Raw genomic sequence first — 144179 nt, 5'->3', positions numbered from 1 at the left:
CTAGGCACTGGGCTAATTAATGAGGAGGCTAGCCTTTAACCAGAGCATAGATCTGCCTGTCTCACCCCTTCCGGACCACCCCCAGTGCTGACTGCCTTCAGCCTTCATTATATTTACTTCTGCTGCAACTTATTAACTCCTCAGGCTCCTCTCTCATTGGGTTATATATGTCAGGATTGTCCCTCAGGGACAAGGCATGTAGAAGGCATCATGTAGGTCTCCTATTTCCCCAGAGGGACTTTGGAAATCATCCAAATCTAACACTTCCATCTTACAGTGAAGGAAATTGAGGCCCAGTGAGGGCCAGGTCTTCTGATTGCAAATGCAATGCTCTTTGGTGAGGAAACGTTGAATTGGAGTAAATAACATGGCCATAGCCACCATCAAGAGTAGAAAGAAGGAAGGTGGACAAGAGTCACCAAAATGTCACTGAGTCCATTCCCCTTTGTGAAGAAACTAAGGTACAAAGAGACAGAAGGGCTTTCAAGATCACGCAGCCAAATAAGTGGCTGAGGCAGGACTTGAACCCAGGCTTTTCTGATTCCAAATTCAGTGCTCTATTCACCCCATCATACCATATTTCCTAGGATTATAGTATCATAGACTTAGAGCTCAAAGAGATTTTGAAGATCATCTAGTGAAACCCTTCATTTTGCAGAGAAGGAACTGACTCCGAGACAATAGGTGACTTGCCCAAGGCCACACAGTCATTTATTTTTAGAAAGCTAAAGTTGTTTATTAGTACACTCCTGGAAAAAGCAAAAGCAGCAGCCAGAGGCCCAAGACCCAACCACCTATGCTGGCTGCCATATTGCAGTAGATCGGTGTCTCCTGAAAGATGGAGGGAGGGGAAGAAAATTACCCCTCATTGGAAATTCCAGCAACTTGCCTTGAATTCCAGAGAAAGGATAAAAGAGAGAGCCAGAGGGTTAGTTGGGTGGGCAGCTTTTCTGGCTCAATGCTCTGTCCTCTCTGCTTTAGTTTTAGCACAATTGCCACTGCAGTCTTGGGAGGAGGGGTTTTCAATTTAAGGACCCTCCCCCCCCCCCCCCCCCCCCACACACACACACACGAACATACACACCCAGGATTCATAGCATCATCTCCAAATACCAAGTCTTCCATCACTGAGCCATGCTGGGCCTTGGTAGTTACCAGGAGACCCTGATATTCCACCAGGGGTGGGGACCTGTGGCCCAAGGACCTCTAGGTCTTCAGCTGCAGCCCTTTGACTGAATCCAAACTTAGCAAAACAAATCCCCTTAATAAAAGGATTTGTTCTGTAAAACTTGGATTCAGTCACAAGACTGTACCCAAGGACCCAGAGGGCCACAAGTGGCCTTGAGGCTGCAGGTTCCCCACCTCTGCATAGGCTGAACCTATATTAGATGGGACACAGAAGCTATAAGGGACTGGCTATAAAGCTGATAACCACCAAGTTTGGTCGCACAGAAAGGTTAACAAATACAAGAATGCTTGTTAAGAAATGGCACTCCCTCCAGCCCCCATAAATAAATTTTAAAAGAGGCCCACCACTTGGAGGTGATGGCTCATATGCACTCAGAATTAATATGTCCATGGCATAATGCTGTCCACAGCTGCAGAGAAGTGTTTACCAAAGGAACTCATGCATTCGTGTGGAAAATAAGCACCTTCCAGTGATTATGTATTTCGTTCACTCGCTTGCAAGGGGGAACTTGGAGAATGATAATCATTATTATGATAATAGCAATACCTGGATTCATAAAACGTCGGCACCTTTTTAAAAAGAACGCACTTCCAGCCCTTTGCCCCCAAGCTCTGACTCGGAGTAAGACACAGAGTTATAGGTGGGAAGCTGAAAGGGATCGTGAAGGCTGTCTAGCCCAACCCTTTTATTTTACAGATAAGGAAACCAAGGCCTGGAGAGAAGTGGCTTGTCTAGGGTCACACAGGAAATAAGTGGTAGAGCCAAGACTCAAACCCGTGTCTCCTGGCTATCAATCCCATGCTCTTTCTATAATGCCACACAGACTTCTCATTGATGAAAACGATGCACATTGCAACAATGGTGACAGTTGCATAATAAAACAATGTGTTTAAAAGTCAACCTTGAAATGACATGAGTAAAAAGAAAATTCAAAAGATGGTGCTAAAAGACAGCCCAACTTGGGAGCATTGTCTCCTAACCCCCAGGCATCCAAAACCATGTTCCAAGTGAATGTGTAATTCTTCGTGGTCCAAGGGTTATAAGCAAATGATGGTTATCCATCCTTGACTGATTCCCCAGCATGGATTGATTCACAGATGATGCGCATGTCTGTGCATCTATCCCGAATCTCTCTCCTGAACTCCAGTCCCAAAGCCCAACTGCCCACTCAGCTCTTCTCATCCAGCCTCAGAATAGTTAGCTTCCTTCAAGGACCATCAGTTTAGGGGGCAATTCTTACAGGAAACTTTTTCTGCCACTCCCGTCTTGCTGGTGCCTTCTTTTCCATTCACTTTATTTGTATCTAAATGTATGCACTTTGTACACTTTCAGCTTTAAAAAAAAATCTTTGTATTTGTAGGACCTGGTAAGTTCTCTTCTGTACCCTCAGTGCCTAGTACAGTGTCATCCACACAGTAAGTGCTGATTCACAATTTGTTGAAAAGAATAGCAATGAGACAAATTCCCTAAGACATCTAACTACCTAATTATAATCACATTCAGCATTAGGTACTTGGTGAATATTATAATCAGGTAAAGTACCCAGAAGGATGTGGATGATTTTATACAGGTCTTGTCAACTACGATCAGTGTTGATGGGCAATTATGGGGAGTTGGTGCAGAAAAGCAGTTGGAGCTGAATATTTTAATTCATACTCCCTAGATATTAGAATTATGATAAACCCAGCATTAGCCTACATTTGATTCCAATTAGTATTCATGTTGATTGCAAACTCCTCATTTCAAAAATCTTTGAATAAGAGGCAATCAAAAACATTAATACTTTGTCTCCATGCAATGGGGATAAGCATATTGAACCAACCAGGCGTTTATTGCAAGGAAATTAATCATGGGTAGGTTTCACCTGGCATATGAATGTAACTCCACGTTGATATGGCTATCAATCTATGCAGAATTTGACCCATGAAGCATTTATTAAGCACCTTTGGTATGTTCAAGATACTGAACTGGATATACAAATAAAACCAAAAGACAATCAGTGTCCTGCCCTTGGGTGGCACACAATCTATTAGTAGGAGACACAATGCAAAGAGCTATGAACAAACAACATATACAATCCAAGAGGGCAGGCACTAACTTTAAGAGTGATTGAAACAAGATGAAAACAAGGTTAATTGAGGAAAAGCAACGAATAATGGGGGCAGATAGATGGCACTGCAGTGGATAGAGTGCCAGGCCTGAGGCAGGAAGATTCATCTTTCTGAGTTCAAACCCTGCCTTAGACACTTATTAGTTGTGTGACCCTGGGCAAGTCACTTAACTCTGCTTCAGTTTCCTCATTTGTCAAATGAACTTTTTTTTTTTTTACAAATATCGTTGCCAAGAAAACCCCAGATGGGGTCATGGAGAATTGGACAGGGCTGAAAATAAATAAACAACAACTAATCGCGGAAGAGGAGGGATAAGAAGAAAGGTAGCATCTGAGCTAAGGCCTCAAGGAAGCCCTGGGGTTTCCATAGAGGGAGGGAGCTCTGAATGAGGAAGTCTCTGCACTTTGCAATTCCCATTCTTGGAGAGATGCCAGCTTTTGCCCCACAAGGCCACAGATTCTGAGATCAATAAAGTCTGGAATGAAACTTTAGCCTTGCTTCTCTATTTCAATAAATAGTGATAGAAGCTTATTTCCTCAATAAGTGATCCATCTCCTTCAGTTATCATAAATATGGGGGCTAGACGGTGCAGTGGATACGGCCAGGACGCTGGAGTCAGGAATGTTGTTGTTGTTCAATTGTTTCTGTCGTGTCTGACTTTATGTGATCCCATTTGGGGTTTCTTGGCAAAGACACTGGTGTGGTTTGCCATTCCTTCTTGAACTCATTTTACAGATGAGGAAATGGAGGCAAACAGGGTAAAGCAACTTGCTCATGGTGACCCAGCTAGTGAGTGTTTGAGGCCAGATCTGAATCCAGGAGGATGAGTCTTCCTGACTCCAGGTTTGGCACTCTATCCATTGCAACATTTAACTGCCCCAGGAGTCAAGAATATCTGAGTTCAAACTGTGTCTTCATCAGCTGGGTGATCCAGGCAAGTTGTTCAACCTCTGTTCAACTCAGTTTACTCAACTGTGAAATGGGGATAATAATGATAGTACCAGCCTCCTAGGTTGTTGTGAGGATCAAGCTAGAGAGTATTTGCAAAGCTCTTTGTACAGTGATTGGCACAATGTAGGTGTCTGATAAACAACTGTTCCCATTCCCCCTCCCTATATACTCTAACTTGGGAACATGCTGCATAAAAAATCCCTTCAAAGAGAGTCAGTTCCCTGAGGACAGAGGCTGCTTTGGTTTTGCCTTTGTATGTGCCACACACACACAATACTGCCCAGTGCCTGGCATCTTAAGAGGCAGTTAATAGATGCTTGTTGGTTGGATTGGACTCATATTTCTCTCCATGGTTTCTATGTTGGTGTACTAAGGTCCACCTGAGGAATGGAGCCTTCCCCTTCATGCTGTACTTCAACAAGTCAGCTTGGGATGCTAGAATGAAGGAGAGACCTTTCCTCTGCCACCATATAAATGTCTGTACCTCCTGTTCAGTGCTATGTACCAAGGAAGGAGAGCACTGTGAGCAAATGACCTTTCCCTTCCCTTAGTGGAAATGATGTCCATCGCTACTGTGTATTTAAGGCAGGTCAGTATTTAAAGGTGAAATGGCAGGAGTCTGGAAGAACTTTCCCTTGGGGGAGGACACCTTGGTAGGGAGACATCGACCCTGAAGAAGGATGCAGAGCCAGTCACTTCAGCATCCAGCAGGGTCTGCTTGGTAAATGATCTCTCAGCAAGGGCAGGGTTGGGCTTTGGGGAGAAACGATAGCCTTCGGGACACAAACCCTGATCAGGGAAAGACTCCAGGTCCCAGTCCAGTGCAGGAAGAGACTGAGACCCTCAAACACTGTGAAGACCCCTAAGGTGTAGGGTGAGGGTTGGGGAGCCTGGGTGGAACTTGACCAGGAAGGAGCTGTCCTGGGCTAACTGGCAGCTTCCTGCTTTAACTAACTAGTCCTGCCAATGAGGGAGTAAGTTCAGTTGTTTGTACCTGTGAAGAAGGAAGGGGCTGTCTGAAGCCCTCTGAGGATCAGTGCTCTCCGGAAAGCCCAGGTGCCTCCACCTTAATCATGAATGAATGAATATATCCGAACTGAAAACAATTTATTAAATAACTACTGTGTGCTAAGTATGAGGCTACAAATACAAATGAAAAGAGTATCCTACCCTCAAAGAGGTCACATTCTAATAGGAGGAGACAACATTTGGAGGAGCATGTTCTCAGATATAGTGCTTTGGTCCTGGGTGAGAGGGGACATAGGAAAGTAGAAGGATGCATTGCTTGGAGCAATGAGCCAGTCTTGTGGGAAAAGTAAAGCAGCCCTACCCACAAGGAGCTTAGCTTCTTCTGACAAAGGCTTATTTTCATCAGACTATTGCTTAATTGGACCCTTCAATTTCATTCCATTAAATTCAACAAACATTTATTAAATATCTACATAATGCCAGTACTGAGGATATAAAGACAGATAGACAGACAGATGGATGGACGGACGGACGGACGGACGGATGGATGGATGGATGGATGGATGGATGGATGGATGGACGGACAGATAGATGATATAGTAGATAGATAGATAGATAGATAGATAGATAGATAGATAGATAGATAGATAGATAGATAGATAGATAGATGAATGGATAGATGGATGAATGATTGATGAATAGACAGGTAGATGGATGGATAGATGGATGGATGGATGGATGATAGAGTAGACAGACAGATAGATGGATAGATGGATAGATGGGTGGATGACACAGAAAGATGGATGGATGGATAGATAGATGGATAGATAGATAGATAGATAGATAGATAGATAGATAGATAGATAGATAGATAGATAGATAGATGATGGATAGATGGATGGATGGATGGATGGATGGATGGATGGATGGACAGAATAGAAAGAGCATTTGTAAAACACTTACTATGTACTAAGTGCTGGGGATACAAACCAAGAAAGATGGTCCTTGCTTCTCCAAGGAGCTTACATCCTAATAGAGGATCTGAAAAGCTAGTGGAAGACAGTCCTGAAGCTCTGCAAGGCTGCTGGGGATCAAAACAAAGAAAACAGTCCATCTTCTTAAGGGCGTTTATGTCTTAAGATCCAACAGGTGCAGATGTGAATAAACAGGGATCAAGAAAGGCTCCATGTGAGAGATGACAACGGAGCTGTGCTTTGGAGGAAGGCAGAGTTTTTATAAGGAAGAGGTAAATAGGGAGGAGCCATCCAGACATCAGAGACCCTCCACACAGTTATTAGATGGGAGATGGAAAACACAGAAGGAGATTGGCTGTAACCCTGTATGGCTGCAACCATATAATGCTCTAAAATAAGACTGGGAGTGTAGCTAGGAGCCAGCCTGTGGCCAGCTGTAAATGCCAAGCTGAGGAATTTGTATTTTATTGCAGAGACAATAGGAGGCTATTGAAAATTTTTTGGGTAAAGGGGGTCAGATCTATGCTTTACCAACCTGATGACAGAGCAGAGAGGAGAGCTCTATTCAGAGACAGCAATCAACTAGGAGGCTATTACAGGAGTCCAGGTGAGAGGCATTGGGAGCCTGAATGGAAGTGGTAACTGTGGAGTACAGAAGTGGTTGGGTGTGTTATTTGGAGTTAGGATCTACAAGACAAGGCAACTTATTGCATATTGGGATGAAGGTGAAGGAAGAGACAGGGATGAACCCTGAGATTTGGAATCTGACCTTTGATGGTGGTACCCTCAACAAGAATAGTGAAAGTTGAAGGAAGCCTAAGTTGGGGCAAGGGGGGAGGATAATTAGTCCAAGGTATATTGAGTTAGAGATGCATTTGGGAAACACAGGTGGAAAGAGTTGTCGAGAAGACACGGTAATGCTGCTGGCCTTGAGGATGAACAACAGGACTCTCCAGGATATGTCAGAGGAGTCTTCTGCCCCTACAGTTGTTGGCACCAGTCCTTACTGCCATCACTTTGCATGTGTATTTCCTTTTCTGTGAGCAGGCTGCATTTTCACAGCAGAATGGAAGATCCTTGGGAACATGAATGGTGCCATTTTTATATCTCTCTCCTTTGTTCCTGTCACAGGACATTATTAGATGCTTAATAAATGCTTGATTGATTGATTCTGCATAGTCTTGAATCTGGAACATAATTGAATTGAGGAGATCAGGAAGGGGGAGAGTGTAGAGAGGGGAGACAATACCTTGACCTAGGCTGGGGCAAGGCTGCAGCAAAGGAGACCAGAGGAAGAATCTTCATTTCCTCTCCACAGTAGAGACAGCAGCTGTTCATTCTCTGAGTTTTACACCAGTTCCTGAATTTGACTCTTTCCACCTTCCTGGAGGTCATAATTACAATAATACCCATTTACAATGAATTTTAAAGTTTACCAAGAAAGGGCTTTCTTCATAACTTCCTTGTAACAATTGTGTCCAATTATCCCCACTTTACAGAAAAAGAAAAAGGCAGTCCTCCACTTTGGCCATAGTGGTGAACTGACTGAATAGCAATTCCTCTGCTTCTGAGTCTGTACCACCCTGCAGATCCGGGCTGTGTCTGTCCAAGGGAAAGTCTAATGATTCAGTTCAAGAAGAATCCCATGGCCATTATTTGGAGAGCTCGAAGAAAGAGGGGAATTTTGTTTTGATGACTGAGTCATCTGGATTCCCCTTACAAGAGTCAGCTTTACTTTGCCAGTGTAGACACAGACACCATACAATTATTCCCTGGGTTTAAATTGTGGGATGTTCCACAAATAACTCATGGTAGCCACAAAGATTCAAAGTCCAAGACTGTCCCTGCCTTACATCAGGGCTCTGAAGTGCCCTTCTCTTGCCATATGATTCCCAAAAAGTCAAGGGTCACATTTATGACATAACATGGCCTTTTTCGTCACCTCTAAGTTTCAACATATGTACACATATATATGTATATATAATATATATATATATCCATGTTATATATGTGCCCATAGTATGCATGTCTCTTATCTTTAGCATAACACTTGGATTCTTTATACTAGCTTATACTGGACTCTTTAGAATAATCCAGGATTCTTTATACTGGCCTAGCTTTGTTTCCTTCCTCAAACAAGTGAACCGAGTTCTAATTTCCAGAAAAATGACAACATGGCACATTCTGATATGACACTTGCAGCCCTGGCCCACAGTTCCTAAGAGACAGCTGTGTTGCATTTCACCCCTTCTCCAGGACTCTCAAGTACCCTTCAGGGAGGTTTGGGGGTGTCTAGGCCCTCTGCAGATGGTGCCAATTCCCACCAATGACGATCCTTTAAATGTAGAAGTGGTCCCCTGCACCCTGGTTCCGTGTAACCACTAACAGTCAGATTAGCTTAATGAAGAAATATCTACCTCAAAGGGAAATATAATCACAAATATACGAATTTACTCCCCCCTCAATATGTGGGGCTTAAACCTCTCCCTTCTTTGCATCCCATCAGTTTCTGGGGAGGAGAACGGGATTAGGTTCATACTCAAATCAGTTGCTGTAGACTGTAGTCCTAAATTTCAAGCCCAAAGCCCTCTGGCTCCTCAAGGCCTGGCTAGCAGACTGCAACATTCCACAGGGAATTCTCCCCTGGTCGCCATGATTCATGAATCCTGGGTCAGGTAGGGATCACCTGCTGCACCTAAAAGCTGAGAGATAAACATAACAGAACAAGTAGAGATCCCAGGAACCATTTCTCAGGGCTGGGGTAAAAAGAGAGGGGGAAAAGGAGAAGGGGGTACAGGAATCTTCCTCTTTCTAGTTTAGTTCATGATGCCTCCTCATGCTTCCCATGGGTGAACTGCATTCTTCAACCTTTGGACTCTGCAGGAAAGAGAGAGACTGACCTGATCTGGTAGTGTTGGAAGACAAGCATCTTCTGACTTCACAATCACTGAAAAGCATGCTCTCCCACTGGAAGAGCAGGGGATGCAGCAAGAGGGTACCTCCATGTGAGGTGACCTGGGAAAGGTCCAAAGGCCCCCAGAATACACTGGGTTAATCGAATCTCTGACTCAGACACAGAATTTCAAAGGAGGAAGGGAATGCAAAGGCCATCTGGTCCAATCCACATCTGACCAAGACTCTTCTCTGCATCAATACCAAATTATTTTGGTCATCTAACTTTCCTTTGAAAATCTCCCATAGTACATTTTTACTTTAGGGTATAGTTCTCATTGTGGATAAGTTTTTCACTATATGAAATTCTCTGCATCTCCCATACATTATTCCTAGTTTTGCCCTGGAGGGGTCAAGTGATAGCTCAGTCTTTCAAATGCTTGGAAATCACCATTATCCCTTTCTCCACTCTATCCCTCACTCACCTAGCCTTCTCTTTTTTAGGCTAAACATTCCCAGTTCTTTCGATTCATCTTTTGATGGCTTGAACCCAAGGTCCTTCACTATGCTGGCCCTCCTCTGATTTCTCTCCAACCTGTCAGTGTCCTTCCTAGAAAGTGGTTTGTGCCCCAAAGTGAAGGTAATACAACTATCCCACATCAAAGGGGTAAAGGGCACGGTGCCCCACCCCCAAGATTTGGAACATCCAGGTCAATTTTTTTGGCCCTCCCGTCATCCCAGAGAAATTGGAATTGTTTCTGTTTCTTTTGTGGGGTATTTATGGAAACTCATTGTAAAATGTGGGTAAAGTATCTGGTCATAAACATTGCATTATCTGCAGCTTCCACAAAACTCCCCCCAATTCCCATTTAATTTCTTATTTGGACCTAAGATTTGTCAAAACCTCACTGGGGAAAGTCATGTTGTGGAAGGGATAACTGGACTGTAGGTGTGGAATGAGCAGTGCAAAATACAGAGGGACTGCCACCCCCTTCTTCATGGTGCTATGCCCCTCAATGCAGCCTAAGATCCTATCAGCTTTTTGGGATTCCAAATCATTCTGTAGATTTCTATAGAGCTTAGAATCTATCCAAAATCTAGGTCTTCTCCAGAGAAACTGTTCTCCAAATCACAGGCTTGTCAAGATAATTTCTGGAGTCCAGTGTGAGACTGTACGCTTATCCTTTTCCCATCAAGCACAATGTTCTCACCTGCCAATATGCTTTTGAATTCTAACCAGCTACACCAAAAAGCCAACTCTCCCTATGGGAAGAGCATGGGGGAAGGTGGCTTTGCCCCTACAGGTAGGCCCTAAAATGAAAGTCAGATATCAGTATCGACTTTATGTGGCATCTTGGATGGTGCAGGTATGAGTGTGACCTTATCCAACCTGAAATGCCGGTCTTCCTGGGAGACACTACAGATTAACTGCAGAGACAACTCGGGAAATGAAGGGAAGGCAGAACTCAGGCTTTCCTCGGGGGGAATCAATTCACTATTAAGCTGAAATCGGGGAGCCTCAGTGAAGTAAGCTGAGTGAACAACAGCCAGGGAAATACAGGCTATTCCCTTGCTGTTTAAGTGATTCAGCTCAGCTCCCAGACTGCAGAGAAAGCTTCTTATGTCATAAAGCATGCACGTGTGCACACACACATACACACATGAACACACACATGCACACATACACAGAATTCTCCAATTATGTTATAAACTTACAGTAAATACCTATTTTAAGGTAGTCTCCATCTTCAAAATCATGCTGTGCTTTCATGAACCATGGTTCCAACTGAGGTCCCATGGCAGCGAGATAGGACCCAGAAAGCTGGCGACCAGGATTTCAGGCAGATCCACAGAGTCAAGTGAAGGCCAGACACTGGAACACGGAAGTATGGATGGTCAAGGTGAAGGCTGTATACGCAAGGGAACAAGTCTGATAGAAGATTCCCAATCCAGGAGTCAGTCTACAGCAGAAAAGAAAGATAGCAAAGGAAAAGGACCCAAACCAAGGCCCAGAACTGGTGGAGCTGCCCGAGCAGGGGCAGGCCAGGACACCTGGCTAAAGGGTCAAACCACAGGACCTTAGTTGTCAGAAGTCCATGCATGACAGCATAACAAAACATAACAATGGTATCAGAGGTCCTCTGCCCCCATCTCAGCTCCATCCCCTACTACCTAGTGTGACTTCAGACAAGTCACTTCCTGTCTTTGGACCTGTTTCCCCAGTTATAAAAATGAAGGGGTTGGACTAAATGGTTTCTAAGAACTTTTTCAGTTCCAGATCCCAACATCACAGGTAGGTCCCATAATAAGTAATGGGGTATGTATGTATGTAGTCATGGAGCTGAGTGCAAGAAATATTTTCCCAGGACAGACTGATTTGGAGCAGGTCACAACAGAACAAGACAGAAATCAGCCCTTTCCTCTCCTCTCATTCCCAAATACTGGGGATATATTTTGTATTTAATGAGGTAGCTAAGTGGCCCAGTGAACAGAGCTCTAAAAATGGAGTCAGGAAGTCCAAGTCCAAATCCAGACTCACATTCTTACTAGCTGTGTGACTCTGGGTAAATCACTGGACCTTCTGTCTTTAATCCCTAGTGCCTGGTACGTGGTAGCCTATCAGTAAACACTTGTTAAATGAATTCTTGACCTAGGAATCAAAGTGGGACCAGCTATGACTACTTCTGTGATTGGTTACCGAGCTGCCAATCTCAGGCTTCCCTGTAAAAAGGAAATGGATCCCCCCAGAATCTAAAGGTGTTGGCAAAAGGGCCCCAGTTGTGAAACCCAAGAGCAAGGAGCCAAGAAGGTTATTAAAACCTAGATTCTGATCCTTTAAAAAGAGAGAAATCCATGTTTCTCCTCATCTTGAATAAACAAAGGATTAAATAATTCCTTCTACACTAATAAATTTTGTGTCCTTATTGATAATACAATGCCAGGGAAACAGAAATGAAAACTGAGTGTTGGCTATTTCTCTCTCAGATGGCTTTGTCAGTAAGGGCTGCTTTCTCTTTTTGCAACAAATCATTCTTTCAATGGGGGCCAATCAAGGCAAATATTCCTGGATCCTCACTCCCAGCCTAGGAGTTAATGCCTTTCCCTCCTCAAATCCCTGAGCACAGATACTCTTGGTTGTTTTTGCTTTGTGCCACCAGGTCCTAGAACAGTACCTTTGAACATAGTAGGTGTTTCACGTATATCTGTTGAATTGAATTCAAAGTGGAGAGTAGAAGCATTTCTCTGAAATAGACAGTCTTCCTCCTCTACCCCCATCCCCACCCCGACCCTGCCCGCAAGAGATATCACTGAATTTCAGAGGCTCAGAGCTCCAAGAGGTCAAAAAAGATTACATGAAGCAACCTGTTCTTAATCTGAATCCATGAATATACATACATATGTGTGTGTATTTAAATTATTTCATTATAAACTAGTTTTCTTTGGAATCTTATGTATTTAATTTATATTATAAAAACTACGTCAATAAGGGGTCCATAGGCTTCACCAAACTATCCAATGGGACCAGATACTAATCTAGACCAAATCACACCTGGACAGAAATCCCCTCTCTGGCATCCCTGAGCAGTCACCTCCTAGCCTTTGCAGGAAGCCTCTAGTGACAGGGAGCTTACTACTTGCCAACAAAACCCAGTCCACTTTGGAGGAGCTGTTCTTTCTGGAAAACTTGTCACATTCCTGGGCTGAGATCTTTTTTGCCAGGTCCACCCTACTGCTTCCAGTTCTTTCTCTAGAACATGTCTAGACTCTTTTATTTGAAAGCCTGTCAAATGCTGGAAAGCAGCTCTCATGCCCCCCTAAATCTCCACCTCTCTAGGCTAAAGACCACCAGATTGTTCAAATGAGGGGTATGATCTCTTCATCCGTTTTGTCCTCCTCCAATCACTCTCTAGGTTATAAAATGCTTCCTAAAATATGGTGCCCATAACTGAAGAAGACATACTCAGTGTGATGTGACTAGGGCAGTGCTCTATTAACTACCTATTCCTGGACACTGAGCCTCCTTTAATGAAATAATGTAAGCAAAGTGCTTTGTAAATTTTAAAACCCTACATAAATCTCTGATATTGTTATTATTATTAATGTAGCCTAAAATCCCCCTTAAGTATCCATGTAATTGAGACAAACATGGCTTGCTCACTTTCCCCTTAAATTGCATGAATAATTGCTTCAATTTTCCATTTCAAATTTGTATCTGGACCACAATACGATAGCTTTTTAGAGGCAGGCAGATCTTTGGACATCACCAGGTCCAACCCTCTCATTTTACAGGCTGAGGAGACAGACCTCGAGGTTAAATGACTTCCCAAGGTCACACAGCTAGTTAATAGCATTCCCACAACACCCTGCTGCATCTCATAAAACTGGACTGAACTGAACATGTGATTATTGTTCACATCTCTGGTGGATCTTTTCTTTGTCCCTGAAGTGAGAATTCTTAAGTTTTCTCTTACAATGGGATTATTTCAAAATCTTTGCTCAGACAAATGGGCCCAGACCCCATCTTTACTTCTGAAGCTGTGTACACATACACACACACACACAAATACACACACACACATACACACAGAGCTAGTTACATGCATAACATGAAGACATGAATTTTTAAAAATTCAGGTTAATTTAAGATTGGCAAAACAATGCCAATTTTGTCTGAATGATCGGGATATTTCAGTTATGAAAACTATTCTTGGTTTTGGGGAGAATGAAGTAGATGCTATTCTACTCCAACAGTTTTTAATACCTTCCGTTTCTCCTGCCTCTGCAGAATGCTATGTTTATATTTATCTCTCAGCTCACAAAACATTGCAGTTTTTCTGAAGAAGAAAAGAGAGATATACTAAAATTGCATTCTACATTCCTTCCAGTCATCAACTCATTAGACCCTGAAGCTTGCACAGGGTGATTTATTAATTATTTCTGTTCCTCAGTCACAGGAAAAAAAAACTTGACTACTCACCAGATTGTAATATTATCATGTCAAAGTGGAGATAGTGCTAGCTTTGGCATCAGAGAACTTGAGTTCAAATCTCAGCTCTGCTGCTACTTGGATCTCCTTAGGCAAATTAATTCTTCCTCCTTTCCTGGGCTTTCTATTCTTCATCTGTAAAAGAAGAAAGTCTATTTGAAGAGAGGTGTCAGTCAAACCAAATTAATATGTAATTAGATTAAATTAAAATGTAATTATGTAATTAAATATTTAACAAGATAAAAATACAATAGGATATAGCTAATGTTAATATGTGGTTTTCTAAGTCAATAGGCTGCCTTCAAGGATCCTTTTGTATGATTTAGTGGCCCCATTTCTATTTGAGTTTGACACCACTGGACTTGACAACCTGATCAGGTCCCTGGTACACCCATTCACCAAGAAATATGTATATTTTCTGCCCTGCCTCCATTCCCAAGGTAATTAATAGAAGGACCAGGCACATTGATGGATGCAAGATATTTTTAGTAATTTTTATTATTTTCCTATAATTTACTACAATTTCTCCTATCTGTGCAAATGCCCTTTAAATACAAATAATTACAAGCAGCACTATAATTTCACCTTGAAGTAAGATTTTTCTCAGTATATGCTAATTCATTGAATCAATTGATGGCAGTTTGGTCCTTTGAGAGGTATGCTGAAATGGCCATCCTGTTAACATTTCTGGCCAGCTTGGGGGAGGAAGGAGTAAAAGGAACTTTGGGGAGCACCAAGTACTTCTGTTGCTCTGGTAAACTGAATTTCACTGAGGGAGTTTAAAGGTCAAACTTTTTGGTATCCTTCTCCACCCCTCTCAGCTACATATTCAAGGACCCAAGCTCAAATCTATACACATCCAGAAAGAAAAACAGAAGTGGTTCCTAGAAGGCCAAGTCATCATTATTATTTGCAAGATGAAAATTGGCTTTTGCGATTCTCCACAGCAAATTCTCTCCAAATTTTCCACAATCAGAGAAGGCCTGACTGCTCCTGTTTCTTTCCTTCTTCTAGGTTTTCTCTCCCACAGTCATTCTCTCTTTTCTCCTTTTCCATACCTTCAGACTCCCAAAAGAGTCCTATGGAACAACACCAATACCCCACTTCCTTTTTATCCTGGCTTCAAAAATGTAATGCGTTCCTTCTCTCTCCCCAGGACAACCTGATGTGAAAAGCAGGACAGGAAGGCTAGGGCACCACAGCCTTCTCAGCGATCAGATGCCGAGGGGAGGATGCCTGGTGCGTCTGCCCAGCAAAGCTTGAAGTGGTCATTTCACTCTTTCTTTTACCCTTCGAACATGATTTTCATTCATTCATTCAATCAATCCCTGCATGCAACAAACATTTATTCATCTCCTAAGAGGCCCCATGCTAGTTTTAAGCAACTCTATGGAAAGAATTAAGACAATGATGTCTGTGATTCCCCAGCACTCTTTTTTCCTCTAGCAACTCAGGCCATAGGAGAGTTTGGGCAGAAAGTTAGTTTGTTCACGGGTGGGGATTCTAAACCAATGCAGTCTTCGTTCTGCCGAAAGTAGCCGAAGTGGCTTCACAGGATCCATCTATCTATCCATCCAACCCTGGGCTCTCTCGCTCCCTCTCTCCTCCCCACAACCCCTCAGTTGGACCCATCCTCTGAAGAGCCATGGCTGCTCCTTCTCACCACCAACCTGCGCGCCCAATGCCCGCCACCGACCTGCATGCTCGAAGGTCCCCGAGGGCCAGCCGAGGTGGGGCACCGTGAGGCAGGACAGCGAAGTAGCCGCCCCTCCTTAAGGGTTGCCCCCAGGCTCGGGAACCGAGGCTCAGTGGACTCGAGGACGGCGTACCCAGGGTACCCAGGTAAGGAGTTGGAGCAGAGGCTGGCACAGCCCCAGGAGGCAGCCCGAGGGCTTGGTGGAGTCGGAGTTGGAGCCTGGAGCGACGGGGAGGCGCTTCAGTAGCTGGAGCCGCGCTCCCCTCTTCCCGCCGGCTCACACAGCCTGCTCCCGGCAGAATCCCCAAGGCTCCCGGGCCAGCGAGAGGCGGCCCGGCTGCAGCGCCCCGGCGGGGTGGGAGATGGAGTTCTTCAGCTGGTGGATGACAGCGAAGAGCAGGAGAAAGAGCAGAAAAAGCAGGAGGAAGAAGAGGGCCAGGTAGAGCAGCAGGTTGAGTCCCCACTCCATGCCGCCGGCCCGCTGTCAGACTGCAGTGACCAGCCCAAGCGCACCTGGCCAAGCGGGGAGAGCCCCCGCCCCCAGCCCGGGCCACTGGGGCCCCTCCGAGGCCAATTCTGGGCAGCACCTGCCGAGCCGGGCCAGGACCGCGGGCAGCCTCTCCTTCCGTTCGCTTCTGGGCTCGCTGGGTGACAGAAGCAGATGCTGCCCAGCGAACTTCAGCGGAGGGCGGAGAGACAGATGGAGGGAGGAAGGCTTGCTCTCCTGAGCCTGGCGCTGCTGCTTTGCGAATGACCATTCCGGACATTGACAAGGACCCCACTTCCTCCCTCCCTTCTCTCCTCGTGTTTCTCCACCCCTCTTTTTTCTCCTTTTCACCCTCCTCCATCCTCTTTTTCCCCTTTTCTCCCTTCCCTCCTTCCCTTCTCTGCCCCTTCTCTCCCACTCTCTTCCTCCTTCCTTTCCTTCCCCTCTGTCTTCACTTTTTCTTTCTCTCTCTACCTTCTTCCTTTCTCTTTCCTTCCTTCTTCTAGTCTCTCCCCGCCTTCTTCCTTCCTTCTTGCTTTCCTTTAATCCCACAGCCACTCTAAGGATTCTTATCCACTTTAGCTTTACCCACCCCATTCTCTGTCCTTTGCCTTCCTCCTCCATTCTGGTCTCTGAAACTCCACCCGTAGTTCAAAAATCTCATTTGGAGCTCTTCCTCTCACACTTTTTCCATCTTGCATTCAGGGAAACCTAAGTTCCTCTGGAAGAGACACTACTTCTCCCAGCTCTGTCTTTAGATAGGGTGCTACTTTTCTCATTCTCCCCACTGCACACTGGGAAGGAGGGGACCAGCATTATTTCTTGTTCTCCACTACTACATGTAATCCTCTGTGGAGATTCATTGCATTGCCCTCCTGTCTCAGCAGATCCAGGTGTTTTACTAACTGGGCCATCTTTCCTCCTTTTCCAAGGAGCTGAAGGTCGTCTTTCTTATTCTACACCCCAAGCCCTATTACTTTTGGAACAAGCCTGATAAACAATCTCCATTACCTGTGCTGTTTCCATTTCCTTTCATTCATTTCTTAATCCCTTGAAATCTGAATCCAGACATTACACGACCAACACTATTCTCTCCAAAGTTATTAATGAGATCTTTATTGCTAATTCCAGTGGCCCTTTGTCAGCCCTTCTTCCACATTGGATGCTAGAGCCCACTCTCCTGGACAGTCTCTTCTCTATATTGTGTAACATGAGTTCCTCATGGTTCTCCTGCCTATCTGAGTGCCCCTCTGCCTCCTTTGTTGGATGGCTAGACTCCAAAAGCCCCATGCCTTTGGGTACAGGCCAAGGCTTTATCAAGGGACCCCTCCTTTCTCTCGTTGGCCTCATCAGTTCAGTTATGGACTCAATTATTGCCATTTCACAGATGACTCCCGGACTTAAATATCCACCCTGAGTCTCCAATTCCAAACCATTAACTGCCTAATGGACATTTCAAACCAGATATCCTGTGGCATTTCAAACAACCTGTCCAAAACAGAATTCATTCTCTTTCTGCCTTAACACATCCCTCTTCCAAAACTCCTTGTTTCCTTAAGGACTATGCCATCCTTCTGGTCACCCAGCTTGGCCTCCCTGGAGTCTTCCTGGACTCCTCAGTCTCCCTTAGCCCACATATCTGCTCAGTTACCAAGTCTGTTGTGAGTCCACGACACCTTTCTCATGTGTCCCCTTCTTTCCCCTCACATGGCCACCACTCTTGCTCATGTCTGTAGCACCTTCATCTTGGACCATTGCACTAGCTTTCTCATTGGCCTCCATGACTTAAGTCTCTCCAAACTGTACTCCCTGTAGCTTCTAAAGAACAAACTTTAGCACATCATTCCACTGATAAATAAACTCCAGTGGGTCTCTCGTAACTCTAGGATCAAATACAAATGCTAGTCTTCTGCACTGAAAACTCTGTACTTCCTGGCTTCCACCTACTTTTCTTGGCTTATTATTCACGACCCCTTCATGCATTTCTGTGTCCAGTCAAAACGGCTTCCTTGCTATTCTTTATACATAATATTCCCTCTCTGGCTGACCTCCATACCTTTGCACAGGCTGACCCCCCCCTCCCCAAATGAACTTCTCCTCACCTCAGCCTCTTAGAATGGCTGATTTCCTTCTTCAAAGCCCAGCATAAACACAACCTTTTTCTACATGTTCCTGATCTTCCCAGCTGCTGCACAGATATCATAAATCACAAGCCTCAGAGGTTCAGGCACAAAATGCTTTGTAGGCACATCTGGTGAGGTACCTGACAATCCCGAGATGGGACTTACTTGAAAAAATAAAATCATCTTGATTGTGAATTATTGTCAATAACTCCTCAAGTGTATTTTTTTCAATGTCAAATGCATCATCTGCATTTTCAATCAGCAGCTTTTGGATTCTTCCATGACCCAGTTTATTGAGGCCAAACACTAATTAGAGCCTGGTGCAGATCCAGGGATTACTAGAAAATGGGCTTTGAACTCTTGTCTATTTGCATTCAGGTTTTTCAACTTGCTTTTGTTATTTCAATTTTTATCCTACCTTTTGTTCCCTTTGAGGTTTCTGAGGACTGCAGAGGTGACATATCTTGATGCATTCATAAAAGAAATACTAAGTTATATCACAGTTGATTTAGCCAAAGAAAAGAGAGAGAGAGAGACTTGGTTCCTACGTTTCATGTCCTTTAAGAAAAGTGACAACAACCATGTAGTGGTGAGATTATCACCTTCCATTGCTCGCCAGCCTTTAGCTGCATTTTCAAGTTTGGGAGGGAGACCCATCATCAAATGAGTCTTTCCAGTAGAATTACTGGAAAATTACTGGAAAATAAGGGGCAGAGGGAAGATTTGAACCCAGGTCTGCCAGATTCCAAGTCCAGTTATGTAGCAACATAATTACAAGGTGGTTAAACAAAAAGCTTTGTCAGAAAGGAGCACCTTCCATGGTGGAGAGCCATGAGTTTTGCTGTCAGTTGCATCAGAGATGACTAAACAGAGTGGGGGATGGACCCTTGGAGATGAGCCTCCTTCTTTGGTGGTCTAGAATAATAAAAGGCATTTTTCACTTTGGCTCCCTTTTCTTTTGGGTCTGCCTTCCAGTCTTTTCTCTGCAATGGACTTGGGGGTGTGTGAGAGGGTCTTGGGGTGATGGCAGCAGGAACACATGCTGGCTTTTTGTTCCTTCCATGAGTACATGTCAGCAGCAGCTGAGCCTGAGAAATAGATACTTCCAGCTTTCAGGGCTACCTTATGAGTGAGGTAGAGTTCCTGAGCCAGGAACTAAATGACCAGCTCAAGAAAAAAAAATTATTCATTTCTTCATCACTCTCAGGGAGAAGATGACCCCAACCAGGAAGATCATTCTGTGGCTGAAAAAATAAAGGGGCTGGCCAGGAGATCCAGATCCTGGGAACTGATCAGATGGTGCAGTCATAGAGAGGAGGAGGGCCTATATTCCAGTCATATAACTTGTGCAAAGGTCCACAGAGGGGAGGTGGAATGAAGAACCACGGAATGGCAACAACCATAATGTGAGAGGCCTGGCAAGCAACTTCTGCCTTCATCTAGTTCTGTCCAGAACCCACGGCTGGTGAGCATCTGAAGCCATGATACATGAGTATCTGAAGCCTTCAAACAACAAAGGCTCAAAGTGAGAGAAAGATAGCTGGGCAATCAATTCAGTCAAAGCTAAAATGGAAACTGCAAGGCACTGAGACCACCACCAAGACAACCAACCTACCATCCCAATAACTTTCCAGACCACAACAGCCCCTCCTACCCACCACTCCGCTACAGATTTTTTATAGCACGGTCCTTGAGGAGAAGAGCTGTTTTCTCTTTTATATTTGTGTTCTGGGCAGTTATCACTGTGCCTGGACACAGCTAGTGATTAATAAGTGTTTTTTTTTTTTTATTGGGAAGGGGAGAAGGGGAAAGGAATAAGCCTTTACCAAGAGTCTACTATGTGGTAGGCACTGTTAGACACTACTGATCTCTTTCAACTCACTGATTCCAGCCTTATTTCTTTTTCTGGGTTCAAGCCACATGGCACTGCTTCATAACTGGACTTGGAATCTGGCAGACCTGGGTTCAAATCTTCCCTCTGCCCCTTATTAGCTGTGTAACCATGGGCAAATTGTGCAATCTTTCTGAGTCTCCATTCCTTCCTCATGAAAATGAAGGTAATAAGACCTGTTCTGTTTCTGTCACAGAGTTGTTGTCAGAAAACCCAAAAAGGTCCATATCAGTGTTGGCTGTCATCGTCTTCATCCTCTTCATCCTCACCCATATCATCCTCATCTCCTTCACTTCTTTTCCCTGCCAGCAGGAGTTGATAACTGAAAACAACAGCTTCTTAATAATGGATGTTTGCCTTCAGAATGGTAAAAGACTGGGGGACGTGATTGCTTGCCACAGCTGTGATCAAAGCCACTTAGGACTCTCGAGCTGAACAATAGCTTTTTCATGTCATCCTTTTATCTAAGCATCTTAAAAGGATTTGCAGATATTAACTAATCAATCCCCACTGCCTCTTCCTCAGGAGCTCATATTTAAATGGGCATTTCTGGCTAGCATCCTTCTCATTACCTTTATTAGAGACAAGCATCCTCTATAGAACAGGCTCTGAATTCTAGCTTAGAGGTTAGAAAGGCTGCTCACAAATGAGGCATCTTATTCCTCCTAAACACTTTCATTAAAATAAATACATAGATTCAGGACCCAGACATTCTAAAGCAGAAAATGGGAAGTTCATGTGAATAAACAGCAGTGAGCTAAAAAGAATGAAGGACTAGGGAGGCCAGGGTTGGGAATCTCAGCTCCACTATTTTCGAGATGCATAAGCAGACACAGGCAATTTTTCTCTGGATTCAGATTCCCTCACTGATGAAATGGGGTTGGACAAGCTGCTTTCTAAGGTGCCTTCCAGCACTAACCCTGCATGAGTCTGTAAAGCTGTATGGCTTACTTGCTGTCCTTCACATAAGCTATTTCATCTCCTATCTCCAGGACTTTGCCTGGGCTGTCTCCCATGCTTGGAATATGCTCCCTTCTTACCTCTCTGCCTCTTTGACTACCTAGATTCCTTTAAAGTTTAGCTCAAGCATTGCCTGTTACATGAGGCCTTTCCTGATTTTTTTCCCTTCCCAATTACCTTGTATTTAGTTGTATATGTGTGTATGTATATATACATATGTATATATGTGTATAGATATGTGTATGTGTACACACACACACACACACACACACACACACATACACATTGTTTCCTCAGATAGAATGTAAACTCTTCAAGGATAAGGACTAGTTTTGAAGATTTCTGTTTGTTTGCTTTTGTCCTTGGAGAGCCAGAACCTAGCACCATGTCTGGCACATAGTAGGTACTTAACCAATACGTGTTGATTGATGCCAGTTAGTGAAAAAAATCAAGAGGCTGTGTCAAACACTAGTCTTTGAACTTTTCCTCATGTTACCTTCCTTGACCATCTTAGGTGAGACCTCACTGAATCTCAGTTTCCCCATATGTTGGAACTAACACTGGTATTACCTACTCCTCAGAGTTGTTGTGCAGAGTAAGTGATAATGTGTACCCTCACCTGCTCTTAGGGCCCCCAATTTAACTGACTGACCAGGTCCCTGGCACCACCTTATGCTTGATGTGACCAGGAAACAGTCCTATTATCACAAGCATCTTGTAAACATTTGTTGCATGGGACATCCCCCTCCCCCCAAATCTGTTCCAAGTCTTGGCATATTTTGACATATGTTCAGTAGTTTAACTTGTGAACAGGGTTACAAATTCAGAGCATTGATACCAGTGGATGAAGAACAGGGATGAGTTCCCCAGCAATACTCTACAACCCAGGTAAGGGAACTCTGGGAAGCGGGTAGAATCATAACATGTCAGAGCAGGAAAGGACTTTGGAGATCATCCAATACAGAGATTTTCAAAATATGGTTCATGGATATCTGGGTTCCCCGAGACCTTTCAGGGGGTTCACAAGATCAAAATATTGTAATGATAATATAAAAACATGATTATTAAAATATTCTTTTTTCCAACTAAATATCTGTTTGAGGTCAGATTTTCTTTATACTTCAACTAAAACAACACATTGTCCCAGACAGAATGTAGAAGCAAAGATGAGAATACAATTATCTTCTATTAAGTGACATATTAAAGAGATTTGCACAAAAAAGGTACAGCAAAACTATTGTTTTCACTGTACTTTTTTTTGTTTTAGAAAATGTTCTTTTTCATAATAAATATGTTAACTATGTCAACATGCAATGTATTTATTATTGTTACTTTAAATAAATTATTAATTGTTTTAAATCTCTAACATGGTAAATATCAATACCTATAACCCACATAAGCAAAGCTTCAATAATTTTTAATAGCATAAAGGGGTCCTTAGACCAAAAAGAATAGCTGATCTAATTCAACCATTTTATTTTTTCCAATTTCATGTAAAGACAATTTTCAACACTCATTTTTTGAAAGATTTGGAGTTCCACGTTTTTCTCCCTCCTCAAGATGGCAAACAATCTGATACAGGTTTACATGTACAATAATGTAAAACATATTTCCACATTAGTCATGTTGTGAAGGAAGAAACAGGATAAAACCAAAAAAACATGAGAAAAGTGAAAATAGTATTCTTCGTTCCTCTGTCAGTTCTTTCTCTGGACATGGGTAGCATTTTCCATCATGAGTCTTTTGGACTTATCTTGGATGTTTGTATTGCTGAGAAGAGTTATCAATCAGTGTTACTGTGCTGCTGTTACTATGGCAATGTTCTCCTGGTTCTGGTCACTTCACTCAGCATCAGTTCATGTAAGTCTTTCCAGGTTTTTCTGAAATCCGCCTGCTCATCATTTCTTATAGCACAATAATATTCCATTATATTCATGCCACAACTTGTTCAGCCACTGCCCAATTGATGGGCATCCCCTCAATTTCCAATTCTTTGCCACCACGAAAAGAGCTGTTATGAATATTTTTGTACATGTAGGTGCTTTTCCCTTTTTTATGATCTCTTTGGGACACAGACCTAGTAGTGATACTGCTGGATCAAAGGGAATGCACAGTTTGATTGCCTTGGGTATAGTTCCAAATTGCTCTCCAGAATCAACCATTTTAGTTTTGATATTAGTTCATTCAACAAAGCACAAAGCAAACACAGTGTGCAACATACGGGAACACAGAGAAAAATCCGAAATAATCCCTGTCATCAAAGACCTGCTTTGTTTTTTTAACTGGGGCATATTCGTGAAACTTCTACACACACATTTACGACTATAAAGCCTTGATCTCCGTCTTGGGACTAAATAAACAATGAGAGTGATGAGTATCACATGGTTTGGGGCAAAGGGCATTAGAAGCAAATCAAGAAGACGTGGTTTGGTCTGGCTCTTACCAACCCTGTGACTTTGGCCAAGGTACTTAAGCTTTCTCAGCTTTTCCATCTGCTGGGGATTGTGATCGTTGTGTTGACTATCTTGGTGTTATTGTGAGGAACAGAGGATAGCGTATGGAAAGGTCTTTATGGTATGGATATGTCAGCTATTGTTTTTAGAGCAGTTTTTAAAAAATTAATTGGAGGGGGCGGAGCCAAGATGGCGGAGTAGAAAGACGCACATACACATAGCTCCGAACCCACAACCCACAGAACGGCTACAGGGGAGTAACTCACGGCGAATTCTGCACCCAGAGGCCACGGAATATTGGAGCGAGGGAGATTTCTGTTCCGGAGGGACCTGCAAACCTCTCACAGGGGGTCCTTCGCGCTGCGGACTGGGTGCCAAGACTGGGAGCTGCGGGCAGCCCTGCAGCGGCCACGGCACCGAGAGGAAAAGATCCCAGCGGGCTTCGGGGACGGAATCTCCAGCAGCCATGCGGGTCCCTCCACCCACAGAGGGACCTGCAAACCTCTCGCAAAAGGTCCGTCGCGCTGCAGACGCAGAGCCCAGCCCAGCCCAGACCTGCTGTGGCCACGGCACCAAGAGAAACAGACCCGAGCAGGCTTCAGGGACGGGATCTCCAGCGGCCGCACAAGTCCCTCCACCCACAGGTGACGGGGGTCGGTGAGAGAGTCTCTTTGGTGGGTTGAGAGGGGAGTGGGGTGCCCCCATGATTCGGGCCCCCCCCCCGGGAGGTAGAAGCTGAGAGGCGGCTGCAGACAGGGGCTCCCCAAGCGGGCGGGAGCCTGGATCCATTGTGGAAGGTCTGTGCATAAACCCCCTGAGGGAACTGAGCCTGAGAGGTGGCCCTGCCCTGACCTGACCACCTGAACTTAATTCTCACACTGAATAGCAGCCCTGCCCCCGCCAAAAGCCCTAAGGCTGGAAGCAGCATTTGAATCTCAGACCCCAAACACTGGCTGGGAGGACCAGGAGGCGAGGTGGGTGTGAGGAGAATATTCAGAGGTCAAGTCACTGGCTGGAAAAATGCCCAGAAAAGGGAAAAGAAATAAGACTATTGAAGGCTACTTTCTTGGAGAACAGACATTTCCTCCCTTCCTTTCTGATGAGGAAGAACAATGCTTACCATCAGGCAAAGACACAGAAATCAAGGCTTCTGTGTCCCAGCCCACCCAATGGGCTCAGGCCATGGAAGAGCTCAAAAGGAATTTTGAAAATCAAGTTAGAGAGGTGGAGGAAAAACTGGGAAGAGAAATGAGAGAGATGAAAGAAAAGCATGAAAAGCAGATCAGCTCCCTGCTAAAGGAGAACCAAAAAAATGTTGAAGAAATTAACACCTTGAAAACTAGCCTAACTCAATTGGCAAAAGAGGTTCAAAAAGCCAATGAGGAGAAGAATGCTTTCAAAAGCAGAATTAGCCAAATGGAAAAGGAGATTCAAAAGCTCACTGAAGAAAATAGTTCTTTCAAAACTAGAATGGCACAGATGGAGGCTAAGGACTTTGCGAGAAAGTATGATATCACAGAACAAAGAGAGAAGAATGGAAAAATGGAAGATAATGTGAAATATCTCATTGGAAAAACAACTGACCTGGAAAATAGATTCAGGAGAGACAATTTAAAAATTTTGGGACTACCTGAAAACCATGATCAAAAGAAGAGTCTAGACATCATCTTCCATGAAATTATCAAGGAACACTGCCCTGAGATTCTAGAACCAGAGGGCAAAATAAATATTCAAGGAATCCACAGAACACCTCCTGAAAGAGATCCAAAAAGAGAAACTCCTAGGAACATTGTGGCCAAATTCCAGAGTTCCCAGGTCAAGGAGAAAATATTGCAAGTAGCTAGAAAGAAACAATTCAAGTATTGTGGAAATACAATCAGGATAACACAAGATCTAGCAGCCTCTACATTAAGGGATCAAAGGGCATGGAATAGGATATTCCAGAAGTCAAAGGAACTAGGACTAAAACCAAGAATCACCTACCCAGCAAAACTGAGTATAATACTTGAGGGGAAAAAATGGTCTTTCAATGAAATAGAGGATTTTCAAATTTTCTTGATGAAAAGACCAGAGCTGAAAAGAAAATTTGACTTTCAAACACAAGAATGAAGAGAACCATGAAAAGGTGAACAGCAAAGAGAAGTCATAAGGGTCTTACTAAAGTTGAACTGTTTACATTCCTACATGGAAAGACAATATTTGTAACTCTTGAAACATTTCAGTATCTGGGTACTGGGTGGGAGTACACACACACACATGCACGCACGCACACATACATAGAGACAGAGTGCACAGAGTGAATTGAAGAGGATGGGATCATATCTTAAAAAAAAATGAAATCAAGCAGTGAGAGAGAAATATATTGGGAGGAGAAAGGGAGAAATTGAATGGGGCAAATTATCTCTCATAAAAGAGGCAAGAAAAAGACTCATTAGTGGAGGGATAAAGAGGGGAGGTGAGAGAAAAACATGAAGTCTACTCTCATCACATTCCACTAAAGGAAAGAATAAAATGCACACTCATTTTGGTAGGAAAACCTATCTCACAATACAGGAAAGTGGGGGACAAGGGGACAAGCAGGGTGGGGGGGATGATAGAAGGGAGGGCATGGGGAGGAGAGTGCAATTCGAGGTCGACACTCATGGGGAGGGATAGGATCTACAGAGAATAGAAGTAATGGGGGACAGGATAGGATGGAGGGAAATATAGTTAGTCCTATACAACACAACTATTATGGAAGTCATTTGCAAAACTACACAGATTTGGCCTATATTGAATTGCTTGCCTTCCAAAGGGAAGGGGTGGAGAGGGAGGGAGGTAAAGAAGTTGGAACTCAAAGTGTTAGGATCAACTGTAATGTTCTTACCACTAGGAAATAAGAAATACAGGTAAAGGGGTAAAGAAAGCTATCTGGCCCTACAGGACAAAAGAGAAGACGGAGACAAGGGCAGAGAGGGATGATAGAAGAAAGAGTAGATTGGTCACAGGGGCAATTAGAATGCTTGGGTTTGGGGGGGGAGGAGGAGAGAAAAGGGGAGAAAATTTGTAACCCAAAATTTTGTGAAAATGAATGTTAAAAATTAAATAAAAAAAATTAATTGGAAACATGAGAGGGCATATTTCATTTTAAGATATCTTACAAAGATATGATTCTAACATTGTTTAAAGAAGGAAAGATGTGGTAATAATGTTGCTTCAATGAAACTCTGTGGAAGTGGAGTCAGGAGATCTGAGTCCTAACCTTGGTTTTGTCTCTTCCTTGAGCAAATCATTTTTCCTGTTGAATCCACAGTTTTCCCACCCATAATCTACTCCTACCACCTGATCATTTCACTTCCTCAAGACAAAGTGTTCTCTTGTAAGACCTTGTGTATCAGCAAAGAAATATTCACAGCACCAACAGTGACTATGAATATGCTTGCATAGTTCTGAATCACAAAGTATAACAGACTCTCCATATAGAAGGCAAAAGAAAAACATTTATTCAGACACCAGAAAGCCAAATACATCATAGTAACCAAGAAGTCAATTCACATTAAGCACTGCAGTGGACAAAACCATTCCCAAGTTTCCCCCACCTCCCACCCCTCCAGGGCCTTCCCACAAACACTCACCAGACTAGCTGTGCCTGCCTGTGTTCTCTCTCCTTTTTTCTAACTGCTCTCACCAATTTCCTCCCAGTTTTGTTCCACTCTTTCTGTTCTACCCATTAGCAAGCTCCTCTTACATGTGACTTAGGCTATCATATGATTTAAGCAGGTCACATGAGCCTTATTAATGAATGGGAAAGATCTTCCCATTTAAATTACCATTACACCCTGTTCATTAGTTCATTTTGAGCCTGGGGGCAATATAATGACTCCTACAATCCACTTGGTTTCCTTCTTTCTATTTCAGGAAGTTTATTTTAGATGAAATGTTTTGAGTTCAGTCAGGATGGCTCTGAGACCCCAGGAAGGAAAAATTCCTAATGCCAAGGCAGAGGTGTTGTTTTCTGTGGTTGAGGCAAAATTCAGTTTACTGGCAATATGTATGCAATGAAACATCAGATTATATTATAGTGTCTATGGAGAGACAGATATCTAGAGGAGAAGTTGGGGAAAAAGTCAATCTTTTCTTGAAACTTTCCTCAGCCCAGATTCTTCTCTTCATGGCGCTCTTTGAGCCAATGCTTCTCTTCATAACTTACTTCTTTACTATAGCTTAGCCCGTCCTTTGCTCCTCCTTGTTCCAACCTCTTGTATCCAGAGGCTCCAAATCTCTTCCCTGATTCTGCAGTAGCTTCTCTCCTTTAAAAAACATACATAGATTGAAGTTCTGATCTATCTAAGAGAAGTGTACAGGTCACTTCACACCAATCCTGATTGTTTGGTTCAGTCAAAAGGTAATCTAGGTACCTAATCAAGTCACTAGGGTCAAATGGGGTGGATTCTACTCTACCTTTTTGCCCTTCTATAAGATACTCATATTACCTAGTCACTGAATCTGTGGTTTCCAATATATAAGGCATCATCACCAACAACTTGCAGGACTGTTGTGTGGATCCAATAGATAAAGTATATGAAAATGCCTTGTAACTGTAAAGTGCCCTACAGAAACATATGAAGTACTGTGGGTCAGTCCCATGCTCAGCCACACTTTAAGAAGGATCTGGAGATCCTAGACAGTGTGCTAAAGGAAGGGAACAGGAAGGGGAGGGTCCTCTCAATAATGGAGGATGTTTATTCTGAAAGGACAGTTGGGAGAGGTATGATTCTAGTTTACTTCAGTTATCTGAAAGACCATCATGTCAAAGAAGGCTTAGATGGGTTCCACTGCATCTCACAGGAAAAAATGTGGAATAACAGGTAGACATTACAAAGAGACACATTTAAGCTTGATAGAAAGAAGGAAAGGTTTCTGGACAATTCTCATTAGAATGTGAGCTTCTTGACAGTGAAGACTTGTTTTATCTTTCTTGGATTCCCTAAACACTCAGCACAGTGTCTGGTACACAGGAACTAACACTTAATCAATTTCTAGTTGATAATTGGAGCTGTTCAAAAAAATGGAATGAGTGGAGGTAATTGGTACCTCCTTGGCCAACATCGTCAAGTGAGGATTGGATGACTACTTTCTGGGGATGTCAGAGAAAATGCTTGGTCAGGTGGGGTTTCGACTAGACAGCTTCTGAGAAAGGCTCCTTTGAAATGTGCAATTCTATGATCTTTATGGCTCCAGACTACATGCAGTAAATTAGCAGTTATGCTTGGAAAGATCAATATTAGAAGATAACTAGCCTGCAACATGACAGGAGCTGACTCTACATGAATCGATAATGTCATGTGGTAAAACCAGACATTAAAATAAACATCATACAGCAGGTGTAGAAAGTGATGATGACAGGGGAAAATCACTGGCTCAGAGATAGCAGGGTCCCTTAAAAGTCATTTAATCTAACTCCCTCATGGTATAGATGAAAAACTGAGGTCCAAGGAGGGAAAGTGACAGTGATGAAGATAATAAACTACATTTTCTAAGTAGATCACAATTTAGCCTAATAGTTTGATACTTCTGAAGAAATTTTTAAATTGAAAGATAAACTTTCTTGGAATGGGTGCATTCTTCCAGCCATAAGGTTAATTCAGGATGTCATGTTCAGGAAATGAAGAGGGTAGGGAGTATCATTGGATCATAGATTTAAAGATGGAAGGGATCTCAGATGACATTGACTCCCAACTCTCACATTTTTTTAAACAAATGCAGAAAGAGGCCCAGAGAGATTTAACGATTTGTCTAGGGTAAAATTGTTGGAGGAAGAGTTCAACTCAGGACTTCCTGACTCTAGGTCCCTTGAGTAACTACTTAAAGAAGCCTATTCATTGAATAGGTGTATCCCACTCAAAGTGGGAATGTGATAAGACCTTGACCTGAAACAGAAAGGGCCAGGGTGTATCCTGGGCCATCTCCAGTCATCCTGATGATTATCAGGCCACTGGAGCCAGATGGCTTAGGAGAAGAAAGTGAGGCTGGTGACCCTGCACAGCCTTCCTTCACTCAAATCAAAGTCAACTGTAAGTCATGTCATCATCTTCATGTCATGGTCCTCTTCTAGAACAAAAAACAAACACAACAATAACAATATAAAACAGCTGTGAACTGGTGCAAAATTGTTTGACTGGTATGGCCTCAGGTCCTCAACATATATGACATTTGAGAACTACACCTAGGATGATGAGCTATACTGTGTAGATGGCTAGAGGAACACTAAATGCTAATGAGGAGTAACCATGAGATTCTCTACTTGCCACATATGGAGGAAGGTGCTCTAAAGAATTGCAATTGTCAGCTCCACACAGTGCATCCTTCAACCCATCCATCCAATCACCAACAAGCATTCACTAAGTGCCGGTTACATGCTGGATTCCATGATAAATGCTAGGAAATCAAAGACCAAAACGAAATGGTCCCTTCTAGCCAGGATTTCTCATGCTAATGGGGTAGACAAAAGGCACAAATATAGATATCACAAAATAGATACAAGAGATACAAGGTATGCCCTTGAACAGGGAATGGCACTGATAACCGGGATTAGGAGAAACCTGGTACACAAAGTGAGGCTTGAGCTGAGTCTTAAAGGAAATCATAGATTCCAAGTGATTAGAAAGAAAAGGTGCACTCAGGTGTGAAGGCAGCATGGCAAGGGAGATGGAGTGTAGTGTGAGGAACAGCAGAGGCAGTTTGGCTGGTTCACAAAGGTCATGGTGTAGAGTAATGTGCAGTAAGACAAGAAAGGTAAGATAGAGCCAAATTGTTAGGATGTCTAAGTGCTACAAGGAGTTTATGTTTGATCCCAGAAGTGGTAAGAGAATCACTGTAGCACACTGGGGAGGAGGGTTAAGTCTCTAGACCTTGACTTAGGAAAATCACTTTGGTAAATATGGTAAGAACAGTGGGTACTAGTGTCCCTGACACATAGGGTGGTTTAGGTTTTCTGGCAGCATTAATAGGCTAAACAATTTTTTTCTTAAAAAGTTTGAAGATGATTATTGAGATATAAGTGGCCTAACGAACTAAGGCTCGAGTCTTTGATGTAGCTTCCTGATATCCTAAGAGCAAAAGTCAGTGCATTGAGAAGTCATTGAGGAAGCAGGACCTCTTCCCTTAACCTCAAAGACTACCAGTAGCTGCTCTATTTAATCAATGCTGGATCCTTGCTGAATATCTTTTCCATGATAAGACTAAGGAAATTCCCTTTTGTTAATTGTTAGAGAGTCTGTGAGTTAGAAAAGTTAGAAAGCCTATGAGTGTTCAATGCCAACCTAAACCTTAAGACAGGCCTGAGTCAGGCCTGACCTACCAGAGCAGCTCAGTGGAGGATGGATTGGGGAAGGGTGACAGTTAAGGGAAGGAGAACAATTAGGCTATTGCCAGAGTCCAGGTGGAAGGTGATGAGGACCTTTATATGAGGATAGAGAAGGGGCTGCATATGAAAGCTGTCATAGAAGTAGAAAAGCCATTTGTCAGCTGATTCAGATTAGATATAGTGGGTGAGTAGGAGTCAAGAAGGACACCAAAATGATAAACAGAGGTGATTTTAAGGATAATGAACCCCTTGGCCAGAAGAGAGGTGAGATTTGGGGGAAGGATAATGAGTTCCATGTTGGACATATTTAGTGTGACTCATCTTGGAGCCCTTCAACCTGAGATGTCCAGTAGGTAACTGGTGTCCTGCTTGGCCACAGTATTCTTTTAGGACTCTTTGTTTTATTCATAGTTATTTGCCCTTCTATTAATATTGCGATTATGTTTGTTTATTTGTTTGAAATCGTAGCTGGTTGTGATCCCTGGGAAGCCATATTAATTGTCTTAAACATTCCCCTTTCTTTCCTCAATGGAATCATTTTAACTCATGTTCAGCACTTCTTTTCTGAGTTTCTCTTCAGTCAAATCCCCCTGTAGATCATTTGGTACATCTTCTACATGAAGCCTTTCTTGGTACTCTCAACTCTAAGTACCCTCTCCCTCCAAACTACCTCATTTTAAATTATTGTATTTTTTTTACATAAATGTATATTATATGTACATATATAATAAGGAACATATACAAATAGGAATGCATATATATACACATATATAGATCTATAGATAAATGTCTCTGTCGATCAATCTTCCCATCTATATCTATGTATCTGTCTGTCTGTGGACTTATTGACTCCCCTGTAAGAATATAAGCTCCTTGTGATTAGAGATGATTTCATTCTTTGTACTTGTATTCTCAGTGCCTAACACAGTGCTTGGCACATAGCTGGCACTTAATAAAATACTTGTTAATTGACTGACAGATAATAGGTTAGCATCAAATCCAGAAATACATCAGATCCTAGAATTTAGAGTTTCAAGGGACCTTAGGGATTATCTAGTATGTCCACCTCATTCTACAAAGGAGAAAACTTAGACCCAGAGAGATTAAATGATTTATTCAAAGGCTTATAGCCAGTATGTTTACTTGTCTAGGCCAGGGACTCAGGGACTTTTCCCTTCTCTAGACATTGCAGCCCCCAGCTCTCTGAGGCCACCTCCAGTAATATTGCCCTGAATTTCCATAAATCTCCAAAGTTCTGACAATTCACCTCATTAGAGGGATAAGAAAATCAGCCTAGCCTTCAGGCATTGTCCTTCCTAACTGGTTGTTAGTCCCACCATCCCTTTCTACCAACTGACAGCTCTTGCTTGTACTATCTCTCACATATTCCTCTCTGGAGCCTCTCTCAGACCTGAAATCTTGCGTACACTGAATGCATTGTTGGCCAGCCAGGCAGCTGCCTATCTTTGGTTATTGGCGTTCATTTACCTTGGCACTTGTCAGAATTGAGGTCAGTGGGTTTTGTCAATTCATGCCTGAAACAGAGTTTCATACAGATAGTCTTGCCACTTTCAATGACAGCTGCCTTCAAAGGCCAACAGTACTCATTTGTTAGTGATGGCCCAACTGACAGATAAAATCAGCCACTAGAAGCCATACCTCTCCTGGCACAAAACTGCTCCTGGACCTGCCAGGTTCAGAGAGGTTTTGTGGACTTGTCAAAATCAACACTGAGCATGAATGAGGTAGTTAAGTATGTCTTTGAAGGTCATCCCAGCATCCTTTGATGGTACTAAGGAATTCAATCTAGGTTGTTGCTTCTAACAGGGAGGCTATGTCTGAATTTTCCTTCTGCCTTCCTTCTTGAGGTGCATCCCTGAATAAAATGCACATGGATAAGATCACCAAGGGCAAAGGATGGCATATCTTGTTTAAAAAATCTCTGTTGATGACCAAGGCTTTGTTCCTACCTGTGAAAATTTACTCATTTTTAAAATTATCATTTTTTTCTCCATCTCAACTCCTCTACTCCCACTGAAAAGAAAAAGAAAATCCTTGCAACAAATAAGCATTGTCAAGTAAACCAAATTTTTATGCTGATCGTGTTCAAAAAATGTGTGTCTCATTCTTCATTATTAGTTCTGTGGAATCAGGGTTGGTTATTACACTGAGAACATTTCCTTGGCTCTGTCTCCTTCACTTCATTCTGTATCACTTCATACAAGTTTTCCCAGGCTTATCTGAAACCATTTGTTTCATCATTTCTTAGAGCACAATAGTATTCTATTACCCTTACATACCATGTCATTTAGACATTTTTTTACCCAATTTTACACAATTGGTGGGTACTCCCTTAGTTTTTGGTTCTTCATCATTACAAAAAGAGCTGCTCCAAAATTGCACATAGGGGCAAAGCAGATAGTAATGAACCTTTAATATTATTTCCACTGATAAAACTGCAACCATTTCTGACTTTGAACTCTTTGATCACACCAAAGACTTTAGTGGAGACATTCTTCTGGGTCTTTAGTAATTGGGGTGGCTGAGGAGCCCGGGATAATGCTGCCTATAAAAAGCAGTTGTCCTGTCTCTACAAGGGTTGATAATGGAGATGATGGCTTTAGGGGTTGGGATGGAGGTAGGACCAGAGATCTGCTAGGAGGTGGGCTCATGGGCTCAGGGATCTGGGTTGCTTCCAACACAATCTTAGGGGAGATGGTGATGGTTTGATTTGCCTGGCATATGCCACCTCCTGTTTCTTCTTTTGTGTCCCTTGCAGCTTAAGGTAGTCTGATTTGCCTGACCTTCCAGTGGCAGCTGGTCAGTAGGTGTGGGGGGGGGGGGGGGATGGTTGATCCCTTCTCCATAGGGCTTTCTGTGGTTCCACAGGATGATAGCCTGTGGCAGGGAAGGGGGGGAGCGGGAGAGAGGGGAGTGAACTGAAAGCATGACAAGCAGTCTGGAGAGCACTGTTACTACTAGAACTCTTATGCTTACCTGCTTATCAGTGATGACAGTTGACAATGTTGGATCCATTTTGAACAGAGATTACTTCCTAACTAATGATTGTCAGAGCTGGAAGTATGGCCAATGGCCAGGGACCTGCTATATACAAGGCTCTTAGGCTCAGGGACCCGGGTTGTCTCTAGTAAAGTCTGAGGAAGGGTAGTAGTCATGATAGCAGTGATGTCTGACTCCCCTGGCACATGCCACTTCTTTTCTCTTCCTTGGGGGGCCTTGCTACATCAGCTAGGTTGGCTTACAGTCACTGAGGGAAGGCTATAAATTCTATAAAGTAATTCTTTGGTGGTTATGTTGGTATGGCATGAAATAAAAAAATTAATTTGGGTAACATTGTCACTTTGTGATATTAGCATGGTCTAACCGTGATCAAATAATAGCCTTCCAGTTATTGAGATGTGTCATTGTTTTGTTAAAAAGCATTTTCTTGTTGCATTCATATAATTGCTTTGTCTTAGTAAATGGATTCCCATGTATTTTATACATTCTGTAGTTATTTTTTATGGAATTTACCTTCCTATCTCATCCTACTGAATTTTGATAATAATATAACAAAGGAGTTGACAATTTTGTGAGTTATTTTATATCCTACTATTTTAGTGAAATTATTACCTTAACTGATTGTTTTTCATTGACTCTCTAAAGTTGTCTAAATAAATCACCACATTATTTGGGAAAGGTAATAATTTTATTTTGTTTTGTTTTATCTACTTATTTCTTCAATTTGTTTTTTTGTGTGTTTTATTACAATAATATACATTCCTAGAACTATATCAAATAAGAATAGGAATAATGACCTTTTTGAGGGAGCAGAGCCAAGATGGCATAGTAGAAGGACAGATCTACTCTAGCTCTACCCCTATAGCCCATAAAATACCTGTAAAAAATTACTTTAAACAAATTCTAGAGCAGCAGAAGCCACAAAACAACAGAGTGAAAGAGATTTCCAGCCCAAGACAGCCTCAAAGGCCAATGGGAAAGGTCTATCGCACCAAGCTCAGAGTGGAGCACAGCCCAGCCTTGGCTGTGCCACGCAGCAGGGACAGGACTGGAGCAGGCTTCAGGGTGCGGAATCACAGGTAGCAGCTGCAGTTCCCAGATTTCTCAACCCACAAACGCCAAAGACAGCTTCAAAGATCAGTAAGAAAGCTCTTTTACCTGGGTGAGGAGGGAGCAGGATCCGACCCTACCCCAGCCACAGGGAGGTGGCAGCCACTGCAGCAACAGCATCCATTTATGGAGCCTTCTGCCTACAGATTCTGGGGGAATTGAGTGGCTGATTGAGTGAACTCACAGTTCTGAGTGGCAGTCCTGGAGAGAGGAGGAGTGCTGGCTTGGTGGAACTGGTGGTGGCTTTGGAGAGGGAATCCTACTCACAGATCCTGGGCAGAAAAGCTTGTGGTTGCTCCCAGATCAGAGTGCAGACCAGGAGAGGAGTAAACTCCTCTCCCTTGATTGTGCCACCTTGGAGGAACTGAGAACTTACAGCTCTCTAGTGTATACCCTCCACTTGATAAAGGAATCAAAAGTCAAGTAACTGTCTGGGGAAATGCCCAAAAAAGGGGAAAAAATAAAACTATAGAAGGTTACTTTCTTGGCAAAAAGGTATTTTCTTTCATCCTTTCAGATGAGGAAGAACAAAGCATACCATCAGAGGAAGACATCAAAGTCCAGGCTTCTACATCCAAAACCTCCAAAATAAATATGCAATGGTCTCAGGCCATAGAAGAGCTCAAAAAGGATTTTGAAAATCAAGTAAGAGAGGTGGAGGAAAAATTGGGAAGAGAAATGAGAGAGATGCAAGAAAATCATGAAAAGTGAGTCAACAGCTTGCTAAAGCTTGCCAAAAAATGCTGAAGAAAATAACACCTTTAAAAACAGACTAACCCAAATGGCAAAAGAGGTCCAAAAAGCCAATGAGGAGAAGAATGCTTTAAAAAGCAGAATTAGCCAAATGGAAAAGGAGGTTCAAAAGCTCACTGGAAAAAATGTTCTTTAAAAATTAGAATGGGGCAGACAGAAGCTAATGACTTTATGAGAAATCAATAAATTACAAAACAAAACGAAAAGAATGAAAAAAATAGAAGATAATGTGAAATATCTCATTGGAAAAACAACTGACATGGAAAACAGATCTAGGAGAGACAATTTAAAAATTATGGGAGTATCTGAAAGCCATGATCAAAAAAAAGAGCCTAGATATCATCTTTCATGAAATTATCAAGGAAAACTGCCCTGAGATTCTAGAACCAGAGGGTAAAATAAATACTGAAAGAATCCATTAATCACCTCCTGAAAGAGATCCAAAAAGAAAAACTCCTAGCAACATTGTAGCCAAATTCCAGAGCTCCCAGGTCAAGAAAATATTGCAAGCAGCCAGAGAGAAACAGTTCGAGTACTGTGGAAATACAATTACGATAATACAAGATCTAGCAGCTTCTACATTAGGGGATTGAAGGGCTTGGAATATGATATTCCAGAAGTCAAAGGAACTAGGACTAAAACCAAGAATCACCTACCCAGCAAAACTGAGTATAATACTTCAGGGGAAAAAATAAAATGAAATAGAGGACTTTCAAGCATTCTTGATGAACAGACCAAAGCTGAATAGAAAATTTGACTATCAAACACAAGAATCAAGAGAAGCATGAAAAGGTCAACAGGAAAGAGAAATCATAAGGGACTTACTAAAGTTCAACTGCTTACATTCCTACATGAAAAGATAGTATTTGTAACTCTTGAGATTTTTTTCAGTATTTGGGTAGTTGGAGGGATTATATACATATAGACAGAGGGCACAGGGTGAGATGAATAGGAAGGGATGATATCTAAAAAAAATAAAATTAAGGGATGAGAGAGGAATATATTGGGAGGAGAAAAGGAGAAATGGAATGAGGCAAATTATCTCTCATAAAAGAGGCAAGAAAAAGCTTTTTCAATGGAGGAGAAAGGTGGGGAGGTGAGAGGAAAAAAGTGAAGCTTACTTTCATCACATTTGGCTTAAGAAAGGAATAACATGCACACTCAATTTGGTATGAAAATCTATCTTACACTTCAGGAAAGTAGGGAAGAAGGAGATAAGTGGGGTGTGGGGGGATGATAGAAGGGAGGGCAAATGGGAGGAGAGAGTAATTAGAAGTAAATGCTTTTGGGGAGGGACAAGGTCAAAAGAGAATAGAATAAACGGGGGGCGGGATAGGATGGAGGGAAATATAGTTAGTCTTTCACAACATGACTATTATGGAAGTCTTTTGCATAACTACACATGTATAGACTATATTGAATTGCTTGCCTTCTCAGTGGGGTTGGGTGGGGAGGGAGGAAGGGAGAGAAGTTGGAACTCAAAGTTTTAGGAACTAATGTTGAGAATTGTTTTGCAGGCAACTGGGAGATAAGAAATATAGGTAATGGGGGCATAGAAATCTATCTTCCCCTACAAGAAAAGGGAGAAGATGGGGATAAGGGAAGGGAGATGTGTGATAGACTGGAGGGCAGATTGAGGGAAGTGGTAATCAAAATGCACAGTGTCTTGAGGAGGGGGAGGGGAGAGATGGGGAGAAAGTTTGGAACTCAAAATCTTGTGGAAATGAATGTTGAAAACTAAAAATAAATTAATTTTTAGAAAAGAATGGTAATAACAGGCATCCTCACTTTATCCCTGATTTTACTAGAAGGTATGTCTCTATTACAGATAATGCTGCACCCTAGTTTTAGATAAGGTTTAACATTAATATTTACCATATTAAGCAATAGTATATTTATTCCTATGCCTTTTAATTTTTTCATAAAAGTAGGTTGTTCTTTGTCAAAAGTGTTTTTGCATTTAATCATGTATTTGCATTTATTCACTATCATGATTTTACATGATTTTCTTATCGATATAGTATTTGATGTTTATCAGAATAGGTACTGAACCTGTGATTTCATTAGAATAAGGCACTCCCAGGTGAAGAAACTTTCTTTACCAGTGAAGGTACCTTTTCTAAAACTTATAATCTCAAGAGCCTATGAAATAGACTAGTTAAATGACCTAACAGTGTAGCCAGCATAGAACTGGAATCCAGGTCTTCCTGCCTTGGAATCTTGCTCTCTGTCCACTATGGCATGTTTATGGTGTTCCTAATATCGAACGACCCTGAACTCCTGGCATAACTCCAAACAGATCATGATGTAGAGAGTATAATGTAAATCTTTTTAATGTGATTTGTAGCCTCTTTGCTAAATAACTTATTCAATAATTTTTCATCGATATTCATTAGAAATAGTGGCCTACAGTTTTCATTCTCTTCTTTCTCCTGTTTTAAGCATCAGGACCATTTCTGTCTTCTAAAAGGAGTTTGGTAGGATCCCTGTAGGCAAATTCTATAATATTAGATTGTTCTTCGAATGTTTTATAGAATTAATTTGTAATTCTATCTGGTCTTATTGTTATTGACTCTGGGAGTTCCTTTATTACATATGCCTTGCTCAATTTATTCTTTTGAGATGGGGTTATTTCAGTTTTCAATTTCTGCTTCTGTTAATCTATTTTTTTGTAACTATTCATTCATTCACTACCAGTTTAAGTAGCATGTAATTGAGCAAAATAGTTTGAAAATTCCCTCTGTTTCCTCTTCATTTGATGTGAATTCTCCTTTTAAATTTTTTATACTGTCAGGTTCTCTGGTTTTGATCAGATTAGATAATAATTTACTATTCTTTTTTAAAAAACAGCTTCTGGTTTTATCAGCTCAATGGTGGGTTTTTTGTTTGTTTTCAATTTTGTCTTTCTCTTCCTAAATTTTCAGATTTTTAAATTTTTTTAAGTAGAGTTTTTTAAATTGTTGCCTTTTTTGTCGTATATCCAGTTAACTTGTTCTTTTTCTCTTTTGTTGATTAAAGTATTAAGAAATATAAATTTTCCCATAAGGATTGCTTTGGCTATATATCCCCAAAATTTTACCATGTTATCTCATTATTATAATTTTCTTAAATGAAATTGCCTATTGTTTCTAAGAATTTTTTGACTCATTATTTAGGATTAAATTATTTAGCCTCCTTTTACACAAATGCTTTGTTCAAAGATCCTTCATTAATTTTAATTTTTATTTAACTGTGGCCAGAAAATGATGTGTTTAGTATTTCTGCTTTTCTACATTTATTTGTGGAATTTTATGCCAAACCACACAACCAGCTTTTGTAGCATTGACAGTTAAGAAATATGTATATCCCTTTCAATTACCATTCAGTAATTACCAGAAATCTGTCATATCTAACTTTCCTAAAATTCTAATAAAGTTCTTAATTCTTTTTTGCATGTCTTTTTATTCAATGTGTTTTAGTTTGAAAAGTGTACGATGAGGTCCTCAACTATTATGATTTTGGTGTCTATTTCTCTCTGTAATTCAACTAACTTTTCCTTCAACTACTTAGATGCTATGCCATTCAGAGGACATACACGTACATACACATATCTGTATATGTGTGTATAAGGTTTCATTACCTTTAAGCATAATGGAGTTCTCGCGTTTATCTTCTTTAACCATTTTTATTTTTATTCTTACTATCTGATTCACCCCAGGTATAATATATTCTGCTCCTCCACTTGACTGTGTGAATCCTTATGTTCCAAATGGGAGACCACCAGCTTCAGATACCCAGGAGAAGCAACAGGAGTAACTCTGGCCAAACCCAGAAGCAGGTCAAGCTGCCATCTGGTGGCTACCCACTGCTTTGCTGGCTACCCACTAGCTCCAATGCTCCCCCTCCCCCTGTCACATACATACGCACTTCCATCCCACCAGTCCCCCAAGCCTGCTTCAGCTCTCTCTGCAAAACCCCTTGGAGATTGTAAGCTTCTCTTCCTATTCTACCCAATCCTACCCTCATGGCTTTTCCTGTTTTTCTCCCCATCTTTCATAGTGCATGAACTGTGGTTCTCTTTCCCAGAGCCAGGGTTGCTTGCCTTAAAACCTTCAGGGTTCTAAGGAACTTTGGCCATAACCAAGAAATTCTGCTACACTGTCTCATTATTGTAATTTTCTATTGCAACGTTCTAAGAAACTCTGAGGGGACATTTTCTCTACTATCACTGGCTAGAGTCCTCACCGTCTATGTACCCCACATAGTTAGGAGCCAGTGATAATATCCTGGGTTCATTTAACCACTTAACATCAATTAGATTTTTACAAAAAGTTGTTTACTTCAAAGACAGAGGCAGAACAAACACATTTCAAACCCCAACACCCTTCGAGTGTACTTTCTCCCCCACTGCTTTCAAATATGTATAACTCTCCTCAATGCTTAAGTTACCATTCTAAATTTGTCCTCCATTTCTCAAATTCCTTGAAAAGGCCATTTCTTACATTTAACATGATTTTACACATATGATATATTGCTTGCTGTTTTGGGAAGGAGAAAGGGGAGGAAGGGAGAGAGAAAATTTGGAACTCAAAATTTTACAAAAATGAATGCTGAGGAAGTCTCTTTTTACATGTAATTGAAAAAATACTATTTAGAGAAAATATTTTTTAAATTTTAAAACAAAACAAAAAAGAAAAGACCACTTCTACTTCATCTCCTCTCACTTTCTCTTCAACCTTTGCAATCTGGCTTCCAGTCTCATCACACAACTGAAATTGCTCTCTCCAAAGTTTCCAATGATCTCTTACTTGCTGGATCTTTTCTTAGTCCTAATTCTTCTCAACCCAACCACTGCATTTCGCATTGCTGGGAACCCTCTCCTTTTGGATACTCCCTCCTCCTTGAATTTTCCCGATTCCTCTGCTTCCTCCTACCTATCTGAGTGTTCCTTTTCAGTCTCTTTTGTTGGCTTATCATTCATATCATGCTCCCCAACTAGGGGTGATCCCCAATATTATGCCCTAAGCTGTCTGGGGGAGAATGTCTTTTTGGTTTCTTCATCATCAATCTTTTTGGGATTTTTTTTCAATATTTGCCTGGGTTTATGTAGGAGATCTGGACTTCTCTATGACCTTTTATGTTGCCAACTTAATTAGAGGAAGATTTTGAACAAATTCATCACAGATGAATTCTACTCTAACTGCTCCAGAATGCTGGCCTTCCTGGTCAGCACTTGGGAGACTTGAGGCTTAATGCAGCAAGAGTACCATAGCTCAAGGATGTCTGGGAACATCTGAAGTAGGGGAATTCTGCTCAAGAAGTACTAACATCGAAATTACAGGATCTCTAAAATTGATGTTGGTGCTATGGACACTTCCCTTCAGAACCTTGCCAGGGAGCTTCCCCAGGATGTATATTAGCAATGAGACATTGCCAAGAAAGGTAACACTGCATACCAGGTGCCATGATAAAGTTGGAGTTCAGAAGACCTGAGTTCAAATCCAACCTTAGACACTTACTAGCTGGAGTGAAGCTGCAATGCTGGGCAAATCACTTAATCTTTCTGTGATTTAGCTTCTGCATCAGCAAAATGGGGACAAGAACGTGTACCTCATGAAGTACCTGCAAGACTCACATGGGAACAGAGATCATAGTAACTTTAGCCTTAGAGATAGAAGGAAGCTTTTGAAGTCATCCACCTCATCATTTGATTTTTAATTCAATTTTATTTCTTAATCAATGAACAATCCTATCATTTTACAATTGAGGCTTAGAAATGAAAGTGACTTCCCTAAGGTCACTCAGGTAGCTAAGTACTACCCACTTCACCAGGCTGTTGTCAGGAGTGTATACTAGTGGGCTTTTCTTTTTTTAGGGAGGGAAGAGAGGAATGGAGGGGATATGGCTTTTTAGAAGCATGGAGGCCCTTTGTAGCATAAGTTGATTTTGAAATCTAGTTTGGTATTTTTGATATATTAAAATCTCAAACTCATTTAGATCAGAGATTGATTTAAATATTAATGAAAATTCCATTCTCTTCAATTAAGTACTGTTTTCAAATATTAATTTAGTTATTTAAATCCCTTAGGGCTTCAGTTGCCCCAACCTACACAGCATTTCCTAGAAATGCCACTTGGCCTCCAAGATTATTTGTGAAAAAAAATTAAACAATGATCAAACCAATTCAGAAAGAGAAATCTGCGGTTAGCAGGGAAAGAGGGGCTCAGTTTCTCATTCTGACTTGTAGCATTAATCAAATTTACTGAACAAATGCTCAGTTTATCACTTTATTCATCTAGTAGAGACATATCCTTATCCTGGTGAATTTCACAACAAGAAATTCAATCAAACTATAGAAAAAGAAAATATCTTTGACAATGGTTGTATTTTTTTAATTTGTTTTTATTTGCTTTTGCTGAGTAATTTTCCAACTATAGAGGAGAAATGAGCTTACCTTTAGGGATTCATTATCTTTTAAAATGTTAATGTAATTTTATCAATAACTTTTATTTTTAAATCACATTCATTTGCAAATATATCACTTTCCATCTCCTTTTCCCAGAAAACTATCCCTCATAACAAGGATTTAAAAAGAGAAAATTTGTTCAGGAAAATCCAACAACATATCAATAGAGATTGAACTCAGCTTTCCACAACTTCCTCACCTCTAAAAAAAAGGTAGAAAAGTCTATCTTCTCACCTCTTCTCTGAGGCCAAGGTTGATTATTAAAATTTCAGTGTGATCAGTTTCATCTTTGTGTGTGTTTGCCTTCTGTTCACACTATTACATATTGTTTTCATTGTGTGAACACACTTTTTTTTTTTGCTTACTTCACTCTGAAATAATTCAGGTAAGTCCATCCATCCTTCTCTGAATTCTTCATATTTATTGTTTCTTACCCAAATTTGTTATTTTACTTATGTAACACAATTTGTTTAGCCATTCTTCAACTAATGGCATCTACTTTATTTCTAGTTCTTTGCCACCACAAAAGGTCTCCCATTGCATCCTGGGTCATCTCCAGTCATCCTGATGAATATCTGGTCACTGGATCCAAATGGCTCTAGAGGAGAAGTGAGGTTGGTGACCTGCAAGTCATGTCATCATTTCTCTGATGGCATGGTCTTCTTTGGCAATGAAGGATGAACACAGCAACAACAACAACAACAAGTGCTGCTACGAATATTTTTCCATCTTTGACATCTTTTTAACAATTAGATCTATGGTGAAAAGGAATAGCCATTTTAAGCCACAATCATTTCAAACTGCTTTCCAAAATGGTCTGGTTCATAATTCCATGATCAGTGTATTATTTACGCCTGTCTGCAGAACTCTTCAACAGTGAGGATCAGAAATTTAGAGATGGAAGGAAATTTTAAGGACATCTAGTCTAACATCTTCATTTTGCAGTTGAGGAAATCAAGGCCCAGAGGGATCAAGTGCTTTGTCTAATTTCAAACAAGTAGTAAGTGGAAGAATTAGAATTTGAACCCAGGATTTCTGAATCCAAATCACATGTTCTTTCTACTACATCTACTGCATGGCTAGAGTCTAGACTATTTTCATCTTTTGTTATTTATGCTAATTTCTGAACATGCTGAAACCTGAGTTATTTTGACTTGATGTTTCATGGTTATTATAATAATTTTTCATATAGTTTAATAGTATACAATTACCTCTGAGAAATGCTTGTCCATATTCTTTGACCATTTATTCACCGGGGATTCATTATCCATTCATAATTCCCAATATGGCTTGAATAGCTCATTCTCATCAGAGATATTTGATACAAAGATTTTTTTCCCTCAACTGGCAGTTTCCATTCTTATCCCTATTTTATTAATTTTTGTTAAGGAACTTTCTTATCTTATGGAATCAAAAACATCTATTTCATTGTTTGTGATTTCCTCTATTCCTCTTTTAGTTGACGAGTATCTCCTTTGCCATAGCCAAGAAAGGTAGTGGATCTGGTTGTCTTCTTATTTTTTTCTATGTGCCTTTCATACCAGGTTGAGCATGCACTTTGAGAATGTGGTGTTAAATATTAGCTGAAACCTAATTTCTGCCAAAGTATTTCCAGCCTAGGTGTCTTTGATAAAGGCTCATTTCTCAAACATATAGAAAACCAAGTCAAATTTATAAGAATACAAGTCATTCCCCAATTGATAGTCAAAGGCTATGAACCGGCAGTTTTCAGATGAAGAAATCAAAGCAATCTACAGCCATATACAAAAATGCTCTAAATCATTATTGATTAGAAAAATGCAAATTAAAACAACTCTGAGGTACCATCTCACACCCATCAGATTGATTAATATGACAGAAAAGGAAAATGACAAATGTTGGAGAAGATGCAGAAAAATTGGAACATTGTTGGTGGAATTGTGAACTGATCCAGCCATTTTGGAACTATGCCCAAAGGGCTAAAAATTGTATACCCTTTGATACAGCAATACCATAACCAGGTCTGTATCCCAAAGAGATTTTTTTAAAAAAAGAACAGAACTAATTTGCACAAAAATATTTATAGCAGCTCTTTTTGTGGTGATAAAGGTAATGGTAAGGGTATTTGAAGATCTTCCCTACCCCTTAATAGGCTAATCTTTGAGCTTTGTCTCAGTCCACAGCCTGAATTACATGGAGCTGATGGTAGGACGAGCTTGCTGAACCGGTGGAGCAGGAAGAGAGAGAAAGGTGAAGCTGGGAGAGAGCAGGCAGAGGCAGAGCAGCTAGCCCGGGTGGGAGAGAGGGAGTGATTTTGCCTAAGGGAGCTTGTTTGCGGGGAGGCCTGATAGAGGGAATGCTTGGGGAAGGTGGTTCTCCCTATCTTGGTTATGTGTACAAACTTCCTTGCTACTATGGTAGAATTGGCTTTCTGGTATCTGAATTAATATTTTGGTTTTGTCTTTGAGGAAGAGAGTTTATATTTTGTGAATTTACATGCATATCCATAGCGGCTGCTGTGGGTATCACACTGGCACTACAGTAAAGAATTGGAAATTGAGGGGATGTTCATCAATTGAGAAATGGCTGAACAAGTTGTAGTATATGATTATGACTGAGTACTCTTGTGCTATAAGAAATTATAATCAGGATGATTTCCAGAAAAACCTGGACTTACACGAACTGATACAAAGTGAAATGAGCAGAGCCAAGAGAACATTGTACACAGTAATAGCAACATTGTAACAATGACCAACTGTGAACGACTTAGCTATTCTCAGCAACACAATGATCTAAGACAATCCAGAAGGACTTATGATGACAAATGCTGTCCATCTCTAGAGAGAGAAGTGATGGAGTCTGAGTGCAGTTCCAAGGATACTATTTTTCACTTCTTTTCATGGATTTTTTAGGGGAATCTGTATTTTCTTTTACAACATGACTAGCATAGAAATGTTTTCCATGACTGTACATGTATAATCAAATTGTTTACCATCTTAGGAAGGTGGTAGGAAAGGGAGGGAGAGAGAGATAGAATATGGAACTCAAAATTCTTAGAAGTGAATGTTAAAAATGGTTTTTACATGTTATTGGGAAAATATTATTAAAAAAAAAACAAGTGTTCCCAGCTACTCTTGTCAAATACAGAATTCTTTCCCAAGTTATTATGTTTAATGGAACACTGGATTATTATGTCCTTTCTGATTCTTTCTGCTCTGGTGTGTCCCATTTTTCCAACTTGTCTATTTTTTTCAATGATTTGTATAATTGCTGATTTATTCTGTTCTTTGAGATATGGAAGTGCTATTCCAACTCTTTCATCGTTTCCATTGAGATTACAATTTTTGCTCTTAGCTCTAAGTAGTTAATAGTTTGCCTATTTACTCAGGAACGATTCCCACATCAACAATATCTTTTCCTTCCTGTCTGTTAAAATGTAGTTAGTATCATTCTTTGTAATGCTGTTTGGTGTTCACCATATATATCGCCTATCCTTTTTTCCCCGCTAAAGATACTCTATAGATATTCCATTTTTGCCAAGTGGAAAAGACGACCTTTGAAAAAATATGCCCACTCAAGCAAAATAAATTCCTGTACTGTCAATGTCTTTAAAATGTACATTTCATTCTGCATCTTGAATCTATTATCTATCAGGCAGTAGGTACTAAGCTCCATTATTGATTCTCTGGAATCATGGTTGGTTATTGCATTGATCAGAATTCTTATAGCTTTCAAAATTGTTTGCTTTGACCACGTTGTTGTCATTGTATAAATTGTTCCTCTGGTTTTTCTCATTTTGTTATGGGTCAGTTCATATAGATTTTATTACATTACTAGATTCTTCCTAGAATTTCTCTGTTGCTTCATCCTCAATAATCAATATTGGTTTGAAAAATGCAATTATTTCAAGGATGGCATTTTTGCAAATATTTATCATTTTTATTTGAATGTATGTCTCATTAAATGTTAATTGGAGCCTCTGGGCATATCATAAAACCAGGTCTACCAACTTCTATCTGAGCTCCTCCAAAGAATACCTGGGTTACACTTCAATTTAGTTGAAAATTCCTTCTTCCTTCAGGTTTTATTTACAGCAATATCAAGTTTGATATAATTCAAATTCTTGGCAATATGTACATTTAATCACTGGACAAGGATCTAACATCTAGAGTACCAATAGTTGATTTTAAGTTTGTTGATGGTCTAAAAACTTGTGTGCACACTTGTTTGATCACTCCCTTTCCCCTTTCCCATCACTCTACCACCAACATTGCTGAAGTTGAAGGGGGCCACAGAAAATTAAGGTTCATTTTTATTTTCCTTTGTTTTATGATTGTTATAACCATTGGTTGCTTTAGAATAAAAAGAAAAAGGAATAATCCTGTTAAACAACCCTCTGATAATAAACATCAGGCAAGGCAGAAAATAGGGAGACGTACACTTGCCAAAACAGAGAACAAGTTTAGTGCCAAGACTGAATATAGATTCACTGTGGATCTTGAGGTTATAGAGATGTTCCTGTTAGCAGATGACACTTTAGGACCTCCTGGAAGATTCTATAATCACTCAGAAGGAGTCTGGCCTGTCCATTCACATAGAGAAGACCAAGTGGATGGAGACTATTTGTAGCCAGATTCCAACTTGCACTTAGATATGCACTTTTTAGAGCATATCTTTCAGTATCCATAGCACAAATGGATTTAGAGTTGGGCCCAGAGCTGAAAAGGAGTTGGGTTGCTTTCAGGAAATTGCAAAGTTTCTTTACTGACTCCAAGTTTTGCATGTAAGTAAAGGACCATTTTTTTAATACCCTCATTGTGTCTGTGTTCTAGTTGGCAGTGAGATGAAGAATACCCTTTCCTCCAAAGAATTAAAAATGAGTACCACACAGAGGACAATGGAGAGATACACAGTGGGTGGGAGTAGGCTACCACATAGAATAAATGAGGAGCACTAAAGAAAGGCAGAAATAAAGAATATTATCAAGGAATTGTATGACAAGAGATGAACTATTCGTAAGGCAAGAGTGGACACATGATGATAGCTGGACAGCCAAAGCACTCTACTGATATACTTACAATGTCAGGAGAAAGAAAGTTACCTGTTGAATTTAGAAGAGGACATGAATAAGAGACACACAGGAGGCTGCAGTCTACATCACTGATAGGAACTCTTCAGTCTATGGCACAGATTCATCTGACCTTGTGTTTGCAGATAAAGTTTTCCTTTCAAGGATTGCTTTGGCCACATTCCAGAACTTTTGGTGTATGGTTTCACTGTCACTCTCTTTCATGCAGTTATCTCTTCTGTGATTCACTCTGACACACTCATGCCGAATTCATTATCTCCATTTAGATGTGCATCTCTTCCCTGTGTTCACTGTGCTCTTTACTATTTTATTACATTATTGTCTCTGGTCTATAAAGGATGTATGTAGTTATTTCCGCTTTGTAAAAAAATAATTATCATTTCTCTATGCTGTAACACGGTTTGTTTATAAACCTTTTATAAACAAAAGGTTGTTTATATACCTTTTATAAAGGTAGCATGTAGCACTGATACATGTATGTGTATACATATGCATGTGCATATGTATACACACATACACACACACACACATACACAGCTAGGTGGCACAGTGTATTGATTGCTAGGCCAGGGGTCAGGAATACCTGAGTTCAAATCCACCCTCAGATACCTATTAGCTGTGTGACTCTGGGCAAATCAGCTAATACTGTTGGCCTCAGTTTCCTCATCTGTCAAATGAGCTAGAGAAGGAAATGGCAAACCACTCCAGTATCTTTGCCAAGAAAACCCCAAATAGGGTCTAGGGGTGTCAGACACAATGGAAACAACTGAACAACAAAAATGCTATTTTGGTGCAGATCGATTCCCACAGCCTCCTGTGATGGCAACCAAAACAGGATCTTTTGCTGTTTTTGTTTTAGTATAATCAAATGCCTCCAATTGAATCTTGCCTTTATCAATCAAGAATCTTTACAAGGAGTAAAGTACAGAAACTTGAGTTTCTTTAACTAGAAACAGTGTATTTTTACTGTTAATTATTTTAATGTGACTAAAGATCTTTCCCACACATTGATGGGCCGGCCCATGTGGGAAGCTTGATTAGACAGAGTTGTTTTGTAGGAGGGTCCCAAGTACCTTTTGCTTATTCTGTTGAGGCACTGGGTCAAAGGGTTATGATGCCCTGTGGCTCTAAAAAAGGTATAATACTCTAAGTTGAGGTTTTACTTTGGGGCTTAGTTTTTGCAAGTAGGTTTGAGTGCCAGAGGAAGACTCTGGGAAGCTGCTAAGGAGTCCCTGGGCTTTGAGAACCCAGATGTCATGCTTCCCTCTCCGGTAACTATGGTCAGGCAGTTGGGGTCCAGTTATCTGTTGAATTGAGGCAGAGGAAGCCATGTCTGTTGATCTTTTTTAATTCTCTGTATTTTCTTTGAAATTCAGGGTGCTGACTCCCTGAACTAACTGAATGATGTATGTACTTGGTTAAAAGAATGATACCTGTGCTTGATTAAAGTGATTGTTAACCCCTTGAAAGCCATTTTCCTTTTATGAATGCAGATCTGAGAAGTTGTGACAGCAGGCCCCCTGTGCATGTTGGGGTGCTGACACACCTCCCCAATGCAAAAAAAAAAGCTTCCTACTCACCTGCTTATCCTCAGTTCTCTGAATTTAAATTATTACTTTCTTTTTCCTTACAGATTTCTCCTCTTCTTTTGACCACACAATGACTTAACAGAAGTTCACTTAAGCATTCCACACTACCTCTTCTCCCAAAACTTTCAACTGAAGACTTCTATATATTATTGAGAAAATATGGACCATGGGTTCCCTCTTCTCTATTCTACATCTTGACCTACATATTGATCCACATACATACTGACACTATCTTCCATTCTCCTTTCTACTGTACCATAGATTCCATCTGCTCCTATTTGTACCAGCATATTACCCTCATAATCACTATCCCTCTAGTCTTCAATTTCTTCCTATCGGTTTTTCCATTGTTGCCTATAAACATGTACATGTTTCCGCTGTTTTATATTTTTTCAAGAGATAAAACATTACAGTTTTATTGATAAATTAATAGCTACACACTGAAACTGAAAACACACACACACACACACAATCCATCTCCCTAAAACGACCTATAGTTTAACAGTATATTGACAGAGATAATGGGGAAATAAGTGAAGCATCAGCTTTTCCTTGGCATCCTCCTGCACCTTTCCCATCTTGAATGCATCAGAGACAGGCAATCTAATTGCTTAGGGTGTTTTAATATGATTCCGCCATCCACACAGGCTAAATGAAGTCTTCGTACTTTACAAAAATAATACCAGTGAACGATGCACCAAGAGGGAAATATGGGAGCAGTCCCTGGAAGGAGGGTCTTCTTGATTTCAGAACCAGCCTGCTGATCTATGTCCAAGTTTCCCAGGCATTTAGGGTTAGGGGTAGGAAGTGTATGTGATCCACAGAGGAATCAGGGTGAATGCTCAACCTCCGGAAGTGAGAAGTGAGACAATTCCTTCCTTTTGAGCTTGAGCTAGACAGCTTTTCAGACAAAAGCACGGAGAAGATGTGAGGCACAAGGAATGAGGAATTTTAAGGTTTTTTTTTTTTAATTTTAAATGCATTCAGTAAATTTACACTAATTTATGTGAATGTATAAGACTTTCAGGTAGCAGGGAAGAAGCTCTGAATCTCAACTGGAATACGACCCAACAAACTGTATGTTACCATATACATATCTACACCCTAGAAGGGCCCACACCTGGGCGCCTGGGAGGAAGAGATTCAGTCCCACGCCCACAATGTGCAGAGAAACAAGGGGATCTGCTGGGGAGGTTGGAGTGCCACCTGGTGGCTCACACTGAGACTGCCCCCATTCTATTCCCTGGTCCCTCTGAGTTCCCAGATTCTCTGCCATGCTCCTGCTGACCCTACTGCCTCCAGTGCCAATGCAGAGTAGGTGTACCTGGGGGAAAGCTATAGCTCATGCTTCATACAGGGGATATTCACTTTCCTCTGCTGTTTTTGTTGAAAAATTAACTCTTATTCTTGGGTTTATCGAACATCATCATCATCAAAAAAAAATGATCATTTATAGTGCCTACTCTGTGCTAGGCACTGTGTTAAGCATTTTACAAGTGTGATCTCATCAGATCTTCACAGCAACCCTGGAAGACTCAGTGCCATTTTACAGTTGAGGAAAGCGAGGCAAACAGGTGACTTGCCCAAGTTCACATATCTTACTGTATACATTTGCTTCTCTCTGATCTAATGTATTAAATTGAATTACCATAGACTTTTTATGTAGCTGGAAATAATTTGAAGTTACTGTTTATGCCATGATTTGGGTTGGCTGTATGAATCCCCCACCTTTATTTCTTTCTTTCATTATTCATTTTTATTTTTTTATTCTTTCATATATTGTTACCATCTAAGTTAATTTTATTAAGTATGCCTTTAGTATTTCAACTGGTAAAACATGCTAATATAGTTGGTAATGCAGTATTGTTATTTTTACTTTATTAGGACTATAGAGTCAAGCAGATTGAATAAATATACATGTTTAGTTCTTTCCTTATTTCTATAAAAATTGTTTTGCATTTTTAGAAATTCAAGGTGAGTGTTGGTAGGTTAATTTCCAGATTTAGTCTGTTTTGTTTTCATTTAAAATGAATTTGCAACAAAATAGTTTGGTTGGTTTTTTGGTCTGGTATATAGTAGGCACTTAACAAGTGCTCTATTGTTGTTAAATAAAAATTCAGGTTACTTTATTTTCCTATCTGTTTTGCTGAACATCTATTGCCCCTAATTACCTCAATAAGCTAAAAGTCTGTGGTTTGCTTTACTGATTTCTTGTTGATTCTCTTGGGTTTTGAAAGTAAATGATCTTAATGTTTACAAACTGAGAAAATTTAGCATGTTCTTTATCAATGCTTGTTTCTTTACTTTACCTTGAATCTAGAACTATGCCAGATGACATCGAGAGGGCATAGATAATCAGCGACCTGGTTCAGTCCAGTATTCATCAGTCTGTCACTACTTTCTTTTCCATGGCTCCTACTTTTATTAAAAAACAGTATTTTACTTCTTACAATTACATGAAGACAATTTTTAACATTCTTTTTAAAAAAATTTTAAGTTCCAAATTTTCTCTCTCCCTCCCTTCTCCCTAAAATGATAACCAATCTGATATAGGTTACATGTGAGCAATTATGTAAAACCTATTTCCATATTGATCATGTTGTGAAAGAAGAAACAGACCAAAAGTGAAAAAAAACCACACAAAAAAAATGTGAAAATAGTATGCTTCCATCTGCATTCAACAACAGCACCCACTTTCTTTTAGGTCAAAGACAAGTCCTTCCCAGGTAGGCCATCTCACATCACTAGGCTGGCTTCTAACCCATTAAATGCTGTGTAAGATGTAAAGACAGGAAAAAAGAGTTCCCTTTCCCACGATTTCGATGAGCTTCCATTTTTATGAGGTTTGTTTTAGGAGAGGCCTTTTTCTTGGCCAGTGGCTGGGGTGAGTGCTATAGCCTGACTCATGAGTGTACAGGCCTATTCACTCACCCCAAGTGAGTCCCTGAGTAGGCCTTGGCCTAAAGGGGCCAAGGTCTCCCACTGCATGCTGGGCCATCTCCAGTCATCCTGATGAATATCTGGTCACTAGATCCAGATGGCTCTGGAGGAGAAGTGAGGCTGGTTACCTGCACAGCCCTCCCTCACTCAAAACAAAGTCAAGTGCAAGTCATGCTACCATTTCTCTGATGGCATGGTCTTCTTCAGCAAGGAAGGACGAACACAACGGTAACATGAGTGTCCTGCTGGGAATTGCTACCTGTAGAGGTGAAGTGATGGACCAAGCTCTTATTTGGCACTGAATCTATTTATTATTGATTACATACTGAAGTTGTTAATGAAGAAACTCTTCTAATCCGAAGAAACCCTCACACTAAATGTGTTATATACATCAAGCCTATATATCAAGCTGATGGTTTTCTTTGAAGCAGATTATAGCTGCTTCTAACCTCTTAGAACTGCCCTATTAAAAATCCAATAGTTTTTATTCCCTTGCAACCTTTGTAACAAGCCTTTCTGAACTTTTAACACCTTGTTAAGGGTGGACCTGATTCTGGTCACTTGCCTTATAATTTATGTTCAAACCTGGAACAAAGTGAGACACTCAGAGTTCCCTCACCAGCCAACAAAAGGAGTTTTCCTTAGCCGTGGCAGGAGAAGGCTATTCAGCAAGGAGAGAGGGCCTGAGTTGCCCATCATGGTCAACTAGCCAAGCAATGAGAGAGGATACCTAGAGCTCAGCACAGCTGCAACCTGAAGCAAGCAGATGTGAGGATGATCTGATGAACTTTTACTTTGTTGGGTTTTTTGCGAAATTAAGGTAAACATTATGTAGTATTTCAGATTGTGAAGTGCTTCTTCCACCTCCCGCCACCAAGAACAACAAAACTGAAAGCAATTCATCCGATGAGGGGTCCAATTAGGAAGAAAAAAGTAAGGAGAGAGAGGGAGAGGGAGAGGGAGAGGGAGAGAGAGAGAGAGAGAGAGGGAGAGAGAGAGAGAGAGGAGAGAGAGAGGAGAAGAGGAGGGGGAGGGGGAGGGGAAGGGAGAGAATGGTTGCATGATTAAATCCAAAGCACCACAACCTCCATCTTGCCTGTCTCCCCTTTCAAATTCCAGAGACAGGAACATTTAGAGAAAGTATATCAGAAACAGTAAGGCGCTATCTCCTAATTCTGCTCTGTGGACCTTTCCCTTTTCCCACCCAGAGGCCCACAAATCAGCCAACAGTGTGAGGGACCTTAGGCTAACCAAGCACAGAGAGGAAGACAAATGGAGACCATGTGTGAAGGCCAAGGAAAGGAGGGAATTTCCTGTATCTTCCCGGATAAGGGCTTTGAAACAAGTACTCGATGCACCACTTCAGATGAATTACAAGTTACGAGTGGGGAAACGCACCAAAGTCAACACTGACACAGACACAAGGAGGAAAGAGAAGGGAGACTGAGGTTAAGACAACTTGTACATCTTGCCAACTCTGGACAAGGCAACGACCAATCATGTTTCTAGAGGGCTAAGAATGAAACTCACATGACCACCGTATGGAATTGTTTTCCTTAACTAAGCTTATTTGTTACACGTCTCTGCTTGTTTTCTGTCGGTTTTCTAATGGGGGTGTGAGGGAGAGAGGGGAGTTAGCAATAATGAGGAAAAAAGAGGGTTTGTTAAAACACTTTTTAAAATGCACAGACACAAACAGAAGGGAATACAGACTAAGCCAACAATTTTGAAAATAGCATAAGCAATTTAGAAAACTAGGGCTGTGAAACAAGCCCGGGAGTTCACATGCTGCCTAAAAAGGAAACGCTTTTTTTTTTTTGGCATTTGACTGTACATTGGACATAAATTGTGACTCATTTCTGTTCGAACGTCCTCACTGTCCGCCTCTTAGTAGCTGCAGCAGAGGTAACCTTAAATACTCCCTATGTCTTTGGGGGCAATATTCTTCCCTTGGGGACTTCTGTGGAGAGTTCATTCTAACACCGCAAAGAAATGGAATTAAGGCTTATTTTCTTTGGCTTTCTAATTTTGGGAAGGGAGGAGATAATGAGTTCATTTTTGACGTGTGGGACCAAAGCCCCTGGGGCTGTATATAGATGTGAGTCATCTGCACGAGGATATGGACCCCAGAGAGCACGGCTCAAATCTGCCCCTCCACAACTCCCAGGGTCACGAGCCCTCTGTGCCTCTGCTCTGGCCTCCTGCAGCCGCCCCCCGCCCCTCCATTCCTTACCTTCCCCAAGGCCAAGGTCTGGCCTGCTCCCAGCTTTACTACGCAACTGCGGGGGCTCCCTTCCCTGAGCACCCCCTCCTCCGCTGAAGATGCTGCTCTCGCCACATTTCACCCCAACCGCTCCTCTATCTTCCTAGATGGATGGGTGGCACCCCAGAACCTCCCCTGTTCGGGAGCACCGCCCAGAGCTGGGGAGGAGGCCCCCGGCCCGGATCTGACCCCCAGGGGCGGGCCACTCCCCTTTTCTGCTGTCCAGTTCCCTCCTCAGAGGCAGGGAGCTGGAGAACCCGGGCAGCGGACCTCCCGGGGTGAAGCGCTTCCTAAAGCCGTGGTCACTTCGGCAGTACTCCCCCCTGACCACCACCCCCCGCCCCGGCGGCACAGGGGCTGAATTCGCCATCGGAGGCCCTGCTGTGGGGTCTGGCCTTGCCTCCCCGTGGGCTGCTGAATGTTGTCAGTCCTGACCCCGCAGGGGGTCTTCTTGCCTGGGGTCCTTGGCTAGCCCACTGCACAGATGAGGACACTGAGGCAGGCAGAGCTCGGGGCCTCGGCCAGGTCCTCGTTCCCTGGAGAAGCCCCCACTCGGGGCGGGGGCTCGAAGATGCCGCAGGCCCGCTGAGCACCCACTACGTGCAATCACCCAGGATCACCCGCGACCGACAAACACGAGTGTGCGGATACTCGGGGCGGCCGGGGCAAAGTCCCACGAGGGGGCTGAAGGGAGCACGCGCGTTCACGATCCCGGGGGCCTCCCAAGAACTCTTCTGGTCCACTGTTGTCCTCAGTAACGTGGGCACCCGGTCTGGCGCCCCAGAACCGCGCAGGTGACTCCTCCCGCCCCCTCCCCCTCCCCCCCGCCCTTAGACCGGAGCCGTGACGCCTGCGCAGAAGCGCCACGGCGCCCCGCCCCGGCCCCTTCGCGCATGAGCAGAGCGGCAGCCGCTCGCCCGGCTCTCCCCTCCGCCCTCCACGGGCCGCGTACTGATGCCGTCAATCTTCGGCGCCACCGAAGACGCCTGGGCTTCACGTGAAGCGGCGCGCGCTTCTCGTTTCCATTCCCCTCCCTCCCTCCGGGTTCCGGGGCCGCAGCGCTCCCCCCGAACGGCGCTGCCATGAAGGAGACACCGTTATCCAACTGCGAGAGGCGCTTCCTGCTCCGAGCCATCGAGGAAAAGAAGGTAGGGAAGGAAACTCGCGCAAGCGCGGCCTTGAGCCCGCTGTTTGGAGGCGGGGGGCGGGGCGGAGCAACTGTCATTCTCCCGCCCCGCCCCCTCCCTGGCGCGCCTAGGGTGGAACGCATGCGCCTCCGGCCGCGGCCGCCCTACTAGTGTCACGAGCGTCTCCCGGGTACCCGGTCCTCAGTCTTTCCCCCTCCTTCCGGGTGTCTGGCCGTATGGGAAACGGGCTCTGAACTTCAATCTCAGAGAGCCTGGGCTTCCGCTTTTCCGAACCCTGCCCTACCGTGAGCGCATGCGTGCTTCTGGCCGCTTACAGCACCCACGCATGCGCGCAGCCCGGGCTCGCGCTCGCGCCTCCGGCGGATGGGAAGCCCCTCCCTCCAGGGGGCGGGCCCAGACCATGCTTAGGAGCTCCGAGGCAGAGGCGGTGGCTGCTGCCATGTAGGGTCTTCCCGGGCGGGGCAGGGCGGGGCGGGCTGGCAGCCCCAGAGGGGCAGGGACGTGCCCGGCCCCCACCCTGCCCTCGCTCTCGGACCCTCGGCCAGGCTGCCTCTCTCCGCAGTGTCAAATACAAAGTAAACGTCGAAGAATCCGGAAAGGCGGCCCGCAGGAGGGGCGCCCCCGAACGGGGCCTAGAGGGCGGGGGCAGGAGGGACGAGGAAGTGGTGGTGACGTCAGCGCGTCCGGGCGGCCCCCGGGGCCGAGTGACGTCAGCGCGTCCGGGCGGCCCCCGGGGCCGAGTGACGACAGCGTGGGCGGGGCTGGCTCCAGGCCCGCCCTGGGGCGTCCCCTTCTGGCCCCGGGGTCTGCGAGTCGGTGGTGCTGGGATATGTTATTTCAGATAAATAGTCGTTAGCAGTCTTGGTACCTCGCACGTATCTATTAAATACGGATAAATAAACCGTGTTACTTAAAGGTACCAACCCCGAGCTTATGGACAGGTCACAAAGAGCTGCTGCTGAGCCTGCAGACTCCTCCTTGGAGGCGCCCACAGCAGAGAATAAATGCATAGAGCGGTGCCGGGCGAGGCGTGTTCAGGCACCGGATAAGAGGGTACATGCAGCGCCCCGCGGAAGACGGCCCCGCAGAACTAAGGGATCCGGGGCATGCCGCCGTCTCGTGCCTCCCGCGGGCGCTGGCTCCCCACTTGGTCATGCTCGGCCGTGATCCGTGGCAGGGCCTGGCTCTGATGGAGATGCTCTCCCCGAACCCGCCACCACATTCCCTTCATTCCTACTCGTACTCTGTGACTTTGGGGAGAAACTGGTCCGACTATTGCGCTAGTCTCCTGTGAGAGGTTTATTCGAGTAAAAAGCATCCGAGGTTTCAGACACTGACACATTCAAAGGATTCCCATTGTGTTCTGAGCCTAGTACTGCCGTAGGGAGAGGTGAAGTTTGCGCTTAGTAAAGAGCCGACACCAACAAGAGCTGTGATACAAAGTAACAGCAAACCAAAGTCAATTAGAACTCACCAGTTTAGTTAATAGACGTTAAAGCACTTTAACTGTTTGACCCTCCTGAAGTTTCTCCCTACCTATGAAACTTGTCTTTCTGTTGAAGCGCCTTGATGGTAGACAGACCTATGACTACAGAAACATCAAAATTTCATTTGGAACAGACTACGGCTGCTGTATTGTGGAACTTGGGAAAACAAGGTAAAAAAAGGCTACCCATTGTGTTTCAGTAGAATAAAAATCAGCTTGAGAAGTACCTCATAGCCTCGGCTTTTTGGACATTTGAAAAGTCTGTGAAACCAGCCTGGCCCTCACTTTTTCTCATCTGTAAAATGAGAGGACTGGACAAAATGTCCTCTGATGTTGTGGAAGGGTGGCAGTAAGCAGAGGTTCAAGTTTAGCTGAGGCTGGCAGCTCTTCTGAGCTGCATGGGGCTGTGCCAGCTGGGCATTTGTACCATCTGACTTTAATGTGGTAACCCCTTAGTCCCAGGAGGGACAGACCAGCCCAGGGAGGAAACAGTGTCAGAGCTCCTCAGTCACTCAGGGGTCGGTTCATGTCCCGCATATCCAGTCTGGGCAAGAGAGGAAGATCCAATTTAAAAAAATATATTTAAAAAAAAAATAATCAACTGAGATGAGTTGTACAAAATGTGTAGGTTTCACTGACCAAAGTTTATTTTTTGTTTTTGCAGAGTTCTGGGGCAAGTCTCCTGTGAACTTGTTTCTCCTAAGCTCAATCGAGCAACAGAAGGTATTCTTTTCTTTAACCTCGAACTCTCTCAGATGGCTGCTCCTGCTTTTGAACCTGGCAGGTATTGGATTCTGTTTCTTAAGAAGGATTTACTCTGCTTTTTGGAAGAGGAAAATGCATTATAGCAGCGAGTTTGTGTTTCGATGGCTCTCTCTCATCAGCCCATACTTATATTCATAGGCAGTCAGATCTCTTGGTGAAGTTGAATCGACTTTTGGAAAGATGTCTAAGAAATTCGAAGTGTATAGACACCGAATCTCTCTGTGTTGTTGCTGGTGAAAAGGTACAGAATATGCCTTCAATGGTTAACACTAGGGGAAATGTCGTAGATTTGGGGAGTTGACATGCATCCTTCATTCCCAAAGCTTTAGTCGATCCAATTTTTTCATGGGGAATTCTCCCATCTCTCCCAAAGGTTGCTTGCGGGTGTACTTGGGGCATCATCCCATTTGTTGTTAGGAAGGAGTAAACTGACACTTTGGATTTATAGAATCCTCCTTCCAGTGCGTTTTAGACTTCTCAGCCAAATTTATGTCATTCAGTCTCTTTAAGGTTTTTCATAGAAGCGGACAGCACTTTCCTCTTTTACAAGCGAAGACCCAAAATGCACACAGAAGTTGTTTAACCTCCCCAAGTCCATACAAAACAAGGATTGGAATCCAGCTCTTTTGATTTTCAGTCCAGTGCCAGCCTGGCAGATGGGTCCCTTTGGATTTAACCTTGGCTGTAGTAGACGGACTTGAACTATGGCAAGGCACTTTCTGTTTCTGAATTCCATACTCCAGTGCCTTTTCTTTTTGCCCGAATTACAAAAATGACACCACAGTCTCATTAGAGGTAGGAAGCAGGGCCTGAGAAGACAGTGACGTGACAGAGGTGTCACCCTCACCAGTGCCACATCCTGTGTTCTTTCCACCCTCCAGACTGCCTGGTGACATGTTCCTTGACTTTACAGACTTGTTTTCTTTGACTTACGAGATGTATTTAAAAAGGAATTCTGTATAAAGAGTACTTTTTATTATCCTGATTTTCTTTCAGGTCTGGCAAATCCGTGTGGATCTCCATCTGTTAAATCATGATGGGAACATTATTGACGCTGCCAGCATTGCAGCGATTGTGGCATTGTGTCACTTCCGCAGACCTGACGTGTCTGTCCAAGGTGATGAGGTCACCCTGGTAAGTCTCTGCAGTGACGGTTGGGGAATCCTTTGGGAACCCCTTGCTTCAGGGGTGCTGGCATTTGGGGGCTAAATCCCAAGGGTGCCAAATGGCAGCTTTCTAAGTCACGGTCCCTAGCGCAGCATCAAGAGTGGAATGAAGCTTATCAGAAAATACCGATGAAGAGAGGCAGTGCGGTGTTGTGGTTGAGGGGCCAGCCTTGGGTCAGTAAGCCTTCTGTTTAGGTCCTGCCTCTGACATGCCATAGCTTTGTGACTGTGGGAAGTCACTTAAACTCTTGGTGACCCCCACACATTCTGCGAGAGTTTCCACACTAGGAATTTCCTGCAATTGAGGAAATCACAGGTCTAGACCAAAAAACTGCATTTAATGGTGGTTGTGGTTCCAGGCATTTGGATGGAATAAAATGCTCAGTGACTCAGGAAGAGAAAAACACAGGAGAAGATGTGTAGGGTTGTCAGTAGGGATAAAAAAAGAAAGCATGATTTAGGAATCCATTAGAAAATGATAGAAGCTTCCCTTCCAGTGTGTGAAATGCTCTACACTCATTACCTCCTTAAAGTTTCACAACATCTCAGTGACAGTCAGGGCACAGCTCCTAACCCCCTTCCAGATGAGGAAGCCAAAGCCCTGGGAAGCATAGGGACTTGCCTAGAGTCTCACTGTGAGTTATGATCATGCCCAGATTCAGTTCAGTTCAACTCACCTTGATTAAGAACCTACTAGAATAAATGCCTGTTGGTTTGGGGGATGACCAAATGAGGCTCAGTACCTAATGGGAAATCACTGTGCTGTAATAAAGGAGGACCAGGACAATACCATGAAACACATCAAGACATCTGTCTCTACACTAATAACAAGAGAAGAAACCAGAAGGCATTTTGCCAGATGCCATAGATAAAAATGCAAAAACTAAAATAGCCCCTGCTATTTGAAAGCATTCTACTTTTCTGGGGGAATACAGTAGGCACAAAAATAAGTAAAGAAAAGGAAGGGGATTTGACAGGGAAGGAGATTTAACCACTAGAGACCCCAGGGGAAGTTTCATAGAGTCAGTGGCACCTGAGCCAAGCCTTGAAGGACCCTGCAAGGTAGAGATGAGGAGGGTGTGGGACAGGGTTGCTGGATTATACAGTTGTGGGAGACAGAATCCCAGAGTGCTTATGAGGGAATTGCTTTTTAAACCTTAAAGTACCATACAAATAAGGGTTGTTATGCTAGCCCCAGGGCCAGGTTGAACTTTTGTGCTCTGAGGTCCTTTGTGTTCCTGAAGTGTTGAGTGAAGATGCCTCCCAAGAGGTACCTCAGTCGTGGAGCAATATTCCCTTGGCCTCTGCTTTCTGAGAGTTTCTGGTGATCTCTGATGGATCTGAATCTGGTGCCAATTAGAATTTCTCATGATGCCAAGGTTCTGGTGGCATCACACTAGTGCCTAGGAGGCTGAATGCATACTTGGCACCAGCTCTAGAGCTGCATCCCAGGGTGGCATATTGGAGGATGCCCTGTGTAGGAGGTCAGCATTTGGCCTGGGCATCTGCATCCCTAGCAGGCAGTCTACCTTCTCATGACTCCCAGGAGCACAGGTCTCTGATGATTACATCAGCCCTACTGAGGCTTCTTCCAGCTCCAGGGTGGGCACTTTCAGACCCCAGGGACCCTAATAAGAGAGTTTCAGGAAGGAGGATTCCACTGTCTCAGATGCATGGGGCAACAGTGGTGACAAAAGGGCAGTTTGTTTTTTCCCATGTCCATTCCCTTAATGTTTTAGAGTTATTAGTCATTGTGTTTATGTGCAGTACACGTTGGAAGAACGGGATCCTGTACCTTTGAGTATCCACCACATGCCCATCTGTGTCAGTTTTGCCTTCTTCCAGCAGGGGTAAGTCATGGGCGGGGCTTGTCATCAGGAGCAAAAACAGATGTTCAAAGGACAGTGCCAAAATGTATGTCCATTGCACATCCGATCCCTCACCTCTCTTGTCTGGCAGGCAGAAGAGTCTCAGTGTGGGGTCTGTCACACACACACACTCTGAAACATGAAAACATGAGCAGCAGCATCCCATGTGGCCAAAAGAGTGGCAGGGAAAGATTCAAGTGTGAGACCTGAAATTGCCACTCCCAACTGTATTGTCATGTGTCACCTCTCTTACATTTAATAAATGCACGAGAAAGACTTAAGTCTGTGATTGAATTGGTATAGGAGACTTCCAGGTGAGGACTCCCCTCTACCAGTGCAAGTCAGCAGCGGGCCTGGGACTCAGCCTTAGAGAGGTATGCAGAGCACCGAGAGGTGACTCAGCCAGGAGAGATGGCACTCAGGAAGTAAGGACTTGGAGAATGACAGGCTGTGATCAGGTCATTAGGTGTTGGATATTTTTTCTCTGTCAGCTGTGAACACGGCTGGATAAACGCACTAAGAAGCACTCAATGGACTCGTTACATTGAACTGATAGTTGAAAATCTCAATGTCAGATGAGCTATTTTGATGGAATATGATCAGAGTTTAGAAATACTTCTAGGGTCATTAGTTTTGCCATATGATGGCATTTATTGTACTTTGAAATGAAATCCTAGATGGAAGGGATTGGAGGCAGAAATGGACTTGGAGTTAATATAAATCATCAGAGGAGGTCCACATGATCTAATTTTTTGTTAGAACACTGAAGTCATCTAATCAGCCAAAGACAAATTAGGCATTATTTGAAGAAACCCATATTAACAGAGGCTTTACAGTAATTGAGTTTTCAAAGAAAGATGCATTTAGCATTCACCCTGTGTTCACAAACATAATCATTCTCTTTGACTCTCAGTGCTTCCCTGCGTTGCTTTCTAATATTACAAAATGGTGTCATTTTAGTTTTTCAAAACCTGTTGCTTAGAGTTCATATTTTAACCCTTGAGTCACTCCGTGTTTTGAATTTGTTGTAGAAAACACTACACTAATATTTATTTCAGAACTTACCTATTGGTAGATCCCAATGAACTAGAGGAACGCGTCATGGATGGCCTGCTCGTGATCGCCATGAATAAACACCGTGAGATTTGTACCGTGCAGTCCAGTGGGGGGATCATGCTGCTCCAAGATCAGGTGACTTGTTAGAGATGATGGTGTGAGGCATTTTGTGGGTTGAGGTTCCAGGCTCATGTTACTTACATTAAGTCTTGTGTAACTAGAAGGGTAAGTTTGTGTGTAAACTAGGCTAGTTCTTACTCACATAATCCAGGCACTGATTGATGGCTGCTGGTCTTTAATAATGCCCACTTCGTAATATTTCAGAACAGCGCATTGTGGATGCCCCTTCTATAGTGCAGATCAGCTCTTCATACCTGAGTGTGTAGCCAAAAGCAGTCTTCACCTGGTGCCAGCATTATAGCCACGAGCTTCCCTACCTCGGGCATCATCACCAAAGCCACACACACCCCTTTCCCCCCTTTTATTTCCTCACTGTGAGGAGGCATGAAGGAGAAAACAAGGGATAGAAATGAGTGAGCATCGTTAGGAAATTGTCCTTCCAAGACTTAGAACCTGAACCTTCTGGTTACCTAACTAGTGTGGATATTAAGCTCAAGTTTGGATGTTAGCTGTGTTGAAGATCCACATAAATGAAAGGATGGTGTTAAAGCATTTTTAAAAGAAGTAGTTCAGACAGGATGTTGTAATGGATCAAGAGTCAACTGCAAAGTCAGAAGACCCAGGTTCATATCCCACCTCTGATACATACTGATTATGTGACATTGGGCAAGACACTTAACCTTTCAGTGATAGTTTCTTGCAACTCTCTAAGACTGTACTTTTCAGAGAAGATGCTGAACTTCCTTGGTAGAGAGTTTCCTCACTCAGGAATTCCTTAGAGTAGACCCAATGAAATCCCAAATATAGGCCTGATATTTTTTCTCAAGGAATCTGAAAGATGGAGAAATGGCAAACGTGTGGGGGGAAATCTCAGGCATTGTTTTTGTCAGAAGAAGTGACCAAGAGGACATCAATACCTTCCCAACTGTAGGCCATCATCCTGTCCTCTTTCTCAAAAATTTTCATCTGTTCATGCATTGAGGGCATTCTTGATAAAAGTATAGAAAAGGAATAACGAGGCTTTCCCCGATGAGCTTCTTCAAATCAGTTGTGCACTCAACTGAAAGGTGCTGAGAATTCAAGACCCCACCATGCTTTTTTGTGATGATAAGTGATGATCTGGGAGAGCACACACCGCCCTAAGGGCTTTTCTCCAGCTAGTTCTCTCCTGTGGTGAGTCAGACATCCAATATCCTTAAATGAAGTTAACAAGACAACGGTGTTCAGGCCTCTGTGGACGCTGCTGTCGTGCCGTCATGGACATGTGCAGCCTCAAGTCCTGGAGGCGAGGCCTTCAGATCCTGTTTGTTAATGACTTGTGCAGAGTGGTCAAGCCCAGGCCATTTGGAGCCCCCTAATGAGATCTCCAAGCATTCAAGAGCTCCTGTTTAGCCAGGAGAACCACGGGTGTAGAAAAGACCTCTTATCTAGACAAGCCGACTTGCATCTGGATGAACTGCCTGTAGAGCTCATCGATCAGTGTGTATACATCATGGACCCAAGGCAAAGGGAGCAGAGCCCAGAATTGGACAGAAAGAGGAATGCCTGCTGCATTGCCTTACACCTTTGATGTATGGCTGTGAATCATGAAATGCTGCTGTCTCCAAAGATTTGAAAGTGAGGATGACCCCATGGAGGACTCTGTAGGCAGCAGCATATTAAGTTTATCCAGAATTTGCCCAGAAGTGGTAGAAGGAGCAACATGACCAGAAAAAAAAATTGGCTGTCATAGAGGGAAAGTGAAGGAGCCCTGTGGCCTGTGTATCCCACTGGCATCTGTGGCATGCCTTAGGCACAGCTGGGTGATCTGCTCCTGCTGTGAGGAATGCACCATTAACGAGATCATTGATATCCTGGAGATCATTTCTTCCAGCCGAATAAATGACATGGTTCACTCCTCTGGAAATACAGAACTCGAGTAATAATGAAGTCAGCAGCTTTGGAGTGGAACATCCTCGCTCTGCAGCTGAGGAATCTGGGGCCCAGAGAGAAGTGACTTGCCAAAGGTCCCATCACTACGTGTAATGGGTGCTTGCTGACTGACTGAGATCAGCATGTCTGCCACCACCCTGGAGTGAATGCTCCAGCCTCGGCAGAAGTGATCTTCTGAAGAAATGTAAAAAATCATCACCATATCCCTCAAAGTGGAGGCCTACTTCTCTGAAAGAAGAGCAGGGCAAAATACAAAGGACCAGAAAAATAGGAATTTTAAATTGCCTACTCTCAGATCATTGAGTTTTTTTGTTGAAAAGTTCTAGGATTAGTGGTCATCGTGTCAGTTTTAGAGCTGGTAGCATCAGACTCAAATAGAAGTAGGGCCGCTGAACTGTGTGTTAGGATCCCTGAGGGCCACGTCTTGACACAGAAAGCCACATGTTAACCTTAGCTGTGTTTTGTTGAATTTTTGCTCATTGTTAAACACTTCCCAGTTACATTCTAATCTGGCTCACGCCACACTCAGGAGAATTGTGGGCTCCATGTGGGCTGCTGTGTTAGACCCCTCTCATCTAGTCCAGCTCCTCATTTTACAGATGACTAAGTTGAGATCCATAGAGGATAGCCAGTTTGTTGGGGCCACAGAGGCAGATCCAGCTCCAGGGACTGCACATTCCATGCTCATTCACCATCTGAAGATAAGCCTTGAAATTATACACTTACCCTTCCACGTTGCAACGTTCCCCATCACAGTGTCAGCACAAGAAGTTAAATGAAAATTTGGGGGGAGTTTTATAGAAATCACAGGTGACAGGTGAAGGCCAGCAGGCAACACAGAAAAAGTTTAGAAACTCAGAGGTACATGAGAAGCCCATGAAAGTAAAAGAAAAAATTTAGACTTCTGTGGTATGAAGGGAGGGCCAAAAATTTTGTGCAGGTTTTTCAGACTGTGGGGGTGCTGTGCCTGCACGAGCCCCCTGCAATGTGAAAGGGACAACTGTATATTGTTTTGAAAAAAAAGTTGTACCATTTTAATCTGTTGGAAAATATTTATTTATCGAGTGCTCACTCTGAGGCTGTGCTGTGTACTAGGGATCCTGAGGCGAGATGAGAGTCCTTTTCCACAAGGTGCTTGTGTTCTAATGGGAAAGACAAACATGCTAACAACTGTACGTACAAAACATAGGCAGGGGAGATGGAAGGCATTAGCATTAATGACATTTATTTTAGAAGCAAAACTTTTTTTTGAATTTGGAAGTTCTCCACATGGCTCCACATTATTTTTTAATGTGGAGCTTTTAAACAGCCCTGCTCCTAAGTTGTTACATGCCCTATGACATGAGTAAAGAATGAAGCAAACCCAGATTAAACACAGCCATGGGACTCTGAAAAGGCCTTTCAAAGACACTTCATGGCATGCCAGCATGAAATAATGACTAATACTCATTCTCTCTCTGCCAGCGTCTTACAGTATTTATTTTGTTACTGTTTATTCGAGCCAATGACAAATGGATAGGAAACTAATTTAGAATTAATCTCCATTTCAAATCTTTAAATTCCAAAATACTACATTTAATTGGTAGGGAACACTCAGATGATTGAATTTTCCTCTCTCTTTTTGTAAAGGACCTCTGAGCAAAGTTGCTTAAATTTGTTGTCAATATTTTCAGAGGTAGAACAAGTAATGTGAGAACCAAAATATGCTGCTTTTATTGCCTTAGGATACAGCATTTGATGTTGTATTTTTTGAGTCATGTTGGTTTTCACACAGGTTCTGAGATGCAGCAAAATCGCTGGTGTGAAGGTGGCAGAGATCACAGAACTTATACAGAAAGCTTTGGAGAATGACAAGAGAGCGAGGTGAGTTTGATGCAGAGGAAATGCCATCGACTCCTGGGTGGTTCTAGCCCGCCTGGCTGTTCTGTTTAGAAACCTCCACTCCGTAGGAGAGCAGCCACATAATTCCACTTTCTCACAGGGATATTCCTTGTGCACTAATTTTAGTTATAGTAGGAGTGTGTGAAAGCCAGTTGTGTGCTCGTCTTGTTTTCTGATCTGAACCATCTCTCATTAAAAAGAACTCTGCCAGGTAAGACAATTCCTCCCTCTTAAGTTACTGTGATTTCTTAAGGAATCAAAGTAATAAGACAATTTGTAAATGATCTCCAGTTGCACAGTTCCTGATTTTATGTTTGTTCACATGTGGTCATAATAGCCAACAGAATGCACACCAACCTCATTTTGAGGTTCCTCGCCTGTCATTGGATAAATAGTAAGAATTATTTTGCCCTTTTATTTTCTCACACCAAAAAAACAAAATAGGAAAGAAGGTGGAAAGTTTGGCTTTGCAGAATCCATAGCAAACCAAAGGATCACAGCTTTCAAAATGGAAAAGGCCCCTGTTGATACATCAGATGTGGAAGAGAAAGCAGAAGAAATCATAGCTGAAGCTGACCCTCCTCCAGAGACGTATCTTTTCTGGCAGTTATCTTTTGTAATAAGTGATCGCAGACCCATTACCACACTAAACTTTGTGCTTCCCCCAAAACCTGTAATAATTCAGTGTTAGTTATCATGATTTGCATTTCTTTTTAAGCTTGTCTTTATTGTTAGAAAATTTAATAACTTGGAACAGTTCAGAAATGTGACAGTAGCCTGAAAAATGAAAAGTTACAAACATTCTCCTAATTTTGCCTCCAGAAATCCAGGATTTTAAGAGTGGGGTCACTCCACTCCATTGCTGGTCAATGCTTTCATCCTGGGCTTTCCAAAAGGAGCCATATTTATTGTCTCCTCAAGGGAGCATTTAGCTGTTGGCCAGCACAGCTTATCACTGCACCAAGATGTCTGGAGTCGTTATCTTTAGCTTCATATCATAAAAATGAATAGGTCATATTTGTATGTGGTCCATAACCTTTTATCTCAGCCTTCTTCCAGTCATCTTCCTCTTTTTCAGTCCCATTGATGGTGGGCCTATGTAGCTGACCTTGTATGCAGGCTGCTAGATTACCTTGCTTTTAAGGAAACAAACTATGTCACTAGTTTTAAGTGGGCTCACGTGATTCTTTAAAAAAAAAACAAAAAACAGCCTCCCATCTTGCCTGCCCTTTGGACCATGGTGTTTGGTTTCTTAGTTTCCTTAACAAGTTGAGTGTTTCTAAACCGGTGTTATGGACTCCTGGGACCGCCCAGATTGGAGAAGGGATAGAGAGTTCCTGGGGCGATCTGGAAGAGGAAGAGGAAGAGGATGAAGGTGGTAGCGATGAAGTCACCATTCTTGACAGTGTCAAGATGGAAACAGAAGACCATAATGTTGGAAACCACATCAGTGACGGTGAGTTCTGCCGTGACAACTGAATCATTGGTTTTCATTGGCGCTCCACTTGGCTTCACTTCCTCTGGGTTTACTGCCTTCCTACGTGTTTGCTTTCCTGCCGAGACATGCAGTTGCTTCTAAACAGAAGATGGGCGCTCCTGAGGATAGCCAGGTCCTGGTGGAGCAGTGCATGCTAGCACGCAGCAGGGACTAGTCATGTCATGGATCTTGGCAGAGCCCCCAGGACTGTGAGGGACAAGGGAAGACAGCAGAAAGCTTGGTTTTGATTGTCAGGTGTCTTCACTGATGCCCAAATAACACTTGTCAAGTTAGAATAGTATGCAAAGGGAAACTGAGTTCATTATTATTTGTAAAACAGTCTGGAACAATGTCTCAGGTTCTGAACTCTGGTAGGTAGGGTAGAGGAGTGCCTAGCTCCCTTCATTGCAAATTGTTTTAAAAACAGGTAACCCCACCAAATTAGCCTTGACTGAGTGGGGGATTCCCATCACCAGGGCAGTTCTGCTCATTAGTAGCTAATGTCTGCTGCAGAATTTGAACCTAGCTCTTTGTGAGTCTGACCTCAGCACTCACTGACTTAGTGAATGCATACAGATGACCAGACCAACCCCAGATGGTAGTTCCCCAGATTCCTTTGTCTCACCTAGCACACAGCAGTGCTTCCCTCTCACCCACACCCCAAAGCCCCGTGTTCTGGCCAGGCTGTACCTAGAGACCGAATATGTGCTTTTCCCCAGAGGCAATAATGTTTTTCTGGAAACACAATTCAATAATTCATTTAATGAAATCTATATATTACAGCTTTTGAATAATCCATACAGAAAACATTTCTTGCAGACCTGCTATGTACATAGAGCCTCTTACAGGAAATAAAATACAACCTGGTAGAGCTGGCCTTCCCCCAGTGTCCTCTAACGATGGCCATCTCCATCAAGCTGAACCCCTTGGGGCTTGCAGTTATTCTGAATTATTCTTTTACCGAAACAAAAATAGATTGTTTACCTGGTGACAGAAGCTACACGTTATCTCGGTTGTCTGCACATTTTTGCCTTAATGTGGCTTTTTTATATTTCTTAAAGATGCTCCTATAGTTCTGTCAGATAGTGAAGAAGATGAAATCATCATTTTAGAACCAGGAGAAAATCCCAAGGAAACAAGGTAACTGGAGGATTTCGGGCTCACTTCCACATTATTAATGTTCATGCCGCTCCTGGTACTGTGCTTCAAGGTCAGCATCTCTTCTCCAGATGGAGGATTTTTTAACATGCATAGGTGAAAGTCGAAATCTCCCTTTACTCTAAGCAGATGGCTAGCAAAGATCCTTTTTCATAGATCACATAGAATTGTCCAGGAAAGACTGTGGGTCTTCTTAAACGTGTACTATCAGACTAAAGCATGTGAAGGTCAGAGGGAGGAAGAGAGCTGGGACTGTTCACACAGACCCAGTAAGGTTGGTTAAGATGAAAACATTTGGACCAACTTACGTTGGACAAGGCAGTTGGAACAACTGGTTGTACATGAGGTTCAGGGCAGGGTGCTTGGAACAGGGAAGCTGGCCCTGCCTGATGTAAGGTCAGATGGTGGCCTGTGGTTCCAAGAAAAGATTTTTCCATCATTAAAGGAAAGTTCAAGCAGTTCATTTTCCTGGGTTGAGGGTGAAGTCTAGATGGGGTCTGACAATGCTAGCCATCATCCCAGGCCATGATTTGTTCCTGCTCCATTGTCCCGGAGATGCCCTTCTCAGATGGGCCTGCAAGATAGCACCAGGCTTCCCACCCTGCGGAGCACAGGCTGAGCTCTTCTCTTCTCACTAAATGTTATTTTTGCCTGAGTGAACACACACTAAAGGAAACATCTATAAATACATGTCTATAATCTGAGATCCATGTTTTTAAGGCTTTGATTTTATTTGTCTATAGAATACAGGCCAACTCCAAACAGGACAAAGTCTCAAGTAAAAATGTCATTAGAAAGAAGAAAAAGAAGCCTGCTGACTAAAGCTTGCAAAATACACTATTGGAAAATACATTTAGGACTGTTGCGTATTTTTACATGTATTTTTTCGTGATTTAAAATAAAGTATCTAGAAAACATCTCGTGTCCTTGGATTAATTTGAGAGGCTGAACTACTTGTGATTGCAGACAGGTGAGGGGAAGGCCCAGAGGCAGGCAGCATGGTCTGACGGAGAGCTATGGCCCTGGAGTTGTCACTTAATCTCTCAGAATACTTCTTTTACCCGAAACATGGGGCCCAGATTCTCATTTTGTAGCCAGGTGCCGTGTCCTGCTAGTTGTCAGCTCTCCAATACATTAGTGATAGGAAGGATGACTTGGAGTTTCCTCCCTTCTGTTTGGTTTTGTCCTGCAAAACAAGGCTTACACATTTCCATCTGTAGGGACCAGCCTGGGAAAGGCCCTTCTGCCCATCAGCAGCTCCCTCTGGGTCGTCAGCTCCAAGGAGTGGCAGGCATCATCAAGAGAAGGGATACACATGGTTTGTTTGCCATCTCATTCTATTTTATACCACGAGGGCAGCAGGTGCAATACAGCCAAGCACTGATGGGTGGCACGCACACAGCCCTCCTGCAGGGGACTTGCTCCAGAAACCCTGCCCGTCCTACCCTCGAAGAGCCATCAGAGCTCAGGCAATGATGCTCTCCTGGGCCACACCAATCTTAGGAAAACAGGTATGAGCCAAGACAGGGAGGGCCACCAAGGTCTAAACTTCATCCTGGAAAATCCTACTGGGCTCTCCTGTACCACACTGTCCATGTCCAAACACTCCCACGGGCAAGCCAGTTTTCACTGTAGTCACCAGACCACAGAGGTCACCAAATTCTTATCCTAAGGTACAGGCTTGGTTAATACTCACTATGCATAAACAACACCACTTAAATCTGCAGCTAAATATGCAGTACAATTGCACGTAAAAAAGATTTACATTTAAAATCATAAAAATCAAAAATGGTACTTCATAATCTGGAATTGACCACAACGTGTCCTTTGTGAAGTGATTCTTTGTGAAGAAACATGGGCCCACGATAAAAACTGTCCAGCATAGCACCTGCCAGCATTACGGCTCTGAGCCTCTTGTTCTCTATAAGTTTAGTGTCTCTGGAGGGTTGATGAGGGATACACCATGGTACCTGGGAAAGAAAGAGAAAGTGAAATTCAGGCTTCTTCCTCCTGGAGGAGGAGCTTTGCTTATCCCAACTTTGACTAAGATAACTGGTGAGCTCCCAGTGGGATAGACCACAACGCTGATACAAAGATTCACGGTCTGTTTACCTGATGTCTATGAATTTAGAGGTTTAGCAGCAACAGCTTCTCAAGACAGGGACATAGTTCATGTGGTGTGATAGAGGCTCAAGTGAGGACAGTAGAAATTAATGATTTCACAAGCATCTGAGTATGTGCAAAGCCCCATGGACACTCAGGGTAGCCTATGTTTGCTCCCCAACTCATCCTCTTTCTCTTGACAAGTCAGAGGCCTCATACCTGTGCCCCCACAGAAGATGGGGAATTCCATCTAATTCTCCTCCCTCCCACGTGAGGGCCAGGGAAGGTGTTGCCCTTTCTGTATCCCCAGCACTGAGCACAGTTGCCTGAAGGGTACACAGTAAGCACTTAGTAAATTCTCACTGGCTTTTAAATGTCATATTCTAACTTCAGGAACGGATTGTTTATTAATGAGAAGGATATGCAGCTACACTGACAGAAAGGTACTTGCTTCACAGGGGTTGTTGCATGAAAAGATTTCCACCCAAGAAGACAGTTCTTACTTTGGTGTCTTGTATTTTTCTCGTATAGACTGCTGTGCATGCTGTGGTGCTCTGAGGTAGGTCTGGTGGAGGTCCATTAAACATGGCTTAAGACTTTCCAAGGTGTATCCTGTTTGTTGGATTAATGACTCAGGCTACGGGAAAGAGATAAGAGCAGAGAAGTATGAGGCTCATTTATGGTAAGGGCAAAAAAGATCCCTTTTCGCCTGGATCATGAAAGGCCCACCCAACTGAGAATGACCCTGTGGCTCCTCCAGAAGCAGGTCAATTATCTTTTCATCATTCCCTATTCTTCAGACTCAAAAGATCCTTGAAATAGATTGAGTTAAAGCTTGAACCACAGAGCAGAGGCTCTGGGCTATCTGTGTAGCTGCAGTTTCTCTGCCCTTTGTTTAGAGGCCTCTTAATGTTGTTCACTTCCTTCATTAGCTTATTAACCTGCTTGTTTTTCTGTAAAGTGGAGGAATATTTGTTCTACCCATGTCACAGGATTGTTTCCCAAAAGTGCTTTGTAAGCCAAACACTGCTCTAGAAATGAGCTATCATAATACTGGCTTTTCCTTTTCACAAAAGGAAATCAGGAACCCACCACAATTTTATGTTTCACCGTAATTTATTCCTAGACCATCAGTACGTACCCAGCTTTTCCCAGTGATCGTGTAGAGGGCTATATGAAAGGCAGCTCCTGCAGTAACTGATGGTAAGTATTTCAGATATGGGTCAGCATCAATTAAACTCAATTCTCCAAGAAACTAGAAATGTAAAAGTTTTCATGTTTAGCGATTACGTAAATTTCATTTCTACCTAAGATGTTAAGTTTTATGTGTTAACATTAACAACAGAATACTAACCTGGTGGGTATATTTAATAAGCTACCAATTACAGTCTTTTCTCCACAATAATCCTTATTAATAACTGGCTTTCCTGTTGGCTCTGGGCCTCTGTGAGCCTCACACTTAAATGGAGAGATTGTAACAAGCCAGGGACAGGGAGACTGGTGAAGAGATTCCGGGTTAGGCCCTAGGAGGTTGGAGGAGCTGGGGGAGTTAAGCTGGAAAAGAGAAGGTGTGGGCCAAGAGCTCCTAACAGTCCATGAAGACACCCAATATTTTGCTAATTGTATTTCACCACCACTCATTTTCCTGGGTGATACTTTATGTGTTCAAAGCATTCTGAGAAGGGATCCAGGACCCCAAAAACTTCCTGATGTAGGAACTTGTCTTCAACTATGTGAAGGGCTGCTTTGTAGGGATGGGCTTAGAGTCATTTGGCCCGAGCGAGCAGAGCCAGGCAGCGTGTGACAATCACAGCGAGGGAGACTGATTCCGGCTAAGGGACACCTTTGCATCACTTACCATCGCTAAACTTTCCACTTTAGAATTGGCATGCTGCTGATGGAGGAAATACTGAGTAAGGAACTGGTTGATCGTTGGGGCAGCGAGGTCGAAAGCCAGCACTTTGAGCACCAGGTGCTCCATTCTCAGGACCTGCTTCTTGGTGTACGTATCATCAGTGATATACACAAACTCGGCTACTTCTGGGGGGTAGATCTCCTCAAACTTTCTACAGTGAAAAAAAGTACTCAAAATCAGAACTTGCCTTCATCGCCAAAACTGCCAGTAGGAGCTTGACTGAGCCCTGCTGTGAATTCAATAACACTGTCATTCACTGCCTGGCATGGCTTTGGTCCAAGGGCCTCCTGTTTGCCAATCCAATGCCTGGCAACACAGCCTCCAGGCAGCACACCCAGTGCCTCGGAGTCCAAACCACAGCTCCTCTTCCTATTCTCCCATTTCCACCAAGGGTACCACTGTGCTCCCAACCACCCAAGCTCACCACCTCAGTCATCTCTGATGTTACCCAAAGACAACGAGCTACCAAGACTTGTCCAGTCTGTCTTCACAGCCCCCGTTCCCCGTCCTGGCTCTCGTCTCTCACCTGGACTACCACAGTAACTTCCCACTTGGTCTCTGCAGTTGTCCTACAGGTGTTACTACACAAGCTGTGCCTCTGGGATCACATCCAGATACCTCGGTTACAATTCTAGCAACATCCAAATGCCTTCTTGCTCTTCCTTTGCACAGAATGTCCCCCAGGTCTGGAATATCTACACTCCTTATCTCCAGCACTTAAAACCCTGCCTGCTCAAGCTTCCTTCATGCCCCCTCTGCCATGAGGCCCCCCTGACAGCTGCCCCTGAATAAATTCTCTCCCACCTCCTGCTCTTTCCTGTCATCTATTTTCATCTGCACATTAGCCCCACTCAGGAGGTAGAATCTCTGGGGGCATAGACTCCTTGGTCTTTGAATTTCCAGCTCCTCAATAGCAGAGACACTGGTACATCATGAAGGCTTCATGCTCACCAAACACAGCTGGCATGCACAGACCTGGCAGAAATGTAGCTCTGCTATCACCAGATTCTAAGTGGTTCCTTCCCTGCTCTAGGCCTCTGATGCTTCACCAGGAGAGTAAGATTGGACTTGACCTTCTCTCCCCAGCTTTGGCTCCGTCATAGGCACTCAGCCTGCCTTGGGCCCTTATCGTGTGTGAAGGCTCAAATGACATGGCTCTAATTTGTTCCTGCCATTGAATCAAGGAAGGTAATTTATGTGGCTAGATGCTTGGAAGAGTCCTGCCAATGCTCCAGGAATCACTGATGCTAAAACCAAAGCAATGAAGCAGTTTTGTGTGGCAGGAAGAGTTACTGAGGCATAGGAAACCAAAGAAGCATGAGCACCAAGACCGGGAATAGAGTGAAGCCAGAAGGGCAGTGATGGCATCATGGAGGGCCAGGACAGAGGGGCCACATTCAAACAGCGGCAATGCCAACACTCCCATAAGCACACGGCTGCTGCTGGAGATGGAAGCCCTTTGTGGAAGGAGGCACCCATTAACCCAAGTGGGGCTCCAGCTTCTGAGGCGGTGTTGCCCTCCACAGCCTGAACGAGCCACCTCTGAAACATGGAAACACCCCTCTCCTAAACACTGCCTCCTACACTCCCAGAAGCAAAAGAAAGTCATACGAAGTCGTGCTCCTTGCTGAGCCCCAATCTCCTCTAAGCCAGACCAACACACTAACATTTTGGAAAAAATGAAAAGTTCTTGCCAGCCCCGTCCCTGTCAGCAGCACAAGTCAGCCTGCTGGCCCGTACATGTAACACCGTCACGCCTGTTCTGCACACCCCTGCAAGCAGGCCTGGTTCCGGAGGTGACCAGTAAGTTGTTTAATCCTGCCTCCCACCCCAGGGGTTGACTTACGAGGCGAGGAGCATGGCAGCCGTCCCCACCAGCTGAAGCTTCCCCCGAAGCACAGACATGGAGGACAGGAACCTGTCAATGTAGTTCACAGCCAAGTGGAGAGTCTCGTTCTGGAGCTTGTACTCTTCCCCCACCTCCACCAGCCAGTCCACCAAAATGGCACGCATGCTGTTGGTGATGTCGGGCTGCTTCTTCATGTAGCCCACCTTGGGCTTACACTTAACCTGGTAAGAGAAGCCAGCAGCTGAGGGTCAGGGCAGCTGGACCCTGTGCGCTGTTCTGACTAGCAAGTCATCCCTTCACAAACTCAGTTTTACCTCCATCTCCCTAAGGTACAGATAGATGTCTTCATGGTAGTCAGGGACTTCATTGACATTTGGTGGCTTTTCCTCCGGTTCCAGCACCACTGACATGTCCATAGTAAGGGGAGATTCTGAGGAAATTTCAGAAGAGACAGAGCAAAGGTTCATTTTAAGTGTTTAAAGGGCAGAAAGTCAGGTGGTTGACCCCAGTCAACCCGTGACCCTGGTAAATGGAATTCATATAAATGCCATCAATCCTCTTTCTGGGCATCTCTAGTAATAACACCGACAACCTGGATTTCAATAGCGCTTTAGCTTTACCAAGGGCTTTCTTCACTTCAGTGAGAATCACCAACATTCCCATTCTCTGAACAAGGAAACTGAGGTTCACAAGTGAAGGCATGCAAGGTCATAGCACTAGCATAAAATCTTACAGACCCCAATGGAACGGACACTATCCTGCTTGGTGAGTGGTTTTTTTGGTTTTTTTTTAAGTTTTCAACATTCACTTCAGTAAGTTTTAAATTTTCTCTCCCTCGCTCCCCTCCCTCCTCCCCAAGACAGCTTGCAATCTGATATGGGCCCTATATATACATTCCTATTAAATATATTTTCACATTAGTCTTTTTGTGTAGAAGAATTAGAATGAATGGGAGAAACCATGAGAAAGAAAAAACAAAAACACAGTGGCTTGGTTTTGTAGTCTGACTTCACAGATCTTTCTCTGGTGTGGAGGGCATTTTCCATCGTGGGTCCTTTGGAAACGTTTTAGGGCCTGGCACTGCTGAGAAGGGCTGTCCATCAAGTCAGTCCCGGCACACGGCCGCTGTCCAGGAGTAATTCTGTCGGGCGGCGTAGCTGACTTCATAGGCAACAACAACAACTGCGCATTTAGGTGGCACCGCGTTAACCACGCTTCACAAACGCTGTCTCCTCCCGTACTCACAACAGCCCTGGGAGCCCCGTGTGGTGGTGATGCCCACCTCACAGCTGAAGACGCCGGAGCTGAGAAGCGAAATGACTTGCCCAGGGTGGCCGAAGGGGCCGGACTTGAACTCGGATCTTCTGCTGCCTCTAGCAATTCTACCGGCTGTATAGCCCTAAGTTCTGTGGGAGCCTCGGGGAAGCCCAGGTGGGAGGAGACCACCCTCCCTGCCCAAGCTCTCCTGTGCGCCCCACGTTTTGGGGGCACTCTGCGCAGCCTGAGCCATGGCAGGCTCCCAACCTCAGCAGGGTCTGGGAACAGACAACTTGGCTCCCAGGGCTGGGCAAGTCCGGCTCTGCCGGCCCCTCCGCGATGCCCACTGCCCCCGCTCCCTGCCCCGGCCCCTCCGGGGTGCCCACTGCCCCCGCTCCCGGCCCCGGCCCCGGCCCCTCCGGGGTGCCCACTGCCCCCGCTCCCGGCCCCGGCCCCTCCGGGGTGCCCACTGCCCCCGCTCCCGGCCCCGGCCCCTCCGGGGTGCCCGCTCCCTGGCCCGGCCCCTCCCCGGTGCCCACCCCACCCCACCCCGCGCCCTTACCGAAGCTGCCGTCCATGGGGTAGTCCAGGGGCACCAGGGGCCTGCGGGCGTCCTGCAGGGACGTGGCGGACTGCAAGGCCAGCGCCTGGTCCTCCAGGTCGTCCTTCCCGGGGCCGGCGGCCTTCTGGCCAGGGCCGGCCTGGGGCTCGTCCACGTGAATGGTGAAAGCGGGCTGCTTGCCGGGGGCGTTCCAGGGCGGGACGGGAGGCTGCTCATCCTGGAGCAGGACATCCCGGAGGGGCGCAGCCACCTGCAAAGGCGGGCGGGCGGGTGACGCCGAGCCCCGGGCACCCCGGGCACCCCGGCCGGCACGGGGCCCCACGCCCCGCGCTTGACAGCTGCCACTTCCTGGGGGGAGGGGAGGCGCCGCGCCGGCTCCCGCAGCGATCCCGCGCAAACGCCGGCACGCCCGAGGGCTCCGAGCTCTCCCGGGGGCCCCCACCCCCCCCGGAGCCCGCGCGCGCTCAGGTCCCGCCCGCGCAGGAACGCGGGGCCTCGGGGGTTCCGCCCGCACCGCCCCCCCCCCCCCCCCGGCCCGCGCCTACCCTGCCCCGCGCCTCACCCTGCGGCTCTTGGACTTCTGCGGGGCCAGGGCGGCCGCCGGCCCGAGGCCGGGGCCCGGGCCCGGGGCCCGCACGTTGGCCCGCAGCACGCCCAGCACGGTGCGCGTCCTGGCGGGCTCGGCGCCGCCGCGCTTGTCCGGGTGCACGTTCTCCTGGTTCTCGTCGGGGCCGGCGGCCCGGGGCCCCGCCGCCGTGTGGCCCAGCATGGCGGGGGGCCAGCCTGCCGGGCCCGGGCCCGCGCTCTCCGCTCCGCTCCGCTCCCCTCCGCTCCCTCCGGGCCCTCGGCGCACTCCGGGCCGGCCGCACCGCGCACCGACACGCGCTAGGCCCCGCGCGGCCGCAGCAGCTCCCGCCTCCAGCCGCTGCCCAGGCCGCGGCCCCGGGCTCTGCTCACCGCGGTTCAAGCGGCCCGCGACTATTGAAATGAGCCAATGGCAGCCGCGGGCGTCGCACGTCAGCGCGCACGCGGGCGGGGGGCGGGCGGAGGGAGGGGAGGGGGGGAGGGAGGGAGGGAGGATGGGGAGAGGGGGAGGGGAGAGGGGAGGGAGGGGAGGAGCTTCCGCCCTGCCCCGCCCCGGCCGCCCCCGGCTGGGGGGGGGGAATGGGGGGGTGCAGGGGCGGGGGAGGACTCTCCGCTGCGGGAGGGGCGCCGGGCACCGAGGCCGAGCCTTCTCCAGGCACGGGGTGGGGGCAGAGGAAGCCGCCCGAGGGGAGCCAGGGCAAGGGCAGCTCCGGGCAGGTGAGGACGGGAAAGCTGTCAGCAATGGCCCGGGAGGGCGCAGCCAGCCCCCTTCCAAGGAGGAATGCCAGCCTCTGAGCCCAGAACAGTTACCCCAGGGCCCCAGCCTGGCCCAGGATGCCTGCCCTCCCCCAAAGAAGCCACGTCTGCGGAACACGCGCCTGCCCCTTGCTGGGGGGCACCTTGGAGAGATTGGGGGCAGCCTAAGACGGCTGGCGGCCCCCACCCCCGCCCAGCGTCCTCCTCGTCTGCCAGGGATGCCCTCTGAAAATGCCTCCGCCCCCAGCAGACTCGAGGTCTTAAATGCCACTTTCAAATTTAAGTAAGCAAACAGGACGGAGGGCGGCCAACCCTGTTCCCAGTTAAATCATTCTCTCACTGTTCACACAAACAAAAATCCCATCCTGGAGAACAACCGTTTGTTTAGCCAGACTGTTATTTTTATTGATTCCTCATAAACTTAAATACGATGATGTTCACTGAAAAGGAATCTAATGTGATCCTACAGCGTATGTGTCCTTTATTCCTCAAAGACTAGAAAAGGGTACCTGGCCGATGACTGGCAAGAAGATTCCCTCCTTCCCTCACCTTTGCAGCATCACTCCGTACCTCCCCTATGGCTTGTGAGCCAAGTCACAGAGCCAGTCCTTGTTCTCCATGGCTGGGCACAGCCGGGGTGCCACCTCTCACATGGGGGCCATCAGACCCACCAGCTTTATTATTTAGCATAACCAGAGCCATTACTGAAACAATAATCAGAAGACCAAGGGCATTACCTATACAAAGAAATCATGGTGGATCTAACGGGAGACACGTGGATTAGGAGCCAGACACTAGCTATGGGATCTGGAACAAGTCCTGTAAAGTGAGACCGTGCCAGTTCTCAGAGTATATTCCCATGATACTAGATCTCTTTCTCTCATGGTGCCTGACTCAGTTCCCTCATTGTACAGTGAGGATAATAATAACGATCCATTGTACCTTCTGAGGATGTCATAAGGATCAGATGGGAATACACGTGAAAGCATGTTTGAAACCATGGAACCAACTCTCCTGCCATATTGGAATGTTATTACTTTCAAAACATCCATATTCAAAGAAGAGGACATCAGTAAGTAAGTCATCTTCACAACTCTCAAAATTAGCTTTTTTTTTTTGACAAAGTAAAAAAATTGTCATTTTTTTTTAACGAACCATCTCACCAAAAATACAATTTCCTGAAAATGTCAGGACGACATCCAGACGATCCATCTGCGATGGAGTCCAAACTGTGTAAACATGTCATCAATCTAATCTGGGACCCACTTGACATGCTGGGCCATTCCGATGCACAGTTTAAGCAGCATCAAAGAAAGCCATGAGGGCACTTTGGTCGTAACTGTCCAGAATCTCCAGCAGAAGAGGGACTTTGCTCTTCACATTGGTGCCTTTGAACTTGAACTTATCGATGAAGAGGTCAGTGATCATGCCTGAAAGAGGAATGCTCATGTTCAGCCATTAGCTTTCACGACCCAAGACAACACGTTTTCCTAGAGATGAATAAGCCACTCAAAATGGCCTTTTTAAGGATCCCTCACCTTTCTTATTTGTCCAGACTTGGGATTTCATCATTGAAATCACAGAAGAGTCAGTCACTGTTCTTAAAAATATTGAGTATAAGAAACCCAACTTGTAGGACAGAGGTCTCTAAAAATTTTATATTTAGTCACAGAGATGATTGATTGGGAGGCCACTGGAATTTCCCAAGCACGGGAGAGTGACATGGCCAGTGCTGCATTTTAGGAAGCTCACTGGGGGATGAATGGAGGAGACTTGAGGCAGGCAGTCCCACAAGAAGGCCACCAAAATAATCCAGAGGTGAGCTGAGAAGGGCCAGCCCCAGTGTGTGTGTGTGGGGGGGGGGGGGGGAGGGGGGAACAGCAGTATCAGAAGAGAAAGAGGAATAAGGGAGAGGATTGGATATAGGGACCTGAGGGAGTGAGGGTGACATGGAGGCTGGGAGCCTGGGTGACCTGAGAAAAGAGAAGGAAGGAGCAGGAACAGTGGGGAAAAGAAAGTGAGCTTGGTTTGGTACATGTTGAGTTGTTCAAGATGTCCAACAGGCAGTCGGTGGGGAGACACTGGAGGTGAGCAGAGAGGGTGGGCCTGGAGAGTCATCAGCACAGAGACACTGCTTCCACAGAGCTTGAGAGGCGACCAAGTGCAACAGTACAGAGGGAGAACAGGAGAGGGCTCAGGACAGAGGCCGGGATCTGGGGGAGATCTAGCAAAGGAGATGGAGCCAGGAAGAAGGAAAGCCAGGAGAGGAGACTGACAGCCTGCTCCATGAAGACTGAAGAAAGGCCATCAGATCTGACAGTCAGAGGGCTGGCAGTGACTCCAAACCAGCCACTGCCCTCAGCATCCTCACCCAGCCTCACCAGCGGCCTGGGTCCCAGGGCCCTGCCATCCAATTATCCTGTACCTGTTTTGTACAGACCTAAATCTGGGCACATTGTCCCCCAGGTGGAGCATTAAGGCCTCCAGGGCAGGGACTGCTCTGCTTCTGTCTCGGGTGGCCCAGCGCTGAGCACATGGCAGGTACACAAATGCTGGTTTCTTCTTACTTCCCAGCAACTGTCTGGGCCTAGCCCAACCCTGGGCCCGGGAGGCTCCCAGCAGCTGCTCACATGGGCCCATAGGCCCCTGGGCCTCTTGGACAGCTGCTGCTACCTCTTGGCCTGACTCAGCCCTGAGCTACTCTGCCACACTCATGTGGTCCCTGGTCTGGGCAGGCTGCTGTGACACCCCCAGCTCAGCCTCCACAGCTGCTCAGTCTTTGAAGAGAGGTGGGGACCGAATGGGGAACCCATACAGAGGAACCCCACTGTTCTAGAGTATCAAAGTTTCAGGGTCTAATTCACCGTTATAAGGACTTTAAAAAGGGGACAGAGACAAGCAATTGAATGGCTGCTTTGTTATACAACACTAACAGTGTTGTAGCCTAGTCAGGCTAACTTTTAAAAAATGGAGTTGACTAGTTATTTTGCCACAATGCAGACAACCCCTGACCTTAACCAGATCTCTAGATATACCACTGAAAACCCTGGTTCCCAGCTTGATTTGGTCAGGTTGCTGTTTTACTTTCTGGTTGCATTTAAACACCAGAAGGGAAGGGGCCACCTACTCCCTCTAGCTCTTTTCAGTGTCAAAGCAGCCTGTCCTCATGAGGGCCAGGACCAGGAGGCACAAAGAAGCGCTCACTGAGTGCCCCCTGTTCCAATCATTGTCAGGAGCCTGGGGATACGATGACAAGGCCAGCATCACCACGTCCTCCTCAGATCTGCTCATCATTCTACAGCCACAGGAAATGCTTTACCCAGGGCTAGGGATGGACTTGGTGTGATTTCATTGGCACAGGTAACTCCCAGGTGAGGAAATGCTCTCTACCAATGCAGGCCTCATCAGAAAGGTGCCTCAAGCACTGAAGAGTTAAGTGGCCTGCCCAGGATTCCATGGCAGGACTGGCACCCAGGTCTTCCTGGCTCTGGGGCTAGTTCTCAATCTGGTATGACATGCAATTGTCTCTCTTTGCATAGAGATCACTTCAAAAAACAAAAACAAAAAAAAGAAAACCCACTCTCCCTTGGACAAAGTGTTTCTGAGCCTGTCCTAAATCCTCTCCCAGAAAGCAAAGTGAAATGGGAACTAATGACGCAGTGCTTGCCAACTATGAGGAACACGGGTGAAATCCAGACACAGAAACATTCTAATTTAAGAATCCTAAATAAATAGGAAGTAACCTTTAAAATTTCTAATTTAAAAAGTGCCAGCCTTACCCTGTAGTGGACTGGGTGCTAGGCTTGGTAGGGAAGACCAGAGGTCATGTGCCTCCTCTGACCCTTACTCTGCAGGCGTGGGCAAGACCCTCCCTCTCTCAGGGGCTGGGGACCTAAATGTATAAGTCATACTGGTCCTAGAAGAGGGTGTTCATTATTTAAATTTAGCTAAAAGAGTAAAAACTCCAAGAGTTCAACTATTTACTCATTAAGACACTCAAATGAAGGTGTTTACAGTTTCAGGATCTGAACTGTATTCCACATGTTATAAGAGAGTAAATAAAACACCTTGGGGCCCCTCATTCTCTTGGGCTCATGAAGTTTTTACAAACAATGTTGCCAGAAGATGCCTGGACGCCTCCTTCTGACTGGTTTTTGTTTCAGAGTGGGTCAGCCGTCCAAGAACGGGAGACACGATCCCGTAGCTCAAGTTGGGACAACCTGGGGCCCAGCCGGGCTGTGCGATCCTGGACAAATCACATGACCTCTCAGTGACTTTGGGCAGGGGTGAGCTTCCTCATCTCCTGAGAAATCACAGGTCTGAACTTAAACACACATACACATACACACACACACACACACACACACACAGATACACACATACAGACACACACACAGATACGGACACAGATACACACACAGATAGATACACACATACATACACACAAAGAGATACAGACACACACAGAGATAGACATATGCAGATACCACACACACACACACACACACACACACACACACACATACACACACACACACACAGCACATGCACAACAGCCTTCCCTAAAGACTGGCACTTCAGCTGATTCCTTCCCAGGGCATCCTAGGAAGTCCTGGCAGCTTGGACTTGTCATGCTGGGGGCCAGCTGTGCCCACCCTGCTTAGCTTCCCAGGGGCTGTGACCATGGCAGACTGACCGTAAAGCCTTTCCAGGTGTGCAGGCTGCTTTTTGTACTCTTCCTGCAGACAGTCGGCCTCTTCTAGAATACAGCGATATTCTGGGATCAGAAAGTCAGTGTTTCCTTCGTGCACCTGCAGTTCCTTATTGGGATAATACAAAGTTGCAAGTTAGCCGGCAAATCCAAGAAGCTTGAAGGGAATTCTATCTTCACCCTCTTTGCCCCTTCTAGTTGAGTCCCCTGTTATGCAGCAATAGCAGCAGACAAATGAGCGCTGGGAAGGCTATTTCCATACTACAGAGTGGGAAAAATTTTACAACTATCTAGCATTTCTTCATCAGATTTCGTATCCTGACCACATCCTTCTGTCCAGCGCTTCCCAAGAACTGGCCCATGGACTAGCTAACACCAGTTCGTGACAAATAGATCTACCAAACAATTGCTGGGGAAGGCTTTCACATTATCAAACCTATAGACTTAACCGAAGACAAGCTCTCCTTCCTCTCCCAGACTCCTCCCCTTGCCTCAAACCCAAGCCATCCTTCTGTCTCTTTCCTGGCTCCCACTATCCACCCCTTAAATTAGTGAAGGCCCCAATGTCACAGCATCATTGACCATCAGAGGAGGATGGAACTTCAGGGCCCAAAGGCCTGGCATGATCCACTCAGAAGTGCCACAGGCCTGGAATCATGTCATTCATTCTCTCCAACCACAGCCTGCCACCCAGGCTTTGGAGAGCAGTGAGGGGAGGCTCAGCATCATGTGGGCTGGCAAACTTTGCCTTGGTCCTCCTCAGGGATTGGGACAGACACCAGAGTTATGATGTCCCTGGAATAGGGAATCCCTTCTCTGAGAGAGGTCAGGGTCACACAACACACAACCACATAACCAGAGGCAAGGCCTGAAGCCAGGCCTTTCTGGTCCCAAGGCTATACCCAGCACATTCCTCTGAGCCACCACTCAACTCCAGACATTCATCACAGTAACAATTCAAGATTACAAAATTTGATCAATAAAACATTTCCAAGACTGACAAAAAGCTTTCTTTAGGTCTGCTAAAAAATAATGGGTCAGAGTTTAATCTTCTCTTTCCTATTCCAGAGATAAACTGGCAGCTACAGTTCAATATAACATTTCACTTTTTTTGCAAAACCTCCCAAATGAAAAAATGGATATTATTCTTTGGGTAAAATCAGAAATGTTGTACTTAAAAAAATATTATGGAAAATGGCTTAACAGGGTGAAGTGAATCTGAAAACTGAGCTTACTTTTAAAGCATCAATTAATTGCACTTTCTTGGCCAAAAGCAGCTGGTATTCCAGTTTCGGATGGATCAGCTTTAATGTGTGATTCACAGATACTTCATTGATCTCTAAAAAAGAGAAAATAGAAATGCCAGTTGGTATGGTGACTTTAATAATGCACTGTCACACAATTTTTAAATTGATTTTTTTTTTTTTACCGTAGGCTATGTTGAGATTTATTTTTCTTTTTGTGGCTTCTTTGGAAAGTACATCTTTTAGGATCGAAATAGTAGAAATGTTGTCTGATTTAAAGACTCCTTCTCCTTTTCTAAAAAATGAATGTTTTTGAAAGAACATTAGGAGAATATGGCTCAGTCCACAAATCCCTTTTGTCTAAAGCCTAGAGTTCAAATCTGATTTGACTTTAGAATTTATTAACATAAATCATAGAAAACTAGCACTATACAGTGAGCTCTTTGTAAAACTATAAACATGCAACCCTGCTAGATTAACTCAGATCCTCATGCTGGTAAATCCTGAAGTGTCTGAGCTCCCACTCTAAGGGCCAGGAGAGTGGGCTGCATCCCTGCCAGATGCCCTCATCACTCTACGGAAAGTACCGTTTCAAAGGTTACTAATGACAGCCTCCGCAACAAATTTGATCCCTATAACTTGACTGCAGATCTAGGAGCTGCTAAGGACCTCCTTTTTCATCATATCCTGCCTTGCTGTCAGTGATTCTGAGGAGAGCTCTGTGTGTGTGTGTGTGCGTGTGTGTGTGTGTGTGTGTGTGTGTGCATGCCTGCGCACAAACTCTTACATATGTAGATTCCAGTAGAAAATAATTTACACGCCAAAAGTAGTCTGGATATACAGATGTAGCAGTGAGTTCTTTATAAAGTACTTTTAAAAATTCCAAATCTAAATACCCTACAAATCAATACTTCCATACATAAAGTAGAACATAACAAAGGATTATATATGAAATCATCAACCTCTGCAGAGCTTGCTTTTTAAAAAATTACATAATGAATTCAACATGTTACTCGGAAAAGCTGCTCCATCTGGTTTTTTTTCTGGACTTCATTTCTCATGGATGCACTTCTTAGAAAGTTCTTCTGTGACCCTCTTTTCTTCTGCTTTGGCAACATTGTAACTAGCTTCCCTTTCCTCCCAACTGAAATGGACAACAAACGATGCTTGTAGCAAACGTAATAGAGCAAAGCAAATCTACAGAGTAGCCACGTCCCAAAGCGCATGAGTCACTGCACAGAGCCCTCTGCCTCTGTCAGGAAGTCAGCAGCACGTTGCATCATCAGCCCCCTGGAATCACGGTGACGCATTGCATAATTAAGAGTCTGTAAATTTTTAAAGTTTTTTTTTTTTTTTAACAATGAAATTATTCTCCTGGTTCGGTTCTCTTCTCAGTGAATCAGTTCATGCAAGTCTTCCTAGGTTTCTCTAACGCCATCCCACTTACATTTCTTATGGCACAACAGTATTACATAATTTCTTTAGCCATTCCCTGTATGATGGGTACTCCCTGTTTCTGTCTCTTTGCTACAGAGAAAAGAGCTTCTATAAATGTTTAGACATATGGTCTGTTTCCTTTTTCTACTGGTTTAATAATCAGAAAACCTTGATCTGAGTCTGATTCTGCCACCCAGCAGCTGTCTCTGGGCAAATCATAATCTCTTTCAGTCTCACTTTCCTCTGAGGCTATAAAATTCCATCTTGGGAAGGGCTCATCTTGTTAGCTCCAAGTTCATTGTCACCGGGACCCTCTGGCCACTCCACTCTGTGTCCTCTGCTGGATCTTCTTTCTTCAATCTCCCCCTAAATGGAGGCATGCCACAAGTCTCTGTTCCTAGCACTATGTGCTTCTCACACTTTCACAATCTCTTCCACAGACACAGCTCCCACATCCACATGGTCAGGCGTACATTTCCAACTCCTAACCGGCAGTTCCAAGACCAGCTCAAATGCACCATATCCCACACAAAATCTTTGATTTTTCCTCCTTTAGAAGAAAACCATTTCTCTTCACTTCTTCCTAACCCCTCCGTGGCATTACTATTCTCTCTGTCACCCAGACTTAGAGCACCAGGATAATCATTAACTCCTCTTCCAAGACAGTTGACAAATTCTATGGATACTATCCCTAAAATATGTTTTCATCTCATCCCTTCTGCCACAATTTACATTTAAATCCTTTTTTTTCTTATTTGGACTGCCACAGGAGCCTCCTAAATACTCTCCCTTTCTCTAGTCTTTTCCTCGTTCCAATCTACCTTTACACATCTTAACCTATCATTTTCCTAAAGCCCAGTTCCGATCATGGCACCTAATATTAACAATAATAATGATCACATGGCAAATCCAAGTTTCCAAAGTAATTCCCTCACAATAACCTCATGGGGAAGGTAAGACAAGTATTCTCACCATAAGAATTTTATAGATGGTGAAAGAAAATGGCCGAGCAGTACCAGGTCTCAAACTGTCTTACAAAGCGGAAGTCATCAAAACAATTTGGGAAGGAGGAACAAACAGATTGCTAGATCGGTGGGATAGAGTAGGTACACAACATATGGTAGTAAATGGTCATGGCAATCTAGTAAGCCAAAGATCCAATATTTTGGGACAAGAATTCACCATCTGACAAAACTGCAGTTTGGCAGCCACTAAATAGAGATCAACATCTCACACCACATATCAAGATAAGATCAAAGGGTAATATCATAAACAAATTAAGGGAGCATGAAATAGTTTACCTGTCAGATCTATGAACAAGGGAAGAATTTAGGACCAATTTAGGACCAAACAAGAGATAGAGAGCACTCCAGGATAAAGTGGATAGTTTTAATTATATCAAATTAAAAAGGTTTTGTACAAACAAAACCAATACAGTTGATTAGAAGGAAAGCAATAAAGTGGGAAAAAGTTTTATAGCAAGTTTCTGTGATAAAGGCCTCACTTCTCAAATATAAAGTGAGTCAAATTTCTAAGAATACAAATCATTCCCCAGTTGATAAATGATCAAAAGATATGAACAGGCAGTTTTTTAGAAGAAATCAAGTTATCTACAATAATACAAAAAATGCTTTAAATCACTCCTGATTAGAGAAATGCAAATTAAAACAGCTCTGAGGTATCACCTTACACCTATCAAATTGTTTACTGTGACAGAACAGGAAAATGATAAATGTTAGAGGTGATATGGGAATATTGGGATACTAATACACTGCTGGTGGAATTGTGAACTGATCCAGCTATTCTGGAGAGCAATTTGGAACTATGCCCAAAGGGCTACAAGAATGTGCATACCCTTTGATTCGGTAATACCACTATTAGGTGTGTATCCCAAAGAGATTTTTTTAAAAAGGTTAAAGGACCTATATGTACAAAAATATTTATAGCAGCTCTTTCTGTGGTGGCAAAGAATTGGAAATTGAGGGTACTCCCATCAATTAAGGAATGACTAAACATGTTGTGGTGTAGGCTTATAATGTAATACTATTGTGCTTTAAGAAATGACGAGCAGGATGGTTTCAGAAAAACCCAGGAAGACTTACATGAACTGATGCAAAATGAAGTGAGCAAAACCAGGAGAACAGAATGACCTAAGACAATTCTACAGGACTTATAAGGAGAAAAGGCTCTTCACATCCAGAGAAAGAACTGATGGCGTCTCAATGCAGCCTGAAACACTTTTTTAAACTTTCTTCATTATTCTTGAGTTTTTTTGGTATATGTTTTCTTTTGCAATATGGCTAATATGGACATGTTTTGCATGACTGTACATGTATAATCAATATTAAATTGCTTGCCTTCTCAAGGAGGGAGGAGGGGAGGGAAAGAAGAGAGTTTGGAACAAATGTTAAAAGCTTTGTTTCTATGTGATTGAGAAAAAATGAATAAAAATTAAATGTAAATAAAATGGACCATCGGACGGCCAAAGTCTCTTCTAGCTCGAGAAAAAAATTCTAGATAAAGAAACTGAGGCTCAGAGAGGTCAATTACTAACCGAAAGTTAAATAGTAAATGTCAAAGCTGGGACTCACACCCAGGTGTCTCCTTTACTTAAAAACCTTCAGTAGCTCCCAAATGCCTACATAATACACTTCAAACTCTTTCGAGAACAACTCTTCCTTCCTAGTCCTCTGTCCCAATACTTCCCTCCAGAACCTAGGCCTCAGCCAATCTAGACTACCTTCTAGGACCCAATTTCCTCTCATTTCCTTTCCTCAGAATGTTCTTTCTGCCTTAAATACCCTTTGCTCAAAACTCTATCTTTCCAGTCATTACCCATCACTCATATATTACCTTTTCCCTCCCTACAGCCTTCTTTCATTTTTTTATGTAGCCACAGGAGATCTCTCCCAACTCTGGAACTATAGGAAGAATTTTCTTGCTGTGTGTCTGTGTAGTCTGTCTTCCAGGGGAATTCTCTGAATGGCCCTTAGTGCCCAGATTAAAGTACACATTTCAGAGAAAGGTGACAACAGGATCTTTTCCATATTGGTATTTCCAAGGGACCTAGCTGAATACTCCAGACACAGTAGGTGCTAAATAAATATTTGGTGAATGAAGAACCACACATGTAAGACCATGGAGATGGAACCACACTGGGTTCAGGCTCTGGCAAGGAGCTGTGGGGTACAAACCACTCTGGAGCCCCAGGACAGACGGAGCACCAGGGCACAAGGAAGTCTCAGACTCAGATAAGAGCACCACTGGGTGAAGGAATAGGTTCCAACTGGCATCTTTGTCGGGTACTACCCAGTTTTAGGTGGTGGTTCAAATACAGGAACATGCACATGGGGTGGTATTCTAGGGTACAGAGAGGCCTCAGACCCTAGGCTGAGAAGAACAAGCTCTTAAGTAATAGTAGTGGTGTGACTCAGACCCTAAGGAGCAGAGAAGGTTCTCAGATCCAGCTTCTAACCAAATCTGAAGTCTGAAGAGGCACAGCTAGGGCAGGTAAGCAAGACCCAAAAGGGGCCTACACTTTAAACCAGCAGAGCTTCCAAGCTGCCTGATATGGGCAGGTCAGGAACTTGTACAGCTCAGAACACAGGGCAGGATCAGATCACTGTGGGAGCACCAGAGACCTATGGGTCCCTAACCTGAGTTGTTCCAGAGAGCCCAGGATAAAACAATACTCAATATCCCAAGAAGGCAATGAGAGGACCAGCCCAGATGTTTCCTCTAGAAGTGCAGCAGACTCTAGCCCTAACATCAAATCCCAGATCAGGAAGTAGACCAGAAGAATGAGCAAACAAACAAACAAAGAACCCTGCCATAAAGAGCTATTCTGATGACAGGGATGCTCAAGGGACAAATGCACAGGAAGAGAATGTCTCCTAAACATCAACCATCAAAGCTCTAGAGAAAAACACAGTTGGACACAAGCTCAAATAGAATTCTTAGAAGAGATGAAGCAAGAGTTTAAGAAAAAGAAATAAACATGTTTTTATAAATGAAATGAGAGTACTAGAGGCAAAAACTATACAAGGAAATGAGAGTTATGGAAGACAGGATTGGAAAAGGGAATTAATAGCTTGACACAAGAGGTACAAAACTTTGACCAAGTAACAAACTCCCTAAAAATGGGAACAGACCAAATAGAACCAGCATTTCCATGAGGCAACAAGGAAGGTTTTGTTTTATTTTATTTTGTTTTTATTTTGTTTGGTTTTATTTTGTTTTTTACAAAGTCAAAAGACTGAAAAATAAAAGAAAATGTAAGGTATCTCATAGCAAAAACAACTAACCTGGAAAACAGGCTGAGGAGAAAAAAAAATTTTAATTGGACCATTTGAATGCCATAAGTGAAGAAAGAGACTTTACAATCTATTTCAAGAAATCTTAAATCAAGAGGGAGTTAGGTGGTATAGTGGATAGAGCACTGACCCTGGAGTCAGGAAGACCTGAGTTCAAATCCGATGTCAGATACATGATACTTAACACCTGTGTGACCCTGGGCAAGTCACTTAACCGCAATAACCTCACTGAAAAAAAAAATCTTAAAACCACCCAGATCTCCCAGAACCAGGGGAAAGAGTTTAAGTAGGAAAAACCCACCAGTCACATCCTGAAAGAAATCCCAAGATGAAAATTCCCAGGAACATCATAGACAAAATCCAGAACTTTCAAGTGAGAGAAAATATACTGCAAGGAGCCCGAAAAGAAAGAATGCAAGGAGCCACAATTAGGATGACATGAGGTTTAACAGCTTTCTGTTGTTGTTCATATCACTCCAAAGAAGCAAAGACTTGGAATATCAGAAGGGAAAGGGAACTAGGATTTCAACCAAGAATAATTTATCCAGCAAAAGTGAGTATAATCATTCAGTGGGGGGAAAAGTGGGTATTTAATGGAGGACTTTCAAACCTTCCTGATGAAAAGACCAGAACTGAATATAAAATTTGACATTCAAACACAAGACTCAAGAGAAGCATTATCTCATCTAAATGGGGCATGAAAGAAAGAGTTTATACAATGGAGACAGTATAGCAGCAAGCACCCTGACACATCCAGCATGGCCTGCTAGTACAGGTTCTGAGATCTGTTTTCCTAAAAGGGAAGCAACTTTAAGAGATCAACAACCTTTAATCACATATACCAACAGAGAAAATACAAGCTGAGAAATAAAGACCAACAGACAGGGCTTCCAACCATCTGACCAACCATGAGCCATACATACATCACAGATCAACAGACAGATCCAACTGTCTGACTATCATAACCAGAGAAAGAAGCGCCAACATCTGGGCTTTCAAAGCTGGGGGGATCCTTAATGGCTGCCCAGGGTCTCATCTGGAACATGAACCTTCTTCCAAAGACTAAGTTCCCAAACAGAAACCTCACCTCAGAGTATATACACTTTTCAGAGCTTCAGACCCTTATGACCAAGTGCCTCATTAATTAACAAAAGGTGTGGACCTTCCTACAAAACATGCCTCCCTTAAATGGCTTCACCTGAGGCCTATTAATGGGGGGAAGACCTTTGATTGGAATTACAGAGGGTTATGGGGTGCGGGGGGGGGGGGGGGGGGGGAGGAACAATATCTCAACTTTATTTTCATCCAAATTGGTTTCAGGAGGGAAGAATAAATATAAAGTTGGGTACAGAAATTCATCTTATCCATCAGGGATGTAGGAGCGAAAAGGATTAAGAGAAAGAGGAGGGGAATAAGAAAGAGAGTAAATTAAAGGAAATAGTGGTCAAAAGCAAAATAGATTCTTGAGGAGGGGACAGGGTAAAAAAAAGAGAAGGATAAGTCTAAGAAAATATGATGGAGAGTAATACACAGTTAGTCATAATTATGAAAGTGAAGGGGATGGGCTCACCCACAGAACAGAAGACAGCGGAATAAATTAGAAACTAGAATCCAACAACATGTTGTTTATAAGAAAAACACTTGAAACTGAAAGGTACACATCGATTTAAAATTAAGAGGCTGGAGCAGAATCTATTATGCTTCAGCTGAAATTTTTAAAAAAGGCAGAAGTAGCAATTATGATCTCAGAAAAAGCCAAACAAAAATAGACCTAACTCAAAGAGGTAACCAGGGAAATGGCATTGTTCTAAAAGGTACCGTAGACAATGAAGTATATGTATATGTATACATATTTATATACATGTAGGTGTACCTATGTGTGTATATATATAAGACTGCGTATTATACATATGTAATATATATCTAAGCAGTCTTTTCCTTCTCTCATCTTCAAAGCCCTTTTGATTTGATTGGCAGGACATATCACAAAAATACACTCTTACTAATCTTTGTGAGGTGTGCTCCATCTCTGGCCAGGAATCTGTCAATCTTGGACTGGAGGCTTTGATCCAGAAACCCAGACCCCATTTCCAGACACCAGCTTCTTAGCCAGCTGCTCATTTAAGTAACTTTGGGTCTTCTATCTCTCTTTTATTCAAAGGGCAGAGGCAGGGAAACCACAAGTCATGTCTCTGCGGTCAGTCCTTCAGGCAGGATCTCTGGCAGCACTTTTTTAGCACCTTTAGGTTCCTGTCAGACTGTCATTTGTGCCCACGTGAAAATGGCTAACAACCTTGAATCTTTCCTGAGGTGGGCTGCTTTCATCTTGAGACAATTTCTGACCAGTCCATATACTATATTAAAAATGTTCACACTGAGCAGAATGTCCCTTTCATAGAAAGTCTAGACACACGTCCTCAGGAAATACCCCATTTGCTCTCTCATTCAGGAGGAGGAAGGATTAATAGAGAGCCACATAAGAAAGGCAGACCACCTCCCCCACCTTCAGGGGGTCTGGGCTTCGGTGGAGGAGACAACCAGGTCTCTTCTTAGTGCTGACTTGATCATGCTTAAGGCCGCAGCTGTCAGAATGATGTCATCCCAAGTGGCACCTCCTGTCCTCTCCTTTCATCTGAATTTCAGTCTCACACCTCCAGCTGCCCTCAAGATTTTGGTGCTCAAGAATTGTGCAACTTTTCTGAATCCATCAGCTACCTCCACCAGACTGACATGGCATCATTCATCTACTGTCAAAAATTCTACTGATTCTCCTTTTTTTTTAAAATGGTTATGTTCATTCATGCCTTTGAACCCATCCATCCACCCATCCATTCATGCATCCATCCATAAGCAAAGGCTACATGATCACAGATAGGGGTTGGACTAGGAGGTCTTTGAGATCTCTCTGGACTCTGGGATTCTCCTCTGTGCATTTGACCAGCAGCCGCCCCAGCCTGCACACACACTCTCTTTCACTCCAGCAGCAGAAATCCTTCAAGGTCCATTCTAGTTACTTCTTTCCCTGGTTCACTCAGGCCATCTCCTAACCTCCTAGCCCTTTTCTTCCTCCTTCCCTCTTCCCTTCTAATAGTTAAAGAACAAAGATCAAATCAACCCTAACATTGTTCCAGCATGAGATGTGCCAGTCTCCTCCTCCAGTAATAACACTACCTTGGCCACCACTCCATCACAGGGGCCCCCCATTGGGAAGGGGAAGGGCCACCTATGCTTTTGTATGTCACTCCTCAGCACTGCCTGGAACACAGTCAATTCTCAATGAATAAATGCCTTTCCATCCATCCATTCATTCATTCATTCATTCATTCATTCATTCTTTCATGGCAGACAGAGTTTTTTCTAACAGGCCCAAGAACACCATATTACCTGTAAGTACTTTCTAGTTGCGTATCGAGGAACGTATTTTGAAAATAGAAAGTCACGCACTCTCCGGCTGGGGCTTTTTCTGGAACCTCCGGCAGACAAAATACAACCCAGGAGTGGACTTCAGCAAAACTGAACTGGCCAGTCAGAGTCAGCGTGTTCATGGGCCTGCAATTTAAGAAGAGAAGCACGATGCTTACAAGGGCCGCTGTGAGGAAGTAGCATCAGCCAGGGTCTTGGGAGTCACAGAATCCCTCTCGTGGAGACCAACAACCCACTGGGATCATTTCCATTTCTTCACTTACATTTCAATTGGACAAGCACACTGTCATTCAGCTCAGTGCCTCAGGACTCTGAACACGATGCCCAGCTGCCTGCAGGACCATCTCTGGGTTGTCCTCTCTGGGGGTCCCACCAACCAATGGCAAAAGCCAGATTTGCTGCCACCCTCCCCTGACGTCCTCAGTGTCTGACTTGCCCAACTGCTTCTGGCAATGGTTGCACACAATCCCCCACAATCAGGGGCAGAGAACCTCAACCTGGGTACCCTGCCACGAGCCATGCTCCCCTGGGTGGCAGTAGGGCTTAGGTGGCCCCTAAGGCTTAAGAATTCTCCAATCAGTTCTTCCATCCTGCCCGTTCTCTCCCTAGAGAACTTCTCCACTCGAGGCTCCTTCTTCTCACCCCCCCAGCTGGACCATGGCACAGCCCTCCTACCCACCTCCTGCCATCATTCTCTCCTCCTCATCCATTCTTCTTGCTCCTACCAGAAAAGTCTTCCACAAGGAATACCCCATGGTTTCAACTGAGTCACTGTGAAAAGGGGCTTCTTGGTGTCAGCCAAGTCTATGGGGGGGAAGTAGACAGAGGTCTGGGCCTCTAGCCAGACACTGATCAGCTGGGTGGTCTTGCCAAGGGACAACATCCCCACTCTCAGTCTCAGTTTACCCATCTATAAAATAAGGAATAACCATAGTACTTACCTGATAAAAAATGTTAAGTGCTCTGAAAACCTTAAAGCATCACATAAAGGCTAGAGAGGAGGAGGAAAAAGAGAAGGAAAGAGGAGGAGGAGGAATCCTGCCCTCTGGTGACATTTAAACATCATCCACACATTAAAACATCAGCCAAACTGCCCTTTCCCTTCTCTAGACCTTTGCTCATGCTGTACCTGGAATGGCTGCCTCCCTCCTTCTCTGCCCATCCTGTAAATGCCATCTACACCATTAATGACAACTCAACTCCTCATTATTCATCAATGTTATTTATTGCCAACTCAAATGCAGCCCCCCCAGGAGGCTAGCCCTGTCTGCAGCAGTGCCGGCTGGGTGGAGCAGCCTGGGTTGCAGTTTCAGCTCGGACACTAAAAGTTGCGAAGTCCTGAGCCAGTCACTTAACATCCTCTCAGCCTTGGTTTCCTCATCTGCAATAAAAGAGCTGCACTCGGCAGCCTCACCAGTCCCTTGCAGGCTTACCTTTAGGATACTGTAACTTCTCCCCCATGGATCTCACGAAGTCTGAACAAGGAAGCCAGAGTTAATTAAGCACCTTCCCTGTGCCAGGCACCATGCTAAGCAATGTTACAAGTATCGTCTCACGTGATCCTCAAAATAATGCTGGGAAGTAGGGGCTATCATTATCCCCATTAAAGTTGAGAAAACAGGCAGACAGCGGCTAAGCAACGTGGCCCCAGTCCTTCTGTTAGAAAGGGTCTGAGGCCACAACGGACCTCAGCTCTTCCAGACTCGAGGCCCGCAGACTGTGCATGATGGTGGCACTAGCTTCTCTTATGGGCTTCTCACGTGCACCCGGACCACACCCTTCAGCACTGTTTTGGGTTTCCTGGGCCCAGCAGAGTAAGGTACATGAGAAGTATCTAACAGAGGTCTGTCAAGCTGAGCTGATTCAGTCAAGGGATATGAGTAGGATGTTGCTGTCATTCAGTCGTATCCAACTTCCCGTGACCCTGTTTGGGATTTCCTTGGCAGAGGTCCTGGAGGGGTCGGCCATTTCCTTCTCCAGCCCATTTTACAGATGAGGAAAGTGAGGCAAACAGGGTGCAGTGACTTGGCCAGGGTCACACGGTTAGTGAGTGTCAGAGGCCAGATGTGACCTCAGCTCTTCCTGCCTCAGTCCAGCACTCTATCTACCTTGTCACCAGAAGGCTCTCTGCCGCCACCTGGTACTCAGCCTCATCCCAATGGTTAGCAAATACAATTCCTTTTTATTGAGTAGATTTAGATAGAACACATCCACTGTCCTGATGTTTAACAAAAATAACAGATGACCTCAGAGCACGAACCAGCTCAACAATGGCAGCACTTGGCTTCCCTGGACAAAGGAGGATTATGGGACCACCGTCTAGGAAGGGACCATGAGAGAGGGGTCAGGAGAACCTCTCCCCATAGCTGTGTACCTTTCCAGGGTTAACAATCTTCCCGACCAGAAACCCTTCCTTAATCCAACTTCCTCCCAGCTCAGTGGCCCCAGAGGACAGAACTGTGGATTGGGGCACAAGCTGAAACCTTTGCAAACATACAATGAGCCTCCTTGGAAATCAGTCAGCTCTCCATCGTTAAGGGGTTCCAAGCCAAAGCTGGATGACTGCTTGTGGGATCTCTGTTGGAGGAATTCCTTGTTCAGGTACAGGGTGGACTAGACAGCTTTCTGACTTAGGGATGATGGTGCAATGAAGGAAATGTCCCTGGGGTTAGGGCTGAAGAGGGAATGGAATTGCTCCAAAAGGAGCATATGGAAATTGGACACCAATAAGGACCATTCTAACCAAAGTGGTGTGCCTACAGTCCTTCAGGAGGGTGAAAAAGGAAAGTGGAAATTCTGCCAATAGTATCCCATGGGAATAATGCTGATGGCACCCCACATGATCTATTTTCAGAGTAGCAGGTGTTTCAGGGTTACAGCTGGAAACAACGAAGGCCTCAGATGGGAAGATATAGAGGAGCTAGCTATCCATCTCAGGAGCCCACTAAGTTAAAGCAAAGGCTCTCATTAATTAGCAGAATCACCTTAAACAAAACCTCAGAGGTAAAAACACACACCACTGAGGAAAAACCCGCATGTAGCATCAAGAATGGTTATGTTATAAAAAGAAACATCCTTAAATGCAGGAAACAATAAAATCAAAGTGTTCAGTCCTCCATCTTACCTGTCATGATCAATAAAGTGAGTTCTCTGATGAAGTGAAAGCGGCTTGATCTGATACTGACGAACCTGGCAGGTTTTAGGCTGAATCCTTGGAGTTACATATGCTTGAAGCGTTCCATACTGGCCTTCAATCGATCGAATCTGATTCAGTACAAAGGGGAGAAGGGAGTTAGAAACAATCTGGATGATCCTTGAGACCAAAATATCTGAAGAAAATCCGTATTGCAAATCATCATTCTTTGTACATGCAATACCAAGTAACCAGAAGGAAAAACAAGTATTCTATTTAAAAGGTGATTTTTATGAAATGACTAAGCTACAATCAAGAAATTAAATTCAAGTCAAAAGATTCTCAATCCACCTGTCACTAGTTAGTCAAACAAGCATTTTATTAAGCACCACTGTGCGCCAGGCACTATCCTAAGTACCTAAGATTCAAAGGAAGGTAAAAGACAGCCCCTGAACTCAAGGTGCTCACAGACTAATGGGGGGACAACATGCCAACAATTTGGTACAAAGATATCCAGGGGCTAGACAGGAGTTCATCTCAGAGGGCAGCCTGTCAGCATCAGGAAGCCCGGGAAAGGCCTCTTACAGAAGGCAGGGGCTGAGCTAAAGCCTGGAGGAAGCCAGGGCAGCTAGGTAGGATCAACAGCATGATGAATTCATCCTGCCTTGAGCCATCAAAAATGTTCCCCATCCCCAGTTTTTACCAGCCCTGTACATGTTTCTCCCATACCAAATAAATCTAAAGTCTCTCGAACTACTTTGTCTCAAGTCCCAGCCGGTGCCTGACCCGCAGCGGGTGTGTGATCACTACTTACTGATGAGAAAAACGTTCCACAAAAGTTTAGGAAGATTTCTATCAATAATAACAGAGGAGATGTGAAAGCCTGTGAGGCATTCTGAACAGAACCATCCTTGAGAGCATGATCTGGGTTCAAGTCTTGCCTCTGGCACATCTCCTTGCACCAGGCACCTTTCTCAGACTCTCAGATGCTGAGGCAGTGCCAGAGGTGCCGATCTGCACTGATGAAGGGGGTTTCCTCACTAGGAGTACTCCTTAAAGAGCACTTGCATTTTCTAAAGTACTTCATACATTTTCTGCCATATGACCCTCAAAACAGCCCTAGGAAGTGAGTACAACAGACATTAACTCCATTTTAGAAATAAAGAAACTAAGGTTTCTGTTCACACAACTAACAGATTTGAGAAGCAGAATTCAAACCCAGGTCTCAAGGCTCCAAGACTAGCTTTCATCTTACTGCATGGCGCTGCCTTTTAAAAGGGAACATTTTTTTAAAGCTTTAGTGACAGATAGAAGCTTCATTATTTGAAAAAGTCTTCACCTACTTGAAACACCTCATTGCCCAATAATATCCACGAAATCAAGGCTCTGTACTTGTACTGCTATATACTTGTACTGACTCCTCTCCCCACCAACAAAACAAAACAAATTCAAGAAAAACCATAGAGAGAAAAACCATCTTTTTTGGGAGGGGTAAACAATTTAAATGGAACATTTCCCGAACAGTAAGTGGAAAAAAGAATTTGTATGAAAGTCCACTTCCCTCCATTTTATTGACTGGAAAAACTGAGGGCCAGAGAGCAAGAATGATTTTCCCAAGGCCACAATTCTGGATGAAAGCAGGACCAGGACAGGGGCTCAGCCCACCTGACTTGCAGCCTGCTGCTTTCCACTTCACCCTCAATCAATAAGAGACCCCAACTTAACTGACGTAACTTGACTAGAGAATCTATGAAGACAGTAGTGTTGAAATGCTTCAAACCACCTAGAATTAGCTCTGCGCTTTTAGCTGGTGCGATAACACGCTCCAAACGTTACCATAAAGAAATGAGTGATAGTGACCAACAAGGATTTATTTCTCTCTCAAAGGTAGGGAGGAAGGGCAAAAGTTACTTATTAGAGAACTACATCCCTTAACGCTTTATAAGAAAAATACACTTTGGTAAATTAATCAATTCTATGTAGACTTTTAAACTGTAAGACTGAAAGTTGACAAAAGAATGGTTTATAAGTCTTGTTGTTAGGTCTGACATAAATGCATTAACTCTTCATTAAGAATAACCATCATTTTACTAATTTAAGGTAAGCTTATAAATAAAACCAGCGAAGTAAGTTTTGAGCTAAGGTCCATAAAAACGATATTCAACATGAGTTACTCAACTGCAAAAACAAAGCTTCAAAAGATTTCCTCTCACCATCAAAAGTCAACACTTTAAGTAAGGTTACAAACAATTGCTGTCCTTTTAGGGAGGAGGTTAGTTGAGGGCGAAGCGCATGGAAATGAAAAAGACAGAGACATTTGGCTTTAAATGCAATTCACTGACGCATCCAAAGGATAATGATACAAAGTAACAGTCAGAACAGAGATAAAAGACTCAGATAACAAGTGTGGCAGCTGATGGCATTCTTAGGAATAAACACATGCAGCGGGACTCAGGGCAGCCATTTCTTGCACTTTACCTTGAGCTCCAGCCTCGTAGTATTTGCTTGGCACCGATAAGTGGCCAGGAGGAAGTTCTCATTGGCCTGCAAGGAATTAATAGTTGATGAGAAGGATGAATCAATACTATACAAAACAATTTACAAATAGGGCATTTATCCTAAAAGCATTCTGGTTAGAATTAAGCTATGTACTACAATGATCATTTATTTTATTTTTAGAGCAGTAATTAGCAATCAGGGAAGATATGCTTTATGACCTAATTTTCCATAAATGGGGATTATTTATACTGAATTACTTTAAACAAGTCATCTGAATGACCCAGAACAATTTACATTCTTCTGACATTAACTATAACCACCAACATGTATCTCTTTAAGGTTTGCAAAGTTCTTCACATTTGTTATCTCCTTTGATTCTCACAGCTGTTCTCTGAGGGTGCTATCATCACCATCATTTTACAGATGAGGAAACCGAGGCTGAGAGAGCTTATGTGACTTGAGGTCACATTTGAACTCAGCTCTTGCTACCTCCAAGTCTAATACCTACACAAGTAGAAAACATTTCACGATTTATGAGTAATTAAAATTCAAACTCTTTAAGATGAAAATTATATATCTGTAATTTTTCCTAAAATAAAATCCTCTAATAAATGAAAACAGGGATATGTTGGTACTCTTTCCTCTCAGCATTTACACCTCAGTAGAAATAGAACGAACATTATTAATCACAGGAAACTGCTCCACCAAAACAAATGCACTCATGCAAGATCCAAATGCCACTGGTTCCCACTGGTCTTCGGCTGGGCTGACCAGTCATCCAAGAAGCAGCAGACCTGGGGGGGAGGGCCCACCCCATACAATGCACAAAAGTTGGGAGATCTCTTTGACCCAACTCAGAGCAATTCTGGCTTCACCACCAGTCCTGCATTTTAAAAGGTCAGAGTCCACTGAGTATTAGCAGCACTGAAAAGACTTCATCTAGAAAGCCTCTAGCAGGAAGAAAAAAATGATGTGAGAAAGTTTCACATTCTGCCTTTACTCACCTCCGAATCAGAGCTGCTAAAACTCACCACAGCTGAATTCTTATCCACATCAAGCAGATCTATTGGAACATCGCTCTAGATGGGACAATTGGGGGGTGGGGAGGAGGACGAGAAGAGCAGAAATATTTCTTAATCTGAAAAAGACTATATTCTTAAGGACTTCCAATTCTGCTTCAGCTCTTGAATTAAGTTGGAAGGTATACACCACTAGAAAATTATCAAAATTTAAGAAAACAATGAGCACATCTTACCATATAATCAATTGCTTTGCTGCCTCAATGCTCATTAAAACCAAGAAACCAACATCTCATAAGATTTGGGGGCATTAATACACCTGTCAACATACACAAGCACACACACACACACACACACACACACACACACACACACACACACACCATCACTCATATTAGGCAGAATTGCAGAATTCTTCCTAGTTCTGCTGAAATCAGTCAAAGCAGCAGGATTAGGTGGCCCAATATCAGTGGTAAAATGCTGATCCCTAAGGTCCCTGCCAGCTCCAAACCTGTGACCTGCTATGACCATTAAACAGTAGGAGACCACCTGGTTCATAGCACCCAATTGCTGCAATTAACTCTTGCCCTCTCACTGACAAAGAAAAGCTAATTTTCGGGTCTAAAGTGGGCAGTTAAAATGTTAGCATTACTAAACAAGGGAATCTGTGCTTTGAAACGACCTTTAAAAAGATGGCAATAGGGGATCTTGTCATTCTTCTGCCTTCTTCCTTCCAAGGCTGCATCTCACTCTTTTTTCCTCCTTTTCTTTTCTTTACTCTAATTGTCCTTAGGATCTTGAGACTGAGGACCTTAGACCTTGGGGACTGGCACCCAGGGCTTCTGACTCTAAATCTGCTAGTCTTTCCACTACATTCCCACATGCTTTCATTGTATTCTTCCCCTCACCCCATCCCTTCTTGCCCTACTGCATTTTTAACTTGGGGCCTGACCTAAGATTAGAGAGATAGATAGATAGATGATAGATATATAGATAGATAGATAGACAGACAGATAGATAGACAGATAGACAGATAGACAGATAGATAGATGGATAGATAGATAGATCATAGACAGATAGATGACAGATTGATAGATAGATGATAGATAAATGATAGATAAAAGATAGATGATAGATGATACATAGACAGACAGATGAAACATAGATGATTGATAGATGATTGATAGAGAGATGATAGATAGATGATAGATAGGTAGATGACTGATAGATAGATAGATGGATGGATAAAAGCCCAGTACTACTACCCATGATACCATTTATTTCTTCCTAAACCAAGGAGTTGGTGGGATAATTGATAAGTTGCAACAATAAGTAATCTCATTTCATATTTTTAATTTAATGTTTTATTGATGATGCTGTCTTTAGACCATAGTCATTTCAGACATTCTTTCCCTCCCTCCCCCCTCCCCAACTGCAATGAATCTGCCTTCTTCCTTCTGATGAAGAAAAATAATTAGGCAAACACAATGAGGGTACCTGACAAGATATATAAAATATACAATTTTCCATCCTAGTGCTCTCCCCCAAGTCTCTGCCATAATGGAAGAGGTCTGTTTTATTATCTGACCTCTAGAACATTCATTGGTTTAATATGTTTTTTAAAGTTTTGACAATTCATTTATAAAGTGAGTTATTCAATTCGCAAACATGAACTAACTATTTGTCTGTATGTAGACCAAAATATTTACAGCAGCACTTTTTATGGCAACCAAGAACCTGGAACAAATAGATGTCCACTGAACTGGGGAAGAGCTAAGCAAGTGGTGGGGGGGCATGAATAGAATGGAACCTGCTTGTGAATATGACGATTCCAGAGAAGTACAGCAAAGACCTACATGAACTGATGCAGAGGAAAGCAAGCAGAACCAGGCAAATAATATACAAAATGATGACAAGGTAAATTAACAACAAAAATGACTGAACTCAATGTGTGAACTTATAATAACCAAGCCTGGCCCCAAAGAAGAGAAAGAAAAAGGCTCCTCCCTCCTTTCATTGCAGAGGTGGGGAGCTCCTGCTGAGGATGGCAGACTTTTCTGATGTGTTAGTTTTGCTGACTGGGGTTTTTTTTCTAGTTTTTATTCTTTCTTATAAGGCTTATAAAGAATGGCTCTCTGGAAGAAGGGAGTAGGATAGATACACGGAGCGTAGGTGAGATAAAAACAAAAGATCAATAAAGTGCATCCAATTTAAATTGCACTGCACTTACTTAGGACTGTATCTTGGCTCTTCCCCTGACATAATTTCCTCCAACCTTTTGCCTTCCTTCAAGATCCCCCAATCCTCAGTCCCCAACAGGAATAGAATAAGCGCCTGCCCCACTTTAGTTTTAGTATAGTCAAGGCCAAGGAAATGGGCCCATTCACTTACCTGGACCATAACATTATCAATAGCTGTTTGTACCTCCAAGATGAGGCTATAGCTGGCATCGTCCTTATTTAATGTGAATTTGTCGTTCACACTGAAGGACGGCACTGCCGAAATCGCTGTGCTAGACTGGGATGATTGCTGGTATTTCTCTCTTTCCTGAATCACCTTAAATTGCAAATGTTCCAAGTCATTCCTACATAAAGATAGACACACTTAGATTCCAAAAACCCACATGCACTCTGGAGCCTCAAAGATGAGCTACAGAACAAAGGAGAAAGCCTGATGGCCCCTGGAGGATCTGGACCATGGAGCCACAGACAACTGGAGCAGGCCAGCTCTGAGGACTTTTGCTACCCCCTTGTGACAGACAGAAATGGGCTCTAGGTAAACCTTTATGGCTAAATAAATGTCAGCTCTCCTAGCTCCTGCTTCCTGACCACAGCAGATGCCTCTCCAAGAGGGAGGGACTCCCTTTCCCGAAGCAGCTGCAGTCCCTGTGACCACCAGGAAGGCTATTCAAGCAGGGCCAGGGACAAAGGGAGAGCCCAATTCCTAGTTTCAGTAGTCATAGCAATGATAAGGTAGCTGGGAGCGCTGGAGGGACAGCAGGCCTGGGGGGAGGGGGTGGATGCACCCTGGCTGGCTGAGTGACTCTAGGCACACTTCATGATGGCCTAGTACACAGCACACACTTCATGAATGCTTCTGGACTCAGTGCTGCAGGCAGCTTCCTGGGCTCATGGCAGAGCACTTAACTGATACGCATTGGAAGACAGGACCTCACCAGCAGGGAGAAGTCCCCTTCCCGGAGGAAGTCACAACAAGTCTCTGAGGCAGGCAGGACAAGCGCCATCCAAATGTTACAGATGGGGAAACTAACTGCGCAGCTAAAAACAGCGTGCATTTAGAGAGCGTTTTAAGGTCTGCAGAGTGGCTTACAAATATTTTGTCACTTGATCCTGATGACAACCCTGAAAGGTAGGTTCTAGTATTATCTCCTTCCTCCCCATTTTACAGATAAAAAACGGAGGCAGTCAGAGCTTAAGTGACTTGCCCAGGATCAAACAACTAACAAGCATCTGAAACTGGATCTGAATGCAGATCTTCCTGCCTCCAGGCCCAACGCTCTAACCACCGCACCACCCAGCTCCCTTACCTAAAAACATCCGGTCTTACCCCCCAGACATCAAAAGTGATCAAGCCAGGCCTCAGTCTTGGGTCTTCAGCCACCAAGCCCAGAGCTTTTCTGCTATCCCATGCAGTAACAAACTGCTCCGTGATCTTCCCATTATAATGGAAGCTTTTGGGCTTGGTCAGGGATCTAGCTTTTGCCTTTCCTTGTATCCTCAGCTCTTAGCACATTACTGGGCACATAGTAGGTGCTTATACCTTTTTATTGCCTGACTGAGTGACCTATAAAGCTGATGGACTCATGGCCCACAGATGCCAGGAGATCTGTACTGAATGGTCCCTGCTTTTAAAGGAGGAAGAGGGAGTCCTCAGTGGTCCTTTCCATTGACTAGGAAGGAATGCAGAGATGCTTCACAATTAAAAATCTGAGAAAATGGAATTTTTTTAGTCTAAGGGAAAAAAAAACCCTTAATATGGAATAAGGCTTTTTCTTCAAACTAAACTTTAAAAGGCAAAGACTACTATGATCTGTTAATTTTTCATTCCCCCTTATGAACTAACACATTTTCAAATATAGACAGTCCCTTTCAAACAATTCTGAATTTTAAAGTGAGCGAACCAAGCGATCCACTCTAGAAACCAAAGACATTACCTCAAGGATGCAATCTTGTTCTGCATCTCCTGGTTTATTTTCAGCTCTTCTCCAGGTCCACTCTCCTTGTGAACAGGCTCTGTAGTCAGGCCTGTGACCCAGCCTATAGGAAAGGACCCTGGTTACACCAGAGACACTACTGCCTCAAGGACATCCAAAGGGTCGCCAGAAGAGGTGGCCTGTGCCCAGACTCCCTGCCCACCCCCAACTAGAAAACGTAACCTCACGTCTGGCAAATCCTTAAACCTACGCAAAATTAACAGGGCAAGAGGAAGTCTCTTAGTCCAAGGATTTGCCTTTCTTCCTTAATATGAGAAGCCCAGAATACTGGCTATGGAATGAGAGCAACATACTTCAATCTGTGAGTACAGTGGTGTGGGTACCCCCAAGTGAATTCCTCTATAACTCAGTGCATGGCCTTAGACTGCTGCCAAGGCCCAGAATGTCTCCACCCAGGGGCTTTCAATGCTGATGACAAATGATTGGAAATGAGGTAGTACAAATGAACACACAGTCATTGCTCGGCTCCCTAAAATGCCCGGGAGCGTTTACTCTACCTGAATATGTACTTAGCACAACTTCATCATAGCCATCCTTCCCCACACAGCCACCCTGGATGGACGTGACACTTTCAGACAATGCCTAGGAGAAATACAGGAAGCAGGATATCAGTCATTTTAAAAACCAGATTTCCTATTAACATAAGCAACAGAAGTTCTGATCCTGTTTGCATGGTGAGAAAAAAGAAATCTAGACCGGTAAAGGCTCAGAAAAAAGTTCCGCTGTTTAAATTATAAGGGTTCACAGGAGAACTTTGTGTGCAGCAACGGCCACAGTGTGCGAGAGTTTTTTCTGGTAGACTTGGAATTTCATAATAATGTAAGAACTTACTAAAAAAAAATCCCAATGGTGGTTTTCTAAGGCAAAAGCCTTCCACATTCAGAGAAAGAAATAAGGAAGGCATTCGCAGAATGTAGCAGATCATGTTTGTGTGTCTGTGTGTTTTTGTGTATCATGTTTGATTTGTTATATGATTTCTTCCATTTATTTTAGTTCGACTACATAGCATGACTACAGTGAAAACGTACTCAGTAGGAAAGTATGTGTAGAACCTATACAGAATTGTATGCTGTGGTGGGGAGGGAGGAGAGGTAGTTGGGGGTAGGTGTGGGGGGGATAAAATCTTAATTTTATGGCAGTGATTGTAAAACATTAAAAAAAATAATAATAAAATAAAATTTAAAAATTACCAAGTAAAAAAATAATAATAAAAAATAAAAATAAAAAAATAAAAAGAATTATAAGGGTTCATTAAGAAATCTTTATGTCACTTGGCTATGATCTCTTCCTTCACTACAAACAAAAGTTAAACTAAGTAGAGACAGCTCTCTGTGTTCAAAATGGTGTAACTATGAAAAGTTCAATCTGTACATGAAGGATACACACACGCACACACACACACATAACATACATATGGTGTTGTTCAGTTGTTTCAGTCTTGTCTAACCCCATTTGGGGTGTTCTTGTTAAAGATACTGGAGCGGTTTGCCATTTCCTTCTCTAGTTCATTTTACAGGTGAGGAAACTCAGGCAAACAGGGAGAAGTGACTTGCCCAGGGTCACCCAGCTAGTAAGTGTCTAAGACCAGATTTGAACTCAGGAAAAGGAGTCTACTTGACTCCAAGCCCTGTACTCTATCCACTGTGCCACCTAGCTACCCTTATATAAATATAAAAGCTTTCAAAATCTCAAAATTAGAAAGAAAATTCTATTTTACTTTGAACATAGTAAATTCTCAGATTTAAGTGATAAGATAAATTCTAATATTGATAAATAAATGTCCTATGGAAGTTGTTTGGTAGTTTCTGTTGTGTCCAACCCTTCGTGACCCCATGTGGGGTTTTCTTGGCAAAGCTAACGGAGTGGCTTGTCATTTCCTTCTCCAGAGCAGAAAACTGAGGCAAACAGGGTGAAGTGACTTGCTCAGGGTCACACAGCTAGTTAAGTACCTGAACTCCAGAAGACCTGAGTTCAGATCCTGCCTCAGCTACGTGCCAGCTGGGTAAGCTTGGCCAAGTCACTTAGCCTCTGTGGGAGTCAGTTTCCTCATCTGTAAAATAGAGATGATGATGACGACAGCACCTCCCTCCCGAGGCTGTTGTGAGAGTCAACGAATGAACATGTAAAGCACTTTGCAAGCAAACCCTAAGTCGCCTTACAAATGTGAGCTGTTATTATCAGTAGTATTATTTCACTTCTTTGATGCAGGAATAAGGTGTTCTCGATAGCACGATTTACCTGGTCAAATCGGAGGACGGGCTCATTGGAAGCATCAAAACCATACACCTCCACCATTCCATCATCTCGACCAACCAGGAGGTCTTTGACGCCATCTCCCACAATATCAAAATAGTCAACACACAGAATGCCTTCATTTAAGGAAGAAAAACACAGACAACATGACCGCAGATGAAAGCTTATAATGAGGTTTGAACGCAAGGCAGCACTTTGTACCCTAGGGCTGGAATTAAAAGGGATGCGGACTTCCAAGTTTAACAGCACAGGTTTCAGGGATTAGTCCTCTGCCGGAAACCAGAGTATTGAGAGTCCTTCATGCACTGCAATGGCTGGCCAACTCCAGGGCTCTACACGTGCGGATCTAACATTGCCCTGGTTTCCTTCTGTGGTTTATAGAACACTCTTTCCCCTCCCTGAAACAATGTTAGGAGCAAGGATTAACCTACAAATGCCATTTAATCCATACAGCAGCTAAAATAGTAGTGCTCTCATCTTATTAGATGTATCCCTGATCTCAAGGACTCTTTGTGACTTCAGTTATACTCAGTGCTAAATAAGGCTGACCTGAGAAACTAGCATTCAATGTATTTCCAATGAGGAAAAAAACTATTGACATTTGACTTACTAACGATTTTTAGTTTGACATAGGTAAATCGGGACCTTCTGAATAGCAGGGATGGTTTGGATTTCAGTACAACCCACAGCCTGAGAGTGAGGAAACAGGCAAAATATAAGTTAATGATTCCCAAAATATAACAAACAGAACTGAGGTTCATATAACAAATGGTTAACATTTAAATCTTAATTTTTTCAGTTTGAGATTAAATAATTACTTCATTGATGGCAACTTTTATCCAGTCTATTCATGATCTTGCTGAGAAGCATTACGGTATAGTGGCAGGAAAAACCCACTGAACTTGAAGCCGGGCAAGATCTAGGTTTGATGCCCACCAATGACATTCTCCATCCAGGGGACTCTCCGGGCTACCTCAGTTTCCTCATCTCTATAATGATGCTAACATTATCTGAAGTACCTGCTTCACAGGATCAGTGTAAGAATCAAATGAGAAAAAAAAAATTAAAAACTTTATAAAATTCAAAGCGCAATGGAATTGCTAGCTGCTGCTGCTATTACCAGTGCTCTCTTAAGTCCACCAAACATTTATTAAAACACCTCCTTTATTTATTTATTCATCCACTCACTCATTTATGCATTTGGTAGATTGATAAAGGTACAAAGATAAAAGTGAAACCGTCCCTTCCCTCAGGCACGACGCACAAGTCCAGAAAATAAGCACAAGCAATACAGCGTCATTTCAAGGGGCCCTTTCGGGGCCCTCTGGCCTAGAGATTCCACAGCTAGGCAGTGCTGTGAATGGTCCCAGAGGAGCACAGCTCTCCTGAACAAACCCGAGCCGACAAGTGAGAAGGACCATGGTCAAGGAAGCAACTCCATCCAGACAGGAACTGCATAAAAAGAGCCAGGAGAGCCGGGAAGTCAGAGCCAGCTCTGGAAATGGGCTACGGTGGCGGAGAATGGGAAACAGCCCAGCAGGTCAGAGGTGAGAACCTGCTGAGAAAGCTAAAAGGGAGTCTGCCAGACATTAGACCCAGACCAGGGTCTCACAGCATATGACAGGAAGCGCCTCACACATACAGGTCAGATCGTAAATTAAGAGGATCAGAAAGGGGGCCCTTTAGGGCCTCAGGGCTGACCCTTGCAAAGGTGCTAGTGATTAACATGTCCTAAATGAAGTTAGCTCCACCAGAAAGCAAACTTAGGTTCCAGTCTATAGTGATCCTCAGTCTCAGTGGCAGCAGCTTTCAGATATCCCTGATTCACAGGCTCTCAGGACCTCTGCTGGAGATTTAGACCCTCAGTGGGAAAGATCTACATGCCTTACTTTACCTTCTTGAGTTAAAACAGAACAAGGCAGGTATGTGGCTTCGTACAGACAAGTAAAGGCAACAGACAGAACACAGACAAAGCATCCAGGAATTGTTTTCTTGAGTTGTTGGTCTCTGTGTTAATAAGGATCGGGTTAACTACATTTTCCAAGATTTCTTTTTTTCCATTAACTGCTTTACTTTCATGTTTATTTTTTGCTTTCTGAAATAATGTTTCACTTTGCCAGGATTTGGGGATCAAGTTCCATACTTTCTACTTCTCATGACATCATACCGTACCTTCTGTCATTTCTGCATTTTTAAAGAACTTGTGAAATCCGAATGTGTATTTTTGTATGTCATTCTTGGCTGGTGGTAGGAACAGCTCCTTGCTCAGTAGTCTTGAAACTCGATGGTAATGTGTTCTGGGTGAACTGAACTTGAGGTATGCCCCTGTTGGCGTCCTGTGAATTCTATTAGCAATCCGACGTGATTCTCAATATTTCTGAGAATTCTTCTTGCAGTTTTCTGGAAGATACAGCGGCTAGATTCTTTTCTTCTTTAGTTTCTGAGAAACTCAATAATGCTGAAATGTTCGCGATCTCTCCTCCAAATCTACCACTTTTGCTTGCATGGGTCTTAAATATTTTGCTAGCTAACTCATTTTCTGGGGGTTGTTTAAACTTCCATTGTTACTTACAACATCCTGACATCCCATGAAGCCATTCGACTTTTCGTTGATTTTGCTTATATTCTCCAAGGGTTTTCTAAGTCATTGAGTTTCCTCATAATTTTGTTGAGATTAGCCACTCAATTCTTTCTGTATTTCAACTCCTGACATATTTTCATTTCTTCCTTTAGTCATTTCAATGTGCTGGTTATCCAAGCTCTTTTTAATAGATTTTATTGATATGTTTTGTCTTTACATTGCTTAGCTCTCCCCCTGCATTCCCTTGCCTTCCTCCTTCTAAAGAGCTAATCCCTGTAACAAAGAATTTTAAAATAAGAAAAAAAAAAACTTGAACATATTTTTTAAAAATTTAACATTCCATGCAGTGCTGCACACCCCTAGACCCTGACCTCTACAAAGAATTTGGGGGAAGGGAAAGGATGGCTTCTCATCTCTCTTTTTTGGGGCTAATCTTGTTGTTTATAATTTCCCAGGATTTAATTTTGATTATTTTGGGGTTGTTATTCTTGCTGTGGTCACTGAGCACATTTTGGTTTTTTTAAGTGAAAATTTTTATATTTTATTTTTTCCAATTACATGTAAAATTTTTTAACATTCATTTTTTAAAAATTTTGAGTTCCCAATTCTCTCCCTCCTGCCCTGACCTTGAGAAGGCAAGCAATTTGATATAGATTATCCATGTACAGTCATGCTAAACACATTTTCATTTTCCATGCTGCAAAAGAAAAGAGACCAAAGAAACAAAAAAATAAGAAGAATTTTAAAAGTATGTTTCAATCTGACTCCAACAGTTCTTTCTCTGGAGGTGGACAGCATTTTCATCCTAAGTCCTTTGGAATGGTCCTGGCCTGGATCACTGTACAATATTTCTGTTACCGTGTATGATGTTTTCCTGGTTATGCTCACTTCCCTCTGCATCAGTTCATGAGTCTTCCCAGGTTTTTCTGAAACCATCATCCCTATCATTTCTTATAGCACAGAAGTATTCCATCACAATCACATACCACAACTTGTTCAGCCATTCCCCAGTTGATGGGAATACCTTCAATTTCCAATTCTCTACCATCACAAAAAGAGCTGCTATCAATACTTTTGTACATATAGGTCCTTTTCCTTTTTTAAAAAATTTCCTTCTGAAAAATATTCTTATATAAAAAAAATTAAAAATCATTAGTCTTAATAAACACAGCAATTTAAGGAGGCCTCAGAGAAAAGGAAATGCAGATTCTGTTAAGTTAGGCATCCTTGAAAAGTGAATGAATGAAATAATACTAACAACTCACTTCTATCACATTATATTCAATTACAATGTATTTTATATTCATTTGCTTTTGAGCTTTACAGTCATGGGGTGAGGCAAGAATTATTGTCCCCATTAAATTATGAGCTACAGATTTAATATACATATCGCAGGAGTGTTGAGTCCCCAGATAACCACAAATGACATACCTCCTCTCTTTTTCTCATTTCTTAATTCCCATTTATGTACTGGGTTGGATGCAGTAATCTGGATAATCCCAAGCTTTCCATCTGAGGTTCCAAACAGAAGATCCTCTCCAGATTCATCTAGGAAATCAAGGTGAAGTGAATGTTTCTCCCATTTTACAATAGAACCTTTAAGACATAAATTATTTTCCTAACAGTTTTATGGGAGAGAATTTAAATCCTAGCAATAGAAAACAATTTGAATTAGTTTCTGGGTGTATGTTTATAGGATGTTAGAGCTAGAAAAGAACTCAGAAACAATCAGATCTAGCCCCATTGTCTTAAGGGACCTTGAGAGGTGAACTTGCAAATGGCTGGAACTAGAATCCAAGTCTCCTCATTCCCAAACTCTAAGTATTTCCTTGCTCTTTTAACTACCAGATGGGGTACCCCAGAAGCCTTAATGTAGTTTTAAACTATTAAAGCTTTAATATGAAATTAACATTTAATAATAATTTAATACTTGAGTTTTGGTAACTAAAGTATTTAAATTTTAATTGATTAGATAATTAAATATTAATATAATTAATAATGAATTGATACTAATTTAATATTGAAGATTTAATTTGTTAGAACAGTTCTTGGGCTTTTGGGATACCCTGTATGTACACCAATACTTCAAGGAACTCCTTCCATTACCAAAAGCTTACTCTTGACCTCTCTAAACCATAAAAGATATATAACCTGATTGATAACTTTGTAGATTCATTTTTGAAAGGTGCCTGAGCCAGTCAGTATTAAAGGTGGAACACACCAACTACAGTGTTTCCCAGAGCATAAAACTCACATTTTAAAACAGAACTTCAATTTTAAAAGGATCTCCTATTTAAAGCTATACGGTACTTGATGATAACTATGGCAATTGCTATGTAAGAAACGCCCTTTTGTTCCCATAAATCTCCCAGTGTTCACAGTGGCTGTACGGAGAATCCTCTTCTGGAGCATTAATTAGTCATATTGACCACAACCAGGAATGAACACTTTTTGGCTTTTAACCAAATTACGTTATCTTGGGGATTACGAAATTTGGGCCTACAAACAAGAGAAAATGGAGAAGGTAAAATAACAATTTCCCCATCGGCAGTTCGTTGTCTTGCTACAGTTATGTTACCCCGGGCTCTGATTTTCCCTAAAGTTCTTACCTTGATAAACAGAAAAAACTACAGAAATCCTGTAACCCTCCAAACATCTTAGAAATCACTAAGTTTTTAAGCTCCCTAAATTATAAATGACAATTTCTCTAAAAGGATGGAAAAGAACAAGATGAAATTTGTCTACACTGGAGCTCTTTGAAAAAGGTTGGTTTTGTAAGAAATGGTCAAACACTCGATGTTTCGGTTCACCCTGGCCAGCAGCAAGTCTTCACCTAGAACTCCCTATACCCTGGCACTGTGCTAGGTCCTGTGGGTACACAGAAGGTATGGCCCCTGTTTCCAACATGCTCACAACCTCTTGGTACAGGCCACTTCCCTAGGTCAAACCCACAATGCCTTTTACCTCCACCACAGCTATGGCCTGCTCATTGGCTTCCTTGCCTCATGTATCTCCCTTTTTCAATCCACAGTTCACACCTAAAGTACAGTCTGGCCATTTCACTGCCCACCCTCCCAGAAGCTCCACATGGCCTGCAGGAGAGAGAAACTCCTTTGCCTGGGTTTTAAAGTCCTTCACAACCTGGCTGCAGCCCTCCTTCCCAGACTTATTCCATATAACTCTACTCATGCCTGCTCTCTCAGTTCCAGCCAACCAGGGCTACTTGCTATCTTCTGCATGTGATATTTCATCTCCCACCTCATGTCTTTGTACTACTGTTGTACCGCTCTCTAAAATGCTTGGGGAAAACTGTATATTACAAGTATTTGTGCATGCATCTTACCCTCTCCTGTCATGCTCCATGAAAGCAGAGACACTGTTCTAAGTTTTGTCTCTCTGCCCCACTAATACAATGCTCTGCATACAGTAGGTAATTAATGTCTGCTGATTGAATGACTAGGAATATTTTTAAGACACATGATTTGACCTTTGTAACACAAATGACATTACAACAAGGTTCTGTTTTATCAATTCTTTTAGTTTGAAAAAATACTTATAGACCTGTCCTTTGTAGGTACCAAGGTTAGCCTTCAAGTCTCTATATACACTCACCATTCACTGCAATTACAAAGAATTATGTATTAAAAAAAATATTTTAAAAATTAAGAAAAAAAAGAGTTAACATGAACATGTCTTTTAGGGATGGACATAAAATCACTGGATTTTAAAATTGTGGAAAGACCTTAAGAGATTATTTCAACCCCTTCATTTCAATTGATGAGGAACGTGACACCCCAAGAGATACTACAATGATTTTGTGGCAAAGTAGTGGTGAAGCTAGAATGCAAGTCTCCACAGACAGCTCCACAGTGCTTATTTATAACTTAAAAATAAAATATTGTAAAAGAGTATTACAAACATAGAAGTTCGGTAGTGTTGAGCGGAACCTTTAACCCAAGCTATAAATAAGTTAATGTGCTCCTCTACTTGAGTATGAAAACACCATGTATTTACCACCATTCCCATTGTGTAAGGCGAGGACCGTAGGGGGGCCAGGGACTTCTACTTCATACATCATATCAGATCCCTGCGGAAAAGCGTGACATGAAAACACTGAAACAATGGAATTCAAAACCATGTCTTTGAAACAGGAGCAGGCATACCTCTAGTTGTAAATATTCAAATACAGTATTCTGCATGCGTTCTACCCAGGGGAACACTAGTTAATGTTTAATGACCGGCTCTGAGAGGGTGTGGGGGGAATGTACCCATGACACATCTGGCCTGTTAACATTTTCTTCATCACTTTCTTAAGTCTAGACAATCAACAAAAGAAGAAATCAAGTCCTGATTCGTAGCGTTCATCAATTTCAAGGTTTAATTGTTCACAATGAAAATTTAACCACTGGCTCTCACTGGCTCCAAGACACCCCTGGTTCTGCCAAATCAGAGAAGGAATCTAAGCCAGGAAAGCTAAGGAAACATGACAGGGGCAGGGAGAGGGCAAAGAGGGAAGACCCCACAATTACACAACAAACATGGCAGCCTCCCTTGGGGGCAGAGCCCTTGGCCCAGTGTGGGGGCAGGGAGCGGTGAGGCTCAGGTAAGACACGGTGCCACCCTCAAAAGACTCATTCAGAAAATGGCCAAATTAACGTTGACAAGTAAGGTTCACAGAGGTTTTTTCCTGCTTTAAATATTTTATTTTTTAATTTGCTTAATTGTAAAGTTACCACTGACATAATGATTCTCCCTTTGGTGTTGTTCAGACTCTTTCTGACCCCGTTTGGGTTTCCTGGCAAAGGTGCTGAAGTCATTGGCCATTTCCTTCTCCAGCTCATTTTACAGATGAGGAAACTGAGGCAAACAAGGTTAGGTGACTTGCCCAGGGTCGCACAGCTCGTAAGTGTCTGAGGCTGGATTTGAACTCCAGGCCCGGTGCTCTATCCATCGTGCTGCTTAGCTTCCCCCAAATGCAGAGCCAGATGGGAGGACCTCTCTAAATTTCTGATCTTATAATGGAGGCTAACCCTTCATTTGTTCCATGACTCCATTTGGGGTTTTCTTAGATGGCTAGAGAATGTCTAAGGCAGGATTTGAGCTCAGTAGGATGAATCTCCCTGATTCCAAGCTCACTGTTCTATCCACTGTGCCCCCGAGCAGTCCATGGTTCTCCCTGCATCCACCCAAGTCATGTGTCCTGATCCTTCTCGTGTATCTTCTTCCTTGGACTTTAAGAAGTAGAATACTTCTACTTCTTAAATACACCACAGCTTTTTGTGGTGGCAAAGAATTGGACGTTGCCTGGGGAATGGCTCAACAAGTTGTGGTATACGAATGTGATGAAACACCAATGTGCTGTAGGAAATGATGAGCAGGAGGATTTCAGAAAAGCCTGGAAGGACTCACATGAACTGATGCTGAGTGAAGTGGGCAGAACCGGGAGAACACTGCATACAGCAGCAGCAGCCACACTGCGTCATGACCAGCTATGACAGACTTAGCTCTTCTCAGCAATACAGTGCTCCAAAACAAGTCCAAAAGACGCCTGATGCTGTCCACATCCAGAGAAACAACTGTGGAGTTGTTTGCAGACAGAATGCGGACAGAAGCCTACTATTTTCACTTTTTTGGCTTTTTGTTTTTTCTTTCTTGTGGTTTTTCCCTTTTTTTCTGATTCTTCTTTCACAGCATGACCAATGTGGAAATGTGTTTAACATGACTGTACATGCATAACCCATATCAGACAGCTTGCTGACTTGGGAAGGATGAGGAGGGAGAAAGGGAGAAAAATTTGAAACTCTAAATCTTATAAAGATGAATGTGAAAACTATCTTTATTTACATATACCTGGAAAAAATAAAATACTACTAAGTGGGAAAAAATCAACATGACAAAATTTTTTTTATAAAGAAAAGGAGCATAGGGTCATTGAAGTCCTTGGAGAGTAGGCATGTTTGCCTTGATAGGGCCACAAATTTGATTTAGGATCAGAACAACAAGACTGGGTACTTCTCTTTACATTTGAGACAAAGTCTCCCTGACAATGCCCTTTTAAAAATCTGGGCACAGTGTCCTCAAACTAACGAGATGGTTTAAAATAAAAATTCAACGTAGCACTTTAGTTATCTACACAGTGATATAGACTATATGATTCACTATAGAAGTATCCTTGCATAAATTTCTTTAGTATTACTACTATTTCTTTAGGATTAGTATTATTTTAAATTAAGAGGTAGAGGTGTTGTAGTCAAACTGGACTATTCGCTTACTCCCATTCCCCAATGTCCCTCATGTCCTCAGTTTCCCTCTGTAGAATCCTGAGCATCTTTCAAAGGGCAGTTGAGATAGCACCTCTTACATAAGGCCTTTCCTCATCCCTCTCTCTTTCTTTCTGAAGTTGCTTTATGTATAATATAGAATTACTTATCTGTTTTATTCACCCAGTCCAATGGTCAGGAACTCATCTTTGTATTTCCAGCCTTATAATAAATACCTCTAGAATTGAATACGGTTTAAATATGCCAAAGAAAGAAGCTGACAATCGTTACCGACCTGTAAAACTCGAAGCACTCTGTCCTGACAGGCCAGGATGGGTATAATACAAGGCGTTTTTTCAACTGGGAGACAGATGACATCATTGATTTTGTCCCCCGACAGGTAGTAATGCTGGTCTTTGCAGTCACAGTAATGGTTATAGATGTAACTGGCACAGAGGAAGAGATCTGAGCCAGAGATGTGCCTGGGAACAACAGACAAACTGACCATTAAAAAGTCAATTCCAAAACAACCAACTGAAAACTCCATTTTCTTCTGAGACTAATATAAAACAGTTCACTTCTACCAAATGCTACAGTTTTCCTACTGCCTCAAAGGGCCCATAATGCCTTTCTACAATTCCATCCTTAATTTCTACCTTTTCAGCATTATGTTGCTAAACAATTTATGTCGCTATAAGTGTTATGAGAATCTTGAAGAAGAGTCATTTCAGCTTTTTCCTGGAACAATTCAAACTGGAGGAAATGAAAGCAGAGACACTAGAAATGTAATTATATATTAATGGAAACAATTAAGTGACCAATTAAAGATGAAGTTATCTTCAGAAAAATTTGTTTCACCTAAAATTTTAGAGGAAACTCTTAACCGCTCAGACAGTAAACTCTGAATTTTAAAAATGATTTTAAAAGTACAATTGGTCACTATGGTGAAGGTAACCTATGGGCTGAGTCACTATCCTATGAGTTGAGCAAGTTTTTTGTTCATTCTTCCTTTCTCTAAAAGTCAGAAGAACCATCTCCAAGGCCTGATGGATAAAAATAAAAAAAAAAAAAACCTAGGACTTTTAATGCACTGAGGCAGCACCCTGGTGATTTGGGGCATAAAAGGCCAGTCCACAAGGAGTCAGTGCCTTTAGACTTGATGAACATCCTATAGGTAGTCGGATTTGGATCCAGGCTGAATAAATAGTCTCTCCCTGCTCAGGCTAAGTATATTTCCTTTTGTCCCTAACTGTCAGCTGGTCTGTTGACATCTCATGTCATTGCAATCTGAACCAGAAGCACCTGACCGGCCTGCCTCCAGTCAGGCCTACAGCTGGGCCTAGTCTAACAATGGAACTATGGAAGCTTTCCACGCACTGTGGCCAAATCCTTACGCCCAATTCAAGAAAAGAGTTTAGCACCTAACCATAGTATGCAGCATCAGTCTAATGTTAAGGAGTAAGAGAGTGGCCACCTCTCTGTAGCACTTCCTTCCCATCTCCCTCAGGGACCCAGGGCCTTCTACTTTTCCATGCCTCTGCACTCCACCCCCAAGAAAATCCTGCTTTTTGGAAAAGTGACTTATTTTCACTATGTACTTTAGGTTCAGTGTGCCACCCCTCCCAGTTCAACTTGGATATTTTACAAGGAATGGCATCATAAGGCCAGCCCTGTTGACAATAGTTAATACAGAACAAAGTGGCAGAAAACCAGCATAAATGCCGGAAGTCTAGGTTTTTCTTTCAACCTGACTCTTTTCTTTGTTTTTGTTTTTTTTAAGTCTGCACAGCTCTTAGAAAGAAAATAGAGGGACAGATGGGAAATGCAAGATTATCAAAACCATATAACTGAGGATCAGACCTTTCAAGGAGCACATTTGGCCTACATACTGTGCCCATGAGGGGAGGCAGGCCTTGAAGCTGGCCCACAGTACCATAATCTATTCAGATACAGGGAGGGCATGGTCAAAAACTCTGCCTATCAGAAGACCTAGTATGTTTAAAAAAAAAAAAGAAAGAAAGAAAATCCACATACATAGCTTTGATGCTTTCTGTGAGGTTAGTTTCGAATGAAAGGAATTGCTTCCCCCTCTTTGTAAAACCTCTGATTTCTGAGCCCGTAGCCACAAAAATCTTCTCCTGGGGTGTGTTAAGTGCTCCTCCTAGCTCTAGCCGTGCAATCTTCAGTCCCGGTAAAGTCTTGAACACTGGCTATAAGAATCATTAGTGAAATAATTAAAAAGCCTTTAAAAAAATCTTCCTTTTTGTCATTAAAGAACACTGAGTATCACATGCAAAGTACCACAACTTTAGTGAGCACAATTAGATAAAAGTTCATTTCTATTTTTAGCACTCCTTTCTGCTAAATGTGTTTTAAATATTTATTTATCTAAATAAGCACGCTTATTATACATACATATTTCACAAAGCTAAAACCCAAGTACTGTTAATATAGAGCAGGTAAATTCAGTTAGCAAATTCACAGGGGTCTAGTTTGGATCTCAAAAAAACGCCAACTCAGATGAGCTGTTTGTTTGAACTAATCCTTCCATAAGCCTTCACAGTCATTGGGGCCTGTCTGTCAGCGAAAGCGTGTGAGCTTAAACCCCCGAAAGCTATACCAATAACAAAGAATTTTACTCTACTTCTGCTAACACAGGATTATCCTTCAGAGCAGAATTGCAAACAGAACTCTCGCAAATTTACTCATACTTCTGTGTTAATGACATATCATCAGTTTAGCAATTTTTGGTTGTTTTTCAAATAAGAAGTATTTCTTTGTCTCCCTACCAATCTCCCCTCTTCTGCCTTCTGAAAAAGAAAAACAAAACCCTTGTAACACCTATGTACAGTCAAGCAGAACAAATTCCAAAATTGGCCTCATCCCAGAAATGTACGTCATCTTCTGTACCTTGAATCTATTACCTCTCCAGCTAAGGCACACAGCACGTTCCTGGACACTGCACTGACCAGAATTCTCCCTCTTTCAGAGCTGTTTGTCTCTCCAGTGCTGTGCTTCTGGTTTTGCTCCCTTCTCCTTGCATCAGGGCAAAGAAGCCTCCCCAGGTTTCTCTGAAACTGTCCCATTCATCATTCCACTATCTTTTCAGTCATTCTCCAGCAGACAGGCATACCCTCAGTTCCCCATTCTTTGCCATTAAAAAAAAAGAGCATCCATGAATACTTTTCTCTATATAGGTCCTTTTCCTCTTTCCTTGTTCTCTTTTCAGGGTCAAAGGGCATATAAACAAGTTTTTTTTTTTAGGCCTGGTTCAAAATTGCTTTCCAGAACGACCATACCAATTCACAGCTGTATGTGTATATGTATGTATGTATGCGTGTGCTTATGTGCACATCACAGCCAAAACTCAAAGCTTCTAGGTAAAAAGTATGTGTATACGTATATGCATGTATATATGTGTGTGTATACATTTTACAAGCAACCATAAAGATTCCAAATACCTAAGCACGACATACATAAGAGTATGTATATATGTGTATGCGTATCTATATGTGTATGTGTGCATGTGTATATATACACACACATACTGTAATCACGTATAACATATACACATATACATGGTATAGATACCTGCATCTGCCTCACTTTGTGTATGTGTATATGCAAGCATGTATATATGCACACACATGTGTGTATGCATATGTGTACGTGTGTATTGTGCACATGTGTGTATTGTATATGTGTGCGTGTGTGTGTATAATGACAGGGGCAGAGCCATGCTTTTATCTATGGAGGAAGTTCTGCACCCTTCAGTCTACAGAGTGACCTGTCCTGGGTCACAGAACCAGAGGCACAACTTGAGCCCAGGCCTTCCTGTCTCCAAGGTCAAGGCTCCATGAATCATGTCCCACTGCCAATCTCTATATACACACAGAAAATAATTGAAAAGTCATTGTACAGTTGCACATTAAAAAATCTGTCTTCTAGAATGAATGATTCCGACTCTCCTCCAGATGGCTGCATGAGTGGAAGCAGCCCAGCCTAGCCCTCCCACAACTACTCCAACAAAGATGCCTTTCTTAAGGCACCAAGACATAATAGAGGAGAAACTTCAGCAAGTGTATTTGGCCAATCCATCTCCACACAAAGAGACAGTGGGGAGCCTGTGGGCACTAGGGAAAGGGTCCCTCCAGCCAAGTGTGGCAGGAAGACAGAGTGGACCAGGGTTTAGCCAAGGACAAGCTGAAGGTACAATGGAGGCTCAAGAGTCTGTGGGACTCAGACCACGACTACTTCAATCCTGGAGGAGAGTACACCACATACACTGACCCAAGTTGTCTAGTCATTTCTAGGTCCTTGAAGAAGACAGCATTCACTATCCAGACCTCATGAACCAGAGATCAATAATAACAAAGAGCCCCCCACTCCTTGCAGAATTGTACAGAGCCTAGTCCCAACACAAAGTTTCAACCCAGGAAGTATCACTGGAAAAATGAATACATACAAGAAAAAACTGATTAATCAAGAGGTACAGAACCGGCCATGCTTAAGACACAGACCCAGAAAAAAGAGAATAACTCCAGATCATCTACAAGCAAGGCCATACAGAAAATCATAGATTTGCCTCAAGCTCTCCAGGGGGAAAATGGAAAGTGAAAATTAAAAATTACAAAATGAGAACTCTAAAGGAAAGAATATGAAAGCAAGTAAGAACTCTAGAGACAAAGAAAAACCTGGGAAGGAGAATAAAAGAGCTTCAACCAGGAGGTACAAAACTTTACTCATGTAACAGAAATCAAATCTGGGCAAAGATCAATGACTCCACAGAACAATAGGACATGAGGCGATTCTCTAGAACCATAGGTGGTCATTCATCAACAAACATTTGGTAAGGGCCTACTATGTGCCAGGCACTGTGCAAGGTACTGGCGATACAAAGACAGATGAAACACTTCTTGTCCTCAAGGAGTCTCATGCTATGGGAGAGACAAGATGGACATGTATATATATGTCCACAACACAGAAAAATGTAAATACAAGATAAATTTGGAGGAGAGAAACTAAGAGCTGCAGGGAGTGAAGAAAGGGCTCTTGAAGTAATCACATGGACAGAATTTTGAAGGAAACAATGCATTCTGAGAGATGAAGCTGGAATTCCAGACATGGGAGACACCAGTACAAAGGCCCAGATGGACGATGGACTATCAGTTCTTGGGAACAGCAAAGATGTGAGTTCCACAAGGGAAGCAGCATATGGCAGTGTTGGAGAGGTAGGTGAAAAGCTCAGAGCAGCTCATTTCTGATACTAGAGACAATAGGGAGCTAGCCATTGGGGTTTAGTGAGCAGGAGATCACTTTGGCGGTTCTTTGAAGAATGGACCATAGAGGAGACAGGCTGGAGGCAGAGACTAATGAAGAAGGTCCTGTCTAGGTGAGAGGAGATGAGGGCCTAAATAAAGGCAGTGGCACAGTGAAGAGGGGAGGGCTAAGAGCTGCTGAAGATGACCTGCCAAGATTTGACATCTGAGAGGATCTATGGGGTGAGGGAGAGTGAGGTGTCATGGATGGTGCCAAGTCATAAGCCTGGTCACTGAAAGGACACCCTAGACAGAAACAGGAGAGTTCAGAAGGGAGGCTTCTCCCTCCCTTTTGGAAGGAAAGATCATGAATTCAGTTTGGAACATGCTTAATTTGAGATGTCTTTGGGATATTCAAAAGCTTTTGCATGGATTTCCCTGCAGACATCCCAAAGGTATCTCAGCCTATAAAATGGGCTGTTGGAAAGGCATGATTTTGAAGTCAAGAGAGCGACTAGGGCCTGATGTATGGATCTGGGTGTCTTCTGCATCTTCAGCTCATGAGAGCTGATGCAGTAACCAGATGAGAGAATAGAAGAGGGGCCATGGTGGGGTACGCTCAAAAGCAGGGACAGCATAGAAACGATGAACTAGCAAAGGAGGCCAAGAGGAAGCCGTCAGATAGAGAGGAAGAGAAACTGAGACAGCAGGGTCAGAAAACCCAGAGAGAACTTAGCAGAGAAGCTACAAAGAAAGAGGACTGAAAAAAGATCGTTAGATTTGGAGAAGAAAAGCTCATCACACACTTTGGAGAAAGCCAGTTCAGTTGAGTGATGAGGTCAGAAGACAAACTGCAGAGGAAAGAAGTGAAGGCAATGAAAAGTGGAGGCTGAGGGTGGACACAGCTTCTTTTTGTCACATAAGAAGCAGGTGGATGGGGAAGGTAGATCAGGAATTTCATTTATATCTGAACCAGACAAAGGCAGGTTGAACAAACATACAACTTGGTAAAGAAATATATTAAATTGAACAGGGAGACAAGTGGGGACAAGGAGAAGCAAGAGGAGGGCTTAAAAGAGAGGGCAGCAGAGTCAAGGAAGGGATATGCACAAGCAAAACAAATTTGGACTTTGGACAATAGTCCAGAAGAGGGGATCAAAAGGAGAGAAGGGAAATATAAGAATTAGTCATCAGAATTCCGGAGTCGAGGAAGTTAAATGGTGAAGAGAAAGGGATCAGGCTGCTTCAATTACTTGTTACTAATATTGACCATATTTCTCTTGTTTTACCATCTTCTTCATACAGAGGGAAATGAGGTGAGTATAAGAGGACATGATGGAGGGACAAATCTAATTAGCAATCATAATAGTGAATGTGGATGGTATAAACTCACCCATAAAATATAGAAGGTTAGGAAAATGGATTAGAAAGCAGAATTCAACAACGTTACTAATAGGAAGCACACTTTAAAAACAAAAATCCATGTAGATTTAAAAGGAGGGAGCAGAGCAGAATTTATGGTGCTTCCAGTGAATTCAAAAAAGCAGAGATGGTCACTGTGATATCAGACAAGGCAAAAGTAAAAACGGCAAAGAAAGAGAAAAAAAGACATAGGCCAGGTTATGCCAATATATTAAAAATGACACCCTTCTTAAATTAGTTTCTTTATCCAGTGTCACACTAATTAAACTACCAACAATTACTGTACAGACCTGTAAAACAATAACCATCTGGAGGAATAAAAAGTTAAGAACCTCTTAGGAAATAATAAAAAAGAAATGAGAAGGAAGGGGGCCTAGCAGTACCAATTCTTAAACTATATTACAAAGTAGTAACCATAAAACCTATTTGATATAGTTTTTAAATAAAGAGAAAAAAAGAGAAAAGTTGGTGAATGGAACAGATCAGGCACACAAGACCAAGAAGCAAATTAATTCTTTTCTGAACGTCTAGAGTTTTTATCTATAGCACTCAAATGTATATTGTCTTATGTTGTTTTAAGGTTTTCTTTCACATACATTCAACTAGAATGTAATTTCCTGGAATTACGTCTTCAAACCTTTATTTTGTATCTACCACAATGCTTAGTACAGTGCTAGGCACATAGGGGACATTTCAAAATATCTATTAATTTAATTTTTCATTTTGTCCTACAGCTAAGCTCCCATCTTTCATTTTCTCCAATTCAAAGTATCTCTAATGTTAATTGAAGGCATATCTAAGTGCATGTCTATGGGACAAGGAAACATGTACATTTTATTCCCAACTATGAGTGGCAGTGACTTTTAATACACCATTCATCAAGCAAATGCATTCCAAGCTACCTCCTGTTATCCTACTCAATGTATTTGTGTCTGAAACAAATGTTCTTTTAAATTTTTTAAACCTTGTCTCTGTCATTAAAATATGCATTTTAGGACTTTTTAAGCTTAAGTGTAAGAGAATGTAGACAGCATTTCTCTCTAAAGCATGTTCCAAAGTGTTCCACTTACCACAGCCTCCCCTTTTTTGATGCCAAAACATGTAGCCACCCCATCTTGATCTCCAATGACCACCTTTGACAAATTGAATAGGATAAGGTCACTATTTTTACATTTGATCACTCCTGAATAAAAACATTATTGCATTTTATTATTTAACAAATATTTACATGGTCTCTTCTGTGCAAGTTACTATACTCAGTGCATCAATGATTACTTTGGATTTGTACAGATTGGAGAATCCAGAAAAAACAAACACGCTAACCCAAAGGATTACAAAACTGGACACAGGAGGAAAGGTTATGGATATGTAATATAAGGAGGTATGTGACTATATGTTCTACAAGTGAGAACAGAACAAAAGGAGATTATCTTAAATGGTAACAGGCAGATTAAACATCCAAACAAATTTCCAGAGATTATCCCTCAGAAAGGATTACCCCAGATGGCTATGGCATATCTTCTCCTGATACTCTTTAATAACATAACAGACACCCACAGGTCTGTAATGGTTTAAGTAATGTTTCATGTTGAGACAAATATAATACATAGTGTTAAAATTTTGTCCCTGATGAAGTGTGGCATTTTGGTTGGTGCTAAATTTGACTCACTACTTTACTAAGTGATATGATAGGATCACAGATTTATAGACAGAAGTGACCTCTAATTATTTCGGTCTAAGTCCTTCATCTTACGGATGAGGAAACAGTCTTGGAGACGTAAAGGGATTCGTCCAAAGCAGCAGAGACAGGATTTGCGTTCAAGTTCTCTAACTAAACTAAGAAGTCTTTCCTAGCAGGCTAAAAAGGATGCCTCCATCACCAAAATGCCTGATGACTTCTTTCTGTGTAAATCCTCTTGGCATTATTTTGCAGCTGCTTAAAAATCCTGCTCCTGTACCAATGAACGAGTCACCCTGTAGAAATCACTGAATTCACATTTACATAAAAATAATCCAAAGTGTATTCGTCAAATACAAAGATCACGTCAAAGAGATGTTGTTGCCCCCTCACTGAAAACGTGACCAATGATTAAAAGAGGCAGTTTCTTTGTACCATATTAACGTGCTTTTGTTTTCTTTGTGTATTCCCAAAGACAGTGCTCCAGCAAATATTAAATACAAGGCTCAGGAGGGCAGTGCCTTGAACTTAGACACTGTTGAGTTTGAATTGCTGAACTTCATATGTGTGTTTCTGTTGCCACACAATGACATAAAGCTAACTGTGCAGCCCACTGACTTAGTTTCTCTGTAGTGACATGAAGCCTTTCCTCATCTCCCCAGTTGCTGGGGCCCTCCTCAGTTAGCCGGTATTTATTCTCTTTCTGTTTATCCAGTAGATACTTCCATTTGTACACATTCTGTTTCCTGTTAGAATGTAAGCTCCTTGAGAGCAGACTGTTTCATTCTCTATATTTGCGTCCCCAGTTCCTAAGCACAGTGCCTGGTGTTGCTTGGCCGATTTCAGGCACGTTAGGTGGACATTGAGCTGGCTCCAGAACAGAACTGCAGGAAGACAGTGAGCTTCATGGCACCTGGGAAATGGCACAGAGTTTTTAAGAAATCCCAGACTACTCCCTTGTGCAAAAATCATCTTCCTAAGACAAATGGGTTCCTAGTAATGCTGTGTGCTTGTCAAGCTTGGAGCATATAATCTCTGAAGACATTACAAGTGACCCAAAGTTCAACAAAAGAGAGACACCCATGACCAATTACAGCCAACACCCAAAAGTATAGAAAGGGTGTCATCCAGGATGTACACTCTGGCAAGGAGGTGGGCCCATCACGGGGCAGAAGCAAGTCATGAGTCATGGCCAGCAAGAGTGTCCCACTCCTAGCCACAAAATGTCAGAAGCCCTAGAGGACCTGGAGCACCAAGGGCGGAGAAGTGTGAGTGGTCTGCCCCGGGGAAGAGAATTTAAAACAAGAAACATCACATTCTTCAAGGAAGTTAATCAAGAGAAGGCCCCCAACACACAAGGACTCAGTTTGTAACAGTTCAGAATGGTACGTTCAGTGTCTCCAACCCTGTGCTTCCACATTCCTACATCTAAACAGCAGATTTGAAATAAACCATGGACAGCACAATGATTGTAAAGACAAAGAAAAATAATCTGAGTTACTTCTGTTTGTCATTGTATTTGAAACAGTGAGACAGTGTGTCAACGGCAAGGCATAATATTTTTGTTTGGTACAGGCAAATTTTGGTTCATATGTGAAATACTTTACTGTATTTGTATATCTTCAAAGTTGAAATTTATTCTTATTTTTAATTGTTGATACTTTAAAACTAAAGAACAAACCAAGACAATAAAACACATCAGTGGTACAATTTAAGAGGCGCCCAAACTTTGCCCTTTGCAAACATTTTGGTTTTAATTTACTGTGAATTATTGTAAATTAAATTGATTAAATTGTGAAATGGGATTTTTATAAATCTCTTTACAAAATTCTACTTATATTTAAGATCTTTTCCAACTTATGGTACATCTGTTGCTTCAAGTGAAAGAAACATTTTGAAATTTAAATTAATAAACAGAATATGAAATCTGGCTCTACCGTCTACTGAAAATGATTATCGATAACCTTTGAGGAAGTCATTAACAAATCCACAGATGTTAAGGCTCAAAACCAAACTGTAATGTTAATATTCATTATTGTGACAGACCAATATGCAGGTATAAGTTTTTTCCTTTTTAAAAATATAATTAAAAAGTTTTCATCCTTTTTTCTTTTTAATTCTTTACTCATTTTTAAATTAAAAATATTTTTACTGCATGATTATATACAGAGTTCACTAAAAGACAATTTTCCCTGTCTGTCTTTCTTTTCTGGCCAATATCATTAGCTGCTTCATGAGTATTACTGAAAATAATTTTGTCGTGAAGAGGAGGGAACTTTTATAATCTGTTCTGGGTGTCATATCTGTTAGGTATGCCACTGCCAATAGAATCTAGCACAGTGGGCAGATCCTTGGTGCAGAACGTAAAGAAGAATGTGGATAAGAATCATCAGGGATGAGAAACATGAATTGGGGTTAAGATCTCTAGTGATGGAAGAAACGCCCACATCAATGAGATTCCAAATGTACTCAAGTATTGAAATCTTCAGATTTCCCATACAAGCACATTTATTTGAATGCTGTACAGAAAAAGGTATTCATTTCCTTACTTATTACATGCTGGGGCATTCTCACTGATAGGGGAAAATTAATTCAAGCAATAACCCTCAATTTTAAAGCACCTTTAAAATGACTAACCTTATCAATAAGGGAAAGAAAGTATTTTAAAAACACAATTTTCCAAACACTGAATTTCCCTTCCCCAATAAATTTCTCAATTAAGTCAAATTCAAGAGAGAAGCCCACGAGCAGAGGCTGCTACACAGTCATGTATGGGAACGAATTGGCACCTTCTGGGTTGCTCTGCGTCCAGATGCCGGGAGCAGCTTCATGGTCTTCTGAGAGGTCACTCCCACCTAGGAAACAAAAGCCAGAAGGTTTCTTACTTAGCAAACTAGGATCACAGCAAGGAAATTTCAACTGTGATGAAATGGTTTACGATGAAATCCTCATCAATATCATCAGGGACAAAATTATAATCCGAATCCTAAAGACATGCCGAAATTTGTTAAAGTTGGCACAACAACTTCAACCGGAAATAAGAAACCTTCTATTTTAAATTACAAAGTAGAGGACATTGATCACGAGCTTACGACACTGTGGGAAGAATACTTCTAAAGCAAGAAAACTTTTCTGTTAAAAAAAAATCAGGCTAATAATATAATCCACAGATTCTTCCTGAACAAAGTAATTTTTCTTAAATCTCTGCAAACCTGGAAATGTAGAGCAAGAGTTAGTAGGAGGTCGTATTGGTGATACTGATCAGGAACAGTGATGACAATTACCAACTCAATTGATAAAACTCTTAGGTTCAAACACCATAAAATGTACTTTTTTCCAAGTCTTTCCCCTGCACTGGATCCTCACCTTAACTCTGGATGACAGGGAAGGCAGGTAATTCTTTTGCCCTCTTTTTTTCTCTCACCTTCCTTCTCTCCTTCTGTAATCTCATCAGCCCTGAGCAGATGACACCCAGAACTATGTGGCCAGCTCCTGTCTCGCTCCCAAGCTCCAGGCACTCACCAGCCAGGCCTGCTGGATACTGCCTATCTCTGACTGGCTGCTGGGGAGGCATCTCAAACTCAGCCTCTTTGAGCTCATCTTTCCTTCTCCCTAACTTCTTTATTTCTGCTGAAAGCACCCCATCCTTCCAGTCACCCAGATCCATAACATCGGAATCATCAATGACTCTTCTCTATCACCTTTTGTATCCAATCAGCTTTCAAATCGTGTCAATTGCTACAACCCCCACCCTAACTCAGGTCCTCATCACCTCTCACCTGCTACCACAATGGCCTTCTGACCTTCTAAGTTTGATCAGGTCAGCCCCCTGCTCAAGAACCTGCAATGGCTCCCATGTAACTCTGGGATGGCTATGTTTCCTGGTTTAGTATACATTAACTTTCCTTCACAACTCTACATTGTGCCACGCTGGTCTTAACATTCCCCATTTACAACACACATCTCCTGTCTCTATGCCTCTACAGACTTTCAGGCCTAAAAAGCACCTCTCATCCACCTCTTAGAGTTCCAAGTTTCCTTTAAAGTTCAGCCCAAGTACCACTCCTACAGAAAGCCCTTCATAACCTACTCCATCCAAGCTTCCCAGTCTTCGTACCTCTTACATGACTCCCTAAACATACTGTTTGATCCTAGGATTCTGTTCTCTGAACCAGACACTCCCATCTCTCACCCCTGGGCATTATCAAAGTCTATCCCCAAGGCCTAGAATGCTCTCCCTCCTCATCTCCCTCTTCTGGCTCCCTTCAGTTCCCAGCAAAACCCCTACCTTCTATGGGAATCCTTTCCCAAGGCCTCTTAGAATTAGTGCCTTCCCTCTGCTGCCTGTCTGCAACAGACTTTCTACAGCTCCTTTGTATATAATCGAAACATTAGCATGCTGTCTCTTCCATGACTGTGAGCTCCTTGAGGGCAGGGACTGGTTTCTGCCTTTCTCTGCATATCCAGTGCTGTGCAGAGTACCCGCACATAGAAGGCACTTAAAAAATGCTTGTTGACTAACTAATCAACCAAGCACTAGTGGCCCACCCCAAAATACATGCACTGGATATATCTAATACTTAATATTCTATGTACTCAGTGTTCCCCTCCTATAGGATGTAAGCTCCCTGATGGTAGGAAATTTCATTTTGTCTTTAGGGTCTGGCACATTTTGGTGGGGGGGGGGGGGAAGGTCCTTCCATTGGTATAGGGAAATCCCCACCATTAATGCAGATTTGCATCTGCTCTCCAATTTAATTTGCCAGTTTAATTTTCTGTTGGGGCAACAGAAGGTGAAGTAAGATACATAGAGCCACAAAGAATGTATCGGGGCATGATTTATACTCAGGTTCAAGTCAGGTTTATTATCTACCTCTAGTAGAACATGAGCAGAGACTGTCTTACTTTTCTGGACCTGTCCTCAGGGCTTAGCTCATTTAAGGTTGCTTAATAAATTCTTCCTTCCTTCCTTCATTCATTCATTCCTACAAGCTCCACGTGATCTGGGGCAGGCGACAAGTTGTGTTGCTGATGAACTGTTTTCAGTTGGGTCTGATTCTTCATGACTCCATTTGGTGTTTTACTGGCGAAGATGCGGGAATGGTTTGCCATTTCCTCCCTCAGCTCATTTGACAGAAGGGTCATTTGAGGCAAACAGAGAAAGAGCTATTAAGTATCTGGGGCCAGATCTGAACTCAGGAATGTGAGTCTTCCTCATCCCAAGCCCAGTGCTTTATCCGCTGGGTCACCAGGCGGGGACCAAACTCAGAAAGAGGGGCCACTAAACACAAGGACCACATGTTGATTTAGAAAACCATGCATTCACATTATCTACGTCCTATTGTGGCTTTACTTATTTTGGGGGAAGGGCTGTTGGCTCCACATTTGATACCTCTGCTCCAGACAAGGACTGTAAGCCACAGGGCACCTACTGATCTGCACTGGTGAAGGAAGTGTCCTGATGGAGACTTCCTTCCACTGATGAAACTGTAGGGGAAGGAAGGAAGGAAGGAAGGAAGGAAGGAAGGAAGGAAGGAAGGAAGGAAGGAAGGAAGGAAGGAAGGAAGGAAGGAAGAAGGGAAGGAAGGAAGGAAGAAGGGAAGGAAGGAAGAAAAGAAGGAAGGAAGGAAGGAAGAAGGGAAGGAAGGAAGAAGGGAAGGAAGGAAGGAAGAAGGGAAGGAAGGAAGAAGGGAAGGAAGGAAGGAAGAAAAGAAGGAAGGAAGGAAGGAAGGAAGGAAGAAGGGAAGGAAGGAAGGAAGAAGGGAAGGAAGGAAGGAAGAAGGGAAGGAAGGAAGGAAGAAAAGAAGGAAGGAAGGAAGGAAGGAAGGAAGGAAGGAAGGAAGGAAGGAAGGAAGAAAGGAGGGAAGGAGGGAAGGAGGGAAGGAAGGAAGGAGGGAAGGAAGGAGGAAGGAGGGCAGGAGGGAAGGAAGGAAGGAAGGAAGGAGGGAGGGAGGGAGGGAAGGCAGCAAGCAGCCCATGCGCCTATCGAGCCCCCCAGCTGCGCCGGTGCTCAGGGCGCAGCCTGGCTCCGCTCCGGACCCTGGCACGGCACCGAAGCTCCCAGCCTCTGGGACTCTCCGGCTGCACTAAGTGGGCTCTTAAACAAGACTCCTGCCAGCTCCGAACCTATAGTGCCCTCGAGCACATCACCCGGCCCTCTCTTGGGCCTCAGTTTCCCCATCTGTAAAATGTGTGGGTTGCTTTTAGATCTAGCTATGGGAGCCTGGGAAGGTGAGAGAGAGACTGGGAGAGGAAGAGAGAGGAGGGGCACGATGGAGAGAGAGGAATGAGGAGAGGGGGAGGGGGAGAAGGGAGGGGGAGGAGGGGTGGGGGAGGGGTGGGGGAGGGGTGGGGGAGGGGCAGGATGGGGGAGGGGAGGGGAAGGAGGAGGATGGAGGACGGAGGAGGGGAGGGGAGGAGGGGAGGGGAGGGGAGGAGGAGGGGGAGGAGGGGGGAGGAGGGATGGGGGAGGAGAGGTGGGGGAGGGGCAGGATGGGGGAGGGGAGGGGAAGGGGGAGGATGGAGGACGGAGGAGGGGAGGGGAGGAGGGGAGGGGAGGGGAGGAGGAGGGGGAGGAGGGGGGAGGAGGGATGGGGGAGGAGAGGTGGGGGAGGGGCAGGATGGGGGAGGGGAGGGGAAGGGGGAGGATGGAGGACAGAGGAGGGGAGGGGAGGAGGGGAGGGGAGGAGGGGAGGGGAGGAGGAGGGGGAGGAGGGATGGGGGAGGGGGAGGATGGAAGAGGGATGGGGGACGGGGAGGGGGAGGGGGAGAGTTGGCCCGGGCCCGGCCCGTCGCTCACAGCCCCGCAGGACCCGCCTCTCGGGCCGCAGCCTCGGCCGGAGCCGGAGCCCGGGAGCGGCCGTGAGCAGCGGCGCGTCCCCGGCAGGCCCGCAGTCAGGCCGGTTCCGGGCGCTTCTCTCACCTGTAAATAGTCGGAGCGGTTCAGGGTGAGCTCCATGGTGGGGGCGGTGGCCGAGGTGGGAGGGGCGAGGCGCCGACGCGAGCGGAGGAGCCGCGCACGAAACCCCGCCCCCTAACTCGGGCCAATGGGAGAGCGGGTAAGATGTGGGGCGGGGAGAGGGCGGGGATTCGTCCTGCGTCACGGCGGAGGATCCGCCCCCAGGAGCCCGCGCAGCCTCCCTGGCACCCAGGAGAAGGAGGGAAGGCCTTAGCCGGGAACCGTTTCCATGACGACGGCGACGCCAAACTGGCTCCGCCCCTCTCCTAGGGATGGGAGGGGTTTTCTGAGAATCCTTAAGCCCCGGTAATTAGTCAGACCACAAGCACTTATTAAGCACTTACTGTGTGCCAGGCTCTGCGCAAATGCCTGAGCAAGACTAGGCCACAAACTCGCTTTCCCTTTAATCTTTTCCTTTCCCACTGCCTCCATCTTCTGGCTCTCGCTAAGGTACAGCCTCCATATCTACCGATCGGGCATTAAAATGTACGGGGTACTATATGAAAAAACAGCAAACTCGTGCTGGACTCAAAGAGCTTGCAGTCTTAGGGGGGGAGCTGCAACGGGGGAAGGGCGTGGTGGGGAGACACCCAAGATGGTGGAGAAGACCCCAAGGCGGGGCCAGGTGACAAGTGTCTGAGCTGACCTCCCTCCTTACCTGGACGTTTGGGGGGCATGGCCCCACCCTCCAGTCAGAGGGGCGGAGGATGGAGAGGAGGTGGATCCAAGGCTGAGGGGCTCTCACAGGACGAGGAGGTTCTCCCAAGAATGAGCTAGAATGAGTAGAAAAGTCAATCAGAGAAATCCCCAAACAAGGCAGTTAGGTGAAAAATGAGGGTCTAATCAAAATCCTGGTAGCTATTGTTTTCCACAAAAAAACCATCCTGTTACCCACAAATGTACCACTTCCATGTTCACGAGCTCTGGAATTCCCCAATTAGAGCACAAGATTTTGTTAATTCCATCTCTCCCCGCACTTTGAAACCAAAAGCCCTCTTCTTCACCTCCACTCTGACTTCAGTCCCTCAAACCTTCAGTTCTATCCCAGACCATCACCCCTACACTACCTGTGCTCTCATCCTTGCCCCACCTTGAGCAATTCAACTCTATAATGCCCCCTTCCCTTGAGTCCCTTTCCTCCTATTGCCAATCTTACCCTACCAATTCTCAGCCTTGGCTCATTCCTACACATGTGCTGTTGGAAGAAGCTGGAAAAAATGATGAAACTGTTTCTACAGATTTATCTCACATAACCTTCGCTGGGCCCTTACCTATGCAGAGCAATTCTTTTCTTGTTATCATTCAGTTATGTCCAACTCTTTAAGACCTCATTTGGGGTTTTCTTGCAAAGATACTGAAATGGTTTGCTATTTCCTTCTACAGATGAGGAAACTGAGGCAAACAGGGTTAAGTGACTTGCAAAGAGTCATGCCTAATTAAGTATCTGAGGCCAGGCTTGAACTCAGGACGATGAGTGTTCCTGACTCCAAGCCCAGCATTCTCTCCACTGTACCACCTAGTTGGCCCAATCCTTTTATACCACCCTAATTAATTCAGTCTCCCAATACACAATGGCTCTTCCAAACCTTCTTATCCCTCCTCAAACCTCCCATGAGTCTCCACTCTTTCAGCTGAGAAACTTGGTTCATATTTTGTTGGGAAAAAAAAGTAATGAGGTAGGGCCTTAGAGCATAGAGTGGCAGAGACCAGAGAGACCATAGATCATAGATTGAAAGCTGGAAGGAACCTTAGAGCAAGGACAACTTCTTCAATTTTAAGTGATTTGCCCAAATTCATGGAGGTAATAAGTACCAAAGCCTGGACTTGGACCGAGATCCTGGGACTCCAAACCAAATCTTGTCTTTCTTTCCTCTACCATACCAGAGTGGCAGACTTGAGAAGGGTCTTTGACCATAAACTGGGAAGACAGCACCAGCAAAATGGCAGAAAAGATACTTTCTCTAAACCAGACTGGAAAAGAAAGGAATTGTATGCCAATAATGAAATAATTAAAACCGATCTCACAAGAAAAGAAATGGTACATGAACTCAATGAATATCTAAAGAGTTAATGGTGAGCCAGCATTAACCCAAACATTGTCCTCCTGTCAACTCTCCGTGGGTTCAGGACAAGAGGCATGAACTTCTCAGGGTTGTGACCTCAGCTATACATCCGCTGTAGTAGTGATTCTTCCCAGCCTCCAATCCCCAACACTCATTGATTCTGTCCAACCAAGCAAAGAAAATGAGGGGAGGGAAAGGAGAGATTGAAAAGCTGAAAATCATGCTGGCTTCAACTGGTTTTCCCGGCCCAGAGTCCTGGGTTAGAGGAAAACAACAGAAGAGAATAATGGGAAAGGGCCTGGAAAAGCAGCTGGGGCTGTTTAGGCACTCCAGCAGCGGCTCAAGGTGGAGAGTCTATCCAGCAACTCCTTATCTCCTAAGATGAGGAGACAAAGCCAGGCTCTGGGGACTACACACAGGGGGAGGTGTCAAAGGATGAGAAACAGGGAAAACAACACAATGGCTGATGTGCCCAAAATAGAAAGGCTTTACCCAGATCTATGGGATGAGGAGTGATGAAAGCACTTGGTCCCCAATTCACAGCATTCACAGCATGTGATTGTGTCGTATTCACTTATTACAGGAGAAAGAAATCTAGCAATCCCTGATCCCCCCCCAAAAAAAGTCCATCCTTTTCAGGCTTGGTGCTTCTGTGTGGCTGTGAACGTGTGGCCTCACGACTATTTTAGATTGGATAATTCAACTAAATCCCATAAGTATTTATTAACCACCTGTTATGTGCCAGAGTGATGGAGCGAGTGTAGGGGCCATGTAAAGAATCAGGATGAGACACAAGGTTTATCACTGAGGAAATGCATGATGGGAAATTGAGGTCTTTCAATGCTGTAGAGGTCAAGGCTGACCAAAGGATGGTCTTTGGAGCACTGAACCAGCTAGAAGTTTAAACACCCTAGAGAAAGGTTTAGCACTTTGGGTGGATCCCATATAGAAGATTTAGGAGAGAACAGGCCTAAGAATTGCCAGCTTGGAAGACATGGATGGGATGCCATCTCCACTGGTTGTGGGAATGCTCACATCAATGAGGTCATGGATCATTGGAAATAGTAAAGCAGGAGGCCCTTTTCCTGGCTTATTCTGTGTCACAGTTATCCTCCTACTAAACTGTAGAGATGCTCTCCAAAAATATTGAGTACCTACTGTGTGCTGGGCACTGTGCTAAGGTATAAATAAAGGTAAGAGGAGCTCACAGTCTAATGGGGCAGACCACATGGGAATAACCACATAAAAACAAGCTACATTCAAGATAGATGGGAGATAATGAACAGAGTGGAGGTGATCGTATTAAATTTTGTCCTTGTTCCCCAGCACATGGAAACTCCAACTCTGGATGATCACTTTTATATCACATACCTGAAGCCTAAGGGAGGTGAAATTGCAATTTGTTTTGCTTCTTATTCTTAGCATTAATAAATAATCATCAATAAAATAATAAAAATAAAACTAAAAATTTAATTTAAAAATCCTGGTGGAGAAGAAAATTGAAATTATTTTAAAATGGGAATGTCTTTAGATTTCATTTATTCCTTCTTTTTCTTTTCCTTAGGGCCAGAGAGGATCAAGTTTCTTCTGATCTAAATTATTCCTCATGGAGACAAAGAAAGCAGGGTTCTGTTTATCAGAAGGGCTTAGGACAGGGGTGAGATCAGCTGTGGCCCTCTAGGTCCTTGAGTGCAGCCTTTTGACTGAGTCCCTGTTTTATAGAACAAATCCTTTTTTTCAGGGGTTCTCCACCTCTGGCTTAGGATCATAGATTCAAAACTAGAAGGAACTGGAAAGGTCATCCAGACCCATGGCCTCATTTCACATACTCTCATTGTAGTGCAGATTCCTACCACCTTCACTCAAGAATAACCCTTTCCCATCTTAAATTTATATCATCCTTTCTGGATCCTTATTGATATCATTTTGGGGCCTTTCTCTCCTCATCAGGAAGGCTGCTCTCTGGGTCACAGTCTAGTGTTCTATCCCAACTCCTTTACTGGGCAGCTAAGTGACACAATAGATAGAGCATGGGACCCGGAGTCAGGAAGACTTACATTCAAAGCCAGCCTCAGACGCTAACTATGTGATCCTGGGTAAGTCACTTAACCCTGTTTGCCTCAGTTTCCTCATCTGTCAAACGAGCTGGAAAGGGAAATGGCAAACCCCTCCAGTATCTTTGCCAAGAAAACCCCAAATGGGGCCACAGCTGAACAACAAAATACTTTATTCTTTAAAAAAAATTTTTATGTTATTTTGCACTTCACCAACACCAATATTTCCATATAGAAAGAACAGGAGTGCTTCTGAAACTACAAAACTGTATTACATACAGTTTTTAAAAGTATGTAATGGATTCAGTGTATTCATTTCAAAATTCTTCTATTTGTTAGTGGCCCTCTTAACTTTCTTACATTCCCTCCTTTTTCTTAAAATGTTTCAATAAACTTTTTCTTTTCTTTTTTTATATCATCATCATCATCATCATCATCATCATGCCCCTTTCCTCCCCTTTATCTCCCCCAAATTAAAAACAAACAAATCCTCTTGTAATAAATACATATAGTAAAACAACACGAATTCACCCATAGCCACATCCAAAGCTGCATATGCCTCATCACACAGCTCATCTAGAGTTCCTCTGTCGGGAAGTGCACATGTATAACCTATATTGGACTGTTTGCTGTCTTGGGGAGATGAGAGAGGAAGGGAGAAAAATGTGGAGCTCAAAATCTTATAAAAAAGAATATTGAAAACTATCTTTACATGTAACTGGAAAAAAATAATTTACCAAAAAAAAAAAATGTGCCTATCAAAGATGTCCATCATGGTAATGTTGTTGGTGATAGCAAAAATGGGCCAGCAATGGAAACTATTGGCTTCACCACCCACACCGTTGTCCCATCAAGGCCAGTACATCCCTCTTGCAGATTGTCACACAGTTTGCATCGTTGCAAGACTGAACTGAAAGAGAAAATGAATCACTGTTGTGGTAAGAAGCTGGAAAACATCCCCAAATTCCTGAAATGTGTGATGCTGCCATTACAGACAGGGTTCCAGGCAATCCCAAGTGTGGAAAGCTTCCCTGGTGGTCCTCCTCCAGGTCGTTTTCGCTGGTCACGATGTGAGGCAGACCATTGTAGCTGGTGTCATCAAGGCAGCTGACAAGATGGCTGCTCCAGCTGGCCAGGTCACTAAATCTTCCCACGAGACTCAAAGGCTAAATGAATATTTGGTACAACAGCAGCCACCCCAGTCTCAATTAGTGTCTCAGAACCGTTTGTCTCAATTGGCCATTAACATTTAATGGTAAAAGCCTGGTTAATGATTACAACACATCATAAAAGCTTTAGGAAGAAAGGAATGTTGGGGTTTTTTTCCTAGACATTTGTTTCATGGCAGTTTTGAGTTATTCATTTTTAAAATCCATAATTTTTAAATGGAAACATCTTGACCAAAAATCTGTCACAGAATTTTCAGACCGTTAAAACAAATGTTAATGTGAAGAAAAACTCTTTACCAGAAAAACAAGATTTCAACCTTTTTAATTGTTCCATAGCTAATTTTGATTATAATGGTTTTGTGTGTGCTGAAGCTTTTCAGTTTTATGCAATAAAAATGGTCCATTTTATCTCTTGTGATCTTCTCTATCCCTCTTACTTGGTCCAGAGCTATTGCTTTACATATAATAGTGAAAGCGATCTCTTTCCCTATTCCTCTAATTATTTTATTATGTGATCTTTCAAATCTAGGTTCTGTATATCCATCTGGAACTTATCATGATTGTGCTATAACAAGTTGGCTTAAATCTTCTTGCAGCTTGACTGCTTTCCAATTTTCCTAGCAGTTTTTGTTGAATAGTTAAGTCCTTATCACAGTAATTGGCCTTTTGGGATTTATTGAGCACTATGCTACCATGTTCAATTGTCTTGGGGTCTTGTGTACCCAATCTGCCCAATTTAATCATTTTTCCTAGTTTTAACTCATTCCCTGTAGTTTTTATGATTACTGTTTTCTAGTAAAGTTGTGATCTGGAATGTCTACGCCTGCTTTTTTCCCACTTTTTTTTCATTATTTGCCTTTAGATTCTTCAGTTTTTGTTCCTTTCTAAAGGAATTTATTATTTTCCCGGTTCTATGGTATGGTATGGCATCGATTGAATACATTTCATTTGCTAATATCATTTTTATTACAATGGCAACCCCAACTTTGAACAATGACTGTTCAAAGATACTATTTGCTATATTAAGGAAAGGTCCGTTTATTCCTGTGCTTTTTAGGATTTTTGTTGTTGTTAAAGTAATTAATATGACAGTTTGTTAGAAAGTCTTTTCTGCTTCTGTGGATGCAAGACTTGGACTTAGACTGTTATGGGATTTATAGTTTATCCACAGTTCAGGAAGCAGGGATCTAATGAGGAATTTTGGCAGTACTGGACTGCATGATGCCAGCCAGGTGGTTACAACTGGTGAAGTGACTCTAGAGACCAGAGAGACTTCTTTGGCTTCACCTCACTCAGTCCAGTATAAACCACAGAATAGATCGTGTCTCTTCCCAGGTGGAGAAAGACTATAAATCTCATAATAGCAATTTGAATTCTGGTTGTAGATATAATCATGTGACTTTTTTTTAAGTTTAGGAAGGGTTATTAGGTTTGTAGTTTTCAAAATTTAGAATCCTGGTATAATCCAACTTGGTCACAGTGTATAGTATTTTAAGTACTTTCCTATAGCTTCTTTACTAATTTTTATTCATATTTTCGCATTAATATTCATTGTGATATTAATCTTTTCTACTTCTGTTTTGTCTCTCCCTGGTTTGGGTATCAAGGCTATATTTCTGTCGATGGCAGAATTTTGTAGGATCCATTCTTGTCCTAATTTTTGAACATTTGATAGAATTTACTTTTAAATCTATCTGTTCCTAGGTTTTTTGGGAAGAATGAATTTATGGTTTTTTCAATTTCTTTTTCTGACATTGGGTTATTTAAATGATCTATTTCTTATTTTATCAATCAAAATATTTTATATTTTTGTAAATGTTCATGCATTTAAGATTTTTTTAGTACATAATTAGACAAAATAGGTTCTGGTAATCTCTTTTATTTTCTCTTCCTTCATTATAGATTCTCCTTTTTTCTGGTATTTTTTTTACATTTAATACTGCATAATAAGCCAGTCCTGACTCAGGAAAGCCTGGTATCTCAGGTTTGAGTTTAGAAGGCAGTGAAACACTTGCAGATCATTTAGAAAACCCCTAAGGGAGAAATCATAATATGGAGAGGATGTTCATTAAAGAGAGAACATTGATTTGGGTAGCTTCACTGGCCAAAAGGAAAGAGGAGGCGACTTGTTGGGTCTTGGATTTTTTGCACTTAGGCCACCAGGAAGTTACAGTCAGATCCTTAGTATTTATAGTTATTTTTTCAGTTATGTCCAACTCTCTGTAACCCCATTTGGAGTTTTCATGTCAAAGATAACTGAAGGGGTTTGCCATTTCCTTCCCCAGCTCATTTTACAAATCAGGAAACAGAGGCAAACAGGGTCAAGTGACTTGTTCAGGGTCACACAGCTTGTAGGTGTCGGAGGCCACATTTGAACTCAGGTCTTACTGACTCCAGACCTGGCACTCTATCAACTGTATCACCTAGAAGCCCAATAAACATTAATTATTAACAATATTATATTATTTATGTCATAAAGATATCATATTATATGATTATATATAATTATTATAATATATTATAAATATATTTATATTATATTATTTATTTATATTAATTAAAATTAAGCACCTACTATGTGCCAGGCACTGTGCTAAACACTAAGAATACAAAAAGAGGCAAAAGGCAGCCCCTGTCCTCAAGTGCCTTGCAACCTGATCTAATGCCAGGAGGTGGGTAGCCAAAGGCATTTCTTTGTTGCTGCTGGAGTCTGTCCCGACACTGCAGAGCAGGGGATTTCTGGATTTAAATGGTACCAAAAGTTCACGTTTTGTCACAGCCCATGTAAGTGGATATTAACACATAACACTAGAAAAATATTCAATCTTTTATTAAGGTCTGAGGTTTCACATCAAATATTCAACTGTAAAATACATGTGAAATTTGGAGAGCTTTTAGAATGAATATGCTATTGGTACAGCATGAAGGGGATTTTTTTTTTTCTTAATGGCAACAGAAACAAAGTTCTCAAGGTAGAAACTGTCAGTTATCTCCAGGACATGCTAGCTGACGTCATTGAATCTGGGAAGCTGTATTTGGTTCTGCCCTCCAAACAGGGCTTTTTCATCTGGATAGAGGAAGAAGAAAATGATTACAATTTACATTCCTAAGAGAGTGCTATGGGAAAAGCTTTGGAGGCATGGGAGAGGAGACAGGGAAATTCATGATCCAGAGTATAAATCTCTAAATGATTTAAACTAGCTGGCAGAAGTCCTTTTGGGTCTCTCCCTGCTTTTTGGCAATACATTTTGCAGGTGCAAATCCTTGTGCTAAGATACCTTATTAGCTTGAAACTCAATTCTTTGTGGAATGCCAGAATACCAGAGTTGGAAGGGACCTCAAAGGGCATGTGGTCCAACCTCTATCTAGAGAAGAATGCCCCCTCCAACATACCCTGTAAATGGTCACCCCACCTTTGCTTGAAGACCTTCAATGAGAGGAGGTTTCTGAGATAGCCCACTCCACTTTGGGATGGCTCAGAAATGTTAAGTCACTGGCCCTAAATCTGCCTCTCTGCAACCCCACCCCTCACCCTTTTGCCCCCACATGGCATTCCTATTTCTTCTCTCTTGTGGAAAATAGAAATATAATCTCCATTTCTTATGACAACCTTCCAGTATTTGGAGTCTGAGGCATGCTGATACACTTCAGATACAAATGTGCCAGTTTCTGTATTATGTCTATGGTTGAAGAGGCAGTGAAACAGTGGATAGAGAGTCAGTTTTGGAGCTGAAAAGTCCTAGGTAACAGTCCTGGCTCTGACACATGAGAGAGTCCTACAGAAATTAAACTGCAGGTATAGACACCAAAACCAAGAAAGCCGGACTGGAACGATTTGGTTAGATGAAATCATCTCTCAATAGATGTTTGTAGTGATGAACACAGATGTCCCCTAGGGATGGGATTGCCAATTATCACCAAGCAAGCATGACGGAGGGTTCAGAGGGCCCCTAGGAGATGTAGTTCAGTGCCTCAGAGACAGCTTTCCCTGTTCAGCTTGGGAAGAGACAGGATTAATTACATAGTATTAGACCAGAAGGGACTTTAGAGGGACAGAGTTAGGTTGGCCCAGAAAAGTCTCAACTGCCTCTAGTGGGGACAAAAAGCAGGTGGTTGCCGCAGCAGCCGCAATGGAGGATGTTTGGCATGGCCGCTGTCCTTCTAAGCATTAAGCTTCTGGAACCTACTGCTTACAGAGGTCTTCATTTCCTAAGGATCCTTCTGGGGAGAATGAGACTGGTCTTTCCTGAGGAAATCCAAGTCGTTGATGAGTTGTTTTCTATTTCTCCTTGCTCTTCCTGTTCTGTCTGAAAGGGTAGATGTTCAAATGACAAATCTCTTTTTTACTTTTATTCCTTATTTCTTTATTAGCACTTCAGATCTGGTTTCCTTTGGACTAAGATAGAATTTCTAAAATGCCTTTGTCTTTATTTGAGTACAAAGACTGGGGGGACTGCAGCGATTATTTGAATACAAAGATTTCGACAGACCATCTTTGACTTGGCAACTAAAGGTCACTCTACCCTGATGGCTCTGACCTTTTGTTTTTAGTTTCTTAATAATCTTCATTAATAAGCTCCTAGAAATAATAGGGAGAAAGGACAACTTTGAGAACTTCTGGACCACTGCACTGGGCTAAAACTTGGAGTTTATCTCTTTGTCCCCGGAAGCTTTGAATAAAGGCAGATCTGGCAATTTCCACCTTCCCCTCCCAGGAGTTTCCAGAGATGAGGAAGGGAAAAGAGGGGTCTCCCAGAGGAAAGGTAATCTCTCCATCCAACCAAGGGTGGGGAACCTGCAGCCTTGAGGTCCCTGGGTGCAGCCCTTTGACTGAATCCAAACTTCACAGGACAAATCCCCTTAATAAAAGGATGGGTTCTGTAAAACTTGGACTCAGTCAAAAGGCCGAACCCAAGAACCTCAAAGGCCACATGTGGCCTCAAGGCCGAAGGTTTCCCACCCTTGACAAGACCTACGGGTAGAGGTGAGTGTGGTCTATTACATTAAGACCCATCCCCTTTGGTTAGAAGGGGCAAAGTCCTCCTCAGTCCAATTCTGCCCTCCTTGGCGCCATCTGCCGGCCACACAAGCATCCAGCCGTATTTATGCAGCATTCCTGAAGGTCCCCAGACAAGGACCTAGTTCTGTCCGACAGGGTTTCGGCTTTTCTATTATTGCTCCTCATTTTAGTGCACGATTTCTTTGCATAAAAGACACGTTCACAAAATTCAAAGCCCACTAAGCGTGACTATTGCACTGAGCTGCTAAGCTTTAATCAGAGGCAGCCATGCAATAAGGTGTCAGCCTGGCAGAGAACTGAAAATAAAGTCTCTGCCTGTGAAAATGTACTTGGGACTAAATTCAGATTACCTCCAGAAAGGTAAAGGGAATCTATGACGGAAAGGACACGACATACAACATGTATATACAGATAAATAAAGCATACAACAGTGTTCATTGCTTCGGACAGTACAACACCATCTTGCTATCAAGCTCCTGACTCACTGCTCAAAGGCAACACTGATAATCTCTGAACCAAAAAAAAATGTCTCAGTAAGTCTCCCTGAGCCCCACTGGCCTATATATGTGTTCTTCCACAATTCTCCAAAGAAATCTTTTTGGACCACTCGCTGCAAGGGAAGGTACAATTTGGGCTATTTCTTTTTGTGGCCAACCAGTTAGTGCAAATGCTGAAGGGTCAGTTGTAAAAAAAAAAAAAAGAAAGGAAAATGATCCATAGCAGTTGAATGTAGTATAGAGAGCTGATTAGGAGAGGTGGATCAACCTGATACAGTTAGAAGAAAGTGAGCCTTGCTTTGGGATTTAGATTTCCCATACAACTGTGAAAATGCCCATTAACAACTCCATGATGGGACTGAGGGCATCTCCTGAGTTTGGATGCCACTTCACAGAAGCCCTTCTTGGCATGGTGAGGAAGGAGGACTGGTTCCTTGGCGGTCTTTGGGGGATGAAACACTGTAATCCCATTTCCATTCAGCGATTGTTAGCTTGCTGTCACCTCTCTGGCTTGGACCCTCTCTGAATCCCTCTGAAAACCTACACTCAGACCTAATGGCTCGCTTTCTGCCTAATACAAGGCAACTCAAATTCATAGCCTGAGTCATCAAATTATACCCATGAAAGTTTAATCACTCTTAATCAGAGGGTCTTAATGAGTCACAAGGACTTAAGCTAAGGAGATATCCTCAGTCTTCTCAATAAAGTCATCAGAGTTAGCTCACCACAGACTTTTTGACCCAGAAAGGACTTTAGAGGTCATCTAGTCTGATTCCCTCATTTTACAGATGAAGAAACTGAGAGAGGGAAAATCAATGGCTCAAGGACACAACTGAGGTAAATAGATGAGTCAGGATTTGACCCCAAGTCCCATGATTCTAAGTACATCTAAGTATTCTTTTCACAACATCACACAAGAGACAAGTCTACACCTTCTCAAGAGAAATCCAAACAAAATGGCAAACCAAGGCTGACCTCCCTATACCTTCATCCAGCTGGTCAGACTCCCCTGATCAGTCCCCTACAATTGGATATTTTTGTAAAATGCTATCTTGTTTTTTAAAAATGTAAAAACATCAGTACAGACAATTAAAAGAGGATCATTTTGTTGATGGACTGAACAAGTCAAATCTTAAAGTCTTAGCTTTCAAGGAGAGAATCACATAATAAAGGCAGTTTATGCTAAAAATTGACAGTCTTCCCCCAAGTATCTGTTAGAAATATTATTGCCTGTGTTTGTGCTACAGTCAACAAGAGAGCCTCAGACCCTTGAGTCATTCACATCTCAGCATGCTGGGATTTAGCTTCTCTGTGAGTTTATGGATCAGAACTGCTAACTCCTCTGTGGCTTGGGACTTGTCTTCCAAGAGTTCATAGCGCAGGCTTGAAATGTCTTGTTTGATTTCTTTCAGTTCACCTGTAGTATTTGTGAGAAAAGATGGTAGAAAGTCATTTTTGGTCTCTAGTTCATTGATTTGGAAAAGAATATGTAAAATTCATTCAATGTAAAGAAATCTCTGGATATTTTCAAGGTACATATTTCAGATTTTTCCCCTTAAAAAAGTCTAATTTGCTAAACCAGTGATATTCAGAATCAACAATCCCATGTTTATTCTGCAACTTGGTTTTGGTATGATTTGCTAGTAGGTGCATAGGGATAATAGAACTCCAAACCCAGAGCTGGGAGGAACCTTAGGGGTCACCTTGTCCAACATTTGTCTCTGAGCCACAGTTGGAATGCCTCCCACACCCAGGGTTATCCAGAAGGTAAAGTACCTTTGGTCCCTTTAGTTGAGAGTCACACATAGTGAATCCACTGAGAGGACGTTCTGTGGTCTGACAAAGGGTTTCAAGAACCTCAGAGTTCTGCTTGAGGAACCAGTATGGGTAATAGAAAAACTTCTGAATTTGGAGTTAACAAACATGGACTCAGATTACAGCTGTCACTTACTGTGTGACCTTGAGTAAGTAAGTTTCACTCTCTGGGACTCAGTTTTCTCATCTGTACACCAAGGGGGCTCTATAGGACAGATTCCTCAGAGCACTAAAGCTAAAAGCCCATGAACTGAGTTTGATTCAACATGGGTTTATCAGATGCCTTCCTGGAAGTGGTCAATTTTGAACAAGTTTCAGAAGAGGGGATGGGAAAAGAACAAAGACACTCCAGAGAAAGGGAGTGGCATTTACAGGGATGGGAGAAAGCCAGAGAAGGCAATGGTGGGCAGATGAGCTGGCTGGCTCGCCCCAAGCGTCTGTACCAGAAAAATAACAAGAAATATGATGGTGAAACAGGGGCCACGGGGCACAGGCTGTAGAATCAATGGGGCAGGCAGCCACTATCTCCAGAATCATTAGCACAGCACTAGACAGCCTTGCCTATTAGGGAGGCCCCTCCACCAATGACATTTAGCACCATCATAGCTGCCATTACCCCAAAATATGACTCACTCTCAAATTATAACATAAAGCAGAGGTGTCCAGCTCCAATAGAAATAATCCTTCCTGTGCAATGGACTTTATAATTGTTCAGTAGTTGGACTCTGTAACCCCAAATGGGGTTTTCTTGGCAAAGATAATGGAGTGGTTTGCTATTTCCTTCTCCAATGAATTAAGGGAAACTTGTGACTTGCCCAGAGTCACACGGCTAGTGAATGTCTAAGGCTGGATTTGAACTCAGGTCTTCCTGACTCTAGCAGCAACACTCTAACCTTGGAGTCACCTGGCTACCTCATATATTAACATAGGAAATCACAAATTAACATTATCTATGTTCTGTTTTTAATTTATTTGTTAAACACTTCCCAACTGCATGCTAATCTGGTTGAGGAGTTTTGTGACTAAGTGTGACACCTCTCATGTAAAGTACCCATTAGCCATCACTCAGACCTCCCTAATACAGACAGACTTGGACAAGGCAACAAGGTAGATATGGACCTTAAATTCAGGAACTTTCTAAGCAAGATACTCCCAAGTCAACTTGCCTTTATATTTGTAGAATAATCTATAAAGTTATAGAATAGTCTGGAAAATACATTATTTAATATCCTTTACTCTGATCTTTGTAATCTTTTAAAATGTAGCCTGCAGATGAAGGGACTCAGCATTAGGCTACTGGTGATGAAAGTTTGGTTTTGGAGATTCATTAACCAATATCTAAAATGAGCTTATGAAATTATTTCCTTCATATGTACTAATATTAACGAAGATGGGTCTAATTTCCACATTTGTGTCTGTGTCTTATTAGCTGTGTGATCTTGGGCAGATTTCTCCAGCTTCCTGAAAATGGAAATTAGGGTTGTCATGAGGCTCAACATGAGATGATCCATGTTGAGTGTATCATAATTGTTAGGCACTCCATCAGTGCCAACCATGATGACTAGGAGTTCTGGGATGAGCTGCCACCTTGGTGCCACTATTCCATCTCCTGGTACAGAAAGGAGCCAAAGAACAAGACAGTCCCTAAATTGCCATGATGACTATAACAAGCAAGGCAATGAAGATCACGTCCCCAAGTATGCCCATCCTCTAGAGGAGGGGGTATTACCCTCAGCTTCATGAAACCCTATGGGGTCTCTGGATAGATTTCAAGGATCCATGAACTTGGATAAGAAAAAATTACATTTTTTGTTTTCAAGGAATCTTCTGGCTCATT

General features: G+C 43.1%; 5 protein-coding genes and 1 long non-coding RNA gene across 6 annotated transcripts in view; 1 reads left to right on the top strand and 5 right to left on the bottom strand.

Moving 5' to 3' along the window:
* Positions 1-15694: 15694 nt before the first annotated feature.
* SMIM43 (small integral membrane protein 43) lies at positions 15695-16238 on the bottom strand. The gene has a single exon (XM_072623912.1). The coding sequence runs from the start codon at positions 16236-16238 to the stop codon at positions 16047-16049; it is 192 nt and encodes a 63-aa protein (XP_072480013.1). The 3' UTR covers positions 15695-16046.
* A 10904-nt stretch (positions 16239-27142) lies between these two features.
* On the bottom strand, positions 27143-54290 carry LOC140514825 (uncharacterized). The gene is made up of 2 exons (XR_011970742.1): positions 54188-54290; positions 27143-27972 (listed from the first exon to the last, which is right to left on the bottom strand). It is a non-coding gene; the product is annotated as an uncharacterized lncRNA (long non-coding RNA).
* A 784-nt stretch (positions 54291-55074) lies between these two features.
* On the top strand, positions 55075-69191 carry EXOSC9 (exosome component 9). Its single transcript, XM_072625231.1, has 12 exons — positions 55075-55365; positions 56928-57022; positions 57516-57635; positions 57755-57857; positions 58613-58750; positions 60550-60632; positions 61709-61841; positions 65533-65621; positions 66084-66230; positions 66914-67095; positions 68178-68256; positions 69018-69191. Exons 1-12 carry the CDS (start codon positions 55300-55302, stop codon positions 69094-69096), a joined length of 1314 nt encoding a protein of 437 aa, XP_072481332.1. The 5' UTR covers positions 55075-55299; the 3' UTR covers positions 69097-69191.
* On the bottom strand, positions 67858-76954 carry CCNA2 (cyclin A2). The gene is made up of 8 exons (XM_072625230.1): positions 76523-76954; positions 75961-76210; positions 74456-74571; positions 74139-74362; positions 72236-72443; positions 71519-71632; positions 70881-71014; positions 67858-70244 (listed from the first exon to the last, which is right to left on the bottom strand). Exons 1-8 carry the CDS (start codon positions 76727-76729, stop codon positions 70196-70198), a joined length of 1302 nt encoding a protein of 433 aa, XP_072481331.1. The 5' UTR covers positions 76730-76954; the 3' UTR covers positions 67858-70195.
* Positions 76955-77680: 726 nt separating this feature from the next.
* On the bottom strand, positions 77681-129883 carry BBS7 (Bardet-Biedl syndrome 7). Its single transcript, XM_072625229.1, has 19 exons — positions 129689-129883; positions 125556-125621; positions 122159-122221; positions 116443-116618; positions 114704-114890; positions 112163-112235; positions 109580-109696; positions 105553-105683; positions 103812-103896; positions 103255-103357; positions 101472-101664; positions 99066-99140; positions 98041-98106; positions 95554-95693; positions 92391-92555; positions 83442-83551; positions 83248-83351; positions 81998-82121; positions 77681-78731 (listed from the first exon to the last, which is right to left on the bottom strand). The coding sequence occupies exons 1-19, from the start codon at positions 129722-129724 to the stop codon at positions 78598-78600; spliced, it is 2148 nt and encodes a 715-aa protein (XP_072481330.1). The 5' UTR covers positions 129725-129883; the 3' UTR covers positions 77681-78597.
* Positions 129884-137824: 7941 nt separating this feature from the next.
* The window catches only part of TRPC3 (transient receptor potential cation channel subfamily C member 3), a 92420-nt gene continuing 86065 nt past the window's right edge, over positions 137825-144179 (bottom strand). Inside the window, exon 12 of the mRNA XM_072625228.1 lies at positions 137825-141944. Coding sequence (XP_072481329.1) covers positions 141802-141944 — 143 coding nt within the window. The 3' untranslated portion in view covers positions 137825-141801. The remainder of the gene's footprint in view (positions 141945-144179) is intronic.

The sequence above is a fragment of the Notamacropus eugenii genome, chromosome 7 (assembly GCF_028372415.1).
Source record: "Notamacropus eugenii isolate mMacEug1 chromosome 7, mMacEug1.pri_v2, whole genome shotgun sequence".
NCBI classification, from domain to species: Eukaryota; Metazoa; Chordata; class Mammalia; order Diprotodontia; family Macropodidae; genus Notamacropus; species Notamacropus eugenii.
Note: the sequence above shows the minus strand (reverse complement) of the source record. Positions and strands in the feature narration are given on the sequence as shown.

Bases quoted from the DNA above. Each gene is read 5' to 3' on its own strand.
- SMIM43 (XM_072623912.1), bottom strand. From the start codon at position 16,238: ATGGAGTGGGGACTCAACCTGCTGCTCTACCTGGCCCTCTTCTTCCTC.
- EXOSC9 (XM_072625231.1), top strand. From the start codon at position 55,300: ATGAAGGAGACACCGTTATCCAACTGCGAGAGGCGCTTCCTGCTCCGA. The intron at 55,366-56,927 runs GTAGGGAAGGAA...TTTCTGTTGAAG, and splicing joins GAGCCATCGAGGAAAAGAAG to CGCCTTGATGGTAGACAGAC. The intron at 57,858-58,612 runs GTACAGAATATG...ATTTTCTTTCAG, and splicing joins GTGTTGTTGCTGGTGAAAAG to GTCTGGCAAATCCGTGTGGA.
- CCNA2 (XM_072625230.1), bottom strand. From the start codon at position 76,729: ATGCTGGGCCACACGGCGGCGGGGCCCCGGGCCGCCGGCCCCGACGAG. The intron at 76,211-76,522 runs GTGAGGCGCGGG...CCGCCTTTGCAG, and splicing joins AGAAGTCCAAGAGCCGCAGG to GTGGCTGCGCCCCTCCGGGA. The intron at 74,363-74,455 runs GTAAAACTGAGT...TTCTCTTACCAG, and splicing joins TGTACCTTAGGGAGATGGAG to GTTAAGTGTAAGCCCAAGGT.
- BBS7 (XM_072625229.1), bottom strand. From the start codon at position 129,724: ATGGAGCTCACCCTGAACCGCTCCGACTATTTACAG. The intron at 125,622-129,688 runs GTGAGAGAAGCG...TTTGTTTCCTAG, and splicing joins ACCGCTCCGACTATTTACAG to GTGGGAGTGACCTCTCAGAA. The intron at 112,236-114,703 runs GTCGGTAACGAT...GCTTTTCCGCAG, and splicing joins GAGTGCTTCGAGTTTTACAG to GGATCTGATATGATGTATGA.